Raw genomic sequence first — 119,012 nt, 5'->3', positions numbered from 1 at the left:
TGGACCTTTATCCTGACAAACCTTAAGAAGGAATATAGCCTAAAGATATAAAAACCTTTATCTCACCTGAGGCAGAGTAACTAAATAGGACAATGGGGAAACTAGGTCAGGACACTAAAAGGGAACTGTGGTTGAGCACCACTTCTGGGCGGTCTCAAGACTAGGTCTGAGCTGTCCGGTATCTTGCTTCTCCATTCCCATGGTTTCTTGTCTTAACACTAGAAAAATGCCCTGTAGTCATAAATGTGAGCCATAGATGATGTCAGTGGAAGCACTTTGGATAGTAAAATGTTATTCTAATACAAGAATTATCCATACACAGATGGGTAGAGATGGGTATTTATTAAAGAGAGAATACAAAGGAAAAGTCCAGACAAATGTTGCGAGAAATTGGAGAGAGGGAAACTACTTTCATTTGAAGTGGGAGAGTAAATGGCACTTAAGATGGGATCCTAAAGAAAGGGAGGTATTTTAAAATAAGGAGATAGATATTCTAAGCATGAGCAAAGACACGATAAGGTAAGAATAGCTGGTGGAGATGGAATGTGAACAGAAATGTACAGGAAAGAAAAAGCAATTTAATGAAGCCAAATTGCAGAAGTGAGTGGTGAGAGTGAGGGGAGAGAATGAGTGATGGAGAAGTAAATGTAGCTTGTAGAGATGGGTCTTTCCAGGATTTTGTCTGTGAAGGGAAGAAGAAAGAAGATTCATCCAGGAATCTGAATATCAACTAGCCACCCCAGGTGTTCCCTCCCACCTTCATCTCCTATCCCCCAGCAAGAATCAACACAAGTCCCCAAGTCCAGGCTTTTCCCTTCCTCTCTGAAATGCCTGGTTCTGTTTGGTTTTGATAAAAACCTTTTAACTTCCACCCCTCCCCACCTCCAATATCAGTTTGGGTGTGTCCAATTCTACCCAGAATTCTCGTGGATTTGTCTCCATCTTCTCTGAACCCTTCTTTATTATGAGCATTTCCCCACAATAAAACTGGCTTATTCTACTCTCTAATCACTGCCTTTTGTTCAGTGCTTCCTTGTTTTGAACCTTAGATGCTAAACTACCAGAAGCATTGAAACTATGACTGTGAGAGAGAGTGTGTAAGAATAGAGGATAACTGAACAATGTAAGCTGAGACAAGCCAATAGATGGGAGAGATTAAAAGGTAGGAGAGGTGCTGATTAAATGAACAAAAGGTCATGGAAGAAAACGGAGGCTTTGTACCAGAAGTTACAAACAAGATCTTAACCTGAGCAAAATTAGCTGATACTTGAGTGTTGCAAGCTTCATGTAGAAAAGTACTGGACCTGGAGTCAGGAAATAACTTGGCTTCCATTCTTAATTCTAGCATTTGCTAGTACTATTCATAGTTCACAGACATGAAAGGGACCTTGGAGATAATCCCCTTACTTTATAGAGAAGAAACAGGTCTATAGAGAGTTAACTTGTTAATGATCACACAGGTAATAAGCATCAGAACCAGGATATTGATTATCAATACTCATTCCCAGTATAAGTCTATTCATCCAATATCTCTGAACCTCAGTTTCTCATCCACAAACCCCTGTCTCTCAAATAATAAAGTATTAATGTACTTAGATTATCCGTCTCATAGGATTATTATAAGAAAGGTACAGGGTAGCCTCTATGATGTAATAAAATGGTAAGTGATTCAGTGGATAGAGTGCCAGATCTGGAGGTTGGAAAACTCTTCTTACTTGAATTCAGAACTGACCTTTGACACTAGCTATAAGACTCTGGGCAAGTCATTTCACCCTGTTTGCTTCAGTTTCCTCATCTTTAAAATGATTTAGAAAAGAAAGTGGCAAACCATTCCAGTATCTTTGCCAAGAAAAATTCCAGTTTTCATGAAGTCAGTTACAGTTGAAACAACTGAACAACAACAAATATACACTTTACATGTTTCCTTGTACTTTCCTCTGAACCCAAGTCAGGTAAATAAAAGAGAAAGGAAAAAAGGTAGGAATATTCCTATATTGATTGCCATATATTCAATGTTTGATCTTAATAATTATAGCTAGCTTTTATATAGGGCTTTAAAGGTTTGCAAAGTGTTTTATAAAAATCTTGTTTTATTTTCACAACTCTGGGAGTTTTATGCTTTTATTATCCCTGTGTTACACATAAGGAAACTGAACTAGAGAGAAATTAAATAAATGATTTGGCCAAGATCATCTAGATAGTAAGTGCTTGAAGCTGAATTTCAATTCAGTTCTTTCTAACTGTACCTGTTAAAATAATACTATTGGTAAACAAGAACTCACCATTTGACAAAAATTGGAAATTAGTATAGCAGAATCTAGGCATTGATCACACCTAACACCATATACCAGGATAAGGTTGAAATAGGTTCATGATTTAGACATAAAGAGTGATATTGAAAACAAATTAGAATAAGGGATAGTTTATCTCTCAGATTCTATGGAGAAGGAAAGAATTTGTGGCCAAAGAAGAACTGGAATACATTATTGAACACAAATAGGTAATTTTGATTATATTAAGTTAAAAAGTTTTTGTACAAACAAATCCAATGCAGACAAAATTAGAAGGGAAGCAATAAACTGGGAAGATTTTTTTTTTTTTTTTACATTTAAGAGTTCTGATAAAGGCCTCATTTCTAAAATATATAGAGAATTGACTCAAATTTATAAGAATTCAAGCCATTCTCCAAAGATAAATGGTCAAAAGATATGAACAATTTTCAGATGAAGAAATTAGAACCATTTCTAGTCATATGAAAAGGTGCTCCAAATCACTATTGATCAGAGAAATGCAAATTAAGACAGCTCTAAGGTACCATTACACACGTCTGCTTGGCTAAGATGACAGTAAAAGATAATGAATATTGGAGGGGATGTGGGAAAAGTGGGACACTAATACATTGTTGGTGGAATTGTGAACACATCCAGCCATTCTGGAGAGTAATTTAGAACTATGCCTATAGGGCTATTGTTGTGCTACAGTCCCCTTTTATTGTCCTGACTCAGTTTCCCTGAATTGTTCTGCCTCAGTTCCTAATTGTTCTGTTCAATCCTATAACACCACCCCTCCCTCCTAATCACATGATCCAGATAAGGAAAAAGACTTCCTACTTTAGACATCATCAGAATGTCCAGTGCTTCTCCCCATCCTGTAATTCCATTTTATCAGAATATCTGGTGCCTTCCCCTACCCTGTCAGAACAGAATTGATAGTCCCCTTCCTGCTCTCAGTGCTCTGACTCCTCCCCTGCCTTGGTCTATGCCTGTAGCTGAGCCACGTGTGTGTGTGTGTGTGTGTGTGTGTGTGTGTGTGTGTGTGTATGTCATTGAGAACTCACATTGGTTGCTGGATTCTTGGAGATGATAGTCTCCTTCAGCCCTGGGACTAACCATGGATCCAATTGGTCCCAGTAAATCTCTCTTTCAAACAAAATATTAAAAACTCCCTAATCTCTATTTTGCCTCAGTTTCTCTGGTATTACACTATCAAACTGTGAATACCCTGTGATCCAGTAGTGTTTCTACTGGGCTTATATTCCAAAGAGATCTTAAAGGAGGGAAAAACCCACATGTGCAAAAAATGTTTGTGGCAGCCCTTTTTGTAGTTGCAAGAAACTAGAAACTGAGTGGATGCCCATCAATTGGAGAATGGCTGAATAAATTATGGTATATGACTATTATAGAATATTATTGTTCTGTAAGAAATGACCAGCAGGATGAATACAGAGAGGACTGGCGAGACTTACATGAACTGATGTTGGAGTGAAGTGAGATCATTGTACATGGCAATAACAAGATTATAAGAACAATTCTGAAGGACATGACTCTTTACAACAATGAGATGATTAAGGCTTGTTCTTGTAATATGATATCACAATGATTTTGTGATAAAGAGAGCCATCTATATCCAGAGAGAGAACTGTGGAAACTGAGTGTGAGCCACAATATAGCATTTTCACTCTTTTTGTTGTTTACTTGAATTTTGTTTTCTTAGTTTTTTTTCCTTTTTAATCTAATTTTTGTTGTACAGCATGATAACTATAAATATATATACATATATTGGATTTAACATTTTTTTAAATATGTTTAACATATATTGGATTACTTGCCATCTAGGGGAGGAAGGAGGGAAAATTTGGAACACAAGGTTTTGCAAGGGTCATTGTTGAAAAATTATCCATGTATATATTTTGAAAATAAAAAGCTTTAATAAAATAAATAAACTATTGGCAATTTTAGCCTGTATTAATAAAAATATGAAGTGTATAGAGTGAAAAAAATATTATAATTATATAAAACACTCTGCCTTGGAAATCAGTTCTGGATACCTCTTTTTAGGAAGGGAACTGACAATGTGGAGTACATTCAGAAGAGGATAACAAGAATGATGTGGCAACTCCAAATAATACAATCATAAAAGATTAGACCAAAGGAACTAGCTAAGTTTAGGGAGAACAGAAAATGTTGTTGGGATCAGATAGTAGTCTTCAAATATTTGTTCTATCTGCTCACTTTGCAAGTCTTTTCAGTCTAACTTTTGTCATCACCTCTTCAGAGAAATTTATTTTTAAAAAATTACATAAGCTTGATTTAGATATTTTACATTTTTTCCACTTAATAGTATTTCATTTTTTACAATTATCTCTAAAAAATTTTCAACATTTGTAAGATTTTGATTTTCATTTTTTTCTCCCTTCTTTTCTCCCCAAGATGGCAAGCAATCTTATATAGGTTATATATGTACAGTTATATTAAACATATTTCCACATTAGTTATGTTGTAAAAGAACAAAAGGAAAAATTATGAAAAAAAAAAAAACCCCAAAGTGAAAATGATGTTTCAGTCTGCATTCAGATTCCATAGTTGTTCCTCTGGATATGGATAGCATTTTCCATCATGAGTTTTTAGGAATCATCTTAGACCATTGCATAGCTGAGAAGAGCAAAGTCTGTCAAAATTGACCATTGCACAACAACAACAATAACAAAATTTGTTTTCAAGGTATCCAGTGATCTCCTTTATGATGAAATCTTTTTCCCCCCATTCACACTGTCTTAACCTTTTTTACCATTTGGCAGTAGTGATGTGAGGGAAAAGGATTTGATAGGCCCTATAGGACACAGCTAATGGCAATAGATAGAAGTTTGGAAGACAGATTTAGGCTCTGTATGAGGAAAAATTTCCCAATTATCTAAATTATCTAAGAATAGAAGTGGAAGAGATTACCTTAAAAGATAATGGTGTCTTCATTCAAATGACCACTGTGAGATATGGAAGACAATGACTTCTGTTTAAATGTGTCTGAAGTCCCTTCTAATTTAGAGATTATATAATTAGAAATAATCTCAATTAATTAGTAAGTACTTGGAGTACTAAACCAGGTATGTTTTTGTATCATTTTTTTTTCCAAATTAGAAATTACAACAAGGTCTCAATGAGTATGAATAATGAATCCCCAAAGTTGCTGCATGTATTCACATGTATTCACACACTATTCAAAGCTATAACTATGTAAAATAGGGTTATTTATCCCAGTTCAATGGAAATAGCCAGTTTGGATTTGAACAAATGCAATTATTTCAGTGGATTCATTATGGACAGTAGTGGTACCTAGCTGTACTTGTGAATTAGACCTGAAAGTTGAGTTGGTTTCAGATTTGATCTAATTTGCAAAGTTCACTTCAGGAGAAGTAGTAAATATAATTTCTTATATTTAATTTCTTATCCCTTTGAAATACGATTTTAATTCCTATGCTACTGAAACAGCTATCCTAATCATGGATGAGCTCTACAAAATATGTGTGGCTTCTGTAACACTGAAGCTACCTTGGTTTTCCTACTTCTTACCTGTTTATTTCTTCTATCATACCTACCAGCTGTAGACAGGGCCATGACTAGCATGACTAGGCTGGTATTCCAGAATATTGAGTTTAGGGGATACAGAGGACTTGCAGTTCTTTGGTGAATTAAGGTGAGATCCCATCTTGTTCATTCTCACTTTGTTGTGGTTCTCCAACAGCAGCCTTGTATCAGTGTCCTGCGGTTTCTTCCTTTCCAGACTGTGAGGGATGTAGAAGACCTTTACCCAAAATGACTACTCAGAGATCACTCAGTAGAAGGCAGAAAAGTTGAGGTAGAAGGGCTAGAGAAGTAGTAAAGATGCATAGCTTTTAAACAAGAGATTACATCACAAGTAAGAGAGCTTTGAGAAGGGGAGGAGGAGGCATCTAATTGGTTGTTGCTATTCGGAGAGATTGGAATGGAAGGTTTCTGTTTCCTTGAAATCTCCTGATTTCGAGGAAACAGAAAATCAGGCCTTCAGGCTTAATCAAGCAGATAGTGGTCCAGCTAATAGACTAAATATCGATAAATGTCAAATACTGATAAATGTCATCAGCTCAGGTTAAGTGAATATGTTTCTAGCTGGCCAAGGCTCAAGTAAATATGGGCCTGCACATATTCTACAGGTCATAGGAGAAGCACACAAATAATTAAAATAAAATACAGAAAAAGAATTCATACATTCCTATAAGTTCTTCACCTTATCTTTCTCTATTCCACACAAGACTTATCTCTTCCTCTCATGCAATCAAAAGCACCTTTTATGATGTTTTCTCTGAGCACAATTTATGGTGCTTTCCCTAAGCCAAAAAAACAAAACAAAACAAAACAAACTCTTGGTGAGGATATTCCTTTACTATGTGACTGACCCAACTCCTTTTTCTAGTTGTAACTTTCTTTTATGATTTTTATTCCATTTCACACAACACAAGTCTCATTGTTAATATTATATTCTGCCTAAATCCATAATTGTCTTTTCATTGCATTTTGGGGGGTGGTTGGGCTGTGGGGAGACCCAGGCTCCCTATCTCACGTAAGCCAGAAGTGCAGCAGCCATTCACTACACCAAGGAAAGCCAAGCCTCCCTCCTTTTACCTTCTTTTCAATCTATTTCCCTTTCCATCCCCAACCCCATTCCTCTACAGGCTCTTCTCTTCCTGAGAAATCACAGGAGTCTCCTTCCTTGGCTTCAGTTTTACCCAGGCACATCACATACATCCCTCAATACCCTTGTTTCTTCTTTCCCTTTCATATAATCACCTGTTTTGTATTGACATTTCACAAAAAAAATTGATTCACCTGTGGGTAGGATATCATCAATATCTGTCCATCATGTTCCTATATTCTCTCTTCACTGCTACCTCCACTATCTTCGGCCTTCACCCTGTCTTCTTGTGTACATTTAGAAAGAATTCCCTTACACCATAGTATCTCTGGTGTCCTTTTGTTGCTATTTAAGGCTTTGGTCCCTGCATTTCTATTGTCTGGGTGTTAAAGAAGCACAAGTCTGTTTTTCTTTTCTAAGAGTTTTAAATGCTTCTTTATTACTGATGGTTCTTCTCTCCCCTTCTTCCCCCCCAATACTTAAGCTCAGATTTGCAAGGTGGGTCACCTTGAGCTCCTTTGCTCTTCAAAAGATAATAAATTTCCATTCCCTCCTGCTTGCTTTGGTGGGTGAAGAATAATTTTAAGTTATTTGATTTTTTTTCTTTTTATTTAAATGTCTTTCTCCTGATCTCTTTCTGAACTTGTTTCTGAATTTAATTCAAACATGATGTGTATTAAAGATTGTAATCTTGGGTTTTTCTCTGGAGATGATCGATGAAATCTTCCATTTGGTGTTTCATTTTCACTTTTCAATTTCTCTTGCATTATTTCTTCCATTATGTTATGCTTTTTTTTTTTTAATCTTGTATTCTTTTGGAATACCTATGATTCTTAGGTTATCTATATGCATCCACATCTTTTGAGATCAGTATGTTTTCATGCATAGCGAACATATTTTCTTTTTTTTTAATTATAGCTTTTTTATTGACAAAACATATGCATGGGTAATTTTTCAACACTGACCCATGCAAACACTTCTATTCCAACTTTTTCCCTCCTTGCCTCCACCCCCTTCCCTAAATGGCAGGCAGTCCCATACATGTTAAACATGTTAAAGTATAAAACATATTTTCTTTTAATGTTAATTGTTTTTTGTTTCCTTTCTTCTAGATTCTTTTTTATTTCTATGTACTTGTGTTCCCGATCTATTGTTTTTTCTTATTTCAGGCCATCACCAATTTAAGTTTTTTGTTCTGCTTGTTACTTTTGCCATTAACAGGCCATAATTTCTAGTCTTATAATTCTAATTTTTCTTTTAAACCACTCAAGGACAGCATGTGGTTCCATATTCTTTTCAAATCTCACAGTGTCCTTTACTTCCTTAAATTTTACATTGTTTCCTTAAGTTGTAGAAGCTCAAACAAACTCTTTTTACTAGATCTGAAGATTATATCTTCTGATGCTGTTTTCCCTGCCATTGATTTATCTGCTTATTTTCAAAGTCTTTGAAACTTCATCCTAAGAATTTTGGCAATTTCAATCTTTTCCTTCCTTTTATTTTCCATTCTTGCATGCTTTTTGATTACTTTCTTTCTGGAAAAAAAAGTGGTGTTTCTTTGGGAATTGGATCTTAGAACATGTCAGCTTCTGTCTATACCAGGCAATGAATAGGTTACTAGGTTCCACATTTTGGGGAATAGAGCTGGCCCCAGCAGGATGCTGAGCTTTTTCCTTCAAGATTAGAAGAGTGCTAAATATTCACTCCCATTGCCACCCCACTTAGTGTCCTGTCCCACTCCCTCTGTTCCTCAGTTTTCTAGCCTAGCCCTGACAGTTCATAGAGCTGCCATATTGGTACTGTAGGGTTGATTTCTGTAGTTTGGTAGTCTGAGGCTCTAGGAGTAGGGGATAAAGTAAGAAGTGGAGTTGGACTCAATTTCAAAGTCCGACATGTGTTCTGCTCCTTTTTCTCTGTTCTGCTGCTCTCCGACAGAGATCTTTTGCTACACTGAATGCTACTGCTGAGATGCTAGCAAACCAGCAATCTGCAGACTGAAGCCCAGATCACTATGACACTGGAAAGAAGGGGGGGTGGGGATGGGGTGAGGGAATCAGAGTGTGAAAATTAGGTTTTGTTTTAAGCTTATGTATTAGGTCCTTGTGTTGGCTAGTGCAACCTCCCTAGCATTCACATGGACAGTGGGGAAGTGAGTCCTGAGTGAACTTGAACTGAGGTATCAATTATCAATTCTTATTCATATTCATTCTCTCTCTCTCTCTCTCTCTCCCCCCCCTTTCCTTCCTTCCTTCCTTCCTTCCTTCCTTCCTTCCTTCCTTCCTTCCCTTTTTAGATAGTTGGAGTTGCTTTATCTTTGATACATAATTTCTGTTTTGGAGAGGTTTAAGACATCAAGAGAATCAGAAAAATGTCTAATCCTCCATCTTGTATATAACATAACTCAGAAATCCCCACTGGGCCTTCTCATTAAATTCTGATTACTCAAAATACAACAACTTTGACACCCACAGAGTCAATGAAAAACACATTGTCTAGTTATGATTTGCAGCTGGTAGAGGCAACTTATTTTGTTACTCCATGGCATATATCTCTTGCATAGGTACTATAGAGGAACAATGGATGAAAGTCTTGACTTTAATAGGATGAGGTTATTCTACACACTACTATTAAATTAATATTTCAGAAACACTACTTTCATCATAAACTATAACTTATATGTTTAATTATAAGATTATCTCCAAATTTCTTAATTGGGAATCAAGATTCCACACAATTTGGCCCTGCTTTGCTTAGTCATTCTTCAAGGCAGTGGCTGTCTCTGTCATATATTTTTGTAGCCCTTGCACAGTGCCTTGCAAAAGTGCATGGAGGATGAGGTGCTCAAGAAATATTTCATTAAAAGATGAATGAATAAATTTTTGTCCCCATTTATCCTCTACTACTTCTCAACATAAATTTTCTGCTCCAGAAAATATTCTGTGCCTCTATACGATGATTTGAATATGCAACATACAACTAGGCTCTTATATAATTATATTTAAAAACCTCATTAGATCAGTGATTTCATCTTTGTAATCATTTCCTTCACTATGCAGATTATAATATATTACTCTTTGTTCTATGTGATTCTCATCCCTAACTTCATAGAAAATTATAAGTTCAGTTCAATTAGGCAGGTATTTATTAAACAGCTACTATATTCTAGGCAGTAAACATTTAGAATCATCAAATTTCCAAATGAATCTGTGCTTCCCAAGGCAATGATACACATCATTACTCATCAGTGCTTGCCTAATTTGTGGATCCCTTATCCATACATATCCTTGCTTAAATTTACCATAGGAGTCCGTTCAATGTGCTGGAGGCTTTACTTTCTCCTAACATTGAGGGAGTATCAGGAGAGTAGTCTGGCTATTCATTTGTCAGCCTTCTTCCTTGCCATGTAACCAGCAACTGGTGGCACATAGATAACACGTTGGCCCTGGAATCAGCAAGACCAGAGCTGGTCTCACACACTTACTAGCTTTGTGACTTTGATCTTTATTAACTTCAGCTTCCTAAGCTATAAAGTGAGGATATTAACAGCCTTCCTCACAGGGTTGTTGTGAAGGTCAAATAAGTAAAGATTTGTAAAGCATTTAGCACAGTGCCTGTCACATAGTAGGTGCTATATATTTTCCCACTAAATAGTTCTTCACCTCCTTTACTCCTGTCTTCACTGGTTTAATTTTATAATCTATACATACCCATCATTTACCTTCCATTGCTCTCCATGTGTTATTCATTCTTAATTCCTTGGAAATAGTTGTATTTCATGTTTAAAATACTAATAGAAGTTTCATATTAAATAGATGAATCTTTGCTTTCACTGGAAGACCAGTGTTATTTAATCAGTTTTGCAATTTCCCCAAATCTACTCTGAACTCAATTTAAATCTAAATACATATTAGGCAATGAACATTTTATTACTAAAAATTAGGAATATAGGATATTTAGGTGATGCAGTGGACAGAACATTGGGCCTGCAGTCAAGAAGACTCATCTTCCTGAATTCCAGTCTGTTCTTAGACATTTACTGGCTGGGTACTGGGAAAATCATTTATCCTTATTTGCCTCAGTTTCCTCTTCTGTAAAATGAGCTGGAGAAGGAAATGGCAAACTACTCCTGTATCTTTGCCAAGAAAACTCCAAATGAGTCAAGAAATGAACAATAATGGAAATACAAAAGGCAAAACAAGTCCCCATCCTCAAGGAACTTATAATTTATTGTGTATGTGATTAAAATGGGGGGGGGAGGTAACAAAAAGTAAATCTTTATAAAATAAATACAAAATCTTTTTCAGGAGTTCTAGCAACTGGGAAACTAGGGAGGTTCTCTTGTAGCAGATGGAACTCGAGTCAAGCCTTGAAGGGAGATAGGGGTTCCATGAAGCAGAGATGAGGAAGGAGAACATTCCAGTCAGGAAGGTTGTCCAAAGGCATGGTGGTGGGAGATAAAATTTTCTGTAGACCTCTAGATAAAGGAGAACTTGGATCTGCTCAAGTAGCCACCGAAAATCTATGAATGCCTTGGCAAACTAAATGTGTTCAGAGATCCTTCCTAATGCCAGCCACAGAAAAATCCCAGAGTTATTTTTGCCACCTCCCTACACAGCACATAAAATTAGAATAGCCACTTCACCTGCCCCCTCATTATTTCCCATGATAAATGTATTGTCATCAGCCTGAGTCAGAAGAATGGGAATAGAATCAGAATCATTGTTCTGGGAGTAGGGGGATTGTTTTTTTCGGTTCATTTTCCTGCCTTTAAATTCTACCTAACAATAAAAGGGATAATTATAGATCATCTGTTTCTTCTGCATGGCTCTGTTAGGAAATTTAATCTCTATATGTGAATTACTTACATCGACATACTTCAATGAAAGGTACATAAAATTTGGACAATGTTTTTTGAAATCTCCTGGATGTGGACAAATAGAAACTTAGAGCCATTTGGGGTCTTTCATAATCTGAAAAAGTGAAGTCAAATGGGGTATGTGTGTGTGATGGTGGTGGAGGCAAATTGCTCTCTGTGCCTCCAACCAATGCTTAATCGAGCATTCCTTGAGTGAGCATGGTCAAATTCATTAAATTATTTAGAGCAAGTCCACCACATTATCTAAATATTATTTTCCTATCAGTTAGTCATTCCTAGTTCTGTGGGACAATAATTTTGACCACTAGGTGGCATCAGTTTTCAAGATTTTAGCTGGTATAGAGGTCCGCTATTTGTAGCAAGGGCAGGTACTTTTAGTTGTGGACATTTTGGGTGGGTTGCCCTGTTTTACTTGACATCATTATTTGTTTTAACTATTCCTTTATTCCAGAATTTGAAAAACTGGAGCCAAAATATTCAACGGTATTAATTATAACTATTGTCATGATGGGGTTCACATTTAATTATAAAACTAGTAATAGAGCTTTTTGATGGTCATATTTTAATGAGGAGAAATCTGTTTCAGGTCACCTAAACAAAGATAAAATTGGAGTTATACATAGAGAACTCTCATAAATAGCATTTCCAACCTGGCATAATAGACTTCTGGACTTATAATCCAAATTCTTTTTTTGTTTGTTTGTTTTAATTATAGCTTTTTATTTACAAGTTATATGCATGGGTAATTTTTCAGCATTGACAATTGCCAAACCTTTTATTCCAACTTTTCCCCTCCTTCCCCCCATCCTCTCCCCAAGATGGCAGGTTGACCAATATATGTTAAATATATTGAAGTATAAGTTAAATACAATTACATGTCCAAACAGTTATATAATTCGAATTCTTGAGTTGTGGTGCTGGCTCTGCCATTTTTTGTTGGCGCCTAAGGGCTGTCCAGGGAGAATGAGCACGTCTGGTGTGAGGGCTTACCAAGCCCTTTTCAAGGTTGCTCCTCTGCCTTTGGGGTCCACCTGTCACCCGTATCTCTACCTCTCCCCTGTGGCCCAACAAAATTTAGCAGCTCAATGACCACATCCCAGGTTGAGGTAACCAGCAGGCACTGAATTTGGGAGGTCTGCCCCAAGCATGTAAAGACCCTCCCCCTGCGGAATGGGTAGATGAGAACAATTTGTTCTAAGAGACATGAAGGCAGCTGCAGCAGCTGCTGAGGAGTGCTTAGAGCTTGACCAGTCTTCACACCACGGTTCATTTGTATCCCAGTCCACTGCCAGTTAAAGCTGACTTTTGTCCTGCCACTGGACTTTGGTGACTGGAAGAAAGAGTGAGGTGGATGACTTTGGGCAACTCTGCCTCATTTAAATCCAGTTCATGTGCAAGTCAAGATATGACCTGTGATATCACTGAAGTTTGGAAATGAAGGATGAACAACAATCCAATGAGTCTGAGCAAATCATTTCATTTCCCTAGGTCTCAGTTTATAGGATCACAGGATTTAGAAACTCAAAGGCATCAGAAGATCATAGATTTAGAACTGAAAGGATCTTAGAGTTCATCTAGTCCAATCTTTTCATTTATGGATAAGGAAAAAAAAAAGATCCAGAAAACTTATATGACTTCCTCAAAGTCACACAGCTTATCAGTGCTAAAGACAAGAAATGAATTCAGATCCTCCCAATTCCATGATAATGCTCTTTATGATTGAGAAAAATAGAGGCATTGAGAAATGGAGGCCACAGAGATATTAAGCAGGAGAATTTAAACTAGATACTCCTATTTCAAGTCTAATGGGTTTCCTCATATCACAGTACCTCATTCGAAGTTTTAAAAAATACCTACATGCAGATTTTAAATGTTTTCTCATCTATAAAAGGATGGAGATAGATTGAATGACCTCCAAGATTCCTTCCTGCTTTGATGTCTTATCATTATGTGATTCTCAACTTTATTTCCCAAGATAGGACTTGAATCTGTTCCAGAAAATGAATGACAAAAAATAACTTCCAGCAAGTCCAGATGCTGAATTTTAAGGAAAGTGGTTTTTGTGACCTGGGATTTTCCCTTGTGTCTGGCTTGGGAACAACCTGTAAGTTGGATGGCAATAAACTTTGTACTCATTTCTCTCCAAAAGGTATTGACTCTATGGCAATGTGTCTCAATGAGAATTTAGAACAAGCCCTGGTGGCTTCTGGGAGGCTACAGGGACAAGTGTTGAAAGATTCTGAACAGCTGGTGAAGGGGAGGCTCTTGAGATGACACACAGGGGATTTAACAGGTTTTATTTCGACTTTTGCTTTTCATATATCTAGGACTAGAGGCAGGTTCCCAGGATGAAGAAATTTGAGAAGGCCTTCCAAGTAAGGGAAAGGGACAAAGATAATGAAATTGCATCATCTTCTTTATACCTTGTAGTTGTGGCTGTCTGTCTCTATATTATATATTAATAATTATTATTAATCATTAATATAGGTTATATTTAATGCAAACTATTTCATTTGATCTTCACAAAACACTTGTGAGATGGGCATATCTCCATTTTATAGATGAGATGATTGAGGCATTTGTCCAAGTGATAAAGCCAAAATTCAAATCCAGGTGTTCTTTCTATTCTATTACAGCAGGTAGCTTAAAGGGAAGAGTATTTCAGTTGAGTGATACCTGAAATTTGTATATCTCCTCCATTAGACTGTAATAGAGAACAGGGATTATGTTTTTGCCTTTCTTTGCATCTCCAGTACCTTGCACAGTGCCTGACACATTATAATAGGTTTATTGATAGATAAATAGGTATTTACAAACTGAGTAATCTATTGAGGGCTTCATTTCTTGTGTCAAAGGTAATGATTTTGTCTAGCATACTGGAAAGGGAAATGAAGATGGAGTCAGAAGTCTCAGTTCTAATCCTGACTGAAATGTTCTCTTTATTTTGTGGGTGAGTTATATGTTCAAAGTGTAAGCATTGGAAGTGATCTCAGATTCTTTCATTCTAATCTCGGTCCAACCTGCCCTTGAACAGAGATCTTTTTCTCTCTCTGGTGTCACTGAGGAGTGGTCCTCTCTCCCTAGGAAAACTGTTCCACTTCTGGGTAGCCTTATTTAGGATATATTTCTTTAAGTCAAGACTAATTGTTTCCTTTTGGGGGTGGGGCAAGAGGGGGGGATAACATTCACCTCTTGTTCTTAGTTCTGCTCCCGAAGGCAAGAATTTTTTTTTTAATTTTGTATTTTTTTAATTAAAGTTTTTAATTTACAAAATATATGCATGGGTGATTTTTTAACACCGACCCTTGCAAAACCTTGTGTTCCAAAATTTTCCCCTCCTTTCCCCCACCCCCTCCACTAAATGGCAGATAATCTAGTACATGTTAAATATGTTAAAATATATGTTTAATACAATATATGTATATATATATATATATTTATACAATTATCTTGCTGTACAAGAAAAATTGGATCAGGAAGGAAAAAAAAACTGAGAAAACAAAATGTAAGCAAACAACAACAAAAAGAGTGAAAATGCTATATTGTGGCCCACATTCAGTTTCTACTGTCCTCTCTCTGAGTATAGATGGCTCTCTTCATCACATGATTATTGGAACTGATCTGAATCATTTCATTGTTGGAAAGAGACACATCCATTAGAACTGATCTTTGTATAATCTTGTTATTGAAGGCAACAAATTAATCTTCCAAGTAAAATCTCCTTAATTATTTTAAAGCCCTTCCTTTTCAGAGGCTCTCATTCCAGTTCCTTCATCCAGTGCTCAGACGGCATTATTATTAGATCATCTTGGCTTTCCCCATTGGTGACACTGTCCTACATATCAGGGTTTTTCATAGAATGTGTCCACAACTAAACACAATATTCCAAATATGCTCTCACCTGGGCAGAGTACATTAGGGTTATCTTGGTCACCTATTATCAAATACTTTTTTTTTCCTCCTAAGGTAGCCCAAGATCACATTAGCTTTGGGGGACTTGTAACATACAGGTAGGTGACAGTAGATAGAACTTTCTCTGGTCCTAGAGTCAAGAAGACATGAATTCAAATCTAGCTTCAGACATTTTCTAACTGTGGGACTGTAGGTAAGTCACTTAACTTCAATTTCTTCATTGGAAACGGCACATCACTCCAATATCTTTGCCAAGGAAACTCCATGGCCAACATGAAGAGTCACACAAGACTCAATAGCAATCACACTACTAGCTCATGTTTAACTGACAGGTAGATCTTTGTCAAAGGAGGTGGTTAGCATGCTTCATCAAAATTTCCTTGGAATTGTGTTTGGTCTCATGGGATTTCATTCTCATCAACCTTTACTCCATCTCTGGCCAGAAGTCAGTAACTGCTATCTTTTAAGTTATGATTCCTAAATACAAATTTCATTTTCAGGAGCCATCTTGTTAACCAGTTGTTTGCTTCTGAGCTCGGCCTTCTTCTGAGGCCCTTGATTTCTACTGAGGTCTTTAGTTCCTTGCTCAACATTTCCTTGTCTATAACTATAAATTAAAGATTATTTTGGTTGGTATTACTTGTACTCACATGAATCAACAGAAATGGATAGTAGTTATCAAATATGAGAAATTCTGGGATGTTTCCAGTCAAGTCCTTGGAAGATAGATGACTTCTCTAGCTATATGCTTAAGCCAACAAACAGTTGCTCTCAGCAGGTAATCACCAACCGCCCACACTTGTTCCACTGGTTGGATAATTTCTCTCCCAGAAACACCTGTGAATTCACATCAGTGTGTCCTAAGAGGACTCACCTGTTGCTCTTAAAATTCAGTTGTTTTAGTTGGATTCTTATGATCTTATTTAGGGTTTTCTTCGCAGATACTGGAGTGGTTTGCTCTTTCCTTTTCCTTTCATTTTACTAAAGAGAAAGCTAAGATAAACAAGGGTAAGTGATTGCCCAGGATCACATAGCTAGTAAATGACTGAAACCAGATTGAACTCAAGAAGATGAGTCTCTAGCAGGGGTCCTCAAACTACGGCCCGCGGGCCAGATGCGGCAGCTGAGGAGGTTTATCCCCCTCACCCAGGGCTATGAAGTTTCTTTATTTAAAGGCCCACAAAACAAAGTTTTTGTTTTTACTATAGTCGGCCCTCCAGCAGTCTGAGGGATAGTGAACTGGCCCCCTATTTAAAAAGTTTGAGGACTCCTGCTACTGCATTAGATAGTTGTCCCTTCCTTTTAGGAAGAGCTTCATATGTATGTGCTTAGCTCAAAGTATTTTCCTTCTTTCTGCTTCTGTGTGATAGTCTTTTTTATTAGATGATATAATGAGAAAGAGCTGAGTTCAGATCTAACTTCAGACTATTGCTGTGTGACTATGCAAATCCCTCAACCTTTCTCATCCTCAGTAGCAAAATGAGGATAATAGTAGCACTTTGAGATAACATATATAATGTTTTGCAAACCTTAAAATTATTATGTAAGTACTATCTATTATTATTATTATCATTATCCTAGTCTGAATTCTGAATGAATTCTGAATTGAAGGTCAGAAATCTGAATGGTCAGAATTCCCTTCTGCTTCCCTAGATCGCTTTTAATTATTTTTACCAATATTTAATGGAATTTAATCTACTAAACATTTACTAAGCCTACTTTGTGCCAGGTATTGTGCTAAGTGCCAAGAATGCAATAAATAAAAAGAAATACAGTCCTTACCCTCAAGGAGCTTACAATCTAATGGGGGTGGGAAGACAACACACAAAAGAAGTCAGAAAAGTAGTGTGTATGGAGAGGGTCGGGTACCAGGCGGTATGCAGCTGAGAGCATCTTATTCCACGGAGTTGAAAAAACTAGGTGCAAAGTACAATGGGCTCCGATTCCAGTTTTTGCCTTCTATAAAGAAAAGCATTGGGAAGAGTGTGGTACTACTCCCTCCAACCCTCCCATTGTAAAAGGCTTGACTTAGCAGCAGTGTCCTGAGATTGGAAGTAAAGAGTTTAAACTACAAAGGACATCTTTTTCTGTGGAGTTGAAAAAATAAATCCACAACAGATTAGGCAGTAGATATAGAGTGGAACATTTGTTAACACTCTTTCCCTCTGGTTCCCTTATCTATAAAATGGGAATAATATTACTTATAATAAAGGGCAATTAAATAGCACAATAGATAGAGTGCCATGGCTGGAGTCAGGAAGACTCATCTTCCTGAATTCAAATCTAGCCTCAGACACTTACTCCTGTGTGACTGCACAAATCACTTTACCCTGTTTACCTCATTTTCTGTAAAATGATCTGGAGGAGGAAATGGCAAACCACTTCAGCATCTTTGCCAAGAAAACCCCAGATAGGATTATGAAAAGTCAAAAATGACTGAAATTTACTCAACAAAAAAATACAAGAAACAATAAATTAGAGTTAGGATGATATGGATTCTAATACTACTCTATCTAGTACTACTTAGTCTTCAGTGCTCCAGTAGCTACTCTCTGAGATTATGCACTTCTAAGCAGGTGTTTCTCTTCATTGGTAGAAAAAATTCTTCACTGGGCTTTCTGATTGATAAAATTACAGAACTGATTTAAAAAAAAATACACTGCTAGTCTCACACAGTGAGGCGTGTGTGACTTTATAAATTATACTGCTTAAATGTAAGCTTTTACTATTATGAAGACTAAACCTGAGTTTAAGTTGGATTTCTATATCCTGAATAACAAAGAACACAGACATTTTATACAACTCTGCAATAAAATAAAATAAAAAAAGAAGGAAAAGTTTTGGCATCTTGAGTGTCTCTGGATTTCATGAAATGACCTTTATTTTATATTCAAGTTCTCATGCAGAGCTTCTTTAAATGGATGGAAAGGATGGAAAATCTGGAAAACTGACTGTTGTGAGCCACAGAAATTATAATGCTTTCATTGTTTCCAAAAAGCAAAAACATCCCAGAACAAAAATTAACCTTACAGGCAGTGAATTGTGTCAGGCTGGTACCCTTGTAGCCTTCTCTGCCAAAACTGAGATGTCTGGAGCTGTGGGTGTGGAGGATGGTAGAAGGCCAGGAGGAGGGAAAGGGAGGAGGTTTCAATTATTGAAGAATTATGCAGTTACATTCCTGACCTCCCTCTTCCAGGAACTGAGATTTATTCATTAATTGCTGCTAGGAAGATGTATCTGGAGAGATCAGAGTCAGGGGTCCTTAATTCCAGTATTGTCTACAATTGGGTGATAGAATTTTATGTAAATTTCTTTGTTTCATAATCCCTCCATCTGTCTTTATATGTGGAGTGATATTCTTTCCAAGATAAGGTTGAAATGCAGTGAGATTCATAGATAGAAGTTTCCAGATATTACATACTAGTTTACTATTTCACTGGATTTGTAACTTCTATTCCTATAGCAATATATGGTTAACAAAAAATATTTTGCATAACATCCTTCTCATGAAATATGTAATTATCCCATTTTATAGATGAGGAAATTGAGGCTTTCAGAGCTTAAGATTGTTAGAAACCAGGATTCAAGTCCAAGTGTCCTGAATCTAGTCCAGTTCTACTATACTAGGGAAACATTTTCTTTGCTTTTTTATGTTTTGAAATTTTATTTTTTCAATTAATAAGCATTTATTTTCTCTTTCTTTCATTCCCCCCCCAAAGGGAAGAAAGAGAACTCTTATAATAAATATGCATAGTCAAATAAAACAAAATTCCACATTGATCATGTCTACAGATATATCTTGGGTACCACAATCCAATTAAAAAAATTATTAAATTCTTTCTATGTATAGACACTGTGCTAGGCACATCTCGAGTAATTTTTCTGTCATGTTTGATTCTTTGTGATTACTTTTTGGGGGTTTCTTGGCAAAAATACTGGAATAGGTTTGTCTTTTTTTTTTTTTTTCTCCAGCTCATTTTACAGAAGAGGAAAGTGACCTGAGCAGGTCACATAGCTAGTAGGTGTCTCAGGTTAAATTCAAAATCAGGTCAGGAATGTGAGTCTTCCTGACTTCAGGCTCCATATTTTATCCACTGGACCACTTAGATGCCTTTTTGGAAAAAAAAAAAGAAAGAAAAAGAAAGAAAAGAAGGAAGGAAGGAAGGAAGGAAGGAAGGAAGGAAGGAAGGAAGGAAGGAAGAAGGAAGGAAGGAAGGAAGGAAGGAAAGAAGGAAGGAAGGAAGAAAAGAGAAAGAAAGAAAAGAAGAAAGAAGGAAGGAAAGAGAAAGGAAGGAAGGAAGGAAGGAAAGAAGGAAGGAAGGAAGGAAAGAGAAAGAAAGAAAAGAAGAAAGAAGGAAGGAAGGAAAGAGAAAGGAAGGAAGGAAGGAAGGAAGGAAGGAAGGAGGAAGGAAAGAAGGAAGGAAAGAAGGAAGGAAGGAAAGAAGGAAGGAAGGAAGGAAAGAGAAAGAAAGAAAAGAAGAAAGAAGGAAGGAAAGAGAAAGGAAGGAAGGAAGGAAGGAAAGAAGGAAGGAAGGAAGGAAAGAGAAAGAAAGAAAAGAAGAAAGGAAGGAAGGAAAGAGAAAGGAAGGAAGGAAGGAAGGAAGGAAGGAAGGAAAGAAGGAAAGAAGGAAGGAAAGAAGGAAGGAAGGAAAGAAGGAAGGAAGGAAGGAAAGAAGGAAGGAAGGGAGGGAGGGAGGAAAGAAGGAAGGAAGGAAGGAAGGAAGGAAGGAAGGAAGGAAGGAAGGAAGGAAGGAAGGAAGGAAGGAAAGAAGGAAGGAAAGAAAAGAAGGAAAGAAGGAAAGAAGGAAGGAAGGAAAGAAGGAAGGAAAGAAGGGAGGGAGGGAGGAAGGAAAGAAGGAAGGAAGGGAGGGAGGAAGGAAGGAAGGAAAGAAGGAAGGAAGGAGGAAGGGAGGGAGGGAGAGAGGAAAGAAAAGAAGGATGGAAGGAAGGAAGGAATGAAGGAAGGAAGGAGGAAGGAAGGAAGGAAAGAAGGAATGAAGGAAGGAAGGAAGGAAGAAGGAAGGAAGGAAGGAAGGAAGGAAGGAAGGAAAGAAGGAAGGAAGGAAGGAAGGAAGGAAGGAAGGAGGAAGGAAGGAAGGAAGGAAGGAAGAAGGAAGGAAGGAAGGAAGAAAAAAAGGAAGGAAGGAAGGAAGTTCCTTTTTTCAAGGAACTTATATTCTACTAGCTGAAGTCAAATCTAGTCTGGTCAACAAGCCTTTCACTAAATAATTATTATGTGACAGGCATTATGTGAAGCAGATGATGGTAAAAAGAATGGCAAAAAAAGTTTATAGTTTAGTGGGAGAGATAGCAGTAAGTATATTTGCATATACATACAGACAAGATGTTACCGATGTGATGGAACTGGTCTCTTAACCTCACCAGTTAGGTTAGATCTGGTGGATGGCCAGAGCTGAACAGAGCAGGCTTGAGACAAGAGAGAGTCAGGAATCAAACAAAAGTTTAATTTCAAATGAGGGAAGTGGTTTCTAAGTAAGAATGCATGTGCCAGAATGCCAGAATGCTGCCCTTAGTGGGGGCAACCCAAGCAGTGTGGGGAGATCTCAATACTTACACCAATGTCTATGCAGTGAGCTGTAGCCTTGACAATGAGGGATAACAGCAACAATGAGACAAGTTTGATTCATAGCAGGGCTTCATGACCAATACATAGATTTAGCAGGTGCTTGTCTGAGCTCGGAGAACACCTGGTACTGGTTAAAGCAATATTAATCATTGTATGAAACAATTCTGGAATTTTGCTGCAGCTGAGATTATCCGCAGTGTGAGTGCAAAGGATTGTTGTTAGACCAAACTCAGGGCACAGCTTTCTTACTGGGCATTAGCTCTAGAAAATAGGGTTATCTCCCAATATCTTGACACTTCTCCCTTTTGGCCAAAGGGAAGGGATATAAAAGAATTACTACCCTTCTGGCCAATAAAGTAGAGGCAAGTAAGAAGCCAAGATGCCACAAGGGGCCAATTTGGCCAGAACAAGATTAGTTCTTTGAGGGGAACTATTAATTGGCAAAACTTCCCACAGGGAAAAAGAGTATAGGTTTTGTCTAGCTATTGTTTGCTTGCAAGCAGCAAGGGGTGTGTGTGTGTGTGTGTGTGTATGTGTGTGTGTGTGTGTGTGTGTGTGTGTGTGTGTGTGTGTGTGTGTGTGTGTGTGTATGAGGGGGGTAAGAATGTAGAGAGAGAGAGAAAATGTCAATACACAGTTAAATCAGGGTTTTGGTAGTTAGGCACATAATTAAAGGGAAGAGGGAAAAGACAAAAACAAAAACAAACTAGAACGGCTCTTGTCTGGAAGCTTGGTATAGCTATCTCATTTGGATGATGGCCGTTTCTGGATCTGTAATAGATGAGTTTTGAGGTTTCTGGAAGGTACTTCCATTCTCTCAGGATCAAGGGCTTTCTTCAGATGATTGAGGAGTCCATACTCACAATTTTGTCAGCTACGGTAGCAGACAGAAGGACCTGGTAGGGGCTGTTAGAGAAAACTCCTTGCATCAGTCTTTGAATCTAAGTTTTTGGTCAGCATAACATAAATTCTTAGTTAAGAGATTCTAAGTAATACATAGAAATGATCCAGTTTCCCCAGTCATACAAAGCTAGGTTCAAATAAACCAATAAAGTTTTTCATAAATGATAATGAATTTATGATTACATATTTACATTAAGTCAAGTTCAGATCAAACTATTTTCACAATGGACTAGTTCTGAGAGATTCACATGTTACCAAGGCAACCAAGAAAACTTAAACATAAACCATGAAAAAAAATCTTTAATATTAACTAACATCAAATCCCCTTGTATCCTAGTAACCCATTCTCAATATCCATTTAAACAGCACAATTTAATGATAACTACATGTCTCATATAGTTATCTGGTCCCTAGGTAACTTTTCTTGGATAATAGGCTTGAATATATTCTTAGGATAGTTCTAAAGGAGGCTCTGCTTCTTTGGTTCTAAATCTAGAGGTTTTTATGTAATTCTGATTCAATATAATTTAGTACAATCATTTAAATCTGGTTTTTCAATTGTGAAACTGCATTTGCTATTTCTATACTTCTCTAAATCAGTACCTATTATGTTTATAGAATCTTTTAAAAATTTATGAGGAAGCAATTGTAAAATGAACTCTTTTGATTTTCAAAATTATATGACAGATACTTCAAAATAATTTCACACTCTTTATCATTCAATATCATTTATGCATAAAATCTTTTATTTTATTTTATTTTTTTCAGAATTATAACTTTTTTATTGACAGAATCAATGCCTGAGTAATTTTTTTTTACAACATTATCCCTTGCACTCACTTCTGTTTTGACTTTTCCCTCCCTCTCCTCCCCCCCACCACAGATGGCAAGCAGTCCTATACATGTTAAATATGTCACAATATATCTTAGATACAATATATGTGTGCAGAACCAAACAGTTCTCTTGTTGCACAGGAATAATTGGATTCAGAAGGTAAAAATAACCCAGGAAGAAAAACAAAAATGCAAACAGTTTACATTCATTTCCCAGTGTTCTTTCTTTGAGTGTAGCTGCTTCTGTCCATTCTTGATCAATTGAAACTGAATTAGATCTCTTTGTCGAAGAAATCCATTTCCATCAGAATACATCCTTATACAGTATCGTTATTGAGGTATACAATGATCTCCTGGTTCTGCTCATTTTACTCAGCATCAGTTCATGTAAGTCTCGCTAATCCTCTCTGTATTCATCCTGCTGGTCATTTCTTACAGAACAATAATATTCCATAATATTCATATACCACAATTTACCCAACCATTCTCCAATTGATGGTATGCATAAAATCTTAATCCAGTTTTGAGAACTTATGACTAAAACATACTCAAACCTTGAATTTCTGTGACAGAAAAATTTTGGAGCCAATCACATACATTTGTATATAGTTCTTAGAGAAAACAGTAATCCTATTGCTTTCTCAAAATTGTCTTTCATTTATTTAGAAAACTTTTAATTACATCTTTGTCTAATTACTTTGTTTAATCATTTCTTCTTTAGGAGGATATCATCCTTATCATTTGACCATAAATATAGATTAAAATTGTAAAATTCCATACTTGCATCCTATTATAGTAACTCAGAGAGTTCCAGTATTAATCTATTACTTAATAGATTTAGTATTATACTTGTAAAACTTCTTGATTATAGAAATTTACTATAAAAGGAAAAAAGGAACAGTTATAACAATGTCATATATCATAACAGGGAAGAAAACTTCTTTAGTTCTTTATTTTATTCTAAGAATGAGTCATATCTGACAGCCAATCATGTAGTCACAGGATATCAAAAGGAAAGCTCAGAATTAACCCGAAATTATTTTTTCAAAATGGGAAAACAAGAGTTAGAAGGATCCTCCCTAGACAATGGCTAGGTCATCCTCAAAACTCCCAGGCACAGACATCCCTGACTATAATACATGCCGTTTTCTACTATTGGCTTAATGACAATTCAGACAACTATGCCTGCAATCAAAGTTCAAAACAATAGTAAATTATAGTTCCAGAAATTATTTCACCAACCACAACTTAGGGCTTGAATAGCTTTCCTGATGAACATTTCATTTATTCTTTTCTTATAAATTAAAACCACCTATATTCTGGGACTTTAGATATACAGCAAATATCTCATAATTGACTCATCACTAATATGTTGAAGCTACATCTTTAAACTACCCTATACTCTTTTATAATTGTCAAGGTTTTAAAATGAAAATTTGCTATGAAAATAAACTAAATATTACCATTGTCATATTTCATAATGAAATGTAATCTCATTAAATATTTAACAATTTTCAATGATCTATTTTTATCACATCTTTTTAAAAGCACAATTCACAGTATAATGGCATAAGAGTAAAAAGTTTTGTCTAACAGTATTTCTGTTAGAGTGGTCTCTCAATTTCACAATATAAGAGAATTTAGAAATACAATAATACAATAAACTTCAGATGATATTAATTGCATCTCCACACTGTTACATATACTATAATTGAACTTATTACCTTTGCCATTCTTAACCCATTTTAGAGTTATTGGCTGTGGGTTCTGTTAAAATTACATTCTATTAGAGAAATAACAATAATATCACACTTAGCATATGCCAGTAATTGTGTTAAGCTGTACAACACTGACAATGAGGAGTAACAGCAACAATGTGACAAGTTTGATTTACAGTAGGGTTTCGTGACCAGAACAAGAATACAGCAAGTTTTTGAACACCTGGTGCTGGTCAAAGTAATATAGTCATTATATGAAACAATTCTGGGATTTTGCTGTGGCTGAGATCATTTGGAGGAAAAGTGCAAAGAATTGCTATTATGTCAAACTCAGAGCAGTTTGCTTGCTAAGTTTTAGCTCTGGAAAATGGTGTGTCTTTTAATAGCTTGACAATATATGGATAATATAAAGAGTCAATATCATCAATATCTTGACAATGTAAATGGAATGAAGGGGTGAAAGGGGAGTGACCTGTCAGACTTGCACTTTAGGAATTCTGTCAAATGTGGAAGTGGAAGTAAAATATATCTGCAAGTGGAATATGAAATAAGGTAGGGGAGACTCAAAGCAGAAGGACCAAAGAGAAAGCTCCTGCAATAACCCAGACTTAAAGCTATGAAGATATGTACCAGGATGGTGGCTGTGTTGGAGAATAGAAGTTATAAGAAATATTATGAAGGTTAGAAACAATAAGACTTGGCAACTAATTGGATATGGTGATGGGGAGGGGTTGTGGAGAGAATGAAGAGTTTCCAGCCTAGATGACTGGGACATTATGGTACCCTGGTCAATAATAAAGAAATCAAGAAGAGGGGATGGGTTGGATGGGATACTGGGGATGGGGAGAAAAAATAATTAATTCAATTTTAGATATGCTGAATTTAAAACATCTTTGGGAATCCAGCTTAAGATATCCAATGAATAATTGGAGATAAAAGTCTTTTTGGTGATTTGGAGACAGGTTATGCTTGGATAAATAGATCTGAGAATCATCTACACAGAAATGATAGTTAAACGCAGGGGAGCTGATGAGATCAACAAGCAAGATAATTTGGAGGGAGAAGACTTAAGGTGGAGCCTTGGGGGAACATGCATAGTTAATGAACGTGTTACAGACAAAGATACAGCAAAGGAGACTGAGCAAGAGTCATACAGTTATAAGGAGAGCCAGAAGTGATCAATGTCTTGTAAACTTAGAGAAGAGAGTATCAAGAGGTGGGTGATCAATAGTGCCAAAGGCTTTAAAGAGATCAAGAAGGATGAAGACTGAGAAAAGACCATTCAATTTATTTTTTTAAATAACTTTTTATTGACAGAACCCATGCCAGCGTAATTTTTTACAGCATTATCCCTTGCACTCACTTCTGTTCCAATTTTTCCCCTCCTCCCTCCACCTCCTCCCCCAGATGGCAAGCAGTCCTTTACATGTTGAATAGGTTACAGTATATTCTAGATATAATATATGTGTACAGAACCGAACAGTTTTCTTGTTGCACAGGGAGAATTGGATTCAGAAGGTATAAATAACCCAAGAAGAAAAACAAAACTGCAAGCAGTTTATATTCATTTCCCAGTGTTCTTTCTTTGGGTGTAGCTGCTTCTGTCCATATTTGATCAATTAAAGCTCTCTTTATCGAAGAAATCCACTTCCATCAGAATACATCCTCAAACAGTATCATTGCTGAGGTATATAATGATCTCCTGGTTCTGCTCATTTCACTTAGCATCAGTTCATGTAAGTCTCACCAGTCCTCTCTGCATTCATCCTACTGGTCATTCCTTACAGAACAATAATATTCCATAACGTTCATATACTACAATTTACTCAACCATTCTCCAATTGATGGGCAATCATTCATTTTCCACATTCAATTTATTAGTAAAGAGATCATTGGTAACTTTGGAGAGAGTGGTTTCATTTAATTAAGGAGGTTTAAAACCAGACTACGAGAGTTAATGAGAATGTAAGAAAAAAAAATAGCCATTGATTTTGGATGATCTCCTCTAGATGTTTAGCCACAAAAGGGAGGAGAGAGGTAAGATGATAGCTAAAATAGCGAGAATGGATGGATTAAATTAGAGTTATTTAAGAGGATAAGATTTTTGAGGATAATCTACTACTTATACACAAGCATAGGTAGTAAAGAACAGCAAAGAAGCCATTATGACTTGATCACAGATAGATGGAGGAGAGTAGGGTGTAAGAAGACTGGGAAGTAAGAGTAGATGGGGAGAGATGAAAGACAAGTGAGGCAGTGGGGAGAAAGAGCAACCTGCTGGAGGAGACAGAATGGAAAGGAATCCTTTGTGCATATAGAGACATTTGCCTTAGCAAAGCCAAAGATAGAAGTCAAGGAAAAGTAGCAAAGTTATTTGAAGTGAGATAAGGAGAGGATAAAAGGGATCTTTCAGTGAATTGCCCCAAATTAAAAATATGGGGCAAGAGTCTTAGCTGAGCAGGTGGAAGAATAGAAAACCTTGAGAGATTTAAGGAAAAATGAAAGGTTTGGAAAAGACATTTGCACCCAGAGAAAGAACTGCTAAATAAATGGATAGAATGATTTTGCATACATTTGCATATATATGTTTTTGTGTATACACACACACACACACACACACACACACACACACACACTTTCTATGTATCTATCAATATCTATAATGTTTTAGTGCCAAAATGTAATGTTCCTGGTGGTTTTCCTGGAGGTTTCTGGGATAGCCTTCTTTTTAGTTGGTTAATCACCACAAGAATAGCCAGGTGTTAAAGTCCAAAAGTCTTTATTGTCTCCTGGTGCTCAGTTAGCTTTCTAGTGGCCTTCAGAGGGGACTGGAGAAATGCAGGAGGACAGGCCAGACACCACAAGGCTGATGAAGATGGAAATGAATCTCTCTCTCCTTGGCTCTGAGAGCTTAAGCTCCTGCCTGCAGTCCTCTTGTCTTCTCTGTCCCAACTCTGGCTGAGGCTCCCAGCTTATATGCTCTACACTAAGTATAAAGTCCAGGGGTCCTCAAACTTTTAAAATAGGGGGCCAGTTCACTATCCCTCAGACTGCTGGAGGGCCGACTATAGTAAAAACAAAAACTTTGTTTTGTGGGCTTTTAAATAAAGAAACTTCATAGCCCTGGGTGAGGGGGATAAACACCTAAGCTGCCACATCTGGCCTGTGGGCTGTAGTTTGAAGACCCCTAGTATAAACCAATCATTATATCACTAAGAAACCATTATTTATTGTAAGATTAAATCAATCATACTGAATTTAGAGAACTATTAATCACCATGCTAAACCAGATAACCATTGTCTCATCAATTTCACTGAGTTAGCACCTTGTAAGAATCCTTGTTTCAAGTTCAGAGTTCTGGCCCATAACAAATATCTATATTATTTATATTTGTGTCTAATGGTATCTCCAGGATGGGAAGGGAAAAAAAAGAAAAAGAAAAAAATAAATTTACAGTATAACTTTAAAAAATATTTAAAATGGATAATAACAATTTGTACATAATAGACTTGCTTTCATGTTCAATCATCTTTTTGATTGTACTATGTTATGGAAATGCTTATTTTATTCCATAAATAGAAATAAATAAATACAAAGAAAAGACATTGTGGTAAGTGGGCTAATAAATAGTTACTTCAGTGAGGGTCCAATTGAGATTATGTAGCATAAATTTGTAGTGGACTTAGTCAGCAGGATTTTGTTATTTCCTCCAGTTTCTACTGCACATGAGTAGGAGCAAAAGCACGTCATGATGAGAGCAAATCAAGGCTGAGGCTTGACGAGATGAAATCTTTGGATAATGAGATAAAGGATTGAAGAGAAGAGGACAGTATCAAATTGAATTGCTTCACTAAAGAGTCAAAATGAGGAAGGGAGGAGAGAAAATCATTGCAGAGATGATGTCCTAGAAAAGAATTGAGGAATGAAGGGATTGAAGGTCACAGCAAAGATGAAGAATAAGGTTAGGAGAAGAGGTAGAAAAACAACAGATTATGGCCAAATTAAAAAAAAAATCATCTATCAAAAAGCATTTATTAAACACTCACCATGCCCCAGGTAAAATATAGTCCTTCTCTTTGAAGAGCTCACAATCTAGAGGAAGAAGCAGCAAACAAATACAATCTTCTTTGAAACTCATTAAATTTGGTATTTGATGCATTTTGATGAGAAAAAAGTGCTCTAGCTCTTAATTCTTGCTTGGCACTTGCAACAATGGTAGGGATGTAAGGTTGATCAGGCATATCGCCTACTTCCCACTATTGTTGCAATTGCCCTTGGCTGTGGATAGTTCCTCTCCAATGAAGGAGGCAGTGTACAAGACTGTCAGATTGGAGCCAGGATGACGAGGTTGTATGCTTAGGTGGGCAGATGGGTGGGCTTCCTATAGATGATATGGCTGCAGTGTATAGCCTTTTGGCTCCCAAAAAATAGTAGCATGGAGTGACCAAAATGCTCAGAAGGAGAAGCAGGAGGAATAGGAGCCAGGTAGTGGTGGAGGATGATTCAGGATTCCTGGCAGCTATAAGCCCTAGGAGTAGCCATGAGCCCCAAGAAGCCCCAGGACCATTGCTTCTGCCTCCACATCCAGACCTCCTTGGATGCCATGGAGTTGGGGGAGATTATAAAGGTCATGGTTTCCCTCAAAAAGTGAGCTGGGTCAAGAAGAGAGGAGCCTGGCTGGGCTGAGCTGACTTATTTCTCTGCAGCTAGAAACCCCACTTGCTGCAGTTAGGTTAGGCTGCAGACTGGAGATATACTCCTTATAGGAAAATTTCCTTTGGTTCTTGTTGTTTTTGCCACTCATCTTGCCTTCTGAAACCTATTAATGATGAATACTGAGATACCATTATATGTACATACAAGTTATGTGCAGATAAATTTAAAAAGTGATTTAAAGCGGGAAGGTACTAGAATTAAGAGGGGTTTGAAGAGATTTCCTTTAGAAGGTAGGATTTTAGTGGGACTTGAAGGAAAGCGTTAGAAATGAGAAAGGAGAATATTCCAGGCAAGGGAGACATAAAGAAAATGAGCAGAGCCAAGTGATGGAAGGTCTTGTTCTTGTAGTAGTCAGAAGGCCAGAGTCACCAAATTAAAAAATTGCATAAGGGGTGTAAAGTGTAAGACTGGAAAGATAGGGGAGGACTAAGATATGAAAGGCTAAGGTGTAGGAATATTGAGAGACAGACAAAGACAAAGACAGAAAAATAGAAACAGAGCGATAGGATATCATAAAAGGCTTCATAGAAGAAATGAAGATTAAGTTGAATCTTAAAGAGAAAAGGAATTCCAAGAGGAGGAGATGAGAAAATATATTTCAAGCATGTAGGACAGTTTGGGTGCCAAATGGAATGTCAAGTTCATTGAACAGCTAACATTCTAGTTTGGCTGGAACATAGAGGCATAAAGGGCAATAATGTTTAATAAGGTTGAAACCAAATAGTGGAAGAGCCTAAATGCTGGAACAAGGAGTTTTAAAAATTTTATCTGACAATTAATAGGGAGCCACTGTAGAGTTTTGAACAGGAGAGTGATACAGTTGGATTTTTTATGGGAATATTATTTTGGCATTTATATAAAGGATAGTTAAGAGAGGAAAAATGTTGTAAGCAAGACCAAGTAAGTTGTAGGTGCAGTTAAGGAGTTTCAGAATAAACAGAAAGGAATCAGATCCAACAAATTCAGTAGAGGTACAATTCACAGTATGAATGAACTTCCAATTCACAAGACTTGGCAACTGATGAACAATTCTAAATAAGACACAAATAGGGAGGTTTTGAGGAGAATTAGATTTAAGAAGAGTCATAGTGCACTTGAGATATTGGCAACAAGAGATCCCATATCAAGGTTCAAATGGTATGTATAGATTTTGGAAATATTTGTGTCAAAATGATAACTGAAACCACAGGAATGAATAGGGTCATTAAAGGACAGAGAAACATGGGCATCAAGTATAATTTATAAGGTTATCTCCAAAATTTTAGGGTAGGTTTTAGCTTTGAGCAAACAACCCAGGTTGACACTCAAGTATGAGAGGGACAATCTTTAACACTGATTTTTGATGTGAAGATTGCTTCTCTTAGAGGGAATGTGGTATGCTGTGACAGAGTTTCAGACCATTTGTATTTGATTTCTGCACTTGGCACTAATGAACTGTGACTTTGGTTATGTCTTTAAACTTTTCCAGACCCCGATTCTCTCATCCAATAAGATGGAGAAGTCACTTCCAGCTCTAACAGATTAACGCTACATCTTTGTTCTGTTTTTTTTTTTTCCTTCCCAATAGTACTTTATTTTTCCAAAATCATGTAAAGAGTTTTCAACATTGATTTTTGTAAAACTTTGTGTTCTAAATTTTTCTCCCTCCTAAAGACAGTAAGCTATCTGATATAAGTTAAATATGTGCAATCTTTTAAAACATAATTTCATATTTTGCCATATTGTGCCAAAAAAATCATACCAATTGAAAAAAAATCACAAGAAAGAAAGAAACTAACAAAAATGTGAAAATATTTTGCTTTGATCCACATTCAATCTCCATAGTTCTCTCTCTGGATGTGATTGGCACTTTCCATCACAAGTCTATTTTTTTAATATGTCTTGAAACATCATTTGTGGAGAAGAGCCAAGTCTATCACAATTGATCAATACATGATTTTGTTGTTTCTGTATTCATTGGTTCTGTTCACTTTACTCAGCATCAGTTCATGTAGGTCCTCCCAGGTTTTTCTGAAATCATCCTGTTCATCATTTCTTACAGAACAATAATATTCCATTACATTCATATATCATAACTTATTTAGCCATTCCCCAGCTAATGGATATCCACTCAGTTTCCAGTTTCTAGCCACTACAAATACAGCTGCTATAAACATTTTTGCCCATGTGGGTCCTTTTCCCTTTTTTATTCTCTTTGGGATACAAACACAGGAGTCTCTTGTACTATATCATTGGTATAGCTAGGTTCAAATCTAGTCTCAGACACTTACTAAATGTGCGACTCTGAACAAGTCACTTAACTCTGTTTGCCTCAGTTTCTTCATCTATAAAATGACCTAGAGAGAAAATGGCAAAACACTTCAGTATTTTTGCTGAGAAAACTTCACAGGATCACAAAAAATTGGGCACAACTGAAAAAGACTCTACAACAAAAAAACCTGAAAAAGATTACAACAAAAAAAAAATGGAGCTTATATTTGACTACCTTTGTGGCATGGACACATAGTACAACTAATTTTAGGGTATTAGTAATACAATAAACTAAAATGTGTCCCAAATTAAAGCAAAACAGAACAAAAATAAGATAACTATCTAACAATACCTCTGAAGTGTACCAACCCTGGTCTGTCTCATGACAGCCAAGTTATATTGAGCATTATGCTTTGTTGCAAAGGTACTGTGCAAGGACTTTATAGTCTTCTGCATGTTGCTTTTTTATTTTAACATTTTTCTTACTATTTTTAGTCCTACATCATCTTCATTTCTGAATATATTAAGCCCTTCTCCCTTGCCCAGAAAATCATTCTTTGTAATAAAAAAAAGGGGAGGAAAGGAAGAAAAAAAAGAAAAGAAAAAGAAAAAACAATTTGGAGTTTTTTAACTGGAACAAGAATAATAAACCCATTTTCTTAATGCCATTCCTTGGCAAGCCTATATGATCCAGATTAAGTCTACACCCTCAGTATGTTGAAAGAGATTGGGCTGAGACACTAGTGATAAAATCTCCCGTTTATATGATGCTCTCGGTAGAGGATAAGGGGAGAGGGAACACTCTGATTTTGGGACCATTTTGTGACATTTGAGAAGAGAGAAAAAGATATTAAGAATTTTGTTTTGTCCATCAGAAAGCTAGAAAAGTCTTAGATTGGTTTAAAAAAACTGACTAAGGAAAGATCATCTGATGATATATTAAAAGGGAATACACTATAATTAGAGAATGACTGTATAATTTCTGGGTTGAGGAATAACATTTTCTGGGGCCAGAAGGTGAGTTTCTAAGAATGTAAAAAGAGGCATAACTACAGAGGAATAAATATAAGGAGATGAATCAAGGTCTTATGGTTGATGCTTTATGGAATTAGTCTTTTTATTGTGCTGGCATAACCCCTGGTCTGTTAAGGCCTGTTTGTGCAGAAAGACTTATGTGAAAATGGAATGTAGAATAGACTTATGCAAGTGTGATCCACTTTATCTGACTTCACTATGCCAGTGTTAAGGAATAATTCACTTAAAAATGATGGAAATTTAAAAGAAATTTCAAATATTTAACAAAAATTTGATATTACAATTTTTCTTTTTTTTTTTTTTCTTGACTAGAAAGTCAGTGGACTTTTTAAAGAATTTTTTCTTCACATCAGAGATGCTGAAGAGGTAAGATGGTAAATTTTGCTTGGGGGAAGGTATTGTTTATGCTTTTTTATGTGGTTTTCTTTGTTTATGCTTTATCAAACTGATTTTGATTTGTGCCTTTAATTTAGGGAATGGAAGAATAGGAAAAGGATATGAAGTGAGATGATATAGTATAGAGGATGAACATTGGACATAGAGTAAGGGGACCTGGGTTCAAATCCTAGTGCAGAAACTTGCTAGCTATGTAAACTTTAACCTTTCCAAGTCACAATTTTCTCATCTGAAAAATGATGATACTGATTCTTATTCTGGTCATTTAATAAAATTATTACAAGGAAAGTGTTTTGTAAACCTTAACATGTGAGCTCTTTCCAGAGAATCTCATTAAATTTATATAATATTCAAACACTGTAGGATTAAAACAAAAACAAACAGAAGTCCCAATTTGCACGTTCTTGGTATCAGATTGAAGAGTAACACAAATTTCTGGGTGTTATCTGTGAAAATTTTCTTTTTGGGGAATTTCAAGGAGTTGGGGGAGGGGAGGAAAGTCAGATATAAACCTGTTAACCTAGGCTTTAATTTGCAAGGTGTTCATGGGGCAAAGGAGAGAGAAACTCATGATCAGTTAGTTTATAGACACTTTTATTTGGGCCTTGTTCAGTTGCATATTTTCCTTAAGAGCACATCTTTAAGAAAGTGGGATGTAACCCAAACTAATATTTTGGTGAGACAATGGTAATCATACCCAGAGTCAGGTAACCCTTGTAAGAAAAGAGAAAAAGATGATATCTGTCTCAAAACTGGAGGCTGGACACAATCCAAGAACAAATATCAAGTGAGTCATTTTGTAATAAGAAGGGCCTCGGTAATAATTATATACAGAATCTCAGTGTTGTAAGTGATCCCCGGGCCAACCCATACCTGAATAAGCTGTCTACATCATTCTTGGTCAAGGGTAATCTTGATTGACGACATCAAGTGTTAGAGCATTTGCTATCTTCTGATGTAATCTTTCTCATTTTGGAGAGTTCTAATTATTAGGATGGCACCTAGGTGGCTTTGTGGAAAGAGTGCCAAGCCTAGAATCAGGAAGAATCGAGTTCAAATGTGACCTGAAACACTTATTAGCTGTGTGAACCTGGGCAAGTTTGGATCAGTTTCTTCATCTGTAAAGTGAGCTGGAGGAGTAAATGACAGTATCCAGTATCTTTGCTGAGAAAACCCCAAATGGAGTCAGAAGAGCTGCACAAGATGGAACAACAATAAAAATTATTAGGAAGGTCTTTCTTGTTTATTTACATTTAAAATTTGCTTCTCTATATTTTTACATTGTTCACAGGCCCTCAGTTTCCTCAACTGCAAAATAAGGAGATTGGATTAGCTCTCCAAATGTCTTCCAACTTTAAATCTTATTGTCCTCCTACTTCTGCTCTCTGAGTAAAGTAGAATAAATATAATGTCTCTTCCACATGACATCCCTTCCAATCTCTGAAGGCAGCTTTCATTGCTACCCATCAAGTTTGGTTATTCCAGTCACAGTGTGACACCCGGTAGCAGCTCCAACTCTTTGGGTGGGTCCTTCAAGGAATGCTTACTCCAGGTTCAAGGGATTCTGTGTGTCCTGATCTCCTAAAATTATAAATGAATAAGTCCCTGCTGATATATTTACCTGTAGTGGTCAGGAAGGAGGACAGTGTTAAATAAAACCAAAGGCATTTAGAGGAATAGCAGAATAAATACAACTGCCAACAAAGCATTTCCATTATAAACCTATGTTAAGCTTTTCCACAATATACCCAACATCTTTAGGATAAGTAGATATATGTGAGGAGCATTCATGGAAGGACACACATATAAGGAACTTGAAGATTCATACATAGAGTGATTATAGAGAGCATATATGGTCACAGGGCATCTGTATAAAAGGACAAACTCACATTTCTAAAGCTTCAGGGTAACTTTCATGTTGGGCCATTTTTATGTTGTTCTCATCAGAGATCCCTCTTTTGGGGACCTTTTCCTTATATCTCCTGATGTCAATGTTTGACAACAAATGATAAGCTAATTAATGGTGATTTGCTCAATAATTGTGAAATTATGGTTCCCTAGTTTTCAAACTCTTATGACTCTACCATTTTCCCATGTTGATGAGTGAGTGAGCTTAAGGTATAGAAGTATGCAAAACTGGGGGGTAGGAGTAGGGGGATAGGAAGGCAAAATTGCCTCCTCTACCTGCTATAATAAACTGCTGGTTATTTCATGTGCAAAGATGGTAAGAAATGTCCTGAAAAGGGTTTCTAGGACACTTTTACAACAGAATTTTAGAGTTGGAAAGGCTCCCAGAAGCTGTGTAGTATAAATGAATAACCTAAAAAAAATGTCTCACCAAAGCAGAGCTGACAAATGATCATTGAGCCTTTGCTTGAAGAATTCCTATGAGGGAGCCCCTGTTGTGTCCTGAGGCAGCTTCACATAGATAAAATTGTTAGGAAGTTTTTTTTTTTTTTTTCCTACTATCAAGCCTTTATTTACAACTTCTATCTAGTTTAGGCCACTGAAGTCAAACAGGAGAAGACTTTTCTTTCTTTCTTTCTTTTTTTTTCTTTCTTTTCTGGGACAACTCTTCATGTTCTTGAAGACAGTTGTCATGACCACCCTATGCTATCATGTGATAATAGCCAGCATTCATATAATCCTTGCAGGGGTCCTCAAACTGCGACCCGCGGGCCAGATGGGGCAGCTGAGGACATTTATCCCCCTTACCCAGAACTATGAAGTTTCTTTATTTAAAGGCCCACAAAACAAAGTTTTTGTTTTTACTATAGTCCTGCCCTCCAACAGTCTGAGGGACAGTGAACTGGCCCCTATTTAAAAAATTTGAGGACCCCTGCAAGGTTTGTAAAGTGCTTTACTTATGTTATCTCAGAATAGAAGTCATATAAATGCTAATGATGATGATGTCGATTATGTAAGGGCTATTCTTATCCCCATTTTACAGATAAAGACACTGAGGTTGATCAAGGTTAAGAGACTTGTTCAATATCACACAGCTAATAAGTTTCTAAGGTAAGTTTAGAACTGAGGTCTGCCTACTGAAGTCACTCACTTGCCACTTAATAAGCTTAAATATTTTCAATCTGTCTTCAAGGATAGAATGAGAGACTCTATCAAAGATTGCTGAAATCTTGGTAGACCATGTCCATAATAATTCTCCGGCCTATAGCTGAGTAATCCTGCCAAAAAAGGTCGTGAAGTTAGTCTGTCATGGCCTGTTCTTGATGAGCCCATGTTGTGTCTTAGTGATCATTACTTCAATGGATTTCACCAGATGTTTACTAAGTGCATTTCAGAGAATTATATGTTTTAGAGTAGAAGAGATCTCAAGAGTCCTGAACTCCAAACCTTCAGATGAGGAAACAGAAATTTAAATGATTTGCCCAAAGTCACACAGGTGGGAAATAGATAAAATAGATAAAATAGATAAAAATAAAGATAAAGTCCTTCCTCTTCTTTTCTTTTTCTTTTTTTTTTTTTTTTAAGATATAAGTTTTCAAATCCAACCTCCCATACTTATTAGCTTTCTGAACCTGGGCAAGTCACTTAATTGCTATCTACCTCAGTTTCTGCATCTGTAAAATGGGAATAATAATAACACTTACCTTCCAGTGTTGCTGTGAGGCTAAAATGAGATAATATTTGTAAAGTCCTTTGCAAACCTTAAATGCTATATAAAGGCTAGCCATTGTTATTATTTATTCATTCACTCACTCTCTATTTATTTGTTTCTCCCCTTGCCCCCAATATAGTATAAGATATATTTTGAGTTTTCCTTAGAAATAAGAGATGAACAATAATTGTTGTCAGGGTTCTTGTAGGTTAAAAAGGGATTTTATGTTACATAATTAAACATTAGAAAGTCTAAATAATGGAGTATCACAAATCACTTTTCATTCCATACAGAAATCTTGGTGTTTCCCATTGAGCCACTTTAGTGGAGAAATAGTTTTAATGTCTCTTTGAATAGAAAAGCTCATTTCCCCACACTCTCTGTTGCTCATAAAATGAACAGATAGATGGCTAGGGCATTATTATTCTTACTGACATGATGTTGAATGTTGGGAATATACATTCCAGCAAGAGACAAACTCTATTCTCAAGAAGCTTATGCTTTGGAGAAGACAACATATAACGGGAGATTAGAAAGGAGAAAGAAAGAGGTGGAAAAGTTTGGAGGTTCATGAGTAGAGTCAGGAGTGAAGTGAATGGATGGAGGGATGAAGTGAAGGGAGGGATGGCCTGGGCCCCTCATGAAATCATGGTTACCACCAGTCAAAGTAGAAGATCACTGGAAAGAGACATTTTCAGAGTGAGAAAACTGCTGAAGAGAAACTTCCAAAGAAAAAGAGAATGAATGTAGTTAAAAATACCTCTTCCCATTACTCCTTTCAAATTTGTACTAAGACCAAGAAAGTCCAGATTTTGAGGTAATTCTTTAGAAATTACTAAAAATAAGGGCCTTCCTTATAAGGAAGCTATCTCCGACTTCAACATTAGTAGTTATTTTCATAACACAAGGGCAGTTAAGTGGCCCAGAGGATAAAGCACTGGGTCTACAGTCAAGAAGAATTGAATTCAAATCTAGCCCCAGCTAGATTTCAGTATCTTTGCCAAGAAAACTTTCTTGGGATCAAGAAAAATAGGATATGACTAAAATGAATAAACAACAACGAACCATAACACAGCTATCTTTCATTGTTTTGATAGTTTGTTTTTGTGGAGAATGGAATCACAAAAGGAAGTCATTTTTAAAAATTTAATTTGTTGATAATTTCTTTCATATATTTAAAACATTATTTCTAGTGTGTTTACTATCTACTAGAAGCCTTCTCCAAAGCCTCATAGTAGTATGATGAGGACCCTAAGTCCTTGAATGCTCTGCTCCTAGAATTCCCCTGTCAGACTGGGAAGTCTTTCAAGTACTGTCGTTAAGATATTTTCAGCTATGTTCTACTCATCATGACTCTTTTAGGAGTTTTCTTGGCAAAAGTACTGGAGAGGTTTGCCATTTCCTCCTTTAGTTTATTTTACAGATTAGGCAACTGAGGCAAACAGAGTATAGTGATTTGTCCAGAGTCATAAATTAAATAGCTAGTAAGTATCTGAGGATTTGAACTCTGGTCTTCCTGACTCTAGGCACATTGTCCACTAATTTGGCCAAATATACAGTAGACCTGAAAATAAATTATAAATTTGAAAATTGGTCTTACTAAATTCGAGAGGCTTATTACCAGACAAATGGTTATGCTGTCTATTTATCAATCGATCTGTCTGTCTGTTCATACATCATGTCTCTCTCTCTCTCTCACTTTCTCACTCACCAACCTTCTGTTTCTCTCTCTCTCTCTCTCTCTCTCTCTCTCTCTCTCTCTCTCTCTCTCTGTTTATCTATCTAACCAGCCTTCTCTTTGTCTCTGTCTCTGTCTGTCTTTTTCTCTCTCTCACATACACAGACACACTCACATATATATGTATACACATATTGCCTACAATATTGCACGAAGCCACCTAAATACTCCTCATCTTAGTGGCTTTCATTTGGCCTAGGAAAAGATAAAAACCATTTAGCCTGGCATTTATGGTCCCCTAAAGTCTTACTCCAAACCATTCTTTGGCCTTATATCATATTATTTCCTTTCATGGATTCTATGTTCCAGCTGAACTGGATTTACTATCTGTTCCTTGAATTCAACATAATATCTACCATCTCTATGCATTCATGTAATCTCTCCCCTCAGGCTTGGAATGTATTCTTTTCTCAGTTCTGCTTTCAGAATTCTTATCTTCCTTTAAGGGTCAGTTCAAATGTCATTTCCTTCATGAAGCCTTTTTCAGACCTCTTCCTCCCCTTGTCATTGTCAGTGTTCTTTCCCATGTCAAATACTATGTTGAATCAACAAGACTTTATTAAAAGTTCATTGTGTGTTTAATGGGCAATTAGGTAGAGCAATGGATAGAATGCTGGAGCCATAGTCAGGAAGACCTGAGATTTTAATTCACAATAATAATTTAATTCACAGTAATCACAGAATGAACTTTTAATAAATTATTGTTGATTAATATGGTACTTCCTAGCTTGTGACCCCAGGTAAGTCACTTAATTCTGTTTGCCTCAGTTTCTTCATCCATAAAATGACCTAGAGAAGGAAATGGCAAATCACTAGTATTTTTGCCAAGAAAACCCCAAATGGGATCATGAAGAGTTGAACATGACTGAAAATGACTGAACAACAACAAACATTCTTTTTTTTTTTTTTAATAGCTTTTTATTTACATGTGCATGGGTAATTTTACAGCATTGGCAATTGTCAAACCTTTTGTTCCAATTTTTCCTCTCCTTCTCCCCTATCCCCTCCCCCCAATGGCATGTTGGACCAATACATATTTTTTTTTTAAATAACTTTTTATTGATAGAACGCATGCCAGGGTAATTTTTTACAGCATTATCCCTTGCATTCATTTCTGTTCCGATTTTTCCCTTCTCTCCCTCCACTCCTACCCCCAGATGGCAAGCAGTCCTTTACATGTTGAATGGGTTGCAGTATATCCTAGATACAATATATTTGTGCAGAACCGAACAGTTTTCTTGTTGCACAGGGAGAATTGAATTCATAAGGTATAAATAACCCGGGAAGAAAAACAAAAATGCAAGCAGTTTATGTTCATTTCCCAGTGTTCTTTCTCTGGGTGTAGCTGCTTCTGTCCATCTTTGATCAATTAAAGCTCTCTTTATCGAAGAAATCCACTTCCATCAGAATACATCCTCAAACAGTATCATTGTTGAGGTATACAATGGTCTCCTGGTTCTGCTCATTTCACTTAGTATCAGTTCATGTAAGTCTCGCCAGTCCTCTCTGTATTCATCCTGCTGGTCATTCCTTACAGAACAATAATATTCCATAACGTTCATATACCACAATTTACCCAGCCATTCTCCAATTGATGGACATCCTTTCATTTTCCAGCTTCTAGCCACTACAAACAGGGCTGCCACTAACATTTTGGCACATACAGGTCCCTTTCCCTTCTTTAGTATCTCTCTGGGATATAAGCCCAGTAGAAACACTGCTGGATCAAAGGGTATGCACAGCTTGATAACTTTTTGAGCATAGTTCCAAATTGCTCTCCAGAATGCCTGGATGTGTTCACAATTCTACCAACAATGTATCAGTGTCCCTGTTTTCCCACATCCCCTCCAACATTCCCCATTATCTTTCCCTGTCATTCTAGCCAATCTGACAGGTGTGTAGTGGTATCTCAGAGTTGTCTTAATTTGCATTTCTCTGATTAATAATGATTTGGAGCATATTTTCATATGTCTATAAATAGTTTCAATTTCTTCTTCTGAGAATTGTCTGTTCATATCCTTCGACCATTTAGCAATTGGACCAATACATGTTAAGTATGTTAAAGCATATATGTCCTAAAAGTTATTTTGCTGTACAAAAAGAATCGGGCTCTGAAATAGTGTACTATTAGCCTGTGAAGAAAATCAAAAATGCAGGTGGACAAAAATAGAGGGATTGGGAATTCTATGTATTGGTTCATAATCATCTCCCAGAGTTCTTTTGCTGGGTGTAGCTGGTTCAATTCATTACTGCTTTATTGCAACTGGTTTGAATCATCTCATTGTTGAAGATGGCCACGTCCATCAGAATTGATCATCATATAGTATTGTTGAACAACAAACATTCTTAATAACATTATGCTGAGTTCTGCAAATATAAATACAAGCAGAGAGAGACAATCCCTGACCTCAAGGAAGTTACATTCTAATGGGGAAAGACAACTCATAACAGGAAGCTGAAAGGGGTGAGAATGAAGCTGTGAGTGGAACCACGAAAACCATTAAGACATGACTGACTTCGACATTTTCCTTAAAATGGGGAGTTTGAAAGGCTGACCAGTCATTGGAAGAGAAGGCAAGAGCAGAGTATCCTCCCAGTGGGAGAAGGCCAGAACAGGTGAGGAGACAACAGGGACAGAGTGAACTTCTAGGGTGAGAAGGCTACTGTGGCAGGGTGGAAAAGTCTGAAGAGGCAGGAATTGAGTGTAAATTGATATGAAGATATATATTTACTTTTATACACATACTATGATGACTTGAGAAGTTTAAGAGACATAATTTCTGGGCAATTAATCATTTTGTTAATTATGGCTAGCAAATAATTAATAAACAAATTGGTTGTTTGATGATTGCTCATGAACCAAAGACCCATCATGGTGGCCTCTTGATTCTTATATGCTCTTGGAAGAATAAATGTTCCCTACAGGTGGCAATCACCTCTGATTGGTTCAACAATTAATGAGAATGAATATTATAATAAGAGACAGATCTATTCTAATTAGCGGCTGAGGAAATGTGACTTTGATTATGTCACTTTAACTCCCAGATTACCCCTGGCTCTAGGGACAATCAAGACAAAGGATCTAGTAATATGAGAGAAATAATTCTTTTAATATCTATGTGTATGTATATATACTTTATTATACACATATACAGATACATTCTTTAAATACATACATATATATATATATATATATATATATATGTATACACACATATTGTCTGCCTCAGTAGATGTAAACATCTTGAAGGCACAAACTGCTTATATTTGTTTGCTTAGAATTGAGCATAGTAACCAGTACACAGCAAGTACCTAGTAGTTACAGCCAAGGTGACACTGTGGATAGAGCAGGGTGCTCGAGACAGGAAAACCTAAGTACCAATCCTACCTCCTATACTTTTTCCTTATCTCTAAAATGGAGATAATAGCACCCAAGATTGGTGTAAAGATAAAATAAAAAAATTTTAATTGTTTTGCAAACCTTCAAGTGTTATATTAATATTATTAAATGCACTCTTTGTTTCTCTCTCTCTCTCTCTCTCTCTCTCTCTCTCTCTCTCTCTCTCTCTCTATCTCTCTCTCTCTCTTTCTCTCTGTCTCTGAATCTCTATATCTGTCTGTCTGTCTGTCTCTCTTTCTTCCTCTCTCTCTCTCTCTCTTTCTCTCTCTCTCTCTCTCTCTTTCTCTCTCTCTCTCTCTCTCTCTCTTTCTGTGTCTCTTTCTCTTGGTCTCTGTTTTTTCCCCCTTCCTCTCTCTCTGTGTCCCTTTGTTTCTATCTCTGCCTCTTCTTCTTTCTCTATTCCTTCTCTTTCTTTCTTTCTTTCTTTCTTTCTTTCTTTCTTTCTTTCTTTCTTTCTTTCTTTCTTTCTTTCTTTTTTTTAATTTTAGCATTTTGTGTTTATGTGACCATACAGGAAATTAATGGCATATCTGAGGCCAAAACTCCTGCTTCTTGACTTTTAATCCCTTTCATTTTTCTACCTGACTGCAATTCAAGGAGAAGGGGAGACAGATTGGGGATGGCCATGAAGGTTTTCCTTTTTCCATTCTAGAGAATTTACACCCTTCACATATTGTGCACTGCCCTAGAGTTATAAATGAAAACCATAGGAACATTTTAGGGGTTACCTATGTGTAGTGTCCATAAGTGCCCAAAAGGCAGTAGCTTTTTCTGTCCCTCAGTCATTTGTCTGGCAGGGAAATAAAATACCTTTGGGGCCCCGTCCAAGATTCACAAGGGCCTGGGAACTACAAATACTCAGAACTTCTCTAGCAGAGAAATACATGAGTTCCTCTTCAAAACATCTCCTCCCCCCGTGAAGTTTGTTATTACTATTTTTCAGAGACAATAGCAGGTCCTGTGTTCTGTTTCCTTGGCTTGTTGGTTTTCCTTTTGTAAACACAATTAGGGAGCTCCCATAAAATCTTCTTTTGTCAAATCTTAGACTCTTTTCTGGTGTGTCGATTAGGTGTCTAGACAGACAGTCAGAATGTATTGCCAGAAGGCAAGCCATTCATTTCTATTTTTATATCCTTCCATAACCCCAGTGTCCATTTTCCTTGGCTTTTGGGATTGGGGGATCAGCTGGAATAGCCCTTTTAAAAATGGAGAAATTTGGTGGTAACATTGTCCTCAGTGTTTACAAGGTTCTGCTTCTGATCATTGTTCAAGCAAACATTAAATTCCTTTAATAGGTGTTTGGGTCATAACAACTGGTGATTTTCTAAAGAAATCATGGTAGGAGCCCTTTTTTTCATAAAAGAGGCTTATAAAATAGTTTAGGATAATAAGATCTATGTGATATTTGATGTTTGGTGGTAAGCTGACTGTTAGTAATAACAGAGAAAACTTATTGTAAAGTTTAATATAACAACATGGTTGGCTATCCTTTGGAAAATTGTCCACAAAGATACAAATACTTCAACAAATGCACAAGTCACTTAAATATATCTATTGTAAAGTGATTTAAATTCTTGTAAGTTCAAGTTTTTCATAGGCTGAATTTAGGAGTTTGTTTTAGAGGCCGCTAATGGGAAATGGCAAGATGAAAGATGATGAATCTACTTGGTACAATTGTTTTAGTTGCCTTGTTGGAGGCTTTAGTTCCCTTGTAGACTAGTCTCTAATTATTGCAATTCTTTCTCTTTCATCTAACTACAAGAGAAACTTGTACCCACATGTTAAGAGCTTGTAGGAATTGAGGTGACTTGAAAACAGCCTTATACACAGCAGGCCCTGTAGGTCATTATTAGATTTATGTCCCTCTCAGTCTTTTGCTACCTCTATGTTCAGTACTAGCTGTGTAATTCTGGGCAAGTTATTTCACCCTGTTTGCCTCAATTTCCAAATTTCCAAATTATTTTAAAAATAAGCTAGAGAAAGAAATGGTAAACATTCCAGTATTTTTACCATGAAAACCCTAAATAGGGTCATAAAGAGTCAGACACAACTAAAGGGACTGAACAAAAACAATATTCAGTATGTTATATACAACAGCTCCTTCCCTTTAAAAGGTTGTTTGGTCCTTGGAGGATCCAGGTACTTCTGTAGTGGAATCATATGATGACTGGCTGAGTAGAGACCTAGACTTGGACTTTGTCCTAATCATTTGGCTTAACTAGGTCTTTCTGAGTCCAGGCTGGGCTCTATCCAGTGCACCACGTAGGCTTCCCACAATTTCTTACTACTTAACTGCCTAGTGGATATTCCTAAATGGATGTCTAGTTGAACCCTTTTATATGACATTCTTCCTGATTCTCTTTCCCCTAATTGCAAGTATCTCCTCCCCAATTATTTTTTATTTACTTTCTTTTGTATATATTTTGTATTTATTTGTATTTGTATATATATATATGTATTGTATAGGAGAATAGTGTTCTTCTAAACCAATTGATGAAATTATAGAATATAATGGGCTGGTGACAGAGGAAATGAGGTATTAAGGTTTTGCCCCTTTAAGACTTTGAATGGTTCCCTCCACAACTTGGATTTGATAATTTGAGTGGCTTATACCCTGAGTGGCCAATTTGAAGATTATAAAGGGCAGGAAACTGGTAGTGACTTATTCATTACCTTATAAAGAATCCATCTCTTTCAAATTCTGATGAACCAGTATACAGAAATAGCTATGCCTTTAGGAGGTGGTAAGAAGTATTTTATTAAGGGAACTAGAGGGCCTTTATGGAGGCAAGTGATACCATGCAGGAAGCATCAGTTATTTGCTCTTAGGAACAGTTAATCCAAGATAGCTTTCTCTACATGAGTTGAAACCCTGCAAGAATTGAACTAAGGAGTAAAGCTGGCCAAGGGAGTCCAGCTGAGTGACCTGCCCAGTGGAAATATAGCATCCAGAGGAAGCAGCACGAGGACAACATGAAAAAAAATTGTAACCTGAAGTGCCAGGGGGCTGAATTGCCATGGTCACATGTGTTCCCTAAATGTGTATATCTCTTCACTACTATACTCCCTGTGGATCCTCACTCTTCCTATTGAGCCCATATTTGTGGAAGTGTGTCCCCCAAGTTAATGGAGGGGGGGGAGTTTTGTTCATTCCATGCTATTGCAATAAATGCCTTTGCTTTTAGTTAATTATGTCAATTGGCTATTTATTAAAGGCAAATATACCAGTTCAGGCTTGTGAGCTATGTAGTTTTAGGAGTATGCACCCACAGAGTACCTTGAACCTAGAGTAATTGCCCTTGGGAGATTCAACTCTGAAATTTGAATTGGGGGAAAGCTGAGAGGGTACCTTTTATTTCTTTCTCTGTGCTCACATAGTTTTCCACAATAGATTATAAGATCCTTAAAGGCAGGAACTGTTCTGATTTTGTCTTTGCATTCCCAGGACTTGGCATCTGATGCACTATGTAGTGGGTATTTAATAAATGTTTGTTGAATTGAATTGAATCAAATCGAAGGATCTGCTGACACTTGGTTTAACATGTCCAAGATCATAGATATTGTCTTTCCTTTCAGACTAGGTCTTCATTTCTATTTCACTGTTTTATCTATAGAACCTCCATCCATCTAGTCTTTAATATTCAAAATGCTGATGTTATTTTTGGCTCTTTCTTTTGGGTATCTTTCACCCAATAGGTTACCCAAACCCTTCAAGTTTACCATTATGATATCTCTCACATCTGCTCTCTTCTCTATTTCTACTCCTACCAAGCTAATACAGGCTTTCCTTTTCACCCACCTGGTCTATTACAAAAGCTCCCTAATCTTCCATTTTCCATCTTCTCCACCCTCCAATTTATCTTTTTAGTATTGCCAGGTATGATCAGGCCACTCCATTGCTCAATAGGCAATGCTTCCCACTGCCTTACCAAATCAAGTTCAAGCCTGAGCTTTCCTTCCTCTGTTCCTTTACTCACAATATTTTAGGCCTGGAATACCCTTGTCCCAGTTCTTCCATGGTTGTCTAATTCCTATCTGTCTTTTAAAGTTCAACTCAAAAGACTCCTCCTTCATGGAGGAGCTGTCAGCTGCTCCAGGGCAATGACTGGTGAATGAGAAAGTAGAACAGAGTAAGTCACCCACTATGAGTGGGATGAAGGGATGGAGAGGTTGCACTTTGAATTATATTATCTTTTTCCTCAAAACAATCCCATGAAAACTTCCCTGATTCTTCTAATCTATAACATTATATATATGTATATATGTCTCCAGACCTTTGAGGTACCTTTTATGAAGCTCTTATACATTAGAATTAAATGTATAACATATCATTTTAGCAGACTATGCATAAGGAGGCAGCTAGATGGCTCAGTGGATAGACTGCTGTATCTGGGGTCAGAAAGACCTGAGTTCAAATTTAGCTTCAGACACCAACTGTGTGACTTTGGGTAAGTCACTTAATTAACCTGGTTTGTTTCAATCCAATTGAGAAGGAAATGGCAAGCCACTACAGTATGTTTGCCAAGAAAACCCCATGGATAGTATAGTACATGGAGTAATAGTCAAATGTGACTGTACAACACTATACCATGGATAGACTTTATGGAGGAAGAAACCATGTCATATGTATACTTTGTTTCTTACCTGACTTCTAGACAAGTCCACTGCATACTCACCCTTAAAACTGTTTGTTAAATCAAACTTAAAGTTAGAACTTACAGAATGTAGAGATGAAGGGATCTAAGAGATTTCATTTTAAAGATAAAGATGCTGAGATTGAGAAAAGGAAAATAATTTGCTTAAGTTTACAAAGCTAATATCAGTGTCAAGATTTTTCTACATTTTAATTTAATTTGATTTGACTTTTATATTTTATTTTTCTTCATATATGCTCAGGAATGAAAATTGCAGAAATGAATTCTCATGAATAGCAGAAATAGGCCTGACTGTAGCCGTCTGGATTGGAAATGGTTTGAGATTCAGATGTAATTAAACCAGTGATTTCCAAAGTAGGAGCCTAGAACTCTGGTAGACTCCTACCATGATTACAAAGGGTTTTTGATCAATCAAGAAGAGAGTGGGAAGATGAGTGACAGCCTTCCCTTACTGCCATAACCAGTCATAGGTCTTGTATCCAATACAACCACATCACCATCTTCACCTGTTATTCACCCAGCCTTCTCCACCCCATCTCCTCCTTGGTGGTACAAACTTTTATTGTCTTCCTTTTTGCCTTGGAGGGGAATTCTCAGGGAAGTTATAATTTAAATTCAGCTTGGGGTCTTCCACCAGCAGTTGCACAAATGCCAGTGGGGAATTTTCCTTGAGTATATCTCCATTTTGTCCCTAGATTACCTCGTGGCTAATTTTTCTGTGCACCTGAACAGTAACAGGTGAGTAAGAAAAAAGAACACAATTAAGTGGCTCAATGAATAGAATACTGCACTTGTGGTAAAGAACTGTTTTTCCTGAGTTCAAATCTGGCCTTAGATATTTATTAGCTGTGTGACCCTAGATAAGGCATATTCACCCATTATACTCAGTTTCTCATCATAAAATAAGCTGGACAAGGAAATGGCAAACTACTCCAATATCTTTCCCCTCTCTAGTGAATCTTCTATATAAAGACCAAATCAGTTTCCTAATGTATTCATTTCGTAATGCATGTTTAGCTACCCCCCTACTCAAAAAAACTTCAGGACTTTAGCATTTACTCTCAGATCAAATCTTATTTCAACTTCATCTCATCATCATATTATTTTCCATTTTCTGTAAGCTTATTTCACCTATACATATGTATATTATTTCACCTATATATGTATATGTAATTGTTAGTACAGTAATACATGCATATAGAAGAAATATTATATCTATATTAGGGGTGATACCCAAAAATCTCTTACTGATAGAAATTTGGTGATCATAAAAGTTGGCTGACTACTAATCTATACTAAGCAAATAGTTGTGCGTGTCTAGAGTTGTTGATTATATCTCGACAGGAAATGACTGTTTACTGATGTGGGTGTCAATTTTGAATCAGATGTCTATATACAGTTAAAGTGTTAGAGTACCAAAGAACAAAATTGACATAAAATTAAAAGGGATGAGAGGGAAATGATGTATTCAATTACTCTAACTCCAACCTGAACTATTTAAGCAAGATATTAATGTTATGAAGTGAGAAATGGAAAAGAAAAGTCCTTAACACAGTGTATTATATCTCCTATTGAGGCTTAAGAAATATAAAGCAGTCATCACAATGAAAAAGACAAAAAGATCTTGTCAAGCTGAGAGACCTGAGAGGTTAAAGACAGTACTCATTTGGAATCTGGACATTTGCAACAGCTTAGTGGAAGACCCAGTGGAGTGAAATCATTCCAGGAACATATGATACTAGAAGAACAAATGGAAAATGGAACAAGTCTGTCAGAATTTCTAAAATAAACATTTCCTGCTCCATTATCTGGCTTCTGCCTACCTTTCTTGTCTTATTTCATATTATCTTATTCACTCTGTTCTAATCCAAGTAATCTGCTTTTTTGTTGTTGTTGTTCAGCTGTTTCAGTTTGACTCTTTGTGACCCCATTTGGGGTTTTCTTGGGAATGTACTGGAATGGTTTGCCATTTCCTCCTCCAGCTCATTTTACGAATGAGGAAACTGAGGCAAAACAGTTAAATGACTTGCTTAGGGTCACATAGCTACTAAGTGTACAAAGTCAGATTTGAACTCAAAAAGATGTAAATCAGCACTCTCTCCACTGTACCACCTAGCTGTCTGTATATGTTTACAATATACATATATTGTAAAACCCCAGAAGAAAAGTTCCTTTAAGGTGAGAACTATTCCATCTTTTTTTTTTTTTTTTGTCTTTGTAGCCTGTTTCTAGCACAATGCCTTACACATAATAGAACTTAAAAATTTGTGAAATTAAATTGAGTTTTTCCAGATGTTTTATTATATATCCCAACTAAGAGACATGTTTTTTTTCAGATTTAAGTATAATTTGAAATATTAAAACAGTACAAAACAAACAAACAAACCAACAAAAACTTGATTCCCCCTAACCCCAGAAAATTGAGGTCTTTAGTATGGAAAGAAAAAAAAGTATCTTGAGTTAAATTTCCTCCTTAGAAATGTCAATCCAAATCAGCTTTCTGTGGCAGAGAAAACAGACAAAGGAAAATCTAGTTGATATAAAAAAAGATGAAAAAATTTAATGATTTAAAAATAGTCTTTACATACAAGACAACAAAAACAAGGATACAGGTTTAATGACTTGGCTTTTCTTTTGAAAACTTGTAATATTACCATGTAGCTTAGTACAAATATGTTATCTTCTAAAAAAATACAACCTATCAATAGGAACAAAGTCCACAAGAATATTCTCTTGCCATGATTATTTTCACGTTGTTGATGTTGCCAGCCTCTCTGTTTCTGCTGTAGGATGTCCTTTCTGTGTCCCATCTCTTCTTTTGATGGAACATGACTGAACATTACAATAGATGCTATTTTTAAAAGCACTTTTGTGATAAGCTTCATAATTCACCTTATCTCTTTCTGATCATGTCCGGTATTACAATATTTTGGTTGTTCAATAGAAGTAAATTTAATTCCGTAAAGCACATCTTGCAATGTAAGAGCAAGTTTTGACATAGACTACAATAAAAAGAGTGAACAAGACACTGGATAGAAATAGCCTAGATAAATGCCTCTTGATTTTAGAATATAAGTGTACATAACAGTAATCTCTTATAAAACCATTGCCTGCCCCCATTTTTTCCACCCCACTTCCCAGTGAATCTGTTAAGACTTGTGGTATGTGTTATTGCCAAAAGATGTAATGGCGGTATTTAAATTTTATAGTCAGTCTATGATATAAATGCTGTGACTCAGTGTCTTGTCTCTTTGTAACCTATCAGAATGAGGTTAGTCAATAGAGGTCTAGTGAAAAAAGAGAGGGACACTTAAGGCTGAAACTGGTTCTAGGTTTGAAATGCTGATGATGTGTGAGCCATCGGGGAAGGTTAGCAAGGTCTTTCATTGTCCAAAGTGGTGTGAATCTCTACAGTCATCAGGCCCAGAAACCTCCCAATGTCCTTTTGCTAGAAAAAAGCATCTAGGTAATGGATGACAGCTATCAAAGCATTAATTTCCAATCTAAGTATCAGATTGTGTGCCTTATTTTTATTATCACGGATATTTACAACCTGAGGTACACTTGCCATGTATGTCCCTTCTGCAAAAAGGGGTTTTTTAATTTATACTAAACCTCTGGAAAATCTCACAGCTGACTCTTTCACTAATACAAAAGATGAAAGAGTCATGGGCAAACATATGACTTGTCTTTATTGTGGCTTCCTCTCAGCTTAGAAATGCCCCCACTCAGTCAGAAATTACCTTTAAGTACACTTTTCCTACCTCCTTGAATGACTAAGCTGCTTCTCTCCCTAGCACCCTAAATAATAGCTCGTATTTTGACACACATTTTATAAATATGTTGTTCACAAAATCTGCTTGCTCAGAGGACTCAGTGCATTTTGGTATGAGGACTGGGAAAAGAGGAAAATTTTGGAAAGGATTCAACTAAAAAAGTAAGTTAATTATAAAGAACCAACTTGTGGGCATAATCTTGTTCCCAAACACTTGGGTAAAAACATCCAGTATAACCCCTACAGCATAGGGTAGAGTATCAATCAGAATCATCTGTTCAGTCATCTGTGAAGATGTAGTATTTTTGGGATGCAAAATAAGGTGCTTCTTAATTCATTGTTTTTAATGGAATGTGTTACATATATATATATCTACACACACACATTGCTCCCACAGGCACATATGAGAATGTATATGTACAGTTTATATATATCTATTTTAGATACAGAAATGCATATATAAGAACCAAAGATTGATAATAATTTTACCTCTCCAACTCCCTGAATGTTCTCTAATTCATAAAACATATTTAAAATATTTCATATAAAATATCTACAAAAATAGATAACATTTACATAAACCAGACAATATTTCCAGTTTTCGTGTGTGGCCCCTCAGTCTCTTTTCCCCTTCCCCCTCAGAATGTTGCCATCTCTAGCAAGGAACGCTTGAACAGCTGGGCATTTCGGGACAAGTCTGTTACTTGGTGCACCATTTCTTGCAGAGCAGGTGTGCTAGGGTAATGTAGGGCGGCCGCCTTGGTGGCCAGGACGATGTTCTTAAGCTGCTCGCACAGCTGATTACTGGAGTTCATCACTTTGTTACGGATCTCCTGGGCTGCCACTTGCCTTGTCAGCGTGTCTCCAATGAACACCAGCTTGTGTGCACTCAGGATAACAAACTTGCTGTGTGCCACAAAGATCCTGGGGGGCTGGGCTGAGCTGACACAGCTGAAGAGTGCATCAATGGCATTGAGAAGGGAGATGTAATGGGTATCACATTGGTCATAGTAGAAAAAAAGCAGCTGTCTGTCCTGGTCCCCTATGCTGCTGTTTGTAGTGGGGAGGCTCTGAGAGGGCTTCCACTTTGAGATGTCATTCTCCACTGGCTTGGTAATTTCTTGCTCCAACAACTGGAACTGACTGATCTGAGGAGGAAAAAAAATGCTTTGTTATTATTAACATTAATTAATAGTATTAATAACAACATTATTGATATTATTTTAATACATAATATTATATAGTAGAATATATATTTTATATATGTATTCTATATATATTCCATATTTAAATGGAAATATTATGGCACTGGAGCTCTGGGTTTTAATTTTAGGTCTTTGGCAAATCACTTCAGTTCTCAGATCTTAGTTTTCTTATCTATAAATGGATAGCTTGTTTAGATCATCTCTAAGGACAACCTGCATTTCTAAAATTTTATCATTCTGCTCTTTAACTCTCAAGCCACAGATATTCTCTGATAAGAGAAAAGGTAAGGGGGAGGGGGAAACAGTGCTTTGACAGATAACAAGTGCTGAAGAAGTATTGGACTGGGTTAAGAACCCATATTCTGAATATGAACCACTAGTGAAGCAGTTGAGTCAACTGTTTTCCCACTTTTGGGAAATGCCTTTACAATAGCCATTAAAAAGGCTCAGTTAAAAGTCTCTTTGCTTTCTATGGCATGATTTCTCTCTATATAAATATATGATTTCTATCCAAATCGATCTATAGATCATCATCTTACAATGAGCCAATGCAGAAAAAACAAATACTTCTTGCTAACAAAAGGCACCAGAGAGCCATTTAACATGAGAATTATTGTTACACATTTTGCCCAATGATTCCACTATGTCTCTTGGTGACCCTTGTTGCATGCATATGTCCAAACCCACGTGTACACACCTTTGTTTGCAGGTAAGGAAACTGAAGTCATTAGCTGAAGCTATGGGACTTGTTCAAGGTCCCACCCTGGGAGACACAAAGCTAATAATTGCAGGGAGTCTGTTGCTTGGATTCCCCAAGCTAAACTTGTTTCCCAAGGTCAGGCAGCCTCTAAAACTATAGTCAAGTGGCCAAAAATGATTGAAAACAGTGAAGGAAGAACAATTTATACATCCGTAGCTTTAAGGCTTATGAATACTTTTTTTTTTTTTTTTTTTGGTATCTCAGAACAACTTAAAAGAGGTAGGCAGAGCCGGTGTATTATTAAGCATCCTCACTTTACATATCAGGTAACTAATTTAGAAAGAAGTTGAGTGACTTGTGGTACACATATCTAGTAATTGTCTGAACTGGGACTAGAACATAATTTCTAGGACAGAGTTCTCAAATTTTTCTAGTGATGGAATCCTCGGTATAAACAAAACTTTGGGCAGAACTTATGATAAAAATCCTCTGAAATTATTATTTTAAATGTCTGTTAATAAATAGCATTTTTGTTCAATCATTTTTCAGTCACATCTGACTTTCACGACCCCACTTTAGAGTTTCCTTGGCAAAGATACTGGAGTAGTTGGTCATTTTGTTCTCCAGTTCATTTTACATTTAAAGAAACCGAGGCAAAGAGAATTAAGTGATTTTTAAAGAAACACACAGCTAGCCAGATGTTAACTCAGGAAGATGAGTCTTTTTGACTCCAAGCCTGATGGTCTATACACTTTGCCACCTAACTGTCCTAATAAATAACATAAAATTTATTCAAAATAGAAAAATAAACATTAGCTTTATTAAAATATAAAACAACAACAAAAAAAACTTGGGGTATTTCAGAATTCCTTGCAGCATATAATTGCTGCATTGTCTCATACGAGAAGTCTCAGAAATTTCAAATCCTTCTCTAGTTCTTGCTATCTTAGAGTATACTGGTTTAGACTCCAAACCAAGAACAATTGTTTGGATTCTCAACCTTGAGAATACAGCTGACTCGCCAGAACTAACTTCTATTTATTTGTTCCTATGTCCTTTCATGGGCCAGAAAACTTTCATATGCTGAGATCCTTGTGGAAATATGGAAATGTTCCATCTTTGCCGGTCTTCAGAAAAGCTTCCTGGCACAACGAAATGCTTTTAGTTGTGACTCAACTCACCTGATGATGTTCCAGCTGCATCTTGTTCTGCTTGATGATATTTTCCTTTTCTAAAAGCTCTTTCTGCTGCCTTTCAAACTCTTCTTTCCCCTGTTATTTTACAAGAGAAAAGACCCATTACATCACTGCCATGATTCACTTGTGCAAACAATTTATTTGACAAATGGATAAATATTGCCTTGTTTTCCACCGCTGTGGCTGCTTGCCACATACACCCACCTATGCACATAGGTACAGCATAATGTCAACCTGGCCTCCAGCCACAGCCTTCCAGAGGCCCTAATCCCTCTTAATGCTAAGGAGACAAACCAGTTTCCATACACTGTAATCTGCTCTCTGACCCCTAAGCTTTTTTGATAGGCAGATTGGACTCCCTTCAAACCTCTTTTAGAAGCACCATTTCCAATATCCTTTTCTAATGGATTCAACTTGGACTCATAAACCTTAGTTCCACCATCTGTAATATGAGTGAGTTGGATGAGATGATTTCTAAGGTACCCTTCTAGTTCTAAAATCCTATGACTCTATGACCTCTGACGCCAAGTTTAAATCTAGCCAATAAAACTTGCTTCTGAGCCCTTGAAGTTCCTCATCTGGCTCTGTTCTTAAGATGGACATCAGCCAGGGGTAAAAAGTGCCAAAATAACACAGTTAACCTAATTCACATTGACTAGAGTTAGGGTTTGGTGATCCCTGCAGAACAGAACAGACCGGGCCAGAAATCTAGGCAAGCTTTCCAAGGCTGGTGGAATACTGCTGTAATTTCTCCGGCAGATGAACATATACCTCCCTGGAAAAGAACAATTAGAAGAGGTGATTCTCTGGGTCACTAGGTGGATGCCCAGCTGCCTTCTGGAGTAGCCTGAGGCAAGGCCAAAGGCAATGGCTAAGGCAAACAGCAATTTTGGACTTAAAAGGGACCAAAGAAATTCAAGTCCTTCTTTGTTTTAGGAAGGTGAGAAAAACAAGCTCTAGAGAGAGAAGTGATTTGTTGAAAGATGGCCAGTGGTACAGTTGGGATTTGAACCCAAAACTGTTGACTTCTACTCCAAGATTCCATTACATGATTATAGCCAAGCTACTTAGACTAGCATTATTAGTATTATCTTTATTTTAGCAGGTATTAGTATAGGTCTTCTTGTAAAGGAAACAATAAAGTCTAATAGAAAGTTGTTGTAGTTATTATTCAGTCCTGTCTGACTTTTCATGATCTCATTTGGAGTTTTCTTGGCAAAAATACAGGAGTGGTTTGCCATTTCCTTCTCCAAATCATTTTACAGATGAGGAAACAAACTGAGGCAAACAGGGTTAAGTGACTTGCCCAGCGTGATACAACTTGTAGGAGTCTGAAGCCAGATTTGAACTCAAAAAAAAAAAAGACTCTTGCTGACTTCAGGTCTGGCACTCTATCTATTGCTGCCCTAATAAAAACAGCAATGTATTTAGATTTCAGATCCTAGCTCTGCCACTTAGTATTTATATTCTTGGGCAAATCACATCAGCTATAAGAAGGGAGAAAATAAGCATTTATTTAGCTGCTAATGGTGGGTATTGTGTGTGTTCTTAATTTCTTCCTTTCATGTGTACTAACCACATTTAGTTCTAATGGTAGATACTATATACAGTCTTAATTTCTTCCCTTTATGAGTAAAACATTGTGCATTTAATCACAGTTAGCTCTTAATAGCAGGTACTTTCCCTTTATGAGTAAAACATTGTGCATTTAATCACATTTAGCTCCTAATAGTAGGTACTATATGCATTCTTAATTTCTTCCCTTTATGTATAAAACATTATACTAATCACATTTCAAATATCTCATTTAATCTTTATACAACAACCTTGTGAGGTAGGTGCTATTATTATCCTCAGCTCTATGAAATTACTAATTGTTTAGATCTTTTGAGGACCATTTCAGCCCTTTCATTTTAAAAATAATATAATAATAATTTATTAACTAATTCAATTATTAGTTATATAAATAAATCAAATTAATAAAAATTAATAATTAATAATAAATATTAATAACGAATGATCATTAATATTATAATTAACAATAAATCTATAACAATAAATTAATAATTAAATATTAAATCAGTTTTAAAAAACTAAGCCTCAAATAAATAAATAAATAAAGATTTTTTAAAATGGGGTAGCCAGATGGCAGAGTAGATAGAACACCAGTCGAAGGACCAGAGATACTTAACACTTCCTAGCTGTGTGACCCTGGGCAAGTCTCTTAACCCCAATTGCCTCGGCAAACAACAACAACAACTAAGTCTCAGAGGGTTTAAGGAACTTCCCCCAAATCAGACTGTAAATATAAGTAAAAGAACCAGGATTCAGATAAGAATCAATCAGCTTCAAATTCAGGGCTCTTATAACTTTATTGTCTGTAGTACTTCTTTTCCAATAGCTTTAGTATTCTGTAAAATATCTCTAAATAAGTATTATTTAGTATTCTCTAAAATTATCTCTAAAATAAGGAGTTTGGGCCAGATGCTCTTGAAAGTTTTCTTCAGTGCTTACAGGTGCTTAATTGGTCTGGCGTCCTTACCTGCAGGTGGACATAATCATAATCGTCCATCCAGCTGCGCTCGGAGCTATCATTGCTATTGCAGTCAGAATGCTGCTCCTTGCTTAGACTCGGGGGCAGCGGCTTGCAAAAGGGCTGGCTCTTGTGGTCACTGGGATGTAGCCCCTGGATCTGTGGGCCCGTGTGCAGGTAGTCACTTGCTCCGGTCCCAGGCTCAGACCCATTCTTTAGTCTCCCGCCGCCCGGGGCTGACCGGAAGAGCATTTCCGCGTTGGTGCTGATGCTGGTAGTGAGCTGTTTGGTATCATCCGGCACTGTTTTCGCCACCATCACAAACCGATCAAGGTCATCGCACTTGCTTTGAGGCTTATTGACAGCTAGAATGTTCAAGGACCAACTGCAGCCATTTAAGTCCTGGCTGGTCTGGGTTAGAATCTGGTGGGAGTCTTCCACCCTTTGCAATTCTCGCTTCATCTTGTTGTGCAGGGTGAGTTCGGGGAGTCCCGAGGCATTTGCTACAGCCCCCTTGGCAAAATGGAGGTACTCCCTCAAAGACAGCTCCACCTTTTCCACCGCTGTGCGGATCTCATTGATGTGTCTCTCCATGTAGCCGTAGCACCTCCAGTCGGCGGTGACCAGGGAGGCGAGGTTGCACACAACGGTCTCTAGCGCCTGCTGAAGCCGATAAAGCCTCTCGATGGCCGTGTCGGGATCCAGCAGGAGCAATCTTTTGTCTTGGGATGGAGAGGCTGACAAGGAGGACTCCTTCGATGTTGTGGAAGAAGTGGACATGTTGCTCCTGGTACTACCCGTACTGGAAAAAGAGAGTCTATTCATGCCGTCTGTCACATCGGAGCAACCTTTAGTCTCCTGGGTGGTCTGTGGTGGGACATCGTATACTCCGTCTTTTTCTTCAGCATTTACTCTTTCACCAGCTGCTGCTTGGGGCTCGAGAAACTGAACTCCTCTGGGGATGTCATACGCATCATTTTGAGGGGCTGCAGACTGGCCGAGGTGCATTTGCGGCTGGTTTTGAAGAATGCTTTGGTGTCTCTGGGATACCTGCTCAGCAGCTCCTGAAGCATCACAGTTGTATTTTACATTAAGGTCCTTCCCTACTGCCTTGGAACTTGTTGGAGGGATATCATAAACGCCCTCAGGTCTGAGTTCTGGTCTGAGGTGTTGTCTCATAGGGGGAGGAAAATCATATTCCTTTTCTCTTAATCCTACTTCGTCTCGGGAAGCAGGTGGAATGGCATAAACCTGAAATAAATAAGAAAAAAGTCAGTCAGAGATGTACCGAATTAAAAATTTATACAGGCAACTTAAATGAGTGCAGAGTAAATGATAACTAAATAAAATAGAAAAGTAAATATAGAATATACATTGTCTTCATAGTCTTTTTCTCTTCTTCAAATCTCAAGTGACATGCAATATTTTATGAGCTACTTTTCCTTTAGCTGCAATACTTACTCCTTCAGTGAGGTCATTCTAATCCATGGATTCAATGACTATATCTGTATGGATCATGGTGAGACCTGTATCTTTCGGCCTAACTTCTCTCCTGAGATCTAGATATTTATAACTCCATTTTGCTCTACCCACTTCTCAATGGGTCCCCAACTTGGCTCTATTAACTGCTCACTAGGTCCCAAATTGGATTCATTATTTTTCTAATGAAAACATATTATTTCTGTTTAAGATATAACCAATTGGGATATTTTCCTAATCTTCCAGGAGAGAATTACTGAAGTTCTACTTGATTTTTCCCTCTTTTTTATGTTTTATTTACATGTTGTCAAATTCTGTTGTTTCTTCCTCTGTATAATTCACTGCTTTCCTTTTACCATTGCTACCATTTTAATCCAAACCCCCTTCATCTCTTTCCCATCCATTGCAAAAGCCACCTTGATGGCCTCTCTTCTACCTGCTACTCTTTCCTAAATTCTATTGCCAGGCCAATCTTCTTCAAACATCATTTTCACTATGTCGCTTCCAAATTGAGAACCTGACAATACACATAACTTCTCAATGCTTCTTCAGTTTTCTCATTTGTAAAATTGCCGAGTTGGAGTCAATGGGCTTCTAAGGTTTTTTACCAACTTTAAATCACAATATTATCATGGTTCCTAATACATGGTAAGTACTTATAAATGTTTGGTCCCTTGCTATTTGTTTATTTATTCATATAACAACCTTTTATTACTACAGACAGAGGCAGAATGATAGAGTGAAGAGCGAGCCTGTCCCAGAGTCTAGAAATGGATGTAAGTATTGTGTTATACTGTTTATGTGATTCTAAATAAATCTTTTAACCTATCAGTATCCCTATAATGTTGTGGACCAGTTGCTGATCTGTAAAGTTAAGAGTAAGTTTATTAATTCTTTTCAGGACCAAACTCTGGTATTTTTCTACCATGCCCTTCTGTATCCTGAAGTCCAGTCCTGCTTTGGAATCCACACATTGGAAATATCTTCCATTCTTGCAATCTCTACTTCTGATTGTATGACTCCTCTCAGAATCTCTATATAATGATTGTGAGTGTGTGACCAGGCCAGTCATGTCTCATTCTTCTCCAAGATAGATTCCAGACTTTTTCTACCATTCCTGCCTCCTCTTTTTAGGTGTTATTTTTCTCCCATTACAATAAAAGCTTTTGAAGGATAAGGTTTATCTTTTCTTGAACTTGTATTTGTATTCCTAGTGCTCAGGACAATAATTACCGCACAGTAAACATTTAATAAATACTTGTTGTGGACTTGCAGAAATATCCCTACACAAATAAAATCACATGTCTAGGTCCTCCAAAAAGTACAAATTATTGCAGTAGATGCTGGAGGTGATCCAAATTAAGAAATGATCCCTGTTCTGAAGTTGCCTATTTCTTAGCACTTAACTAAATTGGCCCTTGGATGAGAGAGGTGGGATCCTTCACTAGATCTGTACACAAAAACTGGGTAAGAACTGGCTATAGCTTGTACTGTTTTGGCCAAATAGCCTCTGAGTGTCCAGGGTCACCTTCCCATTGCAATGAAGCAATTGAGTAGGATTTTAATGGAGGAAAAAAATTAAAATAAAAACATTTCTATGTATCCAATGAATATTTTCTCCTTCAAAATGGTCATTTTGGGAGACTAGATACACTTAGATGGGAAATACTGGCTCACATTTCTGAAAAGTCTCTTTTGGAATTAAGCCTGGGGGACATTCTTTTAAATCATTTTAATGGAGAAAAAAATCTTTGTTCTTTGAAGGTGGACTTGATTTTTGGAAATAATCAAAAGTCACTGGGTGAATAGGATGAATGGTCAAGATGAATGATATCATTTTTGGGATCAAAAGCAAGGTATAGTAATTAAACAGATTGCTTGGTGTGGCTTTTAGATAAACTTGTAATGAAGATTTCCTAAGAAAAGTTTTGAGCAATGGAAGTATGTTTGGGAAAAGTATTTTTGTCTTCCAAAATAGATACTCTGGAGGACAATCTAGATATTTAAATTATGGCATATTTGGGAGGAAATCAGTCATACTTTTAGTCACATGTGGTATGACTATTCCATTTGTTCAACAAGTAGGTGTCTAAAACTTTTTTCCCTTTAGAATATGTCTTATAATTTCTCAGCAAGTTAAAAAAAAACACTCCCTCTTACCAAAAAATCCCCCAAATAATTAGGATGATTTCACTTACTCCTTTCACAGGAGGAATATCATATACTCCTGAAGGTTTCATCTCTCCCATTGGAGCTGGGAACTTCAGTGATGTTGGGGGGATGTCATATACCTGGAAAAGAAAAATCTGGATCATAAAAAATGGAAATGGCTCACTTTTGAAGTAATTTTAAACTTTTGGTTCGAAGTATTTTAATACAGTGATTTCAAAACTTAATCTTTTGTAAGGCTCCAGGTAGTCAAGGGCCAATGTACTTTCCTTTTTAAATTATATATTTTTTTCTTTTTGAGGAACCCTAGAAACCACAGTTTGTATTTTTCAAGGGCATAGCCACACATATGGACCAAAATATGATGAAATAACACAAAGAAAGATATTTTCTTCTCAGTTAAAGGACCTGGATTTCCAGATGAAGAAAATCTCAAATGTAGAGATTGATTTGCTATATGTAAAAATAACTCTTGAAAGTAATAATTTTTATATATAATCATATATATAAAAGTATATATAAATTATACATATATAATTACACAACTAAATAAATCATTTATGTAAAATCTTATTTTGTATGGAGTTTGCTTTATAAAGATTTACAAAGAATTTCTCAGGCTGAGCACATGTATTATTGTTTCCATTTTGACTCAGAGATACTTAGAGACTTGCCTAAGTGAACATAGTTAACCATCAAATGTTGGGACCAGGACTCAAACCCAGATTTCCTGAAATTTGTTTCGGAAATCTGAATTTAATGTAGAGAAATCTTTACATCAAATGGAAATAATGTTGTCCCAAAATACCTTTCCTCTAAACTTCAGCTGATGCCTGAAAATAAGCTATGCCTTAATATTCTCTATTTCTGCTACACAAATGTTACTTACCCCTTGGATCGGATGAGATGGAGGGATATCATAGGTATCCTTCTGATACTTGGATGGGAACTCATACACATAGCCATGGCCTGTTCTCACTGGGGTGATCACCTGAGGATTAGAAGATAAGGAAATATCAAATTATGAACCTATATTTTTTTGTTGTTGTTGCTGAGGCAATTAAGGGTAAGTGACTTGCCCAGTGTCACACAGCTAGGAAGTGTTAAGTTTCTGAGGCCACATTTGAATTCAGGTCCTCCTGACTTCAGAGCTGGTACTTACTCTTATCCACTGCATCACGTTGCTATACTATGAACCTATATATTTTAAACAATGGATCAAGTTCCTTTCTGGTTCCTGGCTGACTGACTGACCACTTTCAAACTCTTTATTCTTCTCTCAAAAAAAATAAAGCTCAACCAAAACTAATAAATAAATCAACAAATAAAAATGGAAAAAATGAGTGGAGGCAAAGAAAAGATGAGGAGAAGGGAAGGCATTATATAGATCAGGAGTCAAATAAAATTCCTTTTGCTTTGGGGGCAATACATGATTAAAAAAAATAATAACTCTTTTCTCCTACTTCTTCCTGCCCTAGGCAACACAAACATCTCTAAAAATGCTTCTCCTTAATAAAAGACTTTGTTCTGGCATTTTATCTGACAACTGTAACTATGAAAAGTCCTAGATTATACCTTTGGAGTCAAAGTTTTTTTCCCTCCTTGAATCAAAATCACTATGTACTGAATTGGTTTTAATGACTCTAAAACTATGTGCAAAGTGAATAATGGGAGTTGAGTTCAACCACTTAAAATTCCCCTCATAGCTTCAACTAGATACAGCATTTCCCCTGCCCCTCCTTGCCAAACTTTATTATTGTGAGCAAAGCTAAAAGGCTGTTGGTGAACATAATGTTTTTACAAAGCGACCATTCCAAATAATGCCATCCTTGGATAGCTGAAGGAGCCTGTAGTCCAAAGTAAGGTATCAATAATAGCAAATAAATCGGCATAATTGTGACAGGGAGCAGAGTTCAGGTCTCCTGACCCTGGCTCATTGTACTAATCATTTTCCCATTTCCATTAGGGTAACAACAGTTTAAGCAGCACATACTTCCAAGTAAGTCAAAGGTTAGATATCCCCATCATGACTACTGGCATCTGGAATTAATGTAAATGAAATGGATCTTACCTGACAAGCTCTTGTTTCTATATAATTCTTTAGAGGCCTTAAACATGGATTGAAAAAGACCTCTAAGATTTTTTTTTGAAGTCAACTCATTTTGAAGTATATTTACTCACTAATTCTCCAAAGGCTTTTAAATTGTTGTGCTTTCTTTTTTGGCATCGGTAACAGCACCCTCAAGTATTGCAAACTATCCTTGAGGAGCGTAGGTCTCACAAATTAGAAACAAGAGGTGGTTCCCTCAGCAACCATCATCTTTTATCCTTTTCTCTAATGTGAAAACTCTGGCGTCAGGCTGCTCACAAAAGTATGTGAAAAATGTTCCACCGTCTTAGGGTTCAAATGGGTGGAACTTGGCCAAACGTACCAATCCTGCTCTCAGCAGGGACCCTAAACCCTGAAAGGCTGGAACTTTGTCTAGTGTTAAGTCCTTCACACTCCAAGTCAACTACTTCTTGCAATTAAGGTGAAAAGGATTTAGTACACAGGCTAATATTTTCATATAATCTCTGCTGCTCAGGCTTTCCCAAAAGGAAATGCCATCTTTACCAAAGGCTTCCATTGCCTTCCTTGGGCCTACTGATATAGCCGGTAAAAAAAAAAAAAAAATAAACAAAATAAACAAAAACCACCAGTTTTATTGAGTGGCCACCACACAGTACAATATCACATTTTCCCTTTTAAGAACATGCTTTTTGCAAAAACAAATCCAAAACAAGTTCCCTGTTTCATGCTTCATAAAGAAGCTTGTCTGGCACTATCATACACTTGGGTTTTAAGGTATTTTCCTGCTTTTCTTTACTACTTGCTCTATTTATAGGATTTTTTGTTTGTTTGTTTTTGTTTTTTCCAATTATGATCCGCTCACAAAGTAACTTTTGTTCAGTCTCTTAAAATTTTCTAAGAGTGGACTACACCCAAAGCTACCAATTCAGTAATGCAACTAGAGATCCAGGGTTTGTTATTCTCAAATCCAGCTTTAACTGTTTTGTATTTGCCTTTAAGGAAAAAAAAAAGACCTAAAATAGTATTTGGTGAAACGTTAACCTACAGAAATGACTTCAGAAGGGAGGAGACACACACAAAAAAGGGAGACTGCTTTTCCTTGCCTTTGTGGCCTTTCCCTGGCAGAGGGCATTTGTTGTTCCCGGTATTTAAAAATTCACTTCCTGACAAATGTCACAGAACAGCAAGCTCCCCCCCTAACTTCCCCCATTTAAAGAATGCCTGTGGTCATCTGGTTTTTGAAAACCCCTGCATTCCAAACCCATCATTTTCCTTGTTTGTGCATTAAAAGAAACAGATGGTAAAACCCATGGGGGAAAAAATACACACAACACAACATGCTACACTCTTGCCTGACTTTTTCTATCCATCTCTTTCTCCCCCAATTATAGCATTCTCCAGTGTTGTGACCATTAAATCTTGGTCCACAAATGACAATTTAAGCGGGACCAGCTTTTTTCATCAGAACAGATGCATGTAGGACATGTATTAATTTTGTGATGTCTGAAAGAACTTGAGATAACTGTCATTTAGTCTACTTAAAGACATGCTCCTCTCTGACCCAATGCTTGCAAAATATCCAGTTTTGTGGCTCATTATGTTTTTCTCCCTGCCTCGCTTAAGTACAAAATCTTACTCTTCTGTGATCCCAAGGAAAGGAAATAAGTATAAATAATACATATTTAATAAATATCAAATAATCAATATTCAAATATTTATATTAAATAAATTTAAGTATATATAATAAATAAATATATCACTTACTATGGGCCAGGCACTATGCTAAGTACTTAACAAATATTATTTAATTTGATCCTCACAACAACCCTGCAAGATAAAAGTACTGTTATTATTTTCATTTTATAATTGAGGAAACTGAGGCAGTCAGAGTGAAGTGACTTGCCCAGATTCACACAGCTAATAAGTGTCTGAGGTAGGTTTTCCTTATTCAAGTCCCAGTATTCTACCCTTCTTGCTGCCTCAACAAATACTGACTTTAAGAATGAGGGGAGGGGATTTTTAATGACAAAAAACCTAATATAAGTAAGATCAATTCTCATAAAAAGAAACTTCCAGGCATACTTATTAAAGTCATTCCTTATTGTAAAATGTGTCTTAAAAGCTGCTTTCCCAAGGAATGTCAGTCTGTTTGTCTACTTGTTTTTTCTTCTGTTTTCCCCTCCAGATTCCTTTTTTCTTGAATGTTTACTAAATCATCAACTAAGAAGCTGGCCTTGGGATTGTGAAGGCTCCATCAATGGTGGAACAAATATTCTGCCAGATTCTGCCATTTTGAAAAGGCTCTGTGTCTAAGCCCAGTTGTAGACCAGGTTAGCTAAAATTCAGTGAGACTTATCTCTACAAGATTGATCAATAGGTGATAGAATACTTTTTTAGCCACAGTAACTCATTAAATTATTAAGACATGATAAAGGAAAGGATCACCTACAATTTCATTAATAGAGGGGCACTCATTTGTTTGAAGTATATATGTGTATTTATATATACTTCTCAAGAGCCAACGTACAGAGAATAGCATATTGATTCATTTCACTAACATCTTCACAAAAGGAACCTCTGGAATTTTCCTGAGATAATCTTGTTCCAATTACTTCTCTCTATGCTGCTCAAGGGATATATTTAATGATGGGGTTTTTTTTCTGCCTACATAAGTCTGCTGAATCATGTTTTCCTAAAGTGTCAACTCATTGAACAGTTAAAGACTAGGCCTTTGGGTTCAAATGTCTGATCTAATGTCTCATGAATGGGAAATCAAATTTTAAACCTAAACCTTCTGACTCTAAAACACAGCACTTTCTAATATATCATACTAAGAAGAGAGCTTCATTCTCAGTCCTCCGGATTCAGTCACCACAATGATCTGATGGCCTTCAAAATTGTTCTCCTTAATATGAAAAAGTTAATGGAAGTGTCATCATTGTATGAATTGTGCTTCTTGGATCACAGAAGGATCAGAAATTTTAAGCTGTTTTGCATACTAGGTCAAGTCTGGTCAAGGGATGAAATTGAAGAACTTCTTTTCTTTTCTATCTACAAAGTCTCTGCTGTTTCATGTCTTCAGACATGAAATGTCAGCTAATTGAAGTCTTAGATGACTGGGTCTTTGGGTAAGTATTGGACTCTGGTGAATTTTAGATTCTGGGATATTAAATGTTCCAGACTTCTTTTAGGAGAATAAGAGACTATTAATTTGAAGACTAATTTTTGTTATTCAATTGTTTCAATCATTTTTTGTGACCTCATATACTTGGCAAATATACTGGAGTATTTGCCATTTCCTTCTCCAGCTCATTTTATAGAGGAGGAAACTGAGGCAAACAGAGTTAAATCATGCAGCTAGTAAGTGTCTGAAGCCAGATTTGAACTCAGGAAGATGAATCATCTTCATTCCAAGTCCAGTGCTCCATCCATTGTACCCATCACCTAGTTAGAGAAGTACTTAAATATCCAAGTAAGAAGATTAGTAAGAATCAAGCGAGTCTATGCTGTATGAAAGACAAGGTACAATGTCTCAGTTTTCTTACCTGTAAGTAAAATGTGGGAACCGTATAAGATAACCTCAAATCTATGGTCCTATGATACCATGGTAAAAAGGGGGAAATGAAGCACACATTTTTAGACTTGGCTAATGTGCAACTTCATTTTGTTTGATGACACATCTTTTGCAAGGGAGAGTTTTGCTAAGGGTAGAGGAGGGGTAGTCATTGAAAAGTGACAGCGATATAAAAATATCTACAAAATATCCAATTGACATTTAAAATATCATTAATAATTATAGCCAGCCTTTATATAGCACTTTAAGGTTCCTTACATATATCATCTTATTTAATACTCATAAAACCCTTATAAATTGCATAGTATTATTATTATTCCTTTTTTATAAATGAGCAAAATAAGATCAAGTAACTTATTCAAAGTCACAGGACTGATAATTGTCAGAGACAGGATTTGAACTCGGGTCTTTCTAGCTCAAGCTCTTTATCCATTTTATCCACTATATCACCTTTTTGTGTCTTTCCAATCTGGTTTCTATACTTTTCTCCTTTCTTTGCCACTTTGAAGAGCATTGAATTATAAATAACACATACTGTTTCAAAGACCAATTGATTTTTCTCTAAAGTCCCAGCATTTTCTTCTGTTCTCTAAGTGCCATATGTGCTGATATTTCAGGGAAAGAGGATGTGACATGGAAATCCAAACTCGGCTCTGGGCAAAGTGTATGAAAGAATTACATGATCAAAGGGCTGGAAGGAGATCTTGAGAGATTATCTGGTTCATTCTGTCTTTGTACGTGTATGGAAGAGAGAGCAAATAGAATCAATCCTTCTAAGAATGAGATTTTTCCTTTTTTTTTTTTTTTTTTTTGTTAATTTTCTTAAGCAGCTAAAAAGTATATACATGGTGGGTCCCCAAACAAGTAGCAAAATTAACCTAGTCCATATCTTTTCATACAAATTACTTATTTACCTTATCAGGGCTAGAAAATTCAAGAATGAAGATGAATGATGTGAAAGTAGGGTCAGATAGGGTGATTTTTCAATTCAGTAAAAATGGATTGTTGAGTTTACTATATGTCCAGCAAGTTTTATGTTAGGGACAGCGAGAAAGAAGAAAAAAAGCTTTCTATCTGTTTACAAAATATATGAAGCAGCTATAGAGTTCTTCAAAATAAGATTATTGATCAGCTGAGATCCTTTGGTGGCAACACAGAGAATCAGACAGGCCATTATTGCTATGCTCTGGGTTCAAGTATAAGCTCCAGGATGGTTTTCCTTAATTTCCGCAGGGTGACCTCAAATTCCAAACTGAGCTGGTCTGAGTAAACAGAACTTATTAGATAGGACACATTTGAAGGACATAACCCATGTATGTCATGAAAAGTTTATAATGAAACCAAGAGAATGATCATAGGATCATAGATTTAGAACTAGAAAGGAAACTTAGAAATCAAGTCTTTAATTTTTCAGATGAGGAAATTGAAGTAGACAGCCTTCCAATCAATCTATCCCCTTTCCAATCTATTCTTTCAGTCAGTTCTTAAAGCGATATTTCTAAAGCATAGTTCTAATTGTCATTCTATTTCTCAAGAAGCTCCTGGGCCTCCATTTTGCTTTTTGGATAAACTATCAATTTCTTTGTGTAGCATTTTAAAAACAATTTAAACATTCGTTAAAATCCTTCAAAATATGATTCCAGTCTTTCTTTGCAATCTTATTGATACTCAGCTTTATGCTGTAATTTAGCACATACAGAATTTAGTGCACTGCTTGGCACATAGTAGGTGCTAAACAAATGCTTGTAGACCTGCAACCAAACTGGCTTAACTTGGACATAAAATTCCATCTTCTATTACCATCCTTCTACAGAGTTTCTTCCTTATGACTAGAAAGCATTTCTTCCTCACCTCTACTGTTTAAAATCCCTCATTTCTTTCATACCTCGATTCCATCACCACCTTATAGAAGAATTCTCTGATTTTCCTAGTTAGTACTTTATTCCCTTATTATTTTGTATTCACTTAATGATTTATTTCGTATTTACTTGTCTTTCTGAATATTTTGCCCTCCTTCTCTTAGTGGAATATAAACTTCTTAAGGGCAGGGGCTTTATAATATATGTTTTTGTCTTTGTATCCCAAGAACCTAGGACAATTGTTTGCACAAAGTAGACATTTAACTAAAAGCTTGTTTTTTTCCTTAAGATTCTTCTTTAATACATTTTCCATAATATCTGATTTTCAGTTTTAAGAATTTAATTTTTGTAATTTTTATTTTTTATTTGAAAAAAAATAAGAAAAAAAGGAAAACAGAAAAGAAATATAAAATAAAATAAAGCAAAACAAGCTTGTTGAAAGAATAAATCAATGATGAGAAAATAAGGAAAAGTTAGAAACTATGGGAGAATTCCATCTTGCTCTATCTGTGCAACAAGGCTTCATCCTTTGTTGGAGGGTACCAAGGCCAACCCTGGGAGTGACACTGTTTCCTTTTTCCCTGAATGGAGATTTTGTCACAAACACCTGGACTCTTTTAAGTTTCACAGTTCTAATATGTGGGAAAATTTTTTAAGAAAAGGAAATGGAAACAAAACCCTCCCTTCCTTTCAAAAACACTAATTCTTGACATCTGAAGGACAAAATATGCTTCAGCTCTGATAGCCAAGTGGATTGTCTCTCCCTTCACCTCTGTTGTGGCTGTTAACAGATAGCAACAGGTGCATCTCCAGGGGAAGCACTAGACTAGAGACCACTGACCCTACTAATGTCTTCAGCAGACTGACAGTACAGGACAAAGAAGTCTTAGAAAATGTCTGGTTATGGGAATTTCTCCCCTGTTCAATCTTTCTCTTTAAAGCGATAGTATTGACCAGAGATCTCAAAACTATTTGCTTCTAAATGTTTATATTATCTGACAAAGACACAAAATGAAACTTGAACTTCCTTAAAATTAAACCAGATTAGATTCTTCTTTCAGTGATTTATTCCAAGAAGGCCTAGAATGCAGTGGGAGTTACAAGTAAAAATAATGACTGAAGACTGGGTGTGGTCCTACAGGCACTTGGGGGTAATTTTGCTTTAAGGATATATGCTAATATTCACAATATTATCACTAGCATCACTATGACAACTAACTACACTAAAAGGGACAAATAAACTTGGTAGAAAATTTGTTTTTTTTATAGGAGTTAGGGATAGATATGTTTATCTAAGAAAAGGGAGAAAGACACTGCAGCAACTTTGGTGTATGGGTGTATGATGACTCATAACATCCTTCTGAGATAAAATTAATGGATTTTCTGGTCTTTTGCAAGATATATAAGGTGTGTGTGTGTGTGTGTGTGTGTGTGGTTTTCTGAGATGCAAAAATGCAGGACTATTCATCTTACGCTGTTCTCTGAGCACAATTCCCACTTACAGATGGGAACATTGGGAAAGATTAAGTCATTTGCCCCAGGGTCATGAAGCAAGCCAACTGTTAGACTTTTCCCAACCTCTTGAAATTTACTGAGCCTCGTGAAAATAGTAGAAATTTGGGGGATATTTTATTAAAATGAGTTATCTCTCTTCCCCCCTCTCCCTTTGTTTTGAGAAGCATTTGAAAATAGAGGTAATATAAAAAGACATAAATCAAAAATTTTTAATGGGAAAATTATCCTCAATATCAAATTGTTAAGTAGGTGAGAAAAGTGACTAATCTATTTATGCATTTCAATTCAGCAATTCCAATATTGGACATATATCCTAAGGAAGTCAAAGATGGAAACTTAAGTCCAATATGCTACCATAGTAGCACTTGTGTGGTAAGAAAGAACAGGAAACAAAGAGCTGCCCCTTTATTGAGGAATGGTCAAGTAAACTAATATGTGACTACAATGGACTGTTATCATGAGGTAAGGAATGATGAATGCAAATTCAAAAAGACATGGATCTATTTTTTGAACTGATATATAGACAGGTTGTAGAAAGGCCAGCCATGGGGTTTCAGTTTTTTCATCTAAAAGAGAGTGGGGGTTGAATGAGATGGACTTAGCTCTAGACAGCTTTAGACTCCTTTTTGGCTCTACATCTGTTAATGGCCACACTACACTCACATCTTTAACTTTTTTCCCATTGCCCTCCTACCTCTCTTTTATACTTTGCCTATCCCTTTCTCTTCCTTTGCCTTCCTTCATACACTACTACCATCTTATTCCTCCCTTCATACTCTAAAACAAACACTATGAAAACTATAAGAAAACACATCAAAAGATCTTAAAAATATACATTTGGGGAACCTTCTTTATGTGAGGTAAATGTACTCATTTCTGTATTATCTATTAATTCTCTGTATTAAATTTCTACAGTCATAAACAAAATAGATTATTTATCTGAATTATTTGATAATTAAAGCTAAAGTAATATTTTGCTTATATTCTTCAGACTATCTCCTCAAATTCTGACTCTTGTATATATATATATATATATATATTCATTTCAGAGAAAAAGAAAAATGTCAGATAAACATATCTGAATATCCTCTCAAGGACCTAAATATATATAAATGCATAAAGGAGATGCAAACAATAGAAAATATATTTGACAAAAATAAATAGATTACACTATGTGATTAAAAACCATGCATGTGTATATTGGAGAAATTCTAAGGGAGTTAAAAAACAAAACTCTCTTCAATGATGTCATCTGTGACTTAGTCTTAGAAAGCTGTCTAGGTCATTCAGAGAATAAATAACTTGTTCACTGGCCCAAAACAAATATATGTCAAAAATGCAATTTGAATTCAGGTGTTTTTGACTCCATGGCTAATGACACTGCAGTTTCTTACCACAAATAACACTGCAGATTATCCAAATCTCAAGTTATAATTTTTATTAATCACTACTGTTCTATTTTCACTTTTTTTCCAGCATGCATAGAATGTAAAATTTGATTTGTCCCTCCTGAATGACTTATAATGTCACTTTCAGGTTTCATGCCCCCATGAAATGGGGTTGTATTCAGATTGCCCAATGTCTTTCTGAAGGGTTTTATTTTCATTTTAAGATCCTTTCTTAAAGTCAGACTGATCACCCTAGTCATTCCTACCACATCTTATTATCACTTCTTTGTCTTTATATCTGTGAAACGTCAGTGCTATCCCTTTAACTAAAATCCTGCAAGCCATGCCATGACCTGCCCACTGGAACTGAAAAGTTACTCTCCTGAAATTGTAGCGTTTCAGAGGTTTTCATGTTGAAAGTCCAAGATTACTAGTTGCTTTTCCATGGCCAGAAGAGAAAGCCACATGTTGCCTCCGCTGGATTTATTAATTCTCTATAAATTCTTCCTGCCCAGGCTGGGTGTAGCAGTGAGCTCATTTATTTACTCACTTAGCAACAATCTAATGAAAAGTGGGTCTGGCCTTAAAAAATACACCCCCCTGCACCACAGCCACGGCTAACTTCTCCCGAATGCTTTGCTTTGTACTTAGGGTGACATTTTTTCCCTTTTAGAAAAAACGGGAAGGGGGAGGTGGACAAAGGTTTTTTCTCCCCCTTCAAAGACACTTTGAAGCTTGAATGAAAGCTACAACTCAGCCTTATGCTGACCACGTCGAAATCACTGTCTCTTTCTTGTTTCAAATGAGGCACAAGTCACAACTCTGAGCTGGGAAGCTGAGGATGTCATTCTTTTGCCTGACAGTGTTTGCAGTACTCCCATCCATGGTGGGGAATACTCTTCAGAAACAGTGGCTTGATTGTTGAGCCTCTCCCATGGCTCTCACTTGCTTTCAGCAAGTTCTTTGTATGATCTGAGCTAAAGCAATATTTAGTTATGGGGTGACCAAACTCCAAAGAGCCGTCTGAAAACCTTTAGAGAAAGAATGAGGAAGGACAGCTTGGGCCCAGTTGATTTTAGTTAAGCAAAAAAAAAAAAAAAAAAAAAAAAAGCCAAAATGCTCAAAACAGAAAACAAAAAACAAAAAAAAGGCTTTTTGCCTTTTTTGGAGACAAAGAAGAAGCTGAGATTCTGTCATCTTCTGTGACAGAGAGGGTAGGCTGAGGCTTTTTTGTCCATTTCTCTGGGATTTACTTTGAGGGAATATTAAAATGCACAAATATTTGGGTTCTATGGATGTCAAAATAACTTTAACATAGTAAGAACCCCCTTTTTAGCAGATACCCAAAATAGGGTTAAAATTTTTTTGTTTTAATCTCAGATGAAAAGTAATACAATAGGGTCCTGCCTCAAATGCAGAGTGATGCAAGAGATATTGTTTCCAACTAAATAGGAGAGCTTCTCATGGTTTAACTGGGAGGAAAGACATAGATTCATATGGGAAACTAACTGATATCACCAGTGACTGTGCCAGACCCTGCAGGGTGCTTCTGCAACTGCCACCATCATTATGTAGCTTCCCTCAGAGGAAATGGACCCGCATTGTGCAACAGTGAGGGTTGGACATTCCAATGGCATGGGCAACAGTGCATTGATTCAGTGCAGGAAGCTCAACAGAAAAAAATCTCCTTCCCCTTCCACCTCTTCTCCCTCCAGTAGGTGCACTGCGACAGCCCTCCTTAGCTCTCGTGACAAAGCAGAGATAAGAACTCATTCTTAAGAGACTTTTCCTAAATCATACGTGGACAGATCTGACAAATTTCAATTCTCTGTGGCATTTGATACTTTACTACAACCTAAGTCTTTTTCCTGAGATTGTTCTGCCTTTGGAAAGAGATACCGGTAAAGGAAAAGAACCAGCAGAAAGAAAACTTTAAGAAGGTTTGTCAGGAATACCTGTTCTGTGGGTTACTTTTTATTTTTATGAAAACATCTTTTATTCTTAAAATCTCACTGTTCTGGTGACTTCATGTTGTTTCTGGAATGAGAAAGCATGCTACAATTCTAACATGTTAAAACTGGAATAGAGAGGCAAAGTGGGAAGCCAAGGTCATATGTCTACTTAGTAGCTAAGGAAAGCCCAAGAGCCTCTCTGTCCACTAAACTATGTCACCTCAAATCTCCACAGAACTATCCTAACAATACTAACAGATTCCCGTAATTACTGTGTAATTACTAGTTTTTTTTAGTTTTTTTTTTCCTTTCATTGATTTCTCTTTATGAGGGGGCAGTGGCAAAAACACTGGAGTGAAAGGACTTGTATTCAAATCCACCTCAGTCATGTATTACCTGTATGATGAGTAACATGTTAATTAACCTGTCTTGGTCCTAGATTCCTTCTCCACAAAAAAGGGGGATTGGATTAGGTGACCTCTGAGATTCTAGATCTATGATCCTATGGATTCTATCCCACAAAAAGTAGCTTCATGAACATGCCTTAACAAAACGATTCTCAGAGCTTCTCATCATTTCTTAGGCACTCCCTGGCAACAAGATGATTTCATGAGATCTTACCACAGTGCATCATTGCCTCTTAAGGTTATGTAAAGTCATTTGTCATGATTTGGGGTAATTTACAATTATTCAAAAAAAAAAAAAAGAGGTACTTCTATGTGATGGAAAAAGCCGATGCAGCAATGTTCTAGAGGGCTGAGGGTTCCGAAATCCACACAATGTCCTCATTTTGGGTTTCAAATTGGTTTTCTGATCACTTCATTGAAGGAAATGAGCTTCATGGCAGCAATTCAACATGTCCTGCTTCTACTAATGGTATAATGTTCCTGGAGTATAGGAAATTGGGGGCAAATTCAGACTCTGACATTTACAATCAGTTCTTTGAAGGCAAAGGTCTTCAGAGAAGTCCTCGGATCCCCACAATGGCTTGAATTGAGAAGAAATCCCACGCAAGAATCAATGAATGAATGTCTTACATTGATAAGAAGTGCCTCCAAAGATACCTCTGGAGTACCAGCTCTTTATTTTGGGGGGAAGCTACATGACAAAGTGGATAGAGCACTGGGCCTGGAGTTAGGAATAGTACAGTTCAAGTTTGGACTTAATTATTTATTAGCTTTCTGATCTTGGACAAGTCAATTAATTTCTGTTTGCCTCAATTTCCTTGTTTATAAAATGGAGATCATAACAGCACCTACCAACTAGAGCTGCCATGAAAATCAAATGAGATAATATTAGGCACTTTTACACAGTATCTGAGCATGTATAAATTCCAGTTACTATTATTCTATTACTACTATTATTATTATTATTATTACTACTACTGAAAACATGTGAGATGGTTCAAAAAAATTTTTGGTCCTTCCTACATTATTTCTAATAGGAAATTCAACAAATATTTATCGAGCACTAATTTGGTATAAGTTATACACATGTATAAGGCTATGAAGGAAGAAAATAATACACACACCAAAGTGAAGTATCTTAATTAGTGGAGGGTCTGAAAACAAAATCTTCTAGTAAAATAGCCTCATTTAAGGATATCTTGATTTGATTTGAGGAAATCAACTGTATAAAATAGTTAAATCAATAAACTGGGCTCCTTACAATAGGATTTTGTATATTACAAATGGATTGACCACAGGAATACTTTCAATACATTTAAGATCCAATCTGGTTTACAAAAATTTGACTTATATGATTTTTCAGGAATCCTTATGGTGTTTTAAATCAAAAAACAACAACACTCAAAGTAAAGTATGATTATCATGCCTCTTTAGAACTGCACATGAATACTGTATATTTCTGCTGCTATTTAGATTTGTTTCATCATTGAATCCAGTACCGTGCTAGTAAATAAGTGTTTAACAACCATCTCTCAAAAAGAAGTGCATAGGACAAAGTTGAGTTTGATCTGCATTGTTAAGATTTAAGAAAATGATAAAGAAAATATTAACAATCAACAAAACAATAAAACAAGCCTAATTTGTAGTTCCAGATTTTCAAAGACGTAAATGCTCACATTGAAAATTTAACATAGTTCTGCCAAAATCTAATTTTATCTCCTGCATTTATCCACTAAATATTATCAAAAGAAGTATCTAATTCCTTTATGAAGCCAAATGTTGGAATGTTGTCTATTTAACTACTCTATCTGCTTCACACCTTTTTGGAAGTCCTAAATTCAGGCCCTAATTATGCTGTGTAGCTCCAGACAAGGCTCTTACTCACTCTGAGCCAGTTTCCAAGTGTATGTGTGGAAAGTGATAATATTCGACTAAGTTACATGTTAGGGGAGTTATGAGAATCAAGTAAGAAAATGTACGTACAATGCCATATGAGCCATAAATACTATATTAACTATTATGTTTATTATAGTAATAAGCACTCTAGAAGAATCATCATTTAACAGGTAATTACATTAAAAAAAGATTGACCTTCCTTTGCTTTGGTGTGGGTTTATTAACATAGTCTTTAAAAAATGCATTATCTATAGTCTATGGGATTTGTAACAAACTAGGTCTAAAGTTTTTGGCACAACCTCTGCTCAGACAAAAAGTTTCTTTGTTAATGAGAGGAGGTGTTACAATTCATTTCTGTTGGGGTGGGTGACTCAAGGATAAAAAAGGATACTCCCCATTTTTAATGCCAGAGAATGAAGTTGAAAGCAGAGGAGGAAGGGGGTAGGTCAGAATCTTCGTTTGGGGGTAATTTTCCACAATTGTTTTGAGTTTAGGGATTTGGATAAAGGGACCATTTCCCCATCTAATTTAAGGAAATATGAGTAGAAAAATTTCCCACTTAAGTTAGGATTGTGTTTTTTATAGTTTCCTGATCCACCTTGACTTGCACCAGATGCTTTGGAAAAATGTTTCATGTGCTAGTGGGAGGCAGTTTCTGTACTTTGGTTCATCTGCTAAGTTCTGAACTCATTTCAGTTCCTTTAAAGAAAAGGTACAGGGAATTAAATGGAGAACCTCATTTCTCAACAGTCACAAGATCCTATCAGGGAAGCCCTCTACCTATCAACCAGACACTAGTTTTGGCAAGGTTTGCTGGGGATTCCTTTCTCTAAATGTAACTCATAATGACTCAGTGTCCAAGAAGGTGCAGACATTGCTGGCTAATCTGCTTTTTTGGAACCAAAGATTACCTTTCAGGTATGGAGTGGGGAAAAACATTCAATTGTCAATCCATGAATCACATCCTGTTAATCTCAGTCTCTTTCTTACTTTGGGCAATTGGAATAGGGCCTGAGTGATGATGTAATGTGATCCTAATGAATGTAGCTGGACCCTTTCCTGAATACCCACTCAAAAATGGAATATACCTTACTTTTATGCAAGGGATTTGAGATAGGTAAAGGATATCTACATAATTTTATAGCTACAAATGCTTTAATGAAACAGGCTTCCTAAACATTAAGTTTAAAAAAATGTAGTGTATAAGTAGTCTCAATAGTCCTAGAATTAAATAAGTATCAGGATTTTAATTTGTCCTATTAATCCTTTCTTTTCCTGAAAAGACACTGACAGTCAAATTGTGGTCTTCAGAGGAAACACTTAGATTCCTGCCCTCTCATGATCATCCCACATGTTAGAAAACTTATTCAGTTCATCCAATGAGTCCACAGGTAGGTTCTATGTTTTCTGAAAGTTATCCGCTGGACATACCCACAAGGCATATACTATGGGCAGGGACATTATTGAAGGTACCTTGAATTGTTAAAGTTGAGTCCTAGAATTCTGAGTCAAGGCTGAATAGGTTACACTATGAGAGTCAAATGCATGATGGATGCTAAGTAACATGAGCAGGATAGTGCTTGATGGAATCTTAGGGTTTCTGTAAGGCCATCTTAAATTTTAATAACATAAATATATAATATAATAATTTCCTCTACTGTGTATTTATTTAGTATCTTTTAACTTATATATCTTGTCTCCCTACAAATTACATTAGAATGTAACTTCTACTGGGGCAGGGTCTGTTCTTGCTTTTTCCTTTATATTCCCTCCTGTTTAACACAGTACCTAGAACATAGTAAGTACCTGCTAAATGCGTATTGATTGAGTGACTACCTTTACCCCTATAAGTTTGCTATAACCAAAGCTAGGGGCAGGCAATCCAGCTTTACTAGTGGCAAAGAAAGTGGTGGAAAAATAAGTAAATAGACACTTGACCTTGCCTCCCACAATCCAGTCATGGCTTAAAAGAACCTGATCTTTGCAGCAAAGGATGCCCAGAATGGAAAAAAAAAATTTTCCCCCAGAGGGGAAAGAATAAATAAAAGGTAAAGTTTCCAGTATTATCCAGATTCAGGGGATCCCAGAGAAGATGTTTAAGGCAGTGTGATATAAAGCAGAAAATAGGTCTAGACTGAAAATTAGGAAACATATTCTAGATCAAGTTCTGCCATGACCTATTAGATGAGCAAATCATTTAAAATCTATTTATATAATTATTATCTATAAAATGACAGTTCTGAAATAGGGTACCTTTGAGATTTTTTATGACTATAACAGTTGATAATTCTCCATATAAAATCATTATAATACTTACAGTACAACCATGCACTCAATAGGCATGCTATATGGGTTGATAATCCACAGATTATTATGGAGTAAGGAGGGACAAGTTCAAAATTGACTTTAGGGAGAGAGGAAAAAATTAATTGCTTTTATTTGTGGTGGAAAGGATATTTGTTTTTCTAGATGCTGATTTAATAAGCAATGAATGGGAGTTGATGTGTCTATAGAGGTGGGGTTCAGGGCTGGAGTTCCCCTGTTAAAACTAAATAAAGGATTGATAATAAACAGACTACAAACACAATCTATTAAAAAGTGACTCATTAACAGAAAAAAAAACCCACCAAAAAAACCAGGCTGGCTAAAGGTTCAGAAGCCTAGAAACATAGTAGACCTCTAACTCTAGAAAATCCAAAAACAAACACTTTCAGATTGACATATACAACCTTAAGTTGCTTCTTAACATTGAGGATTTTTGTTTTTCTTTTTCTAGGACAAAATCCTATTTTTCTCAACCTTTGCCTCAAAAGAACTGTTACGGACCATGTCAAGGAGGGACAGGATAATACACTTCCCACTCATCCTCATTCTACAGATGAGAAAACAAAAGTATAGAATATAAAAGTCTTGCTTGAAACCACTCAAAAAAGAGTCATGATTCTGAGGGGAAAAGAATTAAAAACCACCACAACAAAAACTTTTGATTCCCTATGCACTGGGTTTGCCTCCTTAATGCTTCCACTTAAGTCATTTGTATGGTTCCCCACCCATTAGAAAGATACTGAGTCATAAGCCGGCACACAGGGAAATGATGATAAGAATTTCAGAACAGCTGCAGGCCAATAGAAAACTAAAAGGGATTTTTTACAGCCAAAGTATCCCACCTTCCCACCAAGGTTCCTCCTGTGTCCATGTGTGTGGGGTGGAGTGGGATGATAAGGGGAGTGGGAGAGTCTCAGGCTGCTGAGGCGAGAGTCACACACTGGCTAACACCATGGGAAGAAGCAGGTTTGGGTACAAGTGGTCCTGACACTTGAGCTTGTTTTAATTGGCTACTGGCTTTCCCATGCTTCTAATCCACAATTCTTGCAACCTGGAGTGGCAGGAACTCAATGGAGGGGGAGGAAGGGTGTCCCTATTGGTGACCCCATCTGTTGCTTTGCCAATGGTGGAGCTAGACAGACTGTTATCCCCTTCCCAAGGGAGAGCTGAGCTGCCTTAGCCATCCAGCACACCAAAAGGGTCGGTCCCTGTCTTACGATGAATGCAAGAAAACACTAGGCTTTTAGAATGAAGGAATGAATAAAAAGGATTTATTAAGCACATTTATCCCAAGCTCTGAGGATGCAAAGAGAAAATGTGAGACAGTGCCTACTTTCAAGGAGCTCCTATTTTAACAGGAAGAGACAACACATATATAAAGGGGAAGAAAACTAATATGATCAGTCCAGGACAGCCTACATTGTTAGAGAAAGGAATACCAAAAGAAATTAGACAAAAGACCATTTTGTCCCAGCTCCAACTCCCTTACGATTATATAATGAATGCAAAGTGAACAGGAAATAGGTTCTCTAAAGTTTTATATTTTTCAAAGTCTGGAAATTGAAAAGGTTGGGTCTAAAAAGTGAAAACATTTGACCTTCCTGCCAACATAAACTGTGATGAAAGTTAAACACTCACACCTTCTAGCAAGTGCTTCCGTTCCAAGATCCCTGTCAGTTCCACACCAATTCCAGTCCCTGAAGTCTATTTTTAAGGTGCAAACAAAAGGGCACAAAGAAAAAGAAGATTCATTTAATTATGGGGATATCTTTCTACTGTGTCATTCCCATTTGAAACAGAAACAAGGTTTGGTTTTAGCCATGGATTCCCTTGAGACTGGGACATCTTTTCCTTTTGTGGGCCATGGATCTCTTGGAGTTGGGTGAAATCTACAGGCCCCTTCCCAGAACATGTTTTAAATGCAAAGGAAACCAAATATACTACAATATTTTATAAAATGTCAAAGTAATTAAATTAAAAAAATTTTTCCACCCAAATTTATGAGCTCCAGGAAAAACACCATCACTCCTGATTTTCTAGATTTTCAGTTGAGGGAAATACCTAGGAACAGCACTGAATCCAGTCCCCTCACCCCTCAATTTCCCTAGACAGTATTAAACTTGAAGATTATCTCAATCACTCAAATATTGGTGAACCTCTAATTTCTATTAGTGAGATCTCAAAAAGTCATTCTTTTTATATAATTATTATAAGGATCATATTATAAACACACTTTTCCTACACTATTCTGTTGCTTCTTCTTGACACAGAGGTTAAGTGTTGTTTTCTCAAAACCTCTACCAGCAGAGTATAAACTCTGGATGGTCTCAAGTCAGAAAAACTTTGATTATGGGCCCACTGAGAGACTGTGTGTGAGTGAATGTTTGCAATATGAGAACCAGCCTAAGCTCAGAGAGACTCATCACCAGAAGGTTGGCCATGAGCTCATGATTTTTTTTGAGGGGGTTGGTATTGTAACTTATGAAAACAATATTCCAAATTACAGAAACAGCAGAATGATGTAGTGCTGGCTAGAGGGCCATCCTCAGAGTCATGGAAGACTTACATTCAATCCTCTTTCTGACATATACTGTGCAATTTCAGTCATTTAACTGTCAGTATCTTTACCAACTCTTTAAGATTAAGCAGGTTCCAAAATTTATTAGGAGGACTTCCTTTTACCAATTAAATTTACAAGTCCAGTCACTGCCTTCATTCCTTACCATCCCCCCAAAAAAAAGAAAAAGAAAAAAAGAACAGATTGATTGTGGTCAGAATTCGTGAAGGCAGTACAAGCACTCAGGAAATAATTAGTATTTTTCAATTACTGAACTCTTCACCAATGGAGACTGATATTTAAAGAAATCATACAGTAAAACTTTCTTGTCACCTACCACCTTTAACAAAGTATTTTATTATAATTATAGTTCAACTCCTTATTAACTAATGTTCTTACTCATTCATTGATTTTGCAGATAAAGAAACTGAGATCTGCAGAGATTAAAAATCAGTTATCCAGGATCACAGATAGTAAGCAAAAGAGCTGAGGTTTGCACACAGGCATTCTGTCTCTAAGCCCAATGTTCTTTCTATTATATCATTATTTTTTTAGGCAGGTTCTTTTGGCATCATGATGAAACTCACAGTATATAGTGCCTTCTAGTATTAAAAAAAAAAGGGAGATGTAGGAGAGGTCTGACAGCAATTCAAGCTATGAGACTTGGCATTGGTTTACTAAGGAATTGAGGGGATGCTTAATGGTAGTGAACAGTTTATAATATAATATAATTATATTATATTATAATACATATTATAATATATAATATATGAACTACAATTCAGGACTGGTTACTGCCTCTATGGTATCAAATTTTCATGTCCCATATTTCAAATGTAAATAATGGGAAAGAAAAGTACTCACCTTTTTACTTAAATGGGAAGCACTGGTCCCACCGATGCTTCTTTGTACTGACGGTGGCACCTGGTATACATCTTGCTCTACAGCACCATGGCCTGTAGGGACCTGGTAAATTCCCTGATTCTGGTAGGATGGTGGTACTTGATAGACAGCATCCCGAGATGAAGCCTGCGAGTGTGGTACTTGATAGACTTTCTGTGAGCCAAAACTCTGGTGCATTAGTCCAGAAGGGGGCTGGTCCTGATTGGAGGAAGCCTCCTGCAGTGGACCAATCAGGAGTTTCACACGGTTGCCCGGGACGATGCCTTGCCTTCCATGTAAGGAGCAGAGCCACCATCCTTCCAGCCCACCGGTATTCTGCTCAATCACAGTCAGTATATCTCCTTTGCGGAACGCCAACTCTTCTGCACACTCAGGAACATTGTCATACAAGGCTCTTGCCATGAGATTCTATGTAGAAGAAAGGAAGGAAAAGAGGCAAAACAAAAATAAAAATAGGTTAGAACATTGGCTTAATTTCTTTAACACTTAAAGTCATTCACTTGTGGAAGGGGAGCCTTCCTAGAAAGAAGAGTTTAAACAATAGATAATAAACAATCATACAATTGACATTTGCCTGCCTCCTTGCCAAGTCTCAAAAAGCCGAGATGATTCTTGGACTAGTAGTAGGTTATATTCATTCCAATGCTATAAAGGATCTATGACTATAAGGTTCTCCCTTCAGTGATATCAATCCCAAACCCATCATATTTTAGCTGAAATCTGTGTGAGTTGTCAGTCACTTTATAAATTCATTCGTTACCCAGTAATGAATCTGGTAATGATAAGCCTCAATTTAGCTTAGCTGGTCCTCTGAGAGAGCACATACAACTCATTGCTGAAGCTGTAATCAGAAACTTTTCTAAGTTGGTTAAGTAGAGCCTGCCAGAGTTTGTACTCAGCTGACAATTTTTTTGAGAACCCAAGGATACCTTTATAACAGGATGAGGCAATGGAATAGGATTTTAGTGAAAGACAGTAGATTTCATCATGAAATTGTTTCTTCTTTCTTAAACTCAGTCAAGAAAAAGAGCTTTAGAATATTATTAGACATATCGCACTGCCAGTGCTTAGTGGGTAGAAATAGCATAAATAATACAAATCAAAAGATAATGCAAATATAATTTATATTTGGTGTTGGAATGCAATTATCTATATACCCCAAAGTCTTGGATTTCCTATTTATGGCTATTGAAGATGTCTAAAGAGCCATAAACCACCAACAAATTAATAATAAGTGATAATAATGATAATAAAATCCATATAATTAAGTATTGTGTGGCTATGCAAATAATAACAACAACTAGCATTCAAATAGCACTTTAAATTTTGCAAAGCATTTTACAAATATCTCTTTTTATGCTTACAACCATCCTGGGAGGTAGATGCTATTATCCTCATTTCAGATAAGGAAGAAATTGAGGCAGAGGTTATTTGCCCAGAATCATATAACTAGTAAGGATTCAAAGTTACCTTAGTCATTTCATATTACATAGGATAATAGATGGGGAATTGAAAAAGGCCTTAGAGATCATAAATATCTAGCCACCTCATTCTATAGATGAAGAAAGAAGCTTAGAGAGGTCAAGTCACTTGTCCAAATGGCAGAACAGTAAATAGTACAGCTAGATTTGACCTAAGTCCTGTGATCCAAAATCCAATATTCTTTTTCACCATATCATGCTTTAGGGAACATTATTTTTCTTTCCATACTAGAATGAAGCAATCCTTCTGCCTTCTTCTTTTTCTTTTTCTTCTTCTTCTTCTTCTTTTTTTTTTTTTTTTTTGGCCTATGATTTGAATCTCTCCATTGATCCTTCGAAGACTGTGGCTTCTCCTTTCATTGAACCAATAAACACTTGCTCCTTCTCTGTATGATGGCCTGTCTGGCACATTCAGTACAGACAGCCACAGTGGGCATTCAACAGAAAGGAGGCAGGAACTTTGTGCTGACATTTTTGGAATCCCTTCAAAGGCTCCAAACATTTCAATTCTTGGCTCTAGTGATGTTTCCCAGCATGCTGGCAGCCATTACCACATGCCTGCCATTTCCCGGTGCACAAGGAAGGCAGAGTCGATCATATATTTATTGCCTACATTTGAAAACTAAAAATAATATTTTGAGTACTTCAGCTAAAATATTTGAATGTCATTAACATCATTGTAATGATGACTATTGATTGATGAAAAGATTGTTGATTTGCTAGAGAAAGTGAATTGATTTTTCCCTCTCCAATTATAGAAGTGTAGAATGTAAGCTTATCAAGGGCAGAAATTATTTTTAGTTTTGTACAGAATATGCTCTTAATAAATACTTGTTGGATGAGATTGTATTGGAAGCTATCCACAACTAGTGATTTTTCTGGCTGCTGTTGTTCATATCTTTATCTTTTGGAATGATATGTGTAGTGCTAAATGGGACATCAACAGTCATGTAGTTCAGCTCCCCTTCCTCTCACCCTTTCTATTTTTATTTTTTTTGATCATTTTGAATGTATTACATAAAGACACCTTTTTAAAAAGAAAGGTTAAGTTACTTGCCCCAAATTCACACAGAAAGTTAAATTAAATTGCAGAGCTAAGCTATTTGAGTCCAAATCTAGCACTCTTTTCACTGTAATTCTCTGTGTAAAATTTTAATATAAATCCCATAATTTTTCTCTTTTTGCAGTTGTCCTATCCTAATCTTTTTTTTTTCCTTTTTTCTCTGGTCAAGTAACAAAAGTGGAGATGTTTTCAATGTTCCAAGCTTATTCTCATCTGAACTATTAGCAGTACTCAAGTGAGGGAGGGCTCTTCTCCAAATGGTATGGAAAGATGATTACCATACAAAACCCAAGTCTTGATTCCATTGTTGCTATTCCAGCTCCTCTTAAACAGTGGAGTTATATGGAGATGGGAGGGAAAGAGTCAGATCTCAGGTATCTTGGTATTGGCCAAGAATGAGGTAGAATGGTTTTAGTTATGAAAATTCAGATAAGTCTCAATGTCTATTACTTCTACTACTACTGGTACTACTACCACCACCATCACCACCATTACTAGTGGAAATAGAACTAGTATTCCTTCTCATCTAGAATTTATGCTTTACAAAGCTATATACACACACACACATTTAATTTGAAGTAGGTAGTATTTTTATTCCTATTTCATGGATGAAGAGATTGAGATTGGTCACAAAATTAATAAACATCTGAAGCAGAGTTTTAACTTAAGTTATCCTGACTCCAAGTCTAGTATTCGAACTATCCATTATACAACATAGCTGCCCCAACATGAGCTGTCAAAGAAACATAAGGAATAGAGAAGTGATTGTGTTTCACATGAAGATTTTATTTAGTATATGTAGTGACTCAGATAAGAAGTTTCAGCCTTTTCCTTACAATAATTAAAGGCTACATAAGGAGAATCCTATCCTTGTTTAAGGAGAGTCCTGACAATGTCAGAATACCTACCTCCCTTCTTCTTCTTCCCTTTCTCAGCTTCCTAGATATACTGGAATGGGTTTAATTAACTATTCAAAAGGAGAACATGGTCCTTTGATTTCATACTATGTGGCCCCAAGAGCTCCACCTTGCATATATAGGAGTCTATTTCTGTTCTCCTTTCCTTAGTTATTCAACAATTGGGAATGATTAGTATAGAAGTACCAGAGATGAAATCACAAGTAATGGAACTCTTTTCCAGTTCTTTCAGGCTGAGGGATAAGAACTGGTAATTCTATTGGCTCTAAAGGAGAGAAAAGAGAGAAACTCAAGACAGTTGGAAGACCGGAGACAACAGCACAGCTCAGAACAAATAAACGAAATGCTCTTTAGAGTTGGGTCAATTCAATGGAACAACGCACAGAACTGAATGAAGCACTGAACCATGAGCGATTAGAAGCAGATAGAAATTCCCATGTGAAAGTCATTCTTGGTGGTTTATTGTCTCTGTCCCAGTAACCTTCTCACCACCTGGTAAACAGCATGTGAATGCTTGCTTCCTGGACCTGCCTCAAATGCAGCTTCACTGCAAAATACTTTCCCATTCCCATTGTCAATGCTAACTGAGGCACTATCGGGTGAGTTATCCTAATTGGTTGTCCATTATTTCACAGCAGTCTTCCCCACTGCCTGCAGAGATTAGTATTTAGAGTTATGTTTGATGGGGATCCCCACCAGGGATCTTTGCAACAGCATGATACCTATTCATACCCTGATGAATATTCTTAGTTAAGAAAGTACAGCAGTCCCAGGGTAGAACAGCCTATGGCCATCACTGAATATTACTAAGACATCCAGGTACTGTTCAGTGGCAAATGTCACAGACCCAAAGAACCAGTAACGTTTCGTACAATAACTCATCAAATAAATGTTTTACTTAGGGGCATGTAGGAGAGTGCCAGGTCTGAAGTCAGGAAGATCTGAAATTCAAATCCCCCTTTGGACAGTTAGTTACTAACTGTACAAATCATAATCTTCTCTCTGGCTCAAGTTCCTAAACTGTAAAATGGTAATAATAATAGTACTTTACTCCCAGAATTGTTGTGAAGATCAAATGAGACCATAATTATAAAGTGCTAAACACAGTGCCTCACACATAGTAAGTTCTATAAATATTGATTATTATTATTATTTATCAGTCGCTTTTGCCAATATATACTAGGATGTATATTTTAATTATTATTAATGACCACAATGGTTGCTCTAATCCAAACATAGTTGATCATTTCAGAGGTCAAAGAATCATAAATTTAAGACCAAAAGAAACTTTAGAGATCATCACTTTTAGGAATGAAGAAACTGAGGGCAGTGAAATTAAAAGATGTGCCCAGAATCATACAGATAGCAAGTAGAGTTGTTAGTCATTTAACCAATGTAATGTGGTGCAGAGAAAGCTCTAGGATTTGAGCTGAGTCTCAAAGGATGGGTACAGAAAGTGAACAAAGACAAGGAGATTGAAATGTCTAAGTCACTTGCTGGAAGGCAGTGAGCAGGAAGGGATGATACTGATTAAACCAAGCCCAAAAGCCCAAACTACTGAAGACCTCCCACTGAAAGGGCCCCTTTGTCCATTTCCTTTCCTTTTATTTTATTTTTTTGAGGGTGGGGTGGGAAGGCAGAGTTGTTAAACTTTCTAAATCTGGGATTTCCCTTTGCTCCATTGATTCCTCTGTAATCAGTCCAACTTTCTATAATGGTACTGGGATTTTTTTAGCTGTAAGTTTGATTGATGTTAATAAAAACAAAAGGTCCAGTCTTTATTGACTTTTAAGACTTACTAGGATTCCTCTTGGTTGGGACTCCATTATGAAATAACATCAATATGTGATATATGCTAATAATGACCAACATAATAAGTCTTCAAGTTGTTCAATAGTCATAAAAGTTTCAATTCTGATAATGCTTTATGGATTCAAAGCAAGTTTCACAAACAAATCTCCTTAATCCTTACAATAGCAGTGCAAACACAAACCTAAATTTATAGATGCAGACATGAACCCGATTCAGAAGGAGAAATTTGCCCAAGAATCATACCACTAGTTAGTGATGGAGCCCGTCTCAAACCTACAAAGCAGCTAACTGGGCAATGGATAGACCATCAGGTCAACCTTAGAATCAGGCCTTGAGTCAGGAAAACTGGAGTTCAAACTCAGCTTCAGATATTCACTAGCTGTGTGAGCCAGGGCAAGCCACCTAACCTTTGTTCCCTCAATTTCTTTATCTGTAAAATGTGGGTAATAATAGCTTATACTATTTATCTTCCAGGGTTCCTGTGAGGATCAAATGATATAACAGTTGTGAAGTGCTTAGTACAGTGCTTGGCATAAGAGTGCTATGTAAATCATCATTTCAGTGATCATCATTATCTACTGTGTGACCTCAAGTGGCTCACTTTACTTCTCAGTTTTTTTTTTTTAATCTGTAAAATGAAAGAGTTATGTCAGATATCTCCAAATTCTAAATCTTAGATTCTTAGCTCCAAAGTCCAGGACTCTCTCCACAGTACTACACAGTGTCATAGCTTCTATTTTAGCTCCCCTATCTCCATACTTATTTAGCAGCCTCTGGCTATGGTTTCCATTTTGTCCAATTTAATCCATTTAGCAACCATTGAGATCTCTCACCCATCATATAATTCAACTGTACACAGACTCTTTTATATTCCCGGGCCCCATCATAACAACTACAAGCAATGACTTGTCACATAAACTCCAAAAAGGGAACAAAGAAAATGACATTCCACTGATGACAGTTAAGGACTTCTCTGAGATGGAGAGGAGATTGTAAATAAATCCTCTCCTCTCTGACGTGAAAATAAGGAAACTAAGGCCTACAAAAGAGAGATGTCTTTCCTCTGATGGTCATATAGTCCACTCTTTCAGTAACTAAAGCTATCTGTTAAACGATCAGAGATCAGAAGAGTAAAATGTCAATCATAACCAAGGGGTGAGTGAATTTGCAACCAAATCATCTTCTTCAGAGAATCCAAGGTACCATATAAGGAACTACCTTCATTCAAAGCTTTGGGGAGGACATATAAGACTGCTAAGCTAGAGTTCATTCCAATGGTTATAACCTTGTTACTCCCACCTTTAGTTTAAAGATATGATTCTATATTGTTGTTCTATATGAAACGATCAGCAGAATGATTTTAGAAAAGCCTGGAGAGACTTAATGAACTGATCCTAAATGAACTGAGTAGAACTAGGAGATCATTGTACATGGAAACAATAAGACTATAAGATGATCAATTCTGATGGACGTGGTTCTTTCCAACAATGAAATGATTGCAGTCAATTCCAAAGATCTTGTGATGAGGAGAGCCATCTACACCCAGAGAGAGAACTGTGGAAACTGAGGGTGGATCACAATATAGCATTCTCACTCTTTTTGTTTTGTTTTCTTACTCATTTTCTTTTCTTTTTGATCTGACTTTTCTTTTGCAGCAAGATAATTGTATAAATATGTTTACATATATTGGATTTAACATATATTTTAACATGTATAATATATGTTGGATTGCTTACCATCTAAGGGCGAGAGTGAAGGGAAGGAAGGGAAAATTTGGACACAAGGTTATGCAAAGGTCAATGTTGAAAAATTATCTGTACATATGTTTTGAAAATAAAAAGCTTTAAAATAAAATAAAATAAAAATTAGATTAAATATTTGGTCAAAAAAAAAAAAAAGATAGGATTCTATTACAACCACAAGTCAGCAGTCTGACTCAAAGCAATCCCAAAACAATGGGGGCTTCTCTATTCAAATCTATTCTTTTGAAAGAGGGAATTTATCTCTAGAGCTGGAAAGCCAAGACACATAATAAATAAATATAAGATAAGATATCAATACTAATTCTATAATCAGTTAGATCATTAGTCCAGGGGAGTTAGGTGCCCAGAAGCTAAGTAACAGAAGGAAAAGATCCATGTGTATTCAGATCTAAAACCTTAGGATCAGAGAGAATTCCAAGAGGCAGCTGGGTCAGCTGAAGTGACTTGTCAATAAAGACCCCCAAATCATTCTAGCTTCTTGTCAACATGCCACAATTTGATTCAATAAACATTTATTAAAGTTCAAGTCTTAGTTCTACTGCTTGCTGACCTTGGGCTTTGTACAGGGTATTTTGCCACTCTATGCCTCAATTTCCTCAAGATTAAAATGAAGAATTTAGATGATCTCAAAATTCTCTTCTATGTTGATGAGTTCCTAAATGCCTTCTAGGTACAAGGTGTCTCTAGAGAGACAAAGATAGATTAAAATGCTAATCACTGCTCTCAAGAAGCTTTTGATCTATGAGGAAGAAAGATGTATCCAAGTAAGCTGGAATGTGGGAAGACCAAAGGAACTGTCCATGATCATGGTCCAATGTTCTTAGACTATATCACATTTTCTAAAAAAAATTGCCTCCAAATCATCTCATTTCTCTCTAGGCTGCATTCCATTCTTTTTTTTTTTTTTTTTCCCTAGTCAAGGGGCAAAGTTTTATTGAACATTCTTTCTCTATCATGCTCCCCAAACTTTATCCAGCTAACTCACTCTATCTCTTGAATTCATAGAAAGTACCTTCTGTCCCTGCTGCCTCTCTCTTGGACTGAATGGCTCTACCCCAAAATCACCATATGGGTATCCCATGCCAGCTACATCATATTTTCCTCTTGGCTACCCTCCAAACTTTCTCTGATTTCTTGGTCTCTTCCTTCCCCAATAGACACCTTTGTTTCTCTATCTCCAACTCCTTCAGCTTCCTTTATGTATAGTCTTCCCATTAGAATGCAAGCTCCTTGAGGGCTGAGATCACTTTCTAATTGTACTTGTATTTCTATTGCAATGTCTAGCACATGATAAGTGCTTAATAAAAACTTGTCTGACTGAATTTCAGAAATGTTCCCATCAAATGATTAATCTAATGCTACCTATAACCATTAAGATACCACAAGAATTCATGGTTTCAGTAGTATATCTTTTCACTTCATTGACTTGGTTTGGTGAAAGATTTCAAGAGTTGTTATATCCCCCAAATCTGTTACTCTGTGGCCAACCTGGTGGTAAGCTTATCTAAACTTAGCTAGATTGGTCTTTGAAGGCATATAGTTCTCAGCTTATTGACTAGTCCAGACTTGAAATTTTTCCAATTTGGCAAAATCTACCAGAGCTGCCACTCTGAGGCACAGAAGCAGAGTGTGGTATATTCATAAAAATCAGCTTTAATGGATGACTTAAAGATATTTCAGGACAAAAACTAAAATTAGCTGAGGTTTGGAAAACAGCCCTAAAGGCCATGAGTTCTGTTCATCAGGATCCTTACATCTAATTTCCTAGCACAGGAGAAATAGGGAGATTTTGCTTCTAGCTGGATTCAATATAGAATTTGTTTTAAGTAATAAACTAGAAAAAATTAGAGTATTCTCCCCCATTTTTTACACAGATAACCAGTCTGGGCAGGGTGCTCAGTGGGAATGATGAGATAACCGACCCATTGTGAAAACGAAGGTCCCAGCGGTCTTAAACGCGGAGAAGGCAAAATGAAAGGAGGTCAGGCAGGAAAGTATCCAGCCCTTCCTAATAAAATAAACTGAGAATGACGTAGGTAAGAAGACTGCACTAAGCGTATACAATCACAGAGCAAACAGGAAAGAAAAAAAAATAGGAGCTAGCCAACTTGGAGATTAAATACAATGACCCCTTTAAAAGAGCTCTCTCTCTCTCTTTCCTTCTGAGAAGCAATTTGAGGCAAGGAGGTGTTTAGATTCTTCATTTTTCCTGGTTCCCAAGCTACGTACCAGAGGCAAGCTCTCAGAAGGAACCAGGAAAATGCCAGTTTCTCATAGGGAGCTATAACCTTAGGACATGTGATTACCTTTTTTTTTTTTTTCATGGGGGGGGGGGGAGGTGTTCCTTCCCTGCTTAGCTATCATAAAGCAGGGTGAGTTTAGAGGTTTCAAGCCAGGACATTCATATATTCTTTCAAGCAGGGAAGGTGTGATTTGTAATTTTCATGATCACATAAACTACTCCTTCTAGAGAACTGAGAAACAAAGGAGTAAGGCGGCTCCCCAAATCAGCTGTAGCCACATACTGATAATATCACCAGTGACCAGGCTTTGTGACAAGACTTCTTCCTCTTCCTATTTTTGATCTATTTTTATAACCCAGGAATCCTTGCCAAGACTTCAGTGCTGGCACATTTTTTGACTTTTTTTATATCTGACTCCAATTTAGGAAAATGGGGTTTGGACTAATTGGGATAGAAGGAGAAAGACAAAGACATAGTTCCTTCTCTCCCTCAGTCCTTCCCTTCTGCCATTTATTCATTCCTTCATTCATTCATGCAACATTCAACAAGCATGTCCCATTTAAAAGGAAACTCAAAAAGGAATGTTCAATCACTAGAGAAATCAGAGGCTCAAGTATGATTACACTTTAGAGTGAATGTCTGTACATGTAAAGGGGGCAGAAGTGGAAGCATTTTTACTACTGTTACTAAAAAAAGTTATGAGAGCTGCAGCTCTTTTTTTTTTTTTTTTACTGTATTTCTTTCTCATTTATTCTTAAATGCTACCTCTGAAATAAATGGTGTTATCTAATTTCAACAAAAAAGTATTCATACTCTAGAATCTAGAGTTTATTATCTAGAGTCTAGATAATTAGTTGAAACATGTGTGTGTATATATATATATACACATATATGTATGTATGTATATATGTTTTTATATTCATATTAGGTTCTTTTAGCTGAATATATTCTAAAGACTCAAAAAGTCATAATTTTTGAGGTATTTGTCCCTTTAAAGCTGGTAAAAAGCAGATAATCTATTATCTGATGATTACAATGGTCATTGATATCATAGGTTCATAAAATATCTTGTTAATAACCTTGCAAAGACAGAGCTGTTAAGGCAGATTATTCCTATTTTATAGATGGGAAACTGAGGATTTAAGAGATTAAATGACACACAGCAAGTGCTAGACTCAAGATTCCAACCCGGATTTCCTGATTTTCTCTCTAACCACTACAACCATCCAGCTCCCTCTTTCCTGATTTAAAAAAAAAAAAAAGGAATATGAATATATTTGTATTCAAATGTTTTGAAATTAATATTTGATTATAATTATGAAACATATTTTGTATTTCATGATTGAAATCAAACCCTAGAATTGTAGGAGTAAGACTGTAATCACAACAATTCACTTTAATAGTTTTTTAAAGATTTAAAGGCCGTTACCATTGAAATACACTCCTGATAAAGATGAGTGGAGCATCTGGCAAGAATAAGATATTACTAATAGACAGTCTGCATGCTTCTGAAATCTGTGGGATCTCTAGAGAACAAGAGGAAGACCACTAGCATAACATTTGTCTGCCCTACGACAAATTCATGGGATAACTGGGGGTGAGCATGAGTGGTTTGTGATCTTCCATGTTGGAAGGTATGTGCCCATGGAGGAGGTTTTAGATTCATTTGAGTAAGGTTTACAAAACACTTTCCCTACAACAATCCTAGGAGGTAGATTATACAAAATGAATTATCTTATTTTTCAGATGAAAAAATTAAAACTCAAACAGGTAGAATATTAGAACTGAGCTTAATTAGAACTGAACTCCTGATTGCTAGTTCAATGTTCTTCCCATTTCACTCAACTGTCATTTTGAACTTAAGCCCCAGCATCTTTCTCTGAACTGATCATTATGCATTATCAACCAACATTTTCTTACCAAAATTCCTTTGTCATCTAGACTAATTTGGACCAAATGTTTTCATCTTCTTAACTACATTTTCTCCTTATAGCCTTAATGAGTATCTAAGAGGATGTTTTCATACCTATCAGTTCTTTCTTTGGATTTTATCACTACTTTCCTGTAGGTCTTTTTTTTTTCCTGAGGCAATTAGGATTAAGTGACTTGCCCAGGATCACAAAATTAGGGAGTGTTAAGTGTCTGAGGCCAGATTTGAACTTAGGTCCTACTGACTATAGGGCTTCTGTAGGTCTTTAAAAATGTTTTATTGATATTCTTTCCTTTTTTCTTTTCTATCACTGCCATTCCCAACTGATCTCTCTTCTCCTTATAGAACCTTCCCTGCTGCTTGACAGGTCCAGTCAAGCAAAATAAATCAAAACATTGGCCATATTTGAAATTATATGTCTCATTCCACACCTCTAGGCCACACTAGTTCTCTGCCAAGAGATTCTCAAGCTTTGTGATCTTTTAGCATGGACCACATTTTTCTTTATGACAGCACCTCAGAGATATTTTAGTTATTCAACAAGTATTCATTTATTAAGAACTTACTATGTGTCAGGCACCTTGCTAAACAATGGGAACACAACAAAAGGCAGAAAACATTGTTCCTTTCTTCAAGGAGCTCACATCCTAAAGGACAACACGACAGAATATAGCTAGATATATACTAACATATATATTTATATGCACATATGTATGTGTTTGTGTATGTCTGCACATACATATATATACAGAGTAAATGGAAGATGATCTCAGAGAGAAGATCAAGGTAGAGTGTTATAAACAGAAGAAATAAAAAAGGGACCAGAAAAGGCTTCTTATAGCACATAGGAGTTGAGTTGAGAAGAAGGAAGTTAGGAAGCTAAGAGGCAAGGTGTCAGGGCATTCTAAGCACTGAGCACAAGCCAGTATAAAGTTAGAGAGAAAGGGAATAAGAGTTTCAATTTCAAGAAAGAACAAGAAGGTCAGAGGAACTGGACCATGAAGCATGTGGAGAGAGTAATACTTTTTTTTTTTTTTTTTTACAAAATAAACTTACCTACTAAGACTGGAAAAATAGAAAGGGACAAGGTTAAGTAGAGCTTTGAATGCCAAATAGAGAGTTTATATTTGATCTTGGAAGTAACAGAAAACCACTAAGCACTCATCTGATAGGGAAAGGATATGGACAGGCCTATGCCTTAGAAAAATCACTTTGATAAGTGGATATAGGAAATAGAGAGAGGCTTAAAACAGGAGGGTGTCCAGGGGAGAGGTGATAAGATCCTGAACTAATAATGTCTACTGGATCAGATAAAAGATGCATGAGAAATGTTGTGAAGATAGAAACAAAAAAATTAGGTAATAAAATGGATCCGGGGTGAGTCATAGTAATGAGTTGAAGATGACCCCAAGGCCTCTGAATGGAAGAAACTAGAGGCAAATCTGGCTTGATGCAAGAAGCAACCTAACAGAGCTACCCCAAAGTAGAACAGTAGGCAATGAATTCTCTACTTAAAAATGCTTCAAGGGTAGAGTTTCAAATATTAGTTCTCTCCTTTTAGATACTAGTGCCTATTATCATAGGTACAGTACCAAAGGAATAATTATTGAGTTATGGAGTTTATAAGAGGCTTTTTAAAAAGTAGGCTATGAATGCATATTGAAGAATATTTTCTTTTTTTTTTTTTGATCTGTTTTGCAACATGGACAAATATGGAAATGTTTTGCATGACTGCACATGTATAATCTATATCAAATTGCTTGCCTTCTCAAAAATGGGGGAGGGGAGGGAAGAAGAGAATACAAATTTCTAAAAAAGAAAGTTAAATATTATTTTTACATATAATTTTTAAAATGTAGTAAAATTAAAAAAAAAAACTCAACCACAAAACAAAAATTAAGTCTGAAACTTTTTTCCTTTCCTATACTCAGAGAGAAGGCTATCCAAAGCTATTTGTTAACTCCTTGGTTTAGGACTGAAGAAATATGGGAATGTCACATGCTTAAATGATTCTGTCTCTTATCAGAAAAATCAAGCTTTTGAATTTTGAAGCATGAAACTGAATGCTCAATAGAGAGAAAAACAGAGATATCGAAAGATTCAGAGAGACAGAGACAGAGAGAGAAGAGAGGAAAGGAAAAGAGAAGAGAGGAAAAGAGAAGAGAAGAGAGGAAAGGAGAAGAGAAGAGAGGAAAAGAGAAGAGAAGAGAGGAAAGGAGAGGAGAAGAGAGGAAAGAAGAAGAGAAGAGAAGAAAGGAGAAGAAAAGAGAGGAAAGGAAAATAGAGAGGAGAGGAGAAGAGAGGAAAGGAGAAGAGAAGAGAGGAAAGAAGAAGAGAAGAAAGGAGAATAGAGGGGAGGAGAAGGGAAGAGAAGAGAGAGAAAAGGAGAGGAGAGAAGAGAAGAGAGGAAAGAAGAGGAGAGGAGAAGAGAAGAGAGGAAAGAAGAGAGGAGAAGAGAAGAGAGGAAAGGAGAAGAGAGGAGAGGAGATGAGAGAAGAGGAAAAGAGAGGAGAAGAGAAGAGAGGAAAGGAGAAGAGAAGAGAAAAGAGGAAAAGAGAAGAGAGGAGAGGAGAAGAGAAAAGAGGAGAAGAGAAGAGAGGAGAGGAAAAGAGAAAAGAGGAAAGAAAAAGAGAAGAGAAGAGGAGAAAAGAAGAGAGGAAAGGAGAGAAGAGAAGAGAAGAGAGGAAAGAAGAGGAGAGGAGAAGGGAAGAAAGGAGAAGAGAAGAGAAGAGAAAAAAGGAAAGGAGAGGAGAGGCAGAAAAATAATGAATGCTTCCTGTATCTTTTTTCCTATGTGGATTCAATAAATAATTATTGAATTGATTCTCCTCCCCCAAATCAATAACTGATCTTTTCTTTCTTGGATCTTAGGCTATTCATTCTGTTTGGACCTCAACATATTTATGCAACTTACATTATACTTACCTGAGTACTTGTTCTCTTCCCTCCCAAGTCTTCCAATTAGATTATCAACTCATTAAGAGTGGGGACCTTGTGCTGTTTTATCTTTGAATTTTTTGGGTTCAGCAATGCACACTGTACCTGGTAGGGGCTTAAGCAATGTTTATTGACATGAATTGAGAAAGAGATGTGGAATTGGAGCACAGGATTCTGAATCCTAGATTAGGAAGATGTCAGTAATTGACCTGTGGTCTACTTTGAAGGATCTAAGTATTAGAATGGGAGTTAAAAATGGGACAATCACAATTTGCTATTGTAGTATTTTTTGGCAAGAGAAATCACCATCATATAGTGGTGAAGGACTAGGGTCCAGCTACTTAGAAAACAGGTATATTTTATAGAGGTAAAAAATAACCAATATTATTGGGTAGTTTGGGAGCAGTTCCATTCATCTTTCTTGAAAGACCAATGTACCATCCTGTACTTGTAGCTTCTGTATAGGTACTTGGGAAAGAGAGCTTTGATTAATTTGAAGAGGAGTAAGGGTCTATAATCCATTAGGAAAAAAAAAAAGCTTATTTTGCCTTTAGGCGATTAAACAAAAACCAACACATGTGAGTAACCAACAACTAATATGGTAGATAGATAAAGGAGGAGATCAATCTATTTTCTGATGCTTTTCTAGTTTATTTTCTTATGTGAAGCCTGAATGTGATAAGACTTCCATCTGTTCTTAGTCTAAGGTTTATGTACTGCTACCCTCAGGTCACTGCTGACCTTTCAGAGTTTGAAATTTTAATGACTCTTTTTTCAGGTCTTATGTGTATTTTAGTTTAGCTAGAATGAAAACTTTGAAGTCATGATACCTCATACTCTACTATACTATGGACGTGTAGTCAAACCCCTGCTTGAATATTTCCAGTGACAAGAAACTACTTATATCCCATTTGTTGGGGCAGCTCTAATTGTAAGAACATTTTTCTTCACATGGAGCTAAATTCTTCTTTCCTGAAATAACCTGTTTTCCACTGTCCTACCTAAATTACCAAGTCCAAATAAAAGTCCCATTTGGAGATAACAAACTTAGCTGAGAAGGCAAATAAACTCACTAGTTATTAGGAATACTACAGTGTCAAAGGAATAAAGTCTAATCCATAGTTATATGGCATCGTTTCTCAAAAGTAGGAGAGAAAGAAGAAGGTAGGTGGAGAAGTGGGATAAAACTTCAAAAAGAAATTGTTTAGAGAGTAGGTGTGTGGGCAGGATTGCACATGAATGTATATTTATACAAAGATATTATGTAGCAATATAATATGATTTTACTTACATCATTTTATTAAAGGGCCAGTCCCAAATTTATACAAGATCTATAGCTATACCCAGTCTACTGAGAGACCTACGAGTAGCAAGGAAGTGCTGCTTTCATGGACAGAAAACCATAATCTGAACTGATACAACTACTTAGTATTTTGTGGTATTCACATGAACTAGTTGGGGTTTAATATATGAAGAGGAAGTGTCATTTTGGTTAGGTGATGACATTTTCAGCTCAACATAATTGTGGAAAAAACTATGATATGACTTCCAAGGGATCCTTTTTTTTTTTTTTTTTGGTATTACAACTCTCACTCTCCTAATAAAATAATGATTTAAAAAACCTGAAGCCTTCAAAGACTCCCTTTTCAATGCTGCCCTTTTCCCAAGCAGTAGATGGCTTGATAAATAATTACTGAATTGATTCTCCTCCCCCAAACCCATAACTGATCTTTTCTTCCTTGGATCTTAGGCTATTCATTCTGTTTGGACCTCAAAGTATTTACGCAAGTTACATTATATTTACCTGAGTACTTGTTCTCCTCCCTCCCAAGTTTTCCAATTAGATTATCAACTCATTAAAAATGGGGACCTTGTGCTGTTTTATCTTTGAATCTTTTGGGTCCAGCAATGCACACTGTACATGTAGGGGCATAAGCGATGTTTATTGACATGAATTGAGAAAGAGATGTGGAGCTGAAGGACAGGATTCTGAATCCTAGTATTGCTACTCACTACTTATGTGAATGACTTTGGACACATCACTTAGCTACTCTGGATCTGGGTCTCCTCATCTCTAAAATGGGAGGCTTATGCTATTAATGTCCTTTCTAGCTCTAAATATGTAATCATATAAATGAAAGCATAACCATTATCATAGTATTCTTAAGAATTTGTGAATTGTGGATCATCAGTTGTACTACTCCCCCACCAAAAAAAAAAAAAATCTTCAGGGAGAAGAAAACAAATGAGAATCCTTGGCCTGAAATGAAATTACCTCATCATGATTACACCTGCCACACCAAAACACAGGCGGCGCAGAGCAACTAAGTTCTTTCCCTACAGCAATGAAATAAGCTGCGTCTATAATTAAGATCTTAGTAAGGATAGGAGGCTTGATGCTGCTGCTGCCACAGGCTATAAAGAATAGAACTACTACTCCAAGTTTCAAAAGAGAAAAACTGAAATTCAATCCTGATGCTTGCTTAGAGGTTTCAGGTGTTCCAAACAATTCTTATATTTCAAATAGACCTTTTCATGTAGAAACTTATGTCCAAAGATGGATATTTTGGCAATAAAGAAATGTACCATGCACAAGTGGGAGGGAAGGTATAAGGGAAGATGTAGCATTTGAGAGACCTGGGTTCTTGTTCCTGGATCTTCCTCTTAAGCTTTCTTTGGTCTTCCATTTTCTCATTTGTAAAAAAAAAGAAGTTTGGATGGAATGATCCTTAAGATTTTTTCCAACTTCAAAACAGTGAGGGAATTTCCTTGGTCTCTCTGGCGCCCTTCAGCTCTAATATTCATTTATCAGCTTCATAGGGAGAATTTGCCTCAATCCCTACAAGGACAAATCCATTCAAAAACATGTCAAGTGTAACTACAAGAAGCTGATTGAGATTCCAAGCATTTTAACTTGACGTAGATGTCTGCAGATGAATTTGAAAAATTTATGACAAGCATCATCATGACAAAGACAAGGATGCTAATTATAGATACAGATCCTAAGCATAGACACACTCCTCATGTATAATAAATCGTAATAGGTTGTGATTGGCCTTTGGGAGAAAAAGATAAGTTCTGATGAAAGTCTATCTAGTGTAAATAGATATTTTACCCCGTGAGCAAACTGACATTTTATTGAGAGTCAAATTTTATTCCCAAAACATTCATAGCTTTTGTGGGATTCATTATCAAGGGGGAATAATTCATAAAGGCAAGAAATTCCAACTTCACAGAGAAATGATGGCTATTTAGGGGGAAGAGATCTGATGTTTATATCTCCCTCCCCTTTTTTGGGAAAGGACAATCCAGGTTAATTCTATAAATGAAATGAACTGGAAAATAATTAAGAACCATAACAGAATCTATCACCAAAGTGCACCTAGATAGGACCTGACAGATCATCTCATTTAAGCCCACTTATTTAAGAGATGAAAATGAAAACCAACTCTACTAAAAGCTCTGCCATCCTATCCCTGAGCCACTGGCCTGTTTCCTGTCAAGAAGTGACAATTCAAACTTATTAAAGGAAAATCATCTTTATGGAAGAATACTGAAATGTCCCTTTGAGTACAGAATGGTTGCTCTCCTTCACACTCAAAGAGGACCAAAATGACATCATTATGTAGGGGTCAACATATAGTGTTTCAGACTGTGGCTGAGCAGATGAATACAAGTTCTGGAAGGCTCTACCACAGGTCAGGCACAAACAGTTCTTATGAACACTTGGAATGGAGATGTCTCTAAATTTGTGCATCTTAAGTTTCTTTTGAGCTACTATTCTGAATGCAGAGTACACCAGGAACCTGCTAAGCTGCCAGCTCATTACTATGCAGCTTCTGGCAATAGATAATAAAGGGGGTCTCAGTCTGAGGGCTTTGCACTAAATGCTACTGTTGGACAGAGGGAAGAGACCCTAGTGGCACATTCATCCCCTGGTTTGATTGCTGTGGCAACAGTACTTTAAGAGATGGGGGTGGGAGTAGTATAGAGGTAAGGAAAGAAATTTCATTCTGGAAGTGACCTTCTGGATAATTTAGTTCAAATGAAGCCCCTTCATTATATATAAGCTAAGTGAGATCCAGAGAAGTTAAATAATTTATGCAATGGTATAGTTGTAAATGTTAGATCCAAGACTCAAATCCATGGTCTCTGATTACAAATTTGGCACATTTTCCACAGTCCCACTGGACTCACCAAAGCCCTGACATGGATGATAACAATTTTATTATTGTACTGATATTATTTTACTGACATCATTTTTATTAAAGAGGTGGATCATGGAATGTCTAATCAACTTAGAACTGACCATACCAACTTTGTGATATTAACCTTTTTGGACATAATAGACAACTCTGACTCCCTGTCACTGTGGCAGCAACTGATAAGACATATATGTAAGTTTATTTCAAATAAAATTATTGGGCTACCACAAAAGATGGAAATAAATGGAAAGTCTATTAATTGAGGAATGGATAATAAATTGTTTTATATGAGTGTAATAGAGTACTACTGTGCTATATGAAGGTTAAGTAAAAGATGATTTTAAAAAGACATAGAAAGAACTATATGAATTGATGCAGAGTAAAGTTAGCAGAACCAAAAGAACAACAAATCAGTATTATAAAGATGAACTTTTGAGGACTTTGATATATTGATGAAAAGTGAAATGAGTAGATTAAAAAAAAACTTATATAATAATAGCATTTTAAAAACAAAAACCTTTGAAAGCTATAAGAATCATAGTCAATATAATGACCACTCACAATTCCAGAGGACCAATTATGATACATGCCATTCATGAAAGAGGATGAATTTAGGGTACAGAAAGAGACACAACCATTGAGGGAGTTTGACTATATAAAAATATTACAATAACTTTCTTCTTCTTTTCTCTTTTTTAATTAAATGAGGATAGGTGGAGAAAAAGATTTGTTACTTTTTTAAAAATAAAAAAGTAGGGGGTACACACTACAGATGTGTGTACTTTTAGATGAGGTTACTGTTAACTGTTTTACTTTGTTATAAGAAGTATCTCATGGAGTGGGAGTAATCTGTAAATGTTTGTAATGTAAAAACAAAACACATCAGTAAATTTTTAGAGAAAATGAACAACCTATCTGCATAGCGTGCTTTAAGGCTTATAAAGGACTTTCTTTACAATATAATTCTGTGGGTCAGGAGAATAAATATTAATCCCCATTCTACAAATGGAGAAATAGTCATATTGGTTAAACAACCAGCCCATGAGCACATAGCTATTATGGGTCACAGTTGGCATTCAAACCACTGACAGATTATCACACTAGAATTAATAATTAATTAAAATCCTATCCCCCTCAGTGCTTCTTGGGTACCATAAATTCTCATAAAGATAATAATACTAGTTCACATTTGTATTGTCCTTTGAATTTTATAAAGACTCACAACAACTCCATGAAGTAGATAATGCAAATATTATCATACCCATTTTATAGAAAAGGAGACTGAGGTTCAGGGAAATCAAATGCATTAGTCAGTATTACACAGTTAGTAAAGTGTCAAAGCCAGAATTCAAACTCCTATCTCAACTCTAAGACCAGTACTCTTTTCACTATATGCCAGAACTATTTGAGAAACCACAATAGCAGAGGAAGAGGTGGGAAAAAATCAAGATTAAGTTAGTGGAAAAAACCAACGTCAAAGCACAAGTGGAAACTAGATCCTACTGGAGTTTCTGAGGCATTTGTCATCTATGCATCCTACACATATTTACTTATTCATTCTTTAAAGCAATGATCTTGTTCTTGACTTCCTGGTAAGCACAACCACCAAAATACCACATGAGAAATACTTTGTGTAACAACTAAAGCCTGGAAGTCCCAGATATTTTTAGAGAATACTGCTTTTGCAATTTGATTGTAAGGATTCACTTCAGCTTATGGATTGTGAGATTCTAAAATAAAAAAAAAAACAAAACCCAAACAAAAACCCAAATATGTAAGTTCATTTCAAATAAAATTATTGGGCTACCACAAAAGATGGAAATAAATGGAAAGTCTTTCTCTCTCTCTCTCTTCTCTTATCTTCCTCACTATGTTTTCTAGAGTCATAGCTAATACTGTGACATATGTTGTCTTTCTTATACCATAATAAAGTACCACCATACTGAAAGACTCTCAGGCTATATACTAACTATTCCTGTAGAATGTAAACTTGTTCTTAGAGGGCTGAGGAGTGAGACTATTAACAGGACACCTAATGATAGGTGAGGAAGATTGTTCAGCTTGGTCCTGGGCTTTTGAAATGTAGTCCCCAGCAGTGCCCATCTCTCACCACAATCCTTCTCTATACCTTAACGACCATGGGAAGACATCTGGAATGTCCAGGGTAAATAAGATAGAGGGTTTGGGGTTGGCAAAGTACAAACATTCCCTTTTTTTCTCTTTCCGTGGCCAAGTGCTTTGTAGTCATTCATTGCCTAGGAAACAGGCAGCTCCTCTTGGGCATTTGAGGCTGGAAAATATAGTATTTTGTCCCAGTGACACTGTTTTGTTTGTCTTGGCAAACAGTCCTGGTAATTAAGTCTATATGTTACTTATACAGTGGTGCCACAGTGCTAATGGCTGGCATCTCAAGCCAATTTGTTTAGATTTCTCTCTAACCCCCCAAATTATCTAAAAATAGATAACCAAGAACCAAGACCTTATGTTTCACATTTGCGTCACTCTGGTTGAAATGGGATAAAGATTTATCCCATGAACTTCCCTCAAAACTGTCTCCTGCCCTGGTCTCTCCCCATTCTACCTTAATTTATTGGTGGCTTTTATAAACTATGATATTCTCAATTCCTTAATCTCTCCCCCTTCGTACTTTTCCAGCTATGGATAACAATCTAAGATAAAACAAAACAAAACTCTAGTGAACTTTCTCACTTTTCTGAGAGGTTGGACTGTACAATTTAATTGGCAATTGGCAGTTTTAGCTTTGAATCATTTGATTGTAGTTGTCTCTCTCCCTGTCTTATTTTTCCAAGTAGATTCTGGGCTCCAAGATGGTATCCTCCACAATGCTCAGCCAGAATATAGGCTTTCTCATGAAGTAAATGCTTCAATGTTGATTATGATGATGATAGTAATTCATTAAAATGACGTTATATTATTAGATCAATGGAGTAGTTTAAATCCTTCAGTTTCCTATTTGAGCCTGCATCTCTAAAGTGTGAGTAAATCTAGAAGAATCTGGGGAGGAAAAAACAAACCTTAAGAGTTACTGTGGTCCAGTGGTAAAAAAGCACAGGCTACAGAGTTAGACTCCTTGGACTCCAATCCTGTCTTTGAGGTTTAGGTAAGGTAATTAATCTCCCTAGGTCTCAGTTTACTAATCTATAAATTGAAGGGACAGAGCTGAATTTATCAGCACTAGATCTAAGACCCAAAGGACAATAAAAGTTTCAAATCCCACTTCTGACACTCACTAGTGACTGAGGTGAAGTTACTCTGCTTTTCAATGCCCTAAGGAACTTTTTCTAGAAGACTGTCAGTTATAACCAGGCTGTCCATCTGAATTACTAGAGGGAATTATACCAATGAAATCACAGGTCTCAATAACAACAAATCCACACCCTTGGGATAACCAGTGCAAAGTGAACATTTTCTCCCTCTGTGTGATCATAAACACTATCACAGAGTGTCCCAGTCTATCAGCCCTTTGTACTCTGCCCTCTATTTGGTGCTAATATAAAGCTGCCTTTACTTGAAAATATAGGATAACTTTGCTTGCACTCATAGAATCTGACTTCAAACAGGCCAGTACAGACAAGTACACACACAGTCAAGGTTACAAGGTATCATTTAGATAGTGATTGGGTTGGATAGAGTTAATTAGTAAGGGAGTGGTAATTACATCCATGGGGAGCTGAAGAGAGTAAAGGGACTGTAAGGGAATTAGAGAAACAAATGTTTAGATTTTTTTATGGAGTGAATGAGTAGGGAGATTTTACTTGTGGAAAGTGAATTTCAACAGTCATATGGGCATAAAGAGGCAAAGGCAAGTTCAAGTGATGAGAATGATTCTTCCACAGATGAAAAAGAAAGGGATAACACAATACTGTGTCTTAAGGGGCTCAATTGTGTGTGTGTGTGTGTGTGTGTGTGTGTGTGTGTGTGTGTGTGTGTGTGGAGAGAGAGAGACAGAGAGACAGACACAGAAACACATAGAGAGACACAGAGAGGAGAGAGACAGAGAGATAGAAAGTGACAGACAGAGACACAGAGAAACACAGAAAGATACAGGAAGACAGACACACACAGAGACAGAGAGAGATACCAAAAGGAGATTGTATATGAAGTTCATAGAAAATTGGATGAAAAATGGAAAATGACGTGGGTAAGGGGTCAAAGTTTGGGATAAGAAACAACAACAAAGGATCTTAAGAGTTAGGAAAAGATTTCTTTACAAGACTGTGAAGCAGACAGGAAGTCACTGATGAATTCTGAGAACAGAACTGATGTGTATTCCAGCGATGAAAAGATGCTAAAGGAATCCTTGGTATGTTACACACTGTGCAGCCTGCTAAATTGGGTTGTATGGGCACATCACCTTGGTGTTTAGGAAAATGTTCTGGTTCACTGACACTTGAATAATTCAGCTCCCAAAACGTTAATGATTTTCTATAATGATGTTATGCAAATAGCCATTGCTTTTATTTTAAGCTGATTCTTAAAATAAAAGGTGACTCAGTTCTTTTAAAGAGAGTTTGGAATACATGCAATAGAACTTTTAGAAAAGAAAAAAAAATCTTAAGTTTTACCTTAAACAAAACAGCAGAGAGCATATTGGGACTGAATGGAAGTATAATAATCAATACAGACTATGGCCAAGCCATCTTCTCCATTCTTTCTTATCAGATTTGCATATTCCACATACAGAAAGTGTCTCAAAGACCTTTGAAGCAATTTTCATGGTGTCAAATCTTAATTAAAACTTGTTTGTTGGTTGGAATGTCACTTCAAGAGTCTGTGTAAGAATTTAATGTTGTAGTGTTTCTAAATCACCTTGTGTCTATTTTTTTCCCTGCTCAGATGGATGATTTACAGGAATGTTTTTTTTTTTTTTTAAATCCTTATATGGCAAAAATAAACCAGCAGAATTTAAGGATTGGAGAGGCAAAGAAGTTCAGAAATTGGCAAGGTCACAGATGAAGTCAAAGGCGAAGCTGGAGTAAGTCTTAAAAGTCAACCAAACAGCATTTAGTGAGTACTCACAGAGTTGATTATGATAGAGAAAGAAATCTTAGACTCCTGGTCAAACACAGCTGTACATATACTTACTCACATCATCCTCCTGGATAACCAAGACTAACTGTCTCCCTCTCTGTTAACTCAATAGATGGAAATTTTTCTATAGGCAGGTGAGGAAAATAAGTCAAAGAGGTACTATAGACAAATTAGTGAATTCTCACTATAGATAGAGGAACATATAGAAAATTATTAAGAAACTAGGCCCCCCCCCCAATTTTTTATCCATAGTACAAAATAATGGACTAGTTCTAAGAGAAACTGGATACAAATGAAAACAATGACTATTGTCTTTTCACGAAAGAATAAGAATACTGTCTTCGGGTATGTCTAAAAAGCAATTCATGCTTTTTAAGAAATTTAAAAATTAGTTCTTTGAGCACAGTTCTCAGGATTGCTATGAAACTGAAAATCAGTCTAAGATTGTGTTTGTGTGTCCCTTGCCTCTAGTGAAGTGACATCTGGCTAGTGTCTAATTAATATGATCTTTTATTATAGCCAATATGGAATAATTAAGCCTCTAAACCTTCTATTGGTCCTGAATTATCAAAGAATATTTTAAAGGTCCTAATTGGGTTTAAATTTGTAAATATAGAGTGAAGCTGTGTATAGAGTCAATTACATCACTATCAATTCTAGGAGTTTACAATGAAGTAATTATCTCTTACAGTGTATACTCAATGAAATTAACCCAATAACTGCCAAATTTACTAAATTAACCCAGGCATAGCCTATGGGTATTTGTCCTGCATAAATACTTTTAAGTAAAGTAGTTTAAACTTCCTGGGAGAAGTAAATATACCAGTCAAGCAGGAAACTTTATGTAATCTATAAACCCGATTCCCTCAATACAGTATTTTCTTCTTGTCTCTTTGTCTAGTCTATTCCATGAATCAGCTTCTCACACAAAATTCACCACTTCTAACTACAGAGGCAAATGAATAGTACAAAGAAGGGAAATTTTTCATCCAAATAGCATTTCATTTCATGTTCATAATACTGGATGGGTTCCCATAACATAGGGTCATATCCCACTGTGAAGACTTTTTTCCCCCTTTTCTTTTCTTTTTTTTTCTTTTTGGTGTGAAAAGTTTGAAAGGAATCACAGAGGGATTAAATTTATTATCATTGAGGTGTTTCATTAGGGAGCCATTGTAGTGTAGTGAACAGAACACAGAAATCTAGTAATTTGGTAATTAGAAGAACCAGGTTCTAATCCTGCTTCTGCCACTAGAAACTTAACCTCAATTAACCTCCTCATTTTTTGTGGCATGCAAAATTGAAATTATCAGACTTACCTTCTATACATCATAAGATTGTATGTATGATATATTGTATTTAACATATACTTTAACATATTTAACATGTATGGGACTACCTGACATCTAGGGGAGGGGATGGAGGAAAGGAGGGGAAAAGTTGGAACATAAGTTTTTGCAAGGGTCACAGTTAAAAATTACCTATGCATATGTTTTGTCATTAAAAAGCTATAATTTAAAAAAAATTGTATGTATGAATCATATGCTCATCAGATCTAGAGCTCAAAGAAACCTCTAGTACAACACCCTCATGTACAGAGCCTCAGGCTATGATTTGCTAAAATACCAAATTGATGGCAGATTTGGGACTAGAACTTAAGACCTTAACCCAAAATCAACTTCTCTTTGTGTTTTATATAACATTAAAGTCAGCTATCATTCTCACTGTTGGTCAGACATAAAACATAAACAATGGTTAAGGTTTTCTCCTTGAATATTAAATTGTAACTGTCATTGTCAATTACAGAGATGACATATGTCCTTCATTTTCCATAAAAGTAAAGTAAGTGTAAGGAGATAACAGATTTCAAAGTAATTTTGGTCTTTTGCTTAAAGATTTTAATGTTAAAATCCACCATTGGTGCAACTGTATATAGGATTATGAAATAATTTCTTTTTCTTAGAACAAGATTCTTGTCATAGCCTCAGATCAATGTAGCCAAATATACTTCTGTATTTATTAACTTTATATTTACATTGCATGCATTTTCACATAGATTTAGCTTTCCTTTTACAACAAAAGCTTCTGCCCATCAGAATCTTTTCATACTTTGTAGTTGGTATTCCCAGTGCCTGGCACTTAGTAGGCTCTTAATAAATTGAACTTATTTGCATAACGTCCTCTCATTGGCTAGAGGAGAAAATTCATTGGGATAAGGTAAAACCTTGTCACCTCCAACTCTTGATAATTGATTGATTGATTCTGCAAATTACTTAAGAAAGCCTTATAGCTCAGGAAATGCTTATGTCCATAAGGGGAGAAAATCACTCCCAAAATCCTATCCTGATGTGGGGAACTACAATTTTATTAAAGGAGAAGTACTCTTCTCATAGTACAACATTTCAATGGGCAGAAGTTTCTTTTAGCTACATAAAACAATGCTATTAACTGTAAGTTGGAATATGAATAAAGGAATTTAAATATCACTTATTGATCTAGACTGAAAGGAACAAAAAGCTTCCATTTCTGACAAAACATAGAGAAGGTGAAGTAGAAGGAGAAGAGTCTTGAATTTGGAGTCAAAAGAACTGTGTTCAAGTTTCATCTTTGCTGATTACTAGAGAGCAAGTTCTTCAGGACTTGTCTGCTCATCTATAAAATGAGGGGGTTGGAGTAGGCGAATCCCTTCCTGATCTAAATTTATGCCTTTCAGTATAATTAAAGTAAAAATGATGAAGATATTAGCTGTTTTGTACTATTTCATCCCCATTACTGCAATCAAAAAGTGACCGATAGTATAACCGTAACTGATTCCCATTGCTAGCAGATATTAGAACACATTATTCACAACCTGCAGTCAGAAACCGAGGGTATGAAACGATTCAAATTATGGGAAAAAGTAAGACTTTCCAAACAAGCACAATACTGAATGTCAATCAGTAAATACAAAGTTCCAATAAAAAAAATATCAGTGACTGTTCCTAACTCTCCGTTTCTGTCTCTTTTCTCTGTTTCTCTCTATGGAGCTTTCTTCTGAAATACAGATAGTCATGATTCACTCACTTCTCAGAATCAGTATAAGGTATACTACTCCATCTTTCTACCCCCCTAGTATAGCTTCTCTTCACATTAGATAAGGTTTGCATGCTCATTCCCTAGCACAGATGAGTACAATAAAATGAAAGAGACAGAGTAAGTTCCATTCTTCTTTTGCCAAGAATCAATGCAGAGGTTGAATTGCTGGAACAAGAACCTCCTAGCAGGGGACTAAAAGAAAATTCCGCTTAGAATTTTCAGGCATAAGAAATACACTTGAGCATGCTCTCAGGTCATCATTTCAGAGAACAAACAAACAAAAAAAACAATTGTTACACCCCGGCTTTGCCATATGACTGGGGAGAAGGGATCTCAAAATGCTTCATCAACAACTCAGTTAAGACGCCTGGGGTTTCGGTATCTCTCGCTAAAACACAGATGGCACACTGCTTTCTCCACCTAAAAGCAAGGCACTCTTAAGAACCTGAAATAAATCCTCTAGGGAAACCACTTTCCAGCAGCTTCGATTCCCCTTCCGAAGCCCCGGGGGCTCTGGGGGAAAAAACAGGGAGTAAACTTTCCCTAATACCTCCTCTTTTTTCAAAAGACAAATAACAGTATCTATCTTTACCCGCTGCTTTTAAATTGACTCCGAAAAAAAAACCTGGCAGGTCATTTCCTCCAACAACTTTCAGAAGAGACTGGTCCCAGCGGTTCAAAGACCTGCTGCGAATTCTCGGCAGAACTTCTAAGATAAATGTAGCCTGGGGTATTTCAGCTCAAGCTATTCAGGTCCCCAAGGGAGGGTACTTCAGAAGGCTGGAGTAGAAATGCCGCGGGCACACTCAAAGCAACAACTTTAGCAAGAAACTTGCAAAAAGAAACTTACCTTGTACTTCATTTCTGCAGCAGTAAATTCAGTCCTTTCTGGAACTAGTGAGACTGCATTGAAGGCTCAAGAATCTGCCTCGCCATGGAATGCTGGGTTAAATCAAAACGAGAGTGGTCCCAGGATTGAGGCTGGTTTGTCAGCTTGAATCTGCAGAGCTCTCGGTACTACTAAGTTTCTAAAGTCTCTGAGCTCATTGTTTTGATTGAGGAAGGCTGACTACTGAACTCATTTGCATACCGTCCCCTCATTGGATAACGAGGAGAGATTCCGCGGGACAAGGTAAAACTGATCCCACCCCCCTGCCTCTTAAATTCTAAAAATCCTGACAAAGAAGGCTTAATGCAAAGAGAGACTTTTTTTTTTAACTCGGAAAAGGGATGGGAAAACGGGAAGAAAAAACCGAGAGGTTTCCGAACTTGGTTACTCCCTCCTCCCCCCGCAAAAAAAAAAAAAAAATACACAAGGGAAAAAGAGTAAATTCTTTTTAAGATTAACTCAATTTTAAAAGAAATCTGCCCCACAAAGCAAGTTCTGACAGTCCTGTTTCCTGTGACCTAGCAACTCCTTCATACACCCGCTTCATTTCAAAGCCATTCACCTCACAATCTCTACATGAAACGAACTCTAGGAACAAAAGGTTTTCTGTCTCCAGTCCCCTTTTTACTAACCACCCCTGCTGATATCTCTTTTGGGATGGGGGAGAGTTGTTTGCTTTTTTTGTTCTTTTCAATGTTCAAAGTACACCCAGCGTCAGTCTACAGCAAGCCCCTGACACAAATCCCAATGACAAAAAAAAAAAAAAAAAAGAACTTTCCTGAATTCTCATGAGTGCCCGTCTTGGGTATCACTCACATTCGATGACCTTCCCTGACTTTGTTTAGTTAGGAGAAAGAAAGATCCTTAGGTTAGATTTTACGTCTCTATTGGTACTGGCCTGAACATCCCCTATCCATGTCTTTCTTTCACTAGAATGCTTCTTTTGATATCTGCCCCATGTAAATCTTCAGCTTTTGAACACTATGCTTTTTCCATTCTAGCTTTCTTGCTTTAAGGTTGAAATTGAACCGTTAACTCATCAATACTTTATAGGGAGAACAAAAATGCCAATCCTTTGATTAGATACTTTGAGTGTAAGACTTCAGTGATGTACGGAATATTGCACAAGACTGCCTTACACACAGTTAGGTGCTTAGATGGCATGGTGGGTATAGAATCCCCTACATCTTTTTCATTCAGTGTGATCCATAGCCAAATCTTTCCATAAATCATCCATAATGCATCTTGCCAATAGGCTGGGGTCCTTCCTATGCTCTTTGAATATCCCAAGGATACCAGTGTAGCACTTAGTTGTGTACCAATGTTGTTGCCACTCATTTTCTATCTATTGAATACACATCTCCTTTTCCAGTAGAATGTATTCTTGATGACATTCTTTATTGAACATTCATTAATTAAACAATTTGAGCAACCTAGTTACTCATTCTCCCTAGGGGAAACACAAAACACTGGCACAGATTTCATGATTTCTGTAAGGAGGCAAAGTTCCCATCAGTGGACAGTCTTAGTCCTTTTTAGTTTTCATCTAAAGGGGTAAAGAGAGGAGGGGGAAAAAGAAAGCTGAAGCAGCATCTTAGTGTACTGTTTGCTCCTTTTCACTGGGCCTCAAGATTAGGGTTTGGTGGATCCAGACAATAAGTATCCGTGAGTGGGATGGACTCCAACCAGACTACATGACTTGGATGGAAAATCAGCCTTTTTTTTTTTCCTGACCGAGTTGGAGTGAAATCAGTATTTTCCAAGTCCCAGATGGATCAAAATTCTGCTTTTAATGATGTAAGCAAAAAGGGCAAGAGAGCAGCTGTCCTTGAAAAGCTGTTTCCAGATTCAGGGTGGAACCCCAGTTTCATAGTTTAATGCAGCATTGATTCCCTGGAAATAGCCCATCATCAAGCATTACTAAGGTTTTCACTTTATAGCCTCAGTTCTGTCCTGTTCTAGTGTAATAGTTGGTCTGCTTCAGCCTCTTCCTAACCTTGTTTTGTGTGTGTGTGTGTGTGTGTGTGTGTGTGTGTGTGTGTATGTGTGTGTGTGTAAGGAAGTATCAGAACTTATAGGGGAAATGGGCAGAAATAATTTTATGAAGTTTTTTCTTTATAAGAAAGTAAACAGATAGTATTTTGTAGTTCAGGACACTACCTGTTAACCTCTCCATTCAGAGGTAAATTTTTGACAATAAGCAGGAAATTATTTTTGGTGTCTGTTTCCATTAGAAAGAACAATCAGTTTTTGGCTTTCCATCTCTAAGATTAGTTGTAGAGATGGGCATATAGGAGAACTTTATAACATTATCCAGGTTTCATTAATAGTAAATTGTTCTGTTTGATTTGACATAAAAAAGAACACCAAATATGTGATTATTATTTTGGAAGATTATATGAATGGGATGAATATGATGGAATACTACTGTAAGAAACAATGAAGGGGATGGTTTCAGAGAAACCTGGCTTATGTGTACTGATAAAAAGTGAAGTGAGCAGAACCGGGAAAAAAATGTCGCTTTAAATTTTATTTATTTATTTATTTTTGCTGAGGCAATTGGGGTTAAGTGACTTGCCAAGGATCACACAGCTAGGAAGTGTTAAGCAACTGAGACCACATTTGAATTCAAGTCCTCCTGACTTCAGAGCTGGTACTCTATCCACTGTGCCACTTAGCTGCCCCAAGAAAAAAATTATTTTAAAAAATCTAAGCAAATAATATGTAAAGACTAACAACTGAAAGGCTGAGGATTAATTATGTTGGTTTTTGCAATGACAATCATTCAAGGAAAATGGTTTCCTCAATGATGAAACATACTACCTACTTCCTAAATGTAGACTAAGGCTGCAGACATTTTATTTGGACATAACCATTGTGGGAATTTGTTTTGCTTGACTATACATCTTTGTTACAGGGACTTTGTTATTCTTTCTATATGGGGGAGGGAGAAAAAGGAGATGGGAGCAAGAAAAGGCAGAGTTTTGTTTACTGAACAATTTTAACTTAAAAAGACATTATAATTCTTCTTGATTTTTTTTTTCTTGAGAGGTATGTCAGTCTCTAGAGGAAACTTAGTATAATTGAAAAAGTACCAAATGTCAAATAAGAGTACCTATATTCAAGTTTTGACATGCACTTCCCAGGATCAAGCTAGCTGAAAGAGAGTTGAGAGGCCATATTGTTCAAAAACTTCATTTTATAAATAAGTAAACTAAGGATGAAAAAGGTTAGATGATTTACTCATAGTCGAGCAGATAGTACTCCTCAAAGGGTAAGATTTGAACATAAGTTCTAAGACCCCAGACCTGATATTCTTGCTACTGAATCATGTTGCCTCCATATTTTCTAGCTCTATAGCCTTGGCAACTTCATTAGCTTCAATGTTCTTATATGAAATATAGAGTAATTTTATTTGTACTACCTATCTCATATGGTTGTTGATTAGAAAGAATTTTGTAAATCTTAAAATCTGAAGGTATGTGAGTTATTGTTACATTCTAATAACTTTTGTTTCAAAAGGATGCTTAATCTCATTCCTAATTGCCAAAGGGTACCTTGTTCTATTTCTTTCAATTTCTACCTGGATCTTAATTCACAGAATCACAAATTAGCAGGAATCTCAGAGGATATCTATTGCCTTATATAATATTTCCAATTCATTATCCATCTTTTATTGAAAGATCTTCAGTGAGAAGGAACCCATTACTTCCCCAGAATGCCCAGTTGTAAAGCTCCAAGTCAGTGGTTCTCAAACTTTTGTTTTCAGTATCTTTATCCTATTAAAAATTATTGAGGATCTCTCCAAAGCGTTTTTGTTTATCTGGATTATATTTGTAGACATTTACCATATTGGAAATAAAAACTATTTTTGAATTTGTAGACCCTCTAAAAGGGTTTCAGAGATCCCCAGGATTCTCTAGACCATACTTTGAAAACCACTGCTTAAGTGTTAGAATATTTGTCTTCAAATATGTCTCTCTGCAACTTCCAGTCATTTTCCTTCATTTTTCTCCCTGGGGCCAAGCCAGACAACCCCAACACTTCTTCCATAAAATTGTCTTTCAAATATTTAAAGATAACTTTCTTGTCTACCTTCTCCTCACCTCTAACCACTAAGTCTTCACTCATGACTAAGCATGTCCATCTTGTTCTGTATATAGAAGTATTCAAGAAAAATTGAATACAGATTGTGAAGGACTTTAAATGTCAAATAGAGATTATATTTGCTTGTAAGGGATGGGGGCTATACTCTGTTTCAATAAATGTAATGCAGTAAAGGTAAGGCTTTGATATGAAATGTTTGGTATACTTGGTTTTAACTCCAGCTCCTTTATGAGGTATGAATCTCTTTGATTGGGTCAATCAGGAATCAGTGTGATTGGCTAATTAAATAAGCTGATAATGCTCCTAGGATAATGAAAGTCTTTCATAAGTTAGTCCAAAAGCAAAGAAGTTAAGTTTCAAGGGCTTCCACATTTAGGAGCATCTTGAAGAAACAAATCTTTTGCCCCTATTCCAGAGGAAAGCAAGCTAGGGAGAGGTAGAAGTGAGACTAAAGGGAATATTATACTCCTCCTATTCACAATTACCATGTATATGGAGAAAAACAACACATCCAACTGGGACCAGAAATAGACAAAGTGAGGACAAATAGGTCCAGAAAGATAGTGAGCTGAGGAAGGAGACAGCTTGAAAGCACATGAACCCTTATACCAAAAAAGAATTTCAGCTATGATTTCAAGAAAAGACTTTCAGTAACCAAGAGTTATTATACCTTGGCTACAAATATTCTCTATACACACACCTTATGATCATCATATCTTTTTTTAATAACAGCTTTTTATTTTCAAAATATATGCAAAGATAGTTTTTAGCATTCATTCTTGCAAAACCTTGTGTTCCAATTTTTTTTCTCCCTCCCTTCTTCTACTTTTTCCCCTAGATAGCAAGTAATCCAATATGTTAAACATTCTTCTATGTATGTCATGCTGCACAAGAAAAATCAGATCAAAAAGGAAAAAAAGGGACAGAATGCAAAAAGGAAGCAAACAATAACCAAGAAAGTGAAAATACTATGTTGTGGTCCATATTCACTCCCTATAGCCCTCTCTCTGGAGGCAGATGGCTCTTTCCATCACAACTCTATTGGAATTGGCTTGAAGCATCTTTTGTTGAAAAGAGACACACTATCAGAATTGATCACTGCATATTCTTGTTGCTTGTTCTCTTGATTCTGTTCACCTTCACTTAATAGGAGAGTTCATGTAACTCTCTCCAAGCCTTTCTAAAATCATCCTGCTGATCATTTCTTACAGAACAATAATATTCCATAACATTCATATACCATAACTTATTCAGATATTCTCCAACTGATGAGCATCTACTCAATTTCCAGTTCCTTGTCACTATAAAAAAGGGCTGCTACAAACATTTTTGCATATGTGGATCTTTTTCCCTTTTTTGTGATTTCTTTGGGACACTGCTGGATCAAAGGGTATGCACAGTTTGATAGCTTTTGGGGCACAGTTCAATATTGTTCTCCAGAATGATTGGATCAGTTCACAACTTCACCAACAATGTATTAGTGACCCTCTTTCCCCACATCCCTTCCAACATTTATCATGATCTTTCTTGTGTCTTAGCTAATCTAGGGGTTAAATAAGGAAAAAATTGGAAGTATGGAACCCAATTGAGAAAATATTTCAATAGTCCTGGAAGGAGATGATGAAGGCCTGAAATGGGTAGTGATCACATATGGGCAGAAAAGAAGATGGATAAAATAAATGTTATACAGATAAAATCAATAAGACTATCAATTGATAGGATATGGAGAATGAGGGAGAATGAATAGATTATAATAACTTCATAATTGTGAAGCTAGGTGATAGAAGAGATTATGATATCCTCAACAAAAATAGAGAAGGCTGCATCTGGGAGGTGATTTCAAATAGAAGATAATGAGTTCTGTTTTATATAAATTTAGTTTTAGGTGTTTTTAGGTAGATCTGCAGGATTATGCATCATTATATAGACCTCCAGCTCAGGAGAGTTGGATATGTAGTTGGATATAGATTGGATCTGTAGATCTTAGAATTATTGGTATTGATATTCAATTATATTGAACTTATGGAAATTTATGAGATCATCAGGAGAGACACTATTGAGAGAGAAGTGAAAAGAGCCTAACACAGAGGCCCAGAAGCACTTACAGTTAAGAGGTGAGATATAGATAATGATCTAGCAAAATGTACTATAGTCAGAAGAAGAACCCAGAGAGAGGAATGTCACAAAAATTTAGGGAGGTAAAATAATCAGAATATTCAATTGTGTCAAATGCTCCAGAAATGCTCAAGGAAAGTCAAAATAGAGAAGAGGTCATTTGATTTAATAAATAAGAGGTCATTGGTTATCTTAGAGGAAACAGTTTCATTTTAATAGTGGTTTTAGAAACCAGATTTTCAAGGACTGAGTAATTGAATTGATGTAAGGAAATGGAAGCAATAAATGAAGATAGCTTTTTTTAGGAGAGTGGCTGTGAAAGGGAGATAGAGGACAATAACTTGATGAGCTAAATTGAGGCAATGTGTTATAGTGGAAAGGGCAGAGGAAATGACTCTGGCACTCACTGTTCTTAGGTATGTAACTTAACTTTGGTGCTTGTTCCCTCATCTGTAAAATGAAGGAATTGGGCTTGTTGAACTCTAAGGTCCCTTCTGATTTTTAAGTGAAGCTTTTTAAGGAAGAGGGGATTTGGATGTGTTTGTTAGCAACAGAGAATGATCTCTTGGAGGAGAAACAGAGATGGAACAGAAGGATAAGGAAGAGATGGCATAGAATGAGAATCACAGACACAATTAGAGAGCTTGACTAGCAAGAACTAGTTCTTTCATCACATCATGGTATTGACTTCCACTGATTTTACAATCCACTAAAACCCACAGATTTTTTTTTCGCAAGAATTATTATATGAGCATACCATTTCTTGTCTACATTTGTGCAGTTGAATTTTTTTTTATACAAGTAGGGGACTTTAAATTTATCCCCATGAAATCTCAATTTATTAGATTTAGTCTCTCATTCTAGTAGAACAAGTTTTTAGATCCTAACTCTTGATCCAAACCTATGATTCAAAATGCAAGCCATATCTTCCAGCTTACTGTCATGAATAAATCTGACAGTCCTACCACCCATGCCTGCATCCAAATTCATTGATGATAGTATTGAACATAGAGCCAAGTAAAGGTCCCCAAGGCACTCTGCTAGTATTTATTTTATTGATTACCTAATATAGATCATAGAGTTCATTTTTTAGAGAAGAGAGCTGAGGCCTAAACAAATGGATTAATTTATACAAAGTTACATGAAGCTGAAATTCAATAATCTAGCCAGTTGGGACCTTTCAATTTTATAGAACAACAAACATTATTATGGAATATTATTGTTCTGTAAGAAATGACCAGCAGGATGAATACAGAGAGGCTTGGAGAGACTTACATGAACTGATGCTAAGTGAAATGAGCAGAATCAGGAGATCATTATATACCTCAACAACAATATGAGGATGTATTTTGATGGAAGTGGATTTCTTCGACAAAGAGATCTAACTCAGTTTTAATTGATCAAGGATGGACAGAAGCAGCTACACCCAAAGAAAGAACACTGGGAAATTAATGTAAACTGTTTGCATTTTTGTTTTTTTTCCCCACGTTATTTTTTACCTTCTGAATCCAATTCTTCCTGTGCAACAAGAGAACTTCGGTTCTGCCCACATATATTGTATCTAGGATATATGGTGACATATTCAACATGTATAGGACTGCTTACCATCTGAGGGAGGGGGTGAAAGGAAGGAGGGGAAAAGTTGGAACAGAAGTGAGTGCAAGGGATAATGTAAAAAATAAAATTACCCAGGCATGGGTTCTGTCAATAAAAAGTTATTAAAAAAAAAAGAACAACAAACATTATGAACTTAATAAAACTGAAAATAAAACACAGTTCTATCAAGTATCATGTCATAATACTTCTGAATTAGAAGGAAGGAATCCTTAAGACATAGGCTTTCAAATTACCATAGTACTTGTGGATTCTACCCAAGGAACTCTTAAAGCCTTCACATTTCTAAAGATTGTGCAAAAGCTATCTGAGAATGACAATTATTTTGTTTGGGGGTTTTAATCCATAGTATCTAGGACTGTGGGAATTTAGGAAAATACTTAGGCTTTCCTAGCTATCATTTTAATTTTCGTTAAAAGAGTGAGTCAGATAAAATGGCCTTTAAAGTTCTTTCCAGCATGAAATCTATCTTCCTGATGAATTAAATGTTGATTGAATTGATTGAATAGACAACCTTGTTTTTTCTAGTTTTCATGTGATGAAGCTTCTGAAAACCAGAGAGAATTTTCTACATTGACTCATTTGACTAAATCGTGTGTGAGATGCATGCAAAACTATGATCTTTCCTAGCGATGAGTGTCAAATGAATCAGAACAATAGAACAAGTGGTTAGTTCAATCCATATCTTCTCCAATCTCCATTATAATATGCCTGGTGACTGCTATCTAGACTTTGCTTAAAGACTTTTAATGAAAGGAAATACATTACCATCCAAAACAATCTCTTCTATTTTAGAATAGTCCTAAATCTTAGCAAGTTTCCCCTGACTTTGAGCCTATGACTCTTTCCAACTTCCATTCATATCTTTTCTGTGCTTAGGGGCAAAAAAGAATAAATCTAATCCCTCTTTTACATGACAATCCTTCAAATACTTGAAGACAGCTATCATGTCCCCCTGAGCAATCTCTCCTCTAGGCTAAACATCTCCATTTCCTTCCACTGATATTCACATGGTATAGATTTGGGATCTTTCACCATTTTGATTGTTCTCTAACTCATTAATGTCTTTCTTTAACCATGGTGCTATTTTCTAAATACAATATTCCAGATGTGATCTGACCAAGGCAAAGTATAATGGAACTATGACCTTTGTATTCCTAGAAGCAATGTCTTTCTTAATGCAGCCAAGATCACATTAGTTTTTTTGGCTGCCATGTCACACGGATGATTCACATTGAGGCTTCAATTTACTAATTTTCATTGGCTGTCCCCCATGTCTGGAATGCTTTCCTTCTTCATCTTTGCTTCCTAGATTCTTCCTGGCTTCTTTCAGTTCCTAGCTAAAATCCCACCCTTCTACAAAAAGCCTTTTCTGACTCTCCTTCATCCTAGAATCTTCCCTCTGTTGATGGTCTGCAGTTTATCCTTCACACAAATTGTCTGAACATAGTTATTTGCATATTGTATCTCCCATTAGATTGTGAACTCCTTGAGAGAAGGAACTGAATTTTGCCCTTAACACAATACCTGGCATCTAGCAGAGGCTTAATAAAATGTTCAATGACTAAAAAAATGCCCAAATCTTTTTCAAACAAATGTCATCTAAACCTTACCCTCCCCCCTCTTGTACTTGTGAAGTTACTTATTTGAACACAACTGTAAGACTCTACATTTATTTATCCCTATTAAATTTCAAACTGTATAAATAAGCATTCCAAAGCTCTTGTTTTCCTGCTGTAAACAGAGATCATAAGAACATTCCATTTCTTGGCTCATGGCATTCTTTCTGGCTGAGCCCATGCTTTGAAGGCTCTCCCTCTCTCTCTTTCCTCTGTTCCAATTCCTGATCTCCCTAGCTTCCTTTAAGTCCCAACTAAAATCCTACCTTCTATAGGAAGCCTTCCTGAACTCTTCTTAATTCTAGTGCTTTTTCTCAAATTTGTCTACAATGTGAACTTTTGTATTTAAGGACTACATCCATCTGGAGTTTCTGTGATCTATGTGGGAACTGATTATCTAATTCTCACTTCCAGCAAATTGCTTTATAGTTTTTCCCAGAACTTTATTAAATAGTGAGATCTTACCTCTTTGGTTTATTTATATTATGGAATTATGCTCAATCCTTCTCTGTGCTGTTGTATTTCTAATTTGTTTAAATGATCATCCATTTTATTGCTTAAAAAATTTTAGTGCCTATCCTTTGATAATCATCTCATATATATCCTGTATAATGCTTGCTTTCTGTATGTTAGCCTGGTGTCTCCCTCACTAGATTATAAGTTCTTTGAGAGCAGGGACTGTCTTTTGTCTCTTTTTGTATCCCTAGAACTGAGCGCAATGCCTGACATACAGTAGGCACTTAATAAATATTTATTGATTAATTGAAGAGATATCAGAGGATATAAAATACAAATTCCTTATAAAATAATCTATTTTTTTTATACGAGGAAGTTGAGGCTCACAGAAGTTAAGAGATGTACCTCTGGTTACACAACTAGTAAGAATTAGAGGCAAAATCTGAATCCAGATCTTCCTGACTCCAAGCCCATCTTTTAAAAAAAATTTACTATTATTATTGTTGTTAAGGCTAAACTTTTAAAATTTCAGTTTAGATTAATAATAGCTGACTTTACATATGCTTTATGTAAATAAAAATATTTATGATATATGACAATATTATTGGTATTGGTAGTTATTATTTTTTAGGTTAAATATGTACAATCTTCTCAAAAAATTCCATATGTCATGTTGTACAGGAAAAATCAGACCAAAAGGGAAAAAAAAAAAAACTAAAAGAAAGAAAAAGCAAGCAAGCAAACAAAAAGGTCAAAATACTATGCTTCCAACCACATTCAGTCTCTATAATTCTCTTTCTGGATACGGATGGCATTTTCCATTTCAACTATTGGAATCATTTTGAATCACCACATTGCTAAGAAAACCCAAGTCCATCACAGCTGATTGTCACATAATCTTACTGATACTAACTGCATTGTTCTCTGGTTTTGCTCGCTTCATTCAGCATTACTTCATGTAAATCTTTCCAGGCTTTTCTGAAATCATGTTCATCATTTCTTATAGAATGCTAATATTCCATTCCATTCATTTACCATAACTTATTCAGCCAATCCAGCTGATGGGCATTTACTCAATTTCTAGTTCCTTACTACTACAAAAAAATGCTGCTATAAACATTCTTGCACATGTGTCCTTTTCCCTCTTTTATGATCTCTTTGGTATAAAGACCCAGTAGCAATACTGTTGGATCAAAAGGTACTCACAGTATGATAGCCATTTGGGCATAGTTCCAAACTGCTCTCCATAATGATTAGATCATTTTACAGCTCTACCCACAACGCACTAGTGTTCCAGTTTTGCTGCCATATTTACCAATATCAGTATCTTTTCCTGTCAGCTTAGCCAATCTGAGAAGTATGAAGTAGTAATTTAAAGTTGTTTTAATTTGCATCTCTAATCAGCATTAATTTAGAATATTTTAAATAAATGGCTTTAATTTCTTCATCTGAAAATTATTCATATTTTTTGACCATTTATCAATTGGGGAAGTCCATCCCTTTAACTACTACATCACTTTCCCTGTACAAATGTTTGCTTTCTCTAGACCTATTTTTACATATATATTGTGAGTTCCAGTGTTAGTAAGACTTTGTGATGTCCAGATTTGTACTTCCCCCTTTAAAATAATCCAAACTTAAGCAA

The 119,012-nt window shown here is 36.4% G+C and overlaps 1 protein-coding gene across 1 annotated transcript; it reads right to left on the bottom strand.

Annotated features, from left to right (window-relative positions):
* Positions 1 to 49,119: 49,119 nt before the first annotated feature.
* NEDD9 (neural precursor cell expressed, developmentally down-regulated 9) lies at positions 49,120 to 108,405 on the bottom strand. Its single transcript, XM_051970687.1, has 7 exons — positions 107,418 to 108,405; positions 80,051 to 80,497; positions 60,532 to 60,633; positions 59,672 to 59,764; positions 56,004 to 57,245; positions 53,447 to 53,536; positions 49,120 to 51,508 (listed from the first exon to the last, which is right to left on the bottom strand). Exons 1-7 carry the CDS (start codon positions 107,427 to 107,429, stop codon positions 50,999 to 51,001), a joined length of 2,496 nt encoding a protein of 831 aa, XP_051826647.1. The 5' UTR covers positions 107,430 to 108,405; the 3' UTR covers positions 49,120 to 50,998.
* Between the last annotated feature and the right edge of the window lie 10,607 nt (positions 108,406 to 119,012).

Source organism: Antechinus flavipes, chromosome 1 (assembly GCF_016432865.1).
Source record: "Antechinus flavipes isolate AdamAnt ecotype Samford, QLD, Australia chromosome 1, AdamAnt_v2, whole genome shotgun sequence".
NCBI lineage: Eukaryota > Metazoa > Chordata > Mammalia > Dasyuromorphia > Dasyuridae > Antechinus > Antechinus flavipes.
The sequence above is the reverse complement of the archived record's forward strand: the minus strand, read 5'-3'. Positions and strand labels throughout refer to the sequence as shown.

Bases quoted from the DNA above. Each gene is read 5' to 3' on its own strand.
- NEDD9 (XM_051970687.1), bottom strand. The intron at 53,537-56,003 runs GTAAGGACGCCA...GTAAAATAACAG, and splicing joins ATGATTATGTCCACCTGCAG to GGGAAAGAAGAGTTTGAAAG. The intron at 51,509-53,446 runs GTGAGTTGAGTC...TTTCCTCCTCAG, and splicing joins TGCAGCTGGAACATCATCAG to ATCAGTCAGTTCCAGTTGTT.